We start from the raw sequence: 144179 nt of genomic DNA on the forward strand, positions 1-144179 counted from the left end.
TTGCTTTATGAACGACTGGAAATCCCCAGAGAAGTAAAAAGTCAGAGCTGAGAGGTGAGGTGGAGTCAGGCTAAAAAATACAGTATGAACCTACTTTCATCAATTAAAAATATAAGCATCTTTAAAACCTGTATTATTTTCACTGTATTACACTGTTTCCATGTAGCATTCAGCATGATCCCTGTCAGTGCATCATTACATATTTCTCAGTGGCTTGGTTGGTTGAATTGATTGATTGTGGGTTTTTTTTTTTGTGTGTATCCAGAAAAAAAAAAAATATAAAAAAAAGAATTGTTTGTTAACAATTAAATAAACTTGTTCTTATCACGATCAGAAAGTTTGAACTGTACTTGAGATAATATGGACTAATAATAATATGCCTATGGACATTATAACCTACCACATGATATTTTCCATGTATGTTGCACACAGGTTTAATACAGCCTCAGTGTGTGACATCGCTGCTACAGACAACTTCCAATCCGTTACTGATGACTGATCAGTTCAAATAAGCATCTCTCTCCTCTATTAGTTAAATAATCTGCAAGAGATTATGTCATCCAGTCTTAGTGCTGCATCAACACTGATTAATTGGTCAGCGGAAAAAGGGCAAAAAAGATTAATGTGTTGTTCTTTTAAATTTTCTATTCATCAAAAATTTACTTTTTACTTTACTTTTAATCTATATTAAGCAGCACAACTGTTTTCAGCACTGATAATGAAAAAATGCATTGCGCTACATGTGTCCCGAGTTCGAATCCCAACTCGAGGACCTTTCCCGATCCTGCCCCCTGTCTCTCTCTCACTTTGCTTCCTATCAGTTCTGATCTGTCCTACTGTAATAAGGGTAAAAAAAAAATTAAAAAATGATTTCTGAAAGATCATGTGACATTGACAGCTAGTATAATGGCGTCTGAAAAATCAGTGTTGCCATCACAGAAATAAATTACAGTTTGAAATATGTTAAAATAGAAAAAAGTTATTTTAAATTTGAATGATATTTCATAATATTACTATTTTTCAGTATTTTTGGTCAAATAAATGCAGCCTTTACCATATACAGTACTTTGAACATTAGTACTGTATAATAAGGTAAAAGATAAAGAGTGTGGGCCTAGTTTGCCTAGAAAGCCTAAAGATGGCCAGAAAGAACCTAAAGGTGTCTTTCTTTCTCTTTCTAATGTGACACAGACAGTAACTGAACTAGGTCACCATGGCCAGCCATGGCAGCTCTGCCTGTAATCATTTTATTTTATCTTGACTCATGTTAAAGCTCAGTTCCTCCCTTACAACTGCTTTACTTTATGAATCATTGGATATCATCTATATGTCACATTACAAACCCCCCACACACCTAAACACATAGTTCATAAAAAAAAGAGAAGATAAACAAAATCTGATGAATCTTATATCCTGGAACATCTGCCATGCAGAACAAAGGGATGAATCTACTAAACTTGTTTGATTTATTTGCCTACTTGAACTGCTATAAAAATGATATACAGTAAGTCGTCACAGGGCCAGTATCTGTTCTTTTCTTCCTGTTAATGTAGGATGTGTCTATATGACAGCAAATACCTTTTTCGTTTGTGACAATGCTAATCTACTTGTTTTTCTTTTCTTCATTCTCCCCATCCCACATCAGATGCACCACAATTCTCATTGACAATTTGTATATTAGTTCAAATATATGCAAGAAGATAGAAGGGAAGAGAGAAGGAGAAGGCGTGCATGTGTGAGAGAGAACAGGCATGCTCTTTCAAAGCAATGTAAATGTAACCCAAGCCGCAGTCTAGGCTGACTAAACACTCTGAGCCCAGGTGGCTAATGGGAGACCAGGATGACCAAATGACCACCACCATAGTGGATCTATTCTGATGCCTCTCTCTCTCTCTCTCTCTCTCTCTCTCTCTCTCTCTCTCTCTCTCTCTCTCTCTCTCTCTCTCTCACTCCCAGTGACTCCTGCTCACTCTCTCTCCTTTCCTCTCGATCTCTCCATCTGCTACGTATTACACCCGTCAGCTCTTCTGTTTGTCCAGGCAAGACTCGGATGGGTGGTCTTCAGATAACAGAACGCCAGGGGCCTCCCGTGTCACCAAATTACCCAGACCTCTATGTTTTTCCTTTACTCCTTTCAAAAACACGCAGGGCTTTGCTGTAAGGGGCTAGAGTGGACAGCAGACACACACTCATCATCATTCTGTGACGTAAACCTCACTAGAATAGCAAACTGTCTATGTATGTAAGTGTGTCTGTGTGTGTGTGTGTGTGTGTGTGTGTGTAAGAGAGAGAGACTGAAAGACAGGGAAAGGAAAGGACTCCCTTATCTAATCTTAAAATGTTTTCGGTGAATCTGTACAAATGTACAGATTTAGTAGAGAGATAGGCTTCCCAAGGGAGCATTTTTCATAAACAAACCCACAATGCTCATTTTTATGGTCCATTTACAGATGAAAAGATTTCATAATACACACAATGACCATTTGAAAAAGTTAAGATACAAGAAATGTTTTTTCAGGACTTGTAACATGTATTTGAAAGATGTTTGTCTTTTTTAGATAGAGAACATTCCTTAAGTATTTGACAAAATATTATCTGGTAGCCTAACAAGTAATGTAAGTCTATCTAGAAATAAATAATCGAAATTATTTTGTTTAAAAAAAGTTTTTTAAAAAAATGTATTCATTTATTCAAATGACATGTTGGTGGGATTGAAAAACTATGAAGATCTATAAGGGCACCAAAAAAAAAAAAAAATGAGGCAAGCAGGAAATGGGACAGTCAGTTTGCTCATGGTCAGCAGGGGGCAAGACCAAGCACAGAGACACAGTTATTATGTGGTCTATTAAAACAGAAAACAGTTCTGTTTCAAATGCAATAAATTGCAATAAAAAACATATTTAAAAAAAAAATCTTACCACCTTCAAACTATTGAACTTTAAAAATGCTTTAAACAACACTAACAGCTGATGGCTATAGTTTTAAGAAAACCAGAAAATTCCTTACAGACAATCGAAATAAGGAGATGAGGCCATTAAGAGGGTCTTGTTGACTTAAGCAGCCAATGACAGCCTCACAAGAGAAGCCTAAGCCTCAATCATATCTGCATACGTACACAGACCCATACTCACAACAAAAGAGCACAGGTCTGAGCTGCTGTAATCACTAAACTGTGTGTTCATGCAGACAGAGAAAGGGTGAGGGGTCATGGGTGAGAGGTCGTGCTGCTTATGGCTGGGAGTGATTGGAGGGGCTAGTGACATACACAGATCATCCCTTGTAATTTAGGGGAGCTAATCTAATCTCTATAGATCCCGATTAAGAAAGTCTGATAGATAATGAGTCATTTAGTGCAACAAATTTCATCTAGATAATGAGCACACACTGCTGTGTTTGTGTGTGGATGTGCGTGTGGAATCAGGGTGGCATCTTTAGCGCAGCTCGCAGGTGGCCATGAGCTCCAGTTAGATCACAGGTCAGCTGCTTTACTGGAGCCTTACTGACACACACTCGCCTTCTCTTTTGTCTTTCACAACATTAATACTAGACTCTAAAATCTGCCCCCAATGAGACACAATCTCACACCCAGCATGTCTGCCATTCTTCATTACAGGGAGAGCAACAGCTCAGATTGCACATGTCAACAGAGACTCTTTTAATAAGACTACATGATGACGATTAAAAACCCATCTGTGCCAAAAAAAAAAAATCACTGCATTAAACAGCTTAGTGAAATGTTCAGGATGTGGATGAAGTAATACTCACACATTTACAGGAGGAGAGTATGACAGAAAGAGAGAGAGAGAGACATCAAATCCATGAGCTTGAGGCGAGACTAAAAAAAGCTGGGGTCATTGTGTTTGAAGAACTTTCAGTGGGTCATTAGTTGCAGGTGGAAGGAATAAATGACAGCATATGCTGCAGTGTTATATTTTTCTTATATTTCTCATATTTCCTCTTCTTTTCCACAGTTTTCATCAGAAAAAAAAGAAAAGAACATTGCTAGCTATAATTTAGGACCACCAAGAAGACTGTTTCTCTTGTGTCTTTCATGTTGTCCTGTCTTCTTTTGATTAACAAAAAGACAGTCAAAAAGTTACATTAAAGTTTAAATTTAGAATGAGAAGGTAAAAAGCTGGGCCGTCAATGGAGTAAAATAACTGCATTTAATCTCTTTGTTGGTGTTCATGATAAATTTATAATTCTTAAAAAAGCATTTGAAATTTGCCTATAATTCATGCCGTTTTAAAATTTGTTTACCTACTCTTTCAATAAATAAAAACAATTATTGAACAATTAAAGATGTATTTTTGTGTATGATGCAATGGCAAATATTAGCTGTGCAAAAATGTGCTACTTCAGGTCACTTTGACATAAACTACTGCAAGTAACAGTAAATACTTTTACAATGTCATTTTTCATTCAACAGATGTATTGCTGTTTCCACAAAAAAAAAAAAAAAAAAAAAAAAAAAAATTCTTATTATCAACACTGATAATAATTAAAAAAATGTTTCTTGATAATCAAATCAGCATACTACAATGGTTTCTGAAGGATCATGTGACACTGAAGACTGCATGTTTGCTAAAAATTCAGCTCTTCCATCACAGGAATAAATTAAATTTTAAAATATGTTAAAATAGGAAAAAATATATATGAAATTGTAATAATACTTCTCTATATTACTGTTTTTACTGTACTTTTTAATCAGATCAATGCATCCTATAGGTGAGCATAAAAAAAATCAAACATACTTCTCGCTTTCTATGATAAGATTCATCTTACTGACCAGTCTTTTAAACTGTATTGTAATTTTGATCAGATGGCATACTTTTAGTTTGGCCTCTTTGAGTTCAATACATGTCCCGAATTCTTCTTTACATGATTTGTCAGGGAATACAGAGAATGAAAATCAGTATTAAATATAATTTTTCTGCATATTATGCATCTTAACACAGCGATCACATTTACACCTGGATGGGAAGGGACAAGAGAAGAGGAAAGAGACATGGGCAGAAATGAAAGCTTGAGGATGGCTAGCCCATTACTACAGCACTGAGTATCTAGCAGAAGTTAGCCCAGAACATATAAAGGCCTGCCATCAACACATATAATCTCTTAGCTAAGCCCATTGAAAGCCAGGGATTTGGGGTTAATTCACCCATCGCTCTGTGTTTGAATCAACTCCAGACTCACATTGAGATGAAAGCCCGAGAGTCCCACGGACGAGCTGCACCATGGGGCCCGCTGGGCCTCTTCAACGAGGCCAGATTATTGCTTGTTGGTCTGCCTGGGACCTCCATCAGGACAGGGAAACTGAAAAGAAAAACAATAATTAGAGATAATTGCTTGTGTCCAAACATGAACATTAAAGCCCCCTTCCTTTACTCTCTTTCTATACCCCCCCACCCCAATACCCCCCATCTCCCAGTCTCTCTCTTTTGGTAGTATATAGGGTGCAAAGAGAAAAACACACCCCTGTTTTGACAGCTGGGCAGGCGAACATAATTTGTGACAGCTGAACTGAAACGTCTTTAAAAAAGACGGAAAAGGAAAAAAGGGGGGATTGAGTGAGAGACTGCGGGGCAGAAGAGGGAAGAGGACGAAGGAATGTGGAAAGAAAGTGAATTATTGAAACAATAGAGGACAAAATAATAGTTAATCATGCAAGACTTTATATGCACCCAGAAGTTGAGAAAGTAGAGGATGGATGAAAGGGGACACAAGAGGAAAAAAATGAAATAAAATTATCTGTCAATTTTTGAGAAATCAGCCAAACACAGTGGAGCTAAAAGTCTAAAGCAACCAAACAGAGCAAAATATTTTTACCAAAAAATCTCAATTGAACAAGGTGTCACACAAAGTTTGACGCATTGGGTTAATTTGCTGCTCAGCAACTGTGAACTCTGAACTTTAAGGTCCAAGGGGGTCAAACCGAACTCAGAACGAGGCAGCCAAAATCATGTCAGTCTGAGAGAGCAATGTCAAAGGTCACCGGTGAGATCTTGGGGAATATGGGCCAAAACAAGGACCATATGTGAATGGATACACATTTGAAACCAAAATAACCCTTTTTTCCATCCCCTCTAACCCCTCTGTAGGCACACACAGACAGACCCACCGCAGACATACTGCATCCAAATTGAATTAAGTCATAAATAGAAGTGCTACACTGATGTTAGAGAGGCATTGACGGAACATTGGCTGACCGCCCTGCGAAATTGACAGTGACAGAAGTTTTCCCTGAAGGAAAATACTAATGTAAACAATGGAATACGGTTTCAAAATATCCGCACTCCCAATGCTGCTTCTGTTTACATTTCCTTTACCAAAACTATTCCAGTTTGAGGACCAGGCAGAACTTGACTAAGAAGAGACGGGATGAGGCCGAGGCTAAGATGCCATCTCTTGCCATTTCATTTAAAAAGGAAAATATTTCATGAAAATGTTACGGAACTTTGATCAGGTTAACCCACACTATATCACAACATCCCAGTTAGATGTACACTCTGATTTATTCTCTCCCTGTACCACACATGCCATTCATTAAAAACACCAGTCTCATAAATCTAGTCAAGTAATTCAGTATAACACCTTTACTGGCACTTTAACGTTCCTCAAACAAGCAGCAGTGAAATTCTCTGGACCAGTGAAATTTTAGTGAGGAACATGAGTGTCCTTCCTTGTGAGTGTTTGTTTGATTACAGTTTGCACACCAATAAAAAGTGAGAGAAAAGGAGGAAAAAACGAGAGATCTCGCTGATGCTCTCTGGATTGAGCTGTGTTTCTTTTTCCCGACATCTGCAAAGATCATCTGGGCCTTCATCTGAGCCTCATGTGCGGTACAGTTCATTTAGTTGCATCGTTCCTGTTGCTGTTGCTGTTGTTCGGGGGAATGTTAAACCGAACGAGCAGTATGGCAGATTATTCCCCTCGGCAGATAGAACGGCCGGCACCTTAATAATCATAAACACTCACACCAGAGGGTGAGCCGGTTGCAGATCACAACAGCATCGCGGCACCCACGCGTCAATTGATGTAAACACCAAAGCCCGCCGCGCGGGTTTTTTTCCTCCCGCGACGCTAGCTCGTTGCTCGATAAGCAGTCAGCTGGTCGCGCCTGAAATGGCGCAGCCGGAACGCTGTCGCTTGAGCCATGTTCGTGGAATACAAACACACAACAGTTCTCTACAGTACTGAGTTGAACGTAGGTAATCGGATATGTAGTCCAGTTTATTGTCCAAAGAGCGTACGTTAGCCAGTACGACGGTCGGGGATGGATGCTTGTGTGGGTAGACGTTGCATAGCCGGATACCTCGCGCTTACCCCTCTTTGTTCCTCTCAGGCCTCTCTCTGTTTTATTAAAGACAGGGAGATGATTTCTCCATCAGTTACAGTATTACAACTGGACAGCAGCCTAAAACTGGCAATCAGTATCCCATTCAGAACATATATGTGATCATGTACTGCTCATGAGGATCATTGCATTGTGCATTACATTATGACATTTATTGAGGGGTAATGAATTGAACACTGGAGGGCAGTTTTTGCAATGAAGAAGTATCTGAAGACAATCCTGACTTTAGTCCAGCACCATAAGTGAAATGGATCTTGAAACCTTGGCATAACTTTTAAACCTATGAGTTTTATGATTCCCAACCACAAATGACTTTTCATTACTAATTGTTTTATGAAAAGAAGATATTGATCTAAGAAAGACATTTTCATTCATTTTAACAGCTACATTTTCCTCTCCTGACCATGTTTCCCACAGTCCAGCTGTTAATAATCTTTTTTTTTTTAATATATATATAATTCATATTTCTAAAGCTGTTATACAGTCTTATGTTTTTTATCTGAATCGGTGGAACACCTGCTTGGTAACTGAGGCCAAAGTGTAAAAGTCCAGACGTGGGCGGTATTAAAAACAGTGTGAAGAGGAGGAACCATAGTAGCTCCAGAAGACACGGTAACACACGAGTCAATGGCTTTCTCAGGCTGTGGAAAGAAACTGGCGGCCAGAGTGAATAAGTCTTGAACTGGGGGCCTGGGGACCGCTGATAGATTTGCCATCAGACCTACTTAAGGCCCTCACGCTCACACATCAAACAGGCTGCACACAGTAAACATTCATTTCAACACTCGTTATATCATAACTCAGATTCTCAAAAGGTAGCACTCTTCCCTCATCGATCACTGCATCGAGAAAATGGAGGGGGAAAAAATGCAATAATGTGTGTGTTGGGGGACACTTGTCTCAATAGCAGCCTTCCTGTTTCAGAAAAGCAATGTAAATGAGCAGTGGTACAATATGTTCAGCAGATCCGTTTGTGTGCATGTGTTTATATATACGTACAGTGTGTGTTTGAGGCTTATGTAAATGAGCTGTGAGAGTCTCCAGTGTCTGTGAATCATTTCCTGTTTGCCATATTGATCTAATCATCCTGGGGTTTTACTGTCAGATGCGCCCCAAACAAACTCTGTGTGTGTGTTAACATTCAGTCATATGGTAATGCATATGATCGCATGTGCATACACTAGCCTTTCATGCACTGCATATAAGTGTGCACGCCATTAGTTCGAGTCTACGTATATGTAGAATACAGAATATGAGTATTTAAACCTGTATGGAGCAATAGAGAGTGTGTGAGTGATGCTCTCTCTATCTGGGTGGCAGTACCTCTAGAGGGGCGGCTGGCTCTGCAAGCAACATGAACAGCGGGAGGATAATTTGGATTTGATTGGTTTCACATGTTTTTCATAAACAACAAAGCTCTCTCCCTTCGGTCTGCTCCACTGTGTTTGGCTGAAAACATGGAATCCATTTGTCCCCTTCTCCCCTTCTTGCTATTTAGCATTGCTGAGCAGTATGTCACGTGTTGAACAGACCACCAGCACGACGGGCATCTCGCAGTTACGATGACAGATTGTAACACCAGTAAATTGGCATTTAGCAAAACACACTCCCCACAGACCCAGATATTTAGCAGTGGATTTCACATGTGCTCTGCTCTCTCTAGTCTTAATAAATTGCATGTGCATATATGTATTAGGTTAAAGATGCACCATCTGAATGAAATCAGATAATAACATATAGGCTACATCTAATCGACTGCCTTTTCGTTCAGCTCGTCCCAAAGGTGCTCTGTTTGATTAAAGCCAACAGTTTTGAAACTGGCATACTCCCATTAGACCCTGCTGGTACATGAAGTAACTGCATTATCTATCTACATAGACCATCTTTCTTTCTGATGATTTTTTTTTCCCCAAGTGAATTACATCTCAATGATAACATCATATTTTACTAGTGCAGTTTTTAAGGGCTCCTAAAAGTGTGAAACTGACTTATTTTAGTAGTAGTAGTAGTAGTAGTATTGTTATTGTGGTTGTTATTCCCAACAGACCATTTGACACAGGCCTACAAAATAAGACTTCTGTTTGAAATATGGGACATTAATTGAATTGTTGACATTGAAGCAAAGCATTAAAGTGAAATGCTTGCTAGTGAATGGTTTGGGACTACGAGGTGGATTTCCTACGACTGGAAAAGAAGTTCCACCCCTGAACTGAACTTCAAACGAACGAATGAGATGAACTCAAACGACTTAGGCACCAAATCGCCAAAACATAAAACAATTAGGAATTGCCATGAGAGGGTGTTGCATATGAGTCATTTTTTTGTGGTTTTAAGAGCCCTATAAAATAACCCATCATTGGTACATCTGTACACTAATATAATTAAATATTTGCAATTTATGTTGTTTGTGGGGAAAAAAAAAGGTCAATGTGGACCTTTTTTCTCAACATGATGTAGCCTCAAGTCATCTACAAGCGTGGCTATGGGAGTGACTGATCCACTGGGATTTATAGTTTCAGATGATTGGCTCAAAAACACCTGGCAACATGCGCTGAACTAAAAAAAAAAAAACCTTTTCATTTGTATTCTATTAATGGTATATAAGCAAAGTTATTATCCGTTGCATAAAAGAAAAAGCCCATAAGCTAGCATAATATTAGTAATAATATCCGGGACAGCCAAACAAACAAGTGCTACTAGATAAACGAAAATGCTTAACTTCCTCAAGGTAATATGTAGACCTACTCGGTGCAGAGATGTTTTTTACTGCATCGTTTTTGTAAAACTGAATCTCACACAAATTGATTAGCTTTTAACGAGCAAGTGTATAAACAAAGCCTGCAACCAATAAGGTGAGTTAGAGACTATAAGCTGTGTCATATGTCGATCTAAAGTCCAGACAGCTAATTGAGACATAGCTATTTATGGTTATGCGTTCACGTTCCTCCTCGTTCATCTGGACAAGTTCAGATGTAAGACGTGTTCTGTAATAAATAAAGCGAAGCTCTCCAATAATGAGCTTTGTCGGCCACCCGCGTTTTACTGCTTAGTGAAATTAATGAAATTCACATTGCACTGCGGTCTCGATATAAAGGGGCAATATAAATCCCAGAACACCGTTTAAAATGTATTAGGTATAAAGCACTTATCGGCTGATTTTTGGAAGCATTTCTGTTTAACATCAGGTAGGATTTTTTATATATATTAAAGGTGGCCTAATAATTAAGTGACAATGCCTTGAGCCTAAATAGATAGGCTAATCTGATCTAATTGTAGGCTATCTAACTATAAATGCAGAGTGCGTTTAATGAGAATAAGTTACACTGAAAAACAGTGGAAAACATGGGATTCCATAAACTGTATGTCAACATTTTCAAGTCCAAAAAAAAATTAAAAATGCTACTTAATTAGCCTATTTGTTTATCCGTTCATTCTTTTCTATCAAGCACGCCACTCATACAATCAATATTTCAATATTAAAACGTTGGACATTAGTATACAGAATTCTGCACGAGGACGTTATGACTTAAGCGGGACTTAAGTTTTTTCTATTGCATTTTTAAAGACTTTCATTAGGTGGGCTGAAAGTCAACTCAAAAGTAAAAACACATGAACTGGAACGGAAATTGTGTTCGTCACACTGTTTCTTTAATAAAAAGTAATCTCACAATTTACCAAAGCATTCAGGTTGGCCTATAACAAATGTAACGGTAGTGTGAGGAAACCGTAATTATATAATAACAAAAATGCATTTAAAAAAATATTTATTATTTACTCTGTACTAATGGATAAGCATGTTAAACTTTTTAGACATTTAAAGTGTTGAAGTTTTTCAATTCCATATTTAAGTCATCTAGTTCGCAAAAGACAAGCATACAGGCATAACCCATGGCTTGCTCAAGACCTGTTATAGACCTTCAGTCCCATTGGACGAGGGTTGGCTGAGCAGATGCTGTTACATTTCAAGGCAGAGATGGCAAATGTTAAAAGCATGCTCCACACTGCAAAATTGCCGGCTCCAACTCCTCAGTTTACTTGTGTAAGTGTGTATCACTTTTACACTCAACAAAAGCGTCCAAATTAAACACCAATAATTTCATTAAATAGGGTTGTTATGGAGTATTGTTTATTTTGTACTCACGTTTGTCATTTACATTATGAAAGTTTGAAATAACATTTATAATAATTTACTAACTTTACAGTCATTTAAAAACACCAATATATTGGGTGGGGTCTGCAATACAAATGTACCAAACAAAAGTTACTGTTTGTATTTCGAACCAGAGAAAAAAAATATATAAATCAAACTGAAATTATTATTGTTATAATTATTGTTTAGAAAAAGTAAATGATAGCTTTGGTAGCATATGAAGAAGCAGGTTTTCCTGTTTAATTTAAATTGAGAAAACATCCAAACAAGCTTTTCATCATGTTAAAAAAAAAAAAAAAAAAAAAAACCTATATATGCAGTACCTATACACATTGTGGCACGCACACAAAATCTGTTATGTTTTCAGAGCCCATGTTTCATATATTTCTATAAAAATAACGAAATGATTTAAATAATTAAAAAATAATAAAGAATTAAAAAATAATTTAGGTATTTATGTAAATAATACAGCAAACTTGAACGATTTTAATAAAACAAGGTAAAAAAAGAATTATGCAAGCATGGAATATTTCGATTTTTCTCTCTCTCTTTTGGATCACAAGGATCGAACATTACTTTTAATTGCTCAATCGTCGTGTTGATTCAGAATAATAAAATCAATATTTTGTAAGATATTTTTGTTAAGTGTATAGACGGATAGCATATGATAAGATTTTATATTTTATATCGATTAAAAGATAGACCCATAAAAATGTAAAAACAAATACATAGTCTCACATTTCCTACAACGACAGACATGAAATGTTTCTGTTAAAGTTTCTACAAAAAGACGTATAGAGCACATCTCAGTGTACTAGTCGAACTGAACAACCTTCCACCGTTAACATACACTGCTTACTTGCTATGCTGCTGTTGCACTACAACGTGATTCAAATTTTTATTTGTCATTCTTTCAGTTATTAAAATGAACACGCATAAAACACACCACCTTCCCCAGTGTTGGTGAATTAGGATTTTGTTGTACTTCCTCACTCTTTCTGCCCCCATGTGGCCCTCACCGGACGCTCACGTGTGCCATGAAGTTCTCAGGAGCCCAAAAGGACACGAGAGAGCTGAGAAAAATATCATGAGTAGGACAGCAGCACACATTATTTACTAGCCTATATTTTTCACATATGGAAACTTATTTAATATTCTCCCAGTCTCATAAGTAAAATGTCTTGTATATTTCAATTATGAACACTTAGGCTATTTAATATTCTCTCAGTCTCAGCTTAATTTAGTAAAATTACGTAACACATTTACGCTAATGGATACTTTGAGTAAACAAATGAATTTTATTTGAAAAGTTCTTAGTAAAATGTAATTCATTGATCAGGAGTGGAAGAGGTCCTCGTAAGCAGGTGGAGAGGAGGCGCTGTCTGCTGTACTCGCTTTCTCCTCTTCTTCTTCCTCGGAGACACTGCGATTCCTGCAAAGAAACCCGCAAATGTATAATTAATCCCCTTTGGTCAGCCCTTGACGCAAATAATAACGGTAAAAGGTGTATGGCTGACTTTACTTTGTCTGCGTTATATGAGTGTTATTTAAGCGTAATGAATCAGTCTACATGAGAATTTTGGCCAGACCGGTTAGTGTTGTAACACATTTTGTTTTGTTTATGTCTGTAACTGTGTCTTTCGAGTCTCAAACTTTGATATAACATTCACATATTTATCTGCTTCAAATTAAAGCAGTTTAGAAACCTGCAATTTATCCTTTATTAATAAAGCATGTGAAGTTATTCAATCTTACCGCAAAACAGGCGTATGATCTTAAATCGTTCCTTATTTTTACACAGTTGAAGCACCTCCACTGTTAGCTCAGGCGGGCGGTGCTCGTATAATTAGTTAAACTCATAGTGTTACAACACTCCCTGGCCTGCTCTATAAAAATTTAATCTAAATTCAAATATTGGCTTGAACAATACTGAGTTACATTCAAATGGTTACAATGAATGATTCAGTAATACTAGAAGAGTACAAGAGTTTATGCACTGCACATAAGATTTCCTTGAGGTTTATGCCTATTTAAAAATAGATGTTACAGCTCAAAACTGATGTACATTATTACAGTAAATATTTTCTTATTTAGCCTTCCAAGTTGTTTTCTTTGCAATATTATCTTTAATAAACCCATCTTAAAACCAAAAAAGAGATCAGTCATTTTTTTTAATCAGCTCAAGCTGTTATTAATGCTGTTTCTAGACTTTATGCTGGTGATCATGGTGTCTAAATGAATTTAATGCACACTATCATCAGTATTATAATCGTTACCTGTTTTCCCTTTGCTCTGCTGTAGCGTTGTCATGTTCACCAGAATTAAAAGCAGGGTTTTCCACTGGATACATGCTGTAATACTGTGGCGGTGTGTTCACTGTGACTGCTAATGGCTGGTGATTTGAATGCAAACCATTAACAGGACTCAGACTTTGGTCTGGTACTACGGAGGTGTACGGTGGTGGGATGTACTGGACCACCGTGGCCCTGTGGAAGGTAATGGGCTGATTGAATCTAGTGAAGATGAATGATGGTCCTGAAAGGGGCGGCAGAGGGTCCGTTTCAGGTGTTCTCTCGCCATCATTCTGCTTGCAGCTCAGGCAGGACAGCATTCGGAACTTGCAGATGCTTATCAGCACAAATGTACCTCCTACTGACAGCAGAATGGGCCCCAGAAGCTGTGTCCACTCGTAGCTGTGGCTGAAATTGTAATTTGTCCACCCCATAGCCGTGAATGCCATGCCAACCAGGCCCAAGAAGACTCCGGAGAACAGGAGCGTGGCGCCAGCTTTGTCCCCATCTGACACCTGAGTGTTTGAAGAGCTTGGTGCTTGGCTGGGCATCAAAGAGACGACATTCACAGGGACATCACTGGGACTCTGGTTGCTGTTTGTGATGGTACTACAAACACCAGCAGGTACTGCATCACTTGACCCGGCAAGAGGATTTGTCCCTTGATTCCTACTTTCTGTTGTTTTCTTCCAAAGATCTAGAATGCCGTAATGTCTCATCTGGCCAGAACTGCACTGTTTTTGTATAGTAGGTTAAGTATTTAGACACTTGTCTGATGAAGGTCCACTCATCTATGCCTGAAGGATCTTTTAAGAACATTGTTTATCTATTTTGGACATTGGCTCAGAAGCTTAGTTAACAGGTAACAGATCATTGCTATTATGCTGTAGTCTTGAACACTCATCATCATGTTGGTGCGAGCACTGAAATGTGAAATCTGTCGCATGACAGAGCACATGCAGGAAACTGGCAGGTCCAAAGACTAAACCTAAAATTACTTCTTTTTTTTTTTTTTTGGACCAAATATTAAAATTTTATTACAAAACATTACCAAACTAACTGCCTTTTTCAATAGAATCATTAGATCAGTAAAACTAGGATCTGGAGTAAAAAAGTTTGCCATACAATATAAAAGGAATAGTTTACTCAAAAATGAAAATTGTCGTAATTTGCTCCATTTACTCCACCACGTCATTCTGAAGAATGTCTCAACTGTTGTCCATACAATAAAACTCAGAGGGGTTCAAAACAACATTCTTTGATTGAAAAAAAAAAATAGGACATTTTTCAAAATCTGTTCCTTTGTGTTCGACAGAAGAAAGTAAATGATCACAGAATTTTCACTTTCAGCTGAACTATCCTATTAATGTATCACCGAAATCAAAAGAGCAAAGTCTAGAGAATATATATATGCACTATAAAAGTTTCATGATCATTTTTGCACACAACTTAAGCCTTTTCATCCACAAGGGAACCATATGGTAAAATTGCAACAGAATTTCCCTAAATGAGCCAAAACAGAGAGAGAAGTAGGGAGATAAAAAGCTCTGTTTCCGACAATATCAAACAATTCTGCATCACTTTAACTTTTCAAAGCCCTCTCTGGAGTCAAAATGGATTTGATTAGCAAAACAATGTTTTACCCAGAGCACTGCATAACCTAGCAAATTGCAACTAGTGTCCAGTTCACCAAAAAAAAAAAAAAAAAAATAAAAAAACCTGTCACTTAACTTTGATGACACACTTATCTCACAGTAACATTTTACTGTGGAACTAAGGTACTATATATATGTCCTCCACTCTCAATGTCCAATAACAACAGACAGAATCATGAATTGTATTTGTCATGGTTCAACACATATGCAAAATGCATATGCCATGTTTTATTGCAGACCATGTGTTTTTCACAGTCCATTGTTTACCTGTTGTTGTGGAACAGTATATGGAACTTGCAGGTAAATGTTGCCCAGAATTATTTTGTAAACTGGGACTGGACACTGGAGAAACAGTATGATTAAAATCAGTAGATGGTGAAAAAAATAAAATGATATTTTTGATAGGATTGCAAGTATCGTGCTAAATTCATCCAACTTTTCATTAAGGTCAAGCAGTATGTCAGAACCTTCTCGTGCTAGAGACTTTGTTTTAATTCTTTCCCCAAAAGCTCGAGGAGACACCTGAGAGAAATTTAGGAAGAGAATAGATTCCAGCTCAAGAATGTTTAAAATCGGCCCAGCTTTTGGGCCTGACACACTCTTTCAATTAAGCCGAGTCCAAATATTTATGAGGAGAACATTTCCTCTTTCTCTCTCTCTCTTTGTGATCATGGTGTGTAGTATGCATGTGAATAACAAATGTGTGTGCTGGTATGTGTGTGTGCAGGATAGGTCTGCTTAAATGATATCTGCTCAGATATGGTCACCGTGAAAGCTTTGGACAACCTACCAGTAAGTCTTTGTTTGAATCACCCCCTATTGATTCTCTCTACATGCTAGTCAGTTGAATTCGATGGTATGACAAAAGTAGAGAATTTCTTCATATGACCCTGCACTGGATTAATTATTAGTGAAGACTACATTGTCTTAGTATTGTATTAACAAACCACAGTAACTTATTGCTTCATTCGGCTCTAAATGATTAGCCAGCAAATTAAATCTTTTAATATTTGCAACTGCGGTTCACTCTTGATTCCTCTCTTGTCCTAATTTACCTCATCTCCCCTCTTCCTTCCAACGGTTCATATGCAGCACAATATCCAGACCGCACACTATTGCATGAGTATCCACGTCCTCCAATGGGAAAAGTCCGCCTGCAATCACAAAAGGGGCCTTAATGGGTTTCCATTGCACAGTCTATCTATTTCTCTCTCTCCCAGTCTTTGACCACCCACTTCATTTCAATGAGGCAGCACGTTGCTTCATGACATAGTCACGTACATCCTCCACAACCAATCAGCCAAGAGCTACTGCACCCATCTGTTTTCACCAGCCATATTTTGTTCTGCGTTTCTCCACTGCTTCATTCATTAATTTGTTCATTAAAAAGTTGTGAATCTGCTCAGTGGTATACAAGTATACACTACATTAATACATTTTAAAACACCTGTTTTCTATTTTAATTATAACATTCAATTTAATCCTGTGATGACACACCTGAAATTTTAAGCCACCAAAAATCATTCTGACATTCTGATTTGGTTCGCAAGAAACATATATATTACTGACCCTAAACTTTTAAACAGCAGTGTATATTTGAAACAACTGGTTAAAACATAAATGTCCTTTGAATGTCTGCCAACCCCAGAGAATTTGACATCAAATCTTATCTGCACATCAACTTTATGTAAATTATGAAATTATTTTACCTAAATGTATTATTTTATCTGCCAGCTCACTCTAAGATAAAAAAAAAATAATTGCAATGTACACACATGAAGCAAGAATCAACACTGCAACAATATTAGAGTAATATTAACACTGAAAACCTCTGAAGTGATTTTACTGCAGTTGAGATGCAAAATGGCACCAGTTGCAGTTGTATGAAACAAAAGTATTTCAGATTCAGTCTGACACAAAGTTGCTATGAACAACACTGAATATTAGGAAAGATCAGCCAACTGAATGCTGATATTGACCAACTGGAAGTATCAAGTATTCAAGAGCATCGTGCAATAACTCACACTGGCAGACTTGCACAAATGACTTCATCGGTATGTGATTAGATATGATTATCTGCAATACAGGACACAAAGCTTTGACATTTTTGTTGTGATCTGGTGCAGGCAATATTACCTCATCTTTGGCTGACTGATAGTATAGACACTGTGGGGCTGCTCCATGGGAGTTAAGATGTCGCTATCCTCCATCATGGCCCCCGACCTTGTGACAAATTGCCCATGACGTGGCTTTGCTCGCCAGGCACGGAAGCCTGTTCTCTCTCGCATCTCTCATTCCCTTCAACCTGCCTTTCTCCTGTCCTCCCATTGTTCCATCCTTCCACTGCTCTGAGCTCTCATCTACAGTTTCTCTTTGGCTCAGTATGGAGGAACAGGTTTACGTGCCCGTTCACCAATCTGCTTTCAAACCAGAGAGCAGAGAGGCATAGACAGTGTAGGAGGGAGAGAGACACAAGGAGAGAAACAAATGCTGCTGCGGCTGTTGAGTAACTGAGGGGAACCAATCACAATAATCAAAGTAAAATCCAGGCAGAAGATGGACTTTTGTATCTGCCAGCCTGTAAACAAAAGCAGATCAATTTTGTTTCCAAACACTTTGCTTTGTGACACGATTCTGGCCATTTTATTAGCCTTTCAAATTGTGAGCACCACTTCAAACATCCTCACAAAGTCTCTTGTCTGTACACTTTATTTATAAAGACATTAAATCCATCCAACCCACACTAGCTTGGAAAAGTAACAGAATGGAACATCAGCCTCAAACAAACGATTTATGTACAGGTATTTTAAAGATTTGATGCCACTCACCTTGTCAAATGTGTTGAACTTGTTAAATCCAGTTATTATTTCATCCTTAAAAGCACTCGCTGTATTAATCTAGAGTTTCGTTCCAAATGAATTTATAATCCTGAAAGGAAACCAGCCGATCATAAATTTGACAAGACTGAGAAAATGCTTTTTATTTTTGTGTGCAATAATATGCATCAAACATTGCAAACACACGTTTATTTAGCTTTATTGTTAGTTTTTCTAAATGGGTTTCCAATTTCATAGACTAACCAGAAAATGTTGTGCATTTTCACAATATTAAAACATTTATTTGTTTAATTAGCATACAATTTTCACAATGAGAAAATGGAGATTTTTGTCAGAGTTGTGTTTAAGCAACAGAGTTCCTAACGTAGCAGAGAAAGTGGACTGTGACTGCAGCATTACCTCACTTTTTGGGACAATACTATGCCCCAACTTTAGCTAAGCAAACACACACATACAAACCATGTCCAGATTCATCCTCACGAGGACTCAATTAACCATCACAACACTGGCAAAAGGCTCTACGGCTTCCAGTAACCACCTTAATGAGTCAATAGGGCCTAGAATTAGTAGTGAAAGCATTATGAGATGCAGAGATGTCACTGGACAGATAACATGTTACTAAAACAAGGTTTCTATTAAAACATCTTTCAACATACAGATTCTAGAGGGTGAAATATGAGTGTCAGGAGAATCTGAAGGATTTCAGATGGTATGAAGCGAGCTCCTCATGCACTGTTGTTTTGGGAGACCAACCAAAGGCTGAAGCGAGGGAGGAGCCGGCAGATGTGGACGGAGATCAAGAATGATATTAGGTGTGGTTAGGAGAGGAGGAAGAGGGAAAGAGATGATACAGGAAGATAGATGTTTTCAGAATGGAGGAGAGGAGAAAATAAACAGAATACAGTCAGAAGATGGGTGCGGGTGGAAACGTGGAAAGTTAAAGAGAGAAAGAGAAGCCAAAGGATTAAAGAGGAGTAAATGAGGGGAATAGTGTGAGATGGAGGAGAAAAGCAAACACATTTTTAAGTTATGAAGGTCCAGCTAGTGTGTTTGCTCAGATGGTTTTGCTCATACTGAAGAGGGGGGCGCTGGATCAAAAGGCCATGTCATTCTGTAATGGAGCATAAACGTAAGTGATGCTGCTCCTGCTCTCTCCTTCTTTAATAACTCAACTCTATTACCCCACAGAGTCTATGCGAAAACATAGCCTGTGACAACATCCAAAGAACATTCGAAATCAGTTAGCTAAGAGACGAAAGACCCTCTACTCTTTAACCTTCTAAGCAGAGCACGATATCTTCACTCTGGATCACTTTGAGACATTGATAGTGCATCGATGGGAGTGGTGGGAGCCAATTTAGTATCAGGGAATAAAAAATCATTGACAAATACAGTAGCCTATAGATTAGGTAAAGTAGGGGAGACCGGGTGCAACTGTATTGTTTTTTACTATTTTCCTTACAGACTACATGAAGTAGACATAACTCACAAACTTTAAATACACTAGTCATCTTTTGATACAAGAAACAAATACAGGTGCACTGATTAATAATACAGTTGATATATTTTCACTAATCAGGACAAGACTATAATATTAAATTAAATGCAATGAGTTAGAGTATTACAATTGTCCCCTTGTTGGAACCTATAATATGACTTTGAAAAATAAGTCACATTACTGAATCTCAAAGAAAAGCCCACCTCAAAGTAATCACTTTACTGCTGTAGTATAGTATGTAATAAAGTGTGTGTGTGTATATATATATGTACTGTATGTATGGTTCAAATTCTTTTAGATATCAGGCTTCACATGCAATCAAAAAGCAAAAGTCAGTTTCTATTTTTGCAGAAGACTAGGGAACTATTCTAGTAGTAACTACATTTCAATTATTTAAATATATTGTAATATAATATATTATGGTTTATATATATTGTGACGAGAGGGGCGGGGCTGAGAGCCATGGTGGAGTTATATGAGAATGCATGACACCTGCGCCACTCACCGGTCTCGAGTCCCAAGGAGGAGCTCCAGAAGGATAAAGGGAGGAACGACGAATGTGTAAGAGGAGAGAGGACCAGGCCTGAATTTTATTTTGTGTTTATTTTTTTATTAACGTTTTTATTTAAATGTTAAAAACATTTCCTCTTACACAAACAAAATACTGTACATCCAAAAAATAATGTCCATACCCCAAAATCAGTATTTTGTTAAAAACTTTTGCTGAGGTGAAAAGATTGTGCTCCTTTTCCACAGGCAGAGAGAATCCTACTGAGCATGGGTAGATAAAGTGTCATGACCATGCCTGTGTCCAAGGTGCATACTATTAGTGATCCTCTGCCCATCTTGACTTCTGAGAGACACTGCCACTCTGAGAGGCTCTTTTGTATACCCAATCATGTTGCCAATTGACCTAATAAGTTGCAAATTGGTCCTCCAGCTGTTCCTTATATGTACATTTAACTTTTCCGGCCTCTTATTGCTACCTGTCCCAACTTTTTTGGAATGTGTAGCTCTCATGAAATCCAAAATGAGCCAATATTTGGCATGCCATTTCAAAATGTCTCACTTTCAACATTTGATATGTTATCTATATTCTATTGTGAATAAAATATAAGTTTATGAGATTAAATTGTAAAAAATATGTAAATTATTCCATTCCTTTTTTACTCACAATTTGTACAGTATCCCAACTTTTTTGGAATCGGGTTTGTACTTTTTAGTGTATGTTTTTGTTATTTTACCAAAATCCAAGTCTGATAGCCTTCCGGTAAGTAAGGAAAACATTAAGTGTCCAAAATTCCACAATTATTTATTGATTTACTCTCAGCTAATTAAGTTAGGCCTAGGCTTACATTATATCAGGATACCTCAAGTGCACTTCATCTTTATGGAGTTGTCAGTGTGAGCACAATAGGCCCACTCTACACTATACATGGCATAAAATAGAGCCTAAGCATGCAAATTGGGATGCATCTTTGATTGGTTCCTGAATAAACGAGTGCTATTCAGTCAACTGAATATTTCCATGACTCACTCATAAAGACTTTTGCCAACTAGTGGCGTAACGTTGTTGCTTGTAGAAACAGTCTCTGAAAATCTGTCTTAAACAATGGGTGTGATACAAACACTGAAGAAATTAAAGGACTGAAAATAACTTGTATAAAAGTGTCTAAACCATATATTAAATTCAGATCAAGTAGTGTAATCAGGATTAAGCAGGTCTGATGTAGATCAAACTGTGAAGCGCAGAGGCCTTTTTTTTTTTTGGAAAGGGTTCATGAAGGGGTCTACAACCCTGACACATATGTAAACACATAAAAGACACACACATTAGGTGCGTAAGAAAGCCGGATGGCTAGCATATGTGGGTAAGTTTTATTTCACTTTGCAAGGAGCAGTGGAAGTGCAGCAGATGTGTTCAGAAGCATGACTGTGTAAACATCTGAATGTTGAATTGCTTTATCGTTAAATCTATCCATACTTTCCCCAAGTAGAAATCAACCATCAAGTGCCTGAAAAATGCTTAAATACATGGAAACAATACTGAATAGCTTAAGCACAGTCCAAAATTATGAGGTACAGTGTTACGTTTACGAATCAGAACCTGATCTGTGTCTGTAGCACTCAGTCATCAGAAGAGTTACCTGCTCTGAATGATAAATTGAAAGTTTATTTAGTTGTAAACAATCATATATTCATAACAAGGTCTTCCAGAGGTCAGTATGTAGATATTCAGAATGTACGCATGTTACTTTTGCAGTACACATTGTGAGATTTCAATTTGGAGTTAATCGTCAATATTAGCTGGTGAAATTAGTGCATATAGGGAAAAAAACAAACATCAACTATTCTCTCAAATGACTGAAATGAAACGTATGCCAAAAGCTGCTGACAAAAGAGGAGGTATTACTGATGGGAAATTGAGCTGTGTTTTGATGAAGGAAATGAAGCTTAATTTCTTAACAGCTATATGCAAACAAAGACAGACAAGTTAGCATTCTGTAGTATTTCTTATATTTGTATAGATTTATATATTACACATTTATTACTGACATCATAAAGCAGAGAAACATGGCAGAAATATCTGTAAAAATTTACAATAGGTGGGTATTAAAAAAAAAACAAAAAAAAATTCACCAAATGTTTTACCATGCCATTGAATGTGGACAAAAAGAAAGAAAGAAAAGAAGAAACTTTTTAAATGCTCCACAATGACTTTGAATATTGACGTGACTGTAGAGGCAGCAAGAACCAGCTCGCTAACTACACAATTAGTTCATATTCACTTAAAGAAGCCAATATTGTATTGTATTCGGATGCTACATTGACCAGGATGTTCACCAGCTGATTTCTGCCTCTGTATTGACACCAACACCACATTTTATACTGAATACAAGTGAATAAAACAGTACATAAAGACAGTGATGAATCTGACTATAAAATCTTTATGTTGTTACTTTACAAAACTGTTAGGCTGCTATCGAAGAGACAAAAAAAGTTCCTGGTGAAAACAAGAAGTAATAAGAACGTCATTGTTTTCAGATTCATCCTTCATTTGAGGCTTTTAGTGTTTATTAGTGTTTTTCATTTTAAGGTACACATGGTGTTGGCTATCGCTGAGTTTGGGGTAGCCCTTGGAGACGTGGTCCTCTGAAGAGGACAAGGCAAATAGCCCTTGTATTGGGGAGAGACCCCCTTAAAGCACTGTAAATGCTCACCACTGGGTTCCAGCAAAAAAAAAAAAAAAAAAAAAAAGAAAATCTCAAAATGAAGAAATCTACCACGTGGCAGTTTGACCCTGCACACATTTAAACTTCCACTGGCTCATTGCATCATTGTGCTTTTTGATTTGTATTTGGCAAACTTGCTCAAAGCAAAAAAGATCATTCGAGCCATAATTTAAAGAAACTAATGCGTTCAGGTTATTATTAACATTAAACACTCAAAAACAGACGTGACGGCACATTTGGTGAAAACATATACACACAGCATCCCTTAAAAATACATTTATCTAATAAAATTGGTAGTCCGTTGTAAATCAACTACACTAAAAAGTGTGCATGCTTGTAATTCATCTTGATATGCTAATGATCACAATATTTTGGTCTGTTTATCAACAAGGATTTCCCCAAATGGTCAGGTCGTGTTTGTAATTAGAAATTTCTCACAGTGAAAACTTTTTGTGGTTATTTTGGTATCATTTCTGCACACATCTATAAGGCATTACAGAAAACACCTGGGTGACGTCTAAAACGGGAACAGCACATTCCTTTGCAGTGAACGGTAAAGCAGAGGTAAAGCACTCTAAAGGGGTTTGAAGGACAAAGGCTAAAGTTTAGGCAGTGTTTTCCCTTCAGTATCCCATCAGGAAACATCAAGAACCGAACTGGCACTTCAAAAATTTAGGAAGAGGAAAGGTCATAATGTAAAAAAGGGGAAAACATGGGTCTTTTAGACTTCAACATGCAAATTGTCCTGTATAATTATTTTAAGTTACAAAAAAAGAGGCACTGAAGTCAGCGTTAAGTTTCCTTTTGCTGTTAAGGAAGACACACAATTAACCAGTAGGTTCTCTTGACAATGTTAAAGTGAAAATGGCACTAAACTTCAAAAACAATCCATAAATGTAATTTTGAAAGCTTATACCTTCATTGCACATTTATAAGGAAAAATGAAAATGAAAAAAAAAAAATGAAACTGAAAACAGCAACAACAAAAAAAAAAACAAACAAATTTGGGGGGGTCTAAATCTATCAGATGGATGTGCAATGCTCGCTTATGGAAAAGACCACGGACGAGAAGTAAGGCTTTCTTGTGAGAATGAAGTAATCTATTGCTGAGGCTTTTCTCTGGCTCTCCTTTTTTCCTTGTTTTTTTCCACCTTTTGTTCTCCTCATTGTCATTGTTACTGACATTAGGGTGAATACAAATGGAGAAATGAATGCTCAACAAATATCCAGAAAGATTGTTAGTGCAGTTTTTTTTGTCCTTTTTTGCCTAGATAAGTTGTATTATACACTTTTAATTAATATTACAAATTGTTAACTATACATATCAAAATAACAAACACTACCGTTCTGACTTTATAAAAGTCTGAATTGATCGTAAAGTATCAAAGATTAATGATTTAATTCGCCAATATCCTGACATTCCTAATTTTTTCTTTTCTTTTCTTTTTTTTATTTTTCTTTGTACACAGTGTTTGATATTCAGTGCTACGTTAATATAGTATAATAATCTTGAATCTCCAGAAGGTGCTTCACTGGAACTGGATCGTTCAGAGCGTGGAGAGGAAACAGAAGCATGAGAGGCCTTCACCCAGACAGCTCTCTTTTTCCATCCCCCCTAACGATCCTCCATAAATATCATTGCGAACCAGTGACAGAATTAATGAATGAACAGAGATTAACCTCCAGATTTTCTCTGCATTTGAGAGCGGACAGGCCTCTGCTCAGATCTCAGCAGTCAGCCATATAGCGGCCTGTGAATGTACATAAAACACACAAACTCATTTCAATGACAAAACTACATGCTTGTGCATATGCTGAGAATGTGTTGAAATCTAAACTGTTATAATAACACCATGATCTCGAATCATAACATCTTCTAGTGATAGTGTAAATGTTGCTTTGGTGAAGTCTAAAGTCAATCTTACCAGTGGCAAATCTCTTCTTACTGAGCGAGAGACGGTAACCAGAGCCGACCAGTTCCATATCTACACCAGACAGAGTGCTGCCTTCACTGAAGAACTGAACAGCCAGGGTGGCAGGGACGGATGGACCATCAGACAGCTCAAACTTTGCTCTCAAAGAACCAGAGCCTGACGCATACAAACATAGTCAATACCGAAATACTCTGTGCCAGATGATCTTTTAATCTCTACAACATAATGTAGAAATTGCACTGTGGTATCTGCTTTCTGAAAACAATTTTTGACCTTTTTGCATTGATATTTTAATTGGTCTATAAATTAAATACTATTGTGCACTTACTCACAAGCTGAGCATGTGCTATTAAGTACAAAAATACGTTTTTAACTAATAAAATATATATCAAATATATATATTTGTTCTTACCTTCATTTTCAGACTTGTCAGAGATATCACTCAATTTCCATAATGACTTATTCTGTTCTGCATTCCTAATTAAAACAGTAACAATCACGTGGTTAAAGTGACTCTATGATTAGGTATACAGCACTGTTTATTAACAGTTTTTTTATTTTTTGAAAGAAATTATTGCTTTTATTAAGCAAGGGTGCATTAAATCGGTCAAAAGTGACTACAAAGACATTTACTTTTTTTTTTTTTTTTTTCAAATAAATGTTTTTTTTTCCCTCTCCATTCAACAAAGAATCCTGAAAAAAATGTATCTTGTTTGCCACAAAATATTAGGCATTAGGCAAATATTAAATTAAAAAAAAGTTACTTTAAAAATGTAAAAAATATTGTACAATATTACAGTTTTTACAGAATTTTTAATAAAATAAATGCAGCCTCTTTAGTTTGAACTTCTTTTAAAAAAATGGAAAAAAATCACCAACCCCAAACTTTTAAATGATAGTGTATATTATGTATATAATGTAAATATTACAGTGATTAGGTCCATACAGCAGTTTTTATCACAAGATATATTGGGTGTTTGTATATTTGTGTGCCTACTCCCTCCAACTCACCAGATGGCATTGGGAAGTGACTGCATGTTTGTGACGCCACCACTGACGGGCACTAACACCTGTACATTGGTGAGAGCTGCGGGGGACTGCATGGACTCTGGGTTGTATCGGTAGTCCACTCGCAGGTCTGTAGTACTAGAGGTGCATTTCCAGTACACCACAAGGTTCAGAGGACTTGACTGAATCCCATTTGAACATACCTGAGAAAAGAAGGCCAAGGGATCTTTGCTTACCCACCAATAATCAGGCAAACTAAATATCAACAAGTAATGCAAGTATACTAGAACAGCTAGTACTAACATGCTTTACTTGTATGCTTTTTGAAGAATTCATAGGCTAACAGAGAACTATCCCAAAGATAACTGAATGAAAAACTACAAACCTGGTACTTTAAGATGTCCACGTTGTAATAGGATGCAGCAGGGTTCTGCTCAGAGATCTTCCTGAGGTACGCTGTCAGTGCAGGCATGTTCAGCCAAAAGTCTTTAGTGTTTGTGTCGCTCTGGGAGGAATCACTGGAGTCACACACACACACACACACACACACACACACACACACACACACACAGAAAACACTATTAAGAGCTCAATAATTCATTGCTGCGTGTCATTGTAGCAGCATGTAACAACTAACCCTACTGCAGCAGCTCAACTATTAAATCACAAATCCCTCCTGATTTGATTAGTCGTGCCTGGGAGCTGCTGGCACGAACTCGCACAACAGCAAAAAGGATGTGGGTGAGTGAGAGCAGCGCAAGTGTAGCCTAAGCACTTGATGCTAATATGTGGAATCATGATGCAAAATAAGAAGGCTGTTACAAATATACAAAATATTTCAAGCCAGTCTCTTATGCCCACCAAGGCTGCATTTATTTGATTAATAACACCGTAAAACAGTTTTTCATTTTATATTTCAATATTTTTATTTATTCCTGTGATGGCAAAGCTGAATGTTCATACATGCTTTATAAGGATTAATTTATTCGAAATATAAATCTCTTGTAACATTAAAATGTCTTTACTGTCACTTTTGATCAATTTAATGCATCCTTACTGAATAAAAAAAAAAAAATCACTAATAATAAAAATACTGACCCGATGGTAGTGTAAGACAAGCAGAAACACAAACTCACCTGTGCAGTAGTTGCTGGTTGGGCATGATTTGCTCTAATCTGCTAGTGTTTGAGAGTTTGAAGCTGAGTACAGCAGGAGATGGAGTAGAGGTGAAAATCTTGATGATGCCGCTGGGAAAGGACAGGGTCATGTCTCCTGTGATCTTCACAATGCACCTAAAATCACATTTGAGGATTTTTAAAAATCATTTTACAGATATCACATTCAGAGCTCAGCATACATTACAATTCACTTATGAATTATTTCAGAAAATACAAATTTTCCATTTCCAATTTATTTTGTTTCAATTATAATTGTATTACTCTCTGATGTTCCTAGGCATGGAGATCACAACTGTACAACTCTCTATGTCAAATGTATAGAATGTCTTTAGAAGTCTGTATGAAGTCTGTATGGTCTTTGCAGGGCAGATGATGTGAAACTCACTTGCTGGGATCTGCTCCTTTGAAATAGGCATTAACTGATTCTGTGAATGCTACTGCAATGGGCAATGCATCCTGGGAAGCCAGTGTCACTGGACTGGGCCCACGAGAGGTCCCTAGGAGAGAAAAGAATAGAAAATAAGAGAGACGGAGAAAAAAATAATTTAAGTACTGTGATTGAGGTCAGACAATTCAAACCTTCGCAGTGACAAATACTGAAAGATCAACAGGTAAAATGAAAAGACATCTTTGAGCAATTTCTGCCAAGCATCCTCATCTGCCACAATACAACACAGCAGCACAATAGTCAGTTTTATAATTAGAGATCATCCACATTAGTTTGAGGCAAGAAAAATCCAGCACCGATCAAATGGCATGTTACAGAATGGTAATAGGGTGTGGTTTAGCAGATGGGGCAATGCAGTTGGTTGATCAAGGACAGATGATCATTCATGAGTTTGTTAGTAAGTTAGAACAAAATGTTCTTCTGGGTTCTTTCCACTGTACCTGCAGGAGTCTCACATCTCTTCTCAAATGTGGGCAGTTTCCCCACGAACAGATCATCCTCTAATTCAAAATGAAAGGAAGGAAACCAAAAAGAGAAAGAAAAATAGGCCGAGAGCACAGCCCAACAGTGAAGGGTGAGGATGGAGTGATCTGGTAAGCAATATGTTGACCATATAATGAAATAAAATGTGTAGAACATTATTTGTGCACATGTTAGCTTTCCTTAGATGTGGAAATGAGTATAAAAAAAAACATTTTGAAAAAAACTAAATAACCCAATACACATGAATTTCATTGTTATTTTATTGTGAATGCGGATGATGTGAATGCAGATTTTGTGTGGGCAGCTTGTGTTCATCTTAATGGTGTGTATATGAGGGTGTGAAATTGAAGACTCACCAACAGTTGGTGTGTTGCTGGCACTCAAGGAGGTGTTGGAGCTGAGAGAGGAGGAGCTCTCGGCACGAGCCAGAGGAGCAGCAGGAGGGGGGCTGGAGTTGGACATCTTAGGAGGGCTGAACGGTCGGACCTGCAGAAAACAACTAACTGATTAATAATTCACTGCATTCAATCCTCATTTAGTTTGGGTTCAGTCACTATAATATAGCCTGTGTGAGGTGGAATCAGGGAATATCTTCTTTACTCACAGCCTCATTGATGCCCGTCAGTTTGCCTGCAGGCAGTTTGGGCCGGGATAATGGTCTTGGAGGCGGGACAATGGTTGCTGTGCCCAGGGGAGTGGTTGGCCTGTTTGGAGGTGGTACTGTGCCAAAAAAAAAAAAAGATGTTCACAAATGTTAAAACCACAAGATGTACAAAAAAGGGGAAAATGCAGAAGTAGCACACTCTGAGCATGATTAAAGGCAATAATGCTGAAAAACATTTAAAATGTTGCTACAATAGGTTTGACATTACACAGTCTTGCAGAAACAGGCTAACAGTCAAATCTAAAGTTTACATCTAATGCACATGCAACGTCCAACGACACAATATAAACAAATGATAAATTATGGAAAAACATAAAGTGAATACAGAAAATAAGTATAAAAAACAAAATCAAGTAAAGAAATGAAATGAAAAGAAACATCTGCACCTTTTAAACCATCTTAGTCATACTGTTTTGGAATTAGAAAATGCTGCATATGATATTTCTGAGCAAATTTGCAGACATATTTGCATTGAGATGCTTTGCAGGTGAATCGAAAAAAAACAAAAGGCAAACCAAACTTAGGCCACACTTTCTTACTGTATCCAGCTAAAAAAATGCATTTTGATTTAAATCAATAATCAATGCAGAAAATGCAAAAAATAAATAGATATTCATATTAATTTAACTTAAGTAACTTTACTGAGTTTGTTTGTGTAGGTGAACCAAAATAACATATACATATACATATATATATATATATATATATATATATATATATATATATATATATATATACACATACACTGTATAAAACAAACTAAACTTATCAAACTAAACTTGGGCCAAACACTTTCTTACTGCATCCAGCTAAAGAGTAATTATGACTATGATGGCTTACAGGTTGGTTACAGTTGTATTACTTAAATCAATAATTAATGCAGAAATGCAAAAATAAAATATACATTTTCACCAATCAATCAAAAAATGTAAAATAAAATTCTAACTGGGGGTGGGGGGGGGGTAAATAAATAAAAACCAAATCAGTTACATTAAATGAAAACAAGTTACATAAAAAATTAGGTTTGTTAAATGCACAGTACATATCTCACTGTCATGTAGCCATGGGACAGTGTTTGAACATGCTTAGAACTCTCATTCCTCAATATTACCATCCTGCATGGGTCGAGCTGGTGCTTCCTTTAGAGAGGGGGCACTCCCCTCTCTCCCAAAGCTGCCAAATGGGTCAACAGGCTCTCTGGAGAAAAGCTTGGGCTGGTGAGAAACAGGCACTGACCGAGGCCTTGCTGGTTGATGGGACAGTCCACGACATGGCACAAAGGCATCATTAAAGGCAATCCACTGGCCCTGGGCCCAGGACGAAAGTGCATCTGGACCAGTGACGGGAGCACTGAGAGGGGGCTTGTGGGTAGCATAGTCCTTAGGAGCAGCCTGCAGGGCTGGAGGCACACTCATAGCTCGAGCTGGGCCAGGGGCGAGGGGAGCAACAGCCTCGTCAGGGAGCTTCCGAGGAGAGGTGGAGGGAGGAGAGGAGAGAACAGGGAACGGCGGAGTGCACGGCTTGGCAAGACCGGCAGGAGGAGGGAGTTTAGAGGGAAGGGAGAAAGCAGGAGCCTCGGTAATCTCAAGACTGACTGCTGAAGGAGAGGTGGGCTCCGACTGTAAATCCACTTCTGTTACAGGGGTCATCAGAAAGAAAAGAGTAATGCACGGTTGAAAAAAAAAAATATCCCACATACTGACAGGCATGTTGAAAAGACTACATGGAGGAAATGAAAAAAAAAATAGGAAAAAGCACAGAAGATCTAAGTTGAATATGGAATACAGCTCAATATTTCACATAACTACATTAAAAAATGTCCTATTTTAAACCAAAACTAGGAAAAATACACCTTTTTAAAGAATCAGTGAAAATAATCAATATATATATATATATATATATATATATACAATTTAAAGTAAATTATAAGTATACAATTATTTTAAAAAAGTAATAAAAATGAAAAGAGAAATTAACAAAAAATATAAATGACATTTTTAAAATAAAGCAATACTTTAAGTGTGAATAGAAATTATAAAAAAAAAAATTATGGTCAGAATATTGTGGAATCCTACTGAAATATGTATTTTTAAAGATCCCTAAAAATCATATAACAAAATGGTGATCGAAAGCAAACTACCAGCTAAACTTCAAGCACCTCTGTCAGTCCCAACTAACACAAATGCATAAAATAAAATACTATAACATAATTGAGTTGAAAATATATTGTCACATAACATTGTTAAAAGGTCTGGGTCAGTGTGTAAATTCTGTACTCACTCTTATGTTGCTTCATTGAGTAAATGATGAACTTTTTTTTTACATTTATGTAAACTTTAGCACAGTGAAGTGTGGCTCTGTTGAAAATACTCATATTCACAGATACATCTCTTAGAAATATTAGGGGTGAGTTCAAGCAAAACATTCCAATCATCACTCACATTTTTGCCTATTTTGAGCAATTAGGGTCAGAATCTGTTATGGAAAGAGTTTTATTCTGACGATCAAACCGCAAGCATGGGCAATAGCATTACCTGGGTCTTCAAAAACCTCATCATTTAACTGCAGTGGGAGAGATGTAGGGAAAGATGCTAAGAAGAGAGAAGCCAGGTCTGAGAAACAACAAAAAGCGTTGAACAAATACAAAGAAAGAGAAAATAAAAGGAAATCAATATAAATAAGGCTCAATTAAAACATATTAAAACACATGAAAGAAACAACACTAATCAAAAGCCAAAAAAGAAAAACCTAAATAGCACAATAGCTCACAGCAGCGGAAAAAAAAAGCAAAAATGCAAGTGCGATACCTCGCTATGTTACTCACGTCCTATATCCTCTTCACTGCTCTTTTTGTTCCTTTGCCAGGTCAGACCCATAACAAGATCATGTTTGACAATGTCTGTGACATGGGGACTCCAAACTCCGCCCTCTGACCTCTGAAGGTGCCAATTAACTCTGGATTACGATTGGCCCTCGCAGCTAAGGTCAGAGCTTGAATGACGGGTTGGCTTTTTTTAGTGACTGCATTGAGTGGCTTAGCAAGAAAAGCGCTCACTTGTTTGCAAACGAATATAACCTTAACCCTAGAATTTACCCACAATATATTTTCCAAAATAAAGGATTACAACATATAATTAAAAAGTCTAAAACATTTTCTATAAAATAATTAATAGCCACAAAAGAAATGTGTATATGACATACTGTCAATTCTGTGAAAATTAAATTGGGTTAAGATAAATATCAACTGCACCATTCTCCAAGATATGGAAGCTCCTAATTCCCAGATGCGAAAATAACATTTCATTTCAACAATCAAGGTCAAGAGCTAAGGAGAGGGAGACGCGTAGAGCATGAGGGAGCACACACACTATAATCACGGCATACACAGGGGGCTTTTCTTTGTAACACAAGGGCACATTTTTGTGTAGATGCCATAATTTGCGTTGAGAAATACAAATATCAGTTAACAACTGAGATATATTTTTAAAACACCCATTCTGTAATTCCAAAATGTAAAAAATACAAAAACAAAAATAAACAAAAATAAAAATAAACAAACCAGCAAATTAGAAACAAAGAAACAAACAACCACAACAACAAAAAAAATCCCATGGTATTCACAAAAGATTTCATACTAAAGCAGAGGACAGACTGAGTGATATACTGTATGAAGTCGCTGTGGGATACGAGGGTTTCCGTGACAACAGCAGCCTGAGCAAGCTCTCTAGAGGAGACTGTTGTGGACTGGAAAAGCCCAGACACTTTCAGCAGCCTGTAAGCATCATCAATAATGAAGGAGGTCAGACCTAAGACAAGCCTCCCAGAGGCTGGGGGATGGAGGGGTGAATGACTTACGACTGTCTGCCTGTACAGTGTGTGTGTGTGTGTGTGTGTGTGTGTGTATGTGTGTGGTCGATGAAGAACGTTCTGACTCCATTACTGTCAAGCTGAACTCTGTCATTAAGATGCTGACCCTGAGACATGTTTTAAATATAAATATTACTTGTAAACACTTGTGTGTGTGTAATATATATACACAAACACACATACACATGTTCTTTTGTACAGTTTATGTAAGATATAACACCTTGGATTTGGAATGATAAATTATGTCTATTTGCTGTATTACAACAGACAGAGTTACCTGATAAGTGGGGTATAGAGGAGCTGGAGCTGGTTGGGACAAATGGATCCAAAGACAGCAGGTCATTACTGGCTAATCTACTGTTTGAAGAAAAAAAAACATGACAGTTGTACAACTAAGTGAATAACAGGTAACAATGTTTTCCAAATAGAGTGACAGGGTTAACAGTGAAGCTTCTCTTACTCATTAAAGGATGTCTGCGGTATCTTGGGTCGTGTCAGTTCATCACCTGTAAAACAATGAGAACACACACAAATGAGTCATGGGGCAACTCTTCAGGCTTCATGATTAGGCCTTGATTTAAAATGCAACTCATGTGTTTCATGAAGTAAAAATGACATTAACAAATTAAATACTAGAATGTTAAGAGAAAAACTATTGTTGGATGCCAGATTAAAAAAACAAAAAAAAACAAAAAAAAAACAATAGGGAAGCCAGAAAATAAACTGCAGCAGTCATTTGGTTGAGCGGGGATAGTGTTTCTGACCATGAAGTGCCATGTCAACTGGTAATAAGTTGAGTACTACATGAGACACATGTTCTTGCAACCCCATTTATCACAGGTCAAGCATCAAATACATACATTTAAAATGACATGCTATAAATGTTCTGCATAGTACATTTTAAATGCTACATATTTGAGATCAAATCCCAAAGACATACAGTGTATTATACACAAAGAACAAATGACAGTGTTAAAAGACAACAGATTAAATTAGTTACCAATGGTAATTTTAGTACAAATATTTTTTTTTTTTAGATTGCACATTTTTTTTTTTTTTTTTTTAATTTATTTATTTTTTAGCTTCAACGGAATCCCTCATTCCCACCAACACAAATGCAACTTCAGACCAAAAGAGTTTTGCTACACTCAGCAGACTCACCTGACTTTGGTTTTATAGCAGGGAATGTTTGTTGTCGTGTCATTCCTACAGCAAGTATGTGTGAGATCCACATTTACAATAACATTCAGTACTGAATATTCTTTAGTTTATTTTAAGTCACCCAGGTGCCGCATAAGAAATATATCTGTATATATATGTATGGTATCAGTTTACTATTTAGAACACCTTTTGCAGTCATCCAATGCTCATTAAAATTTTTAAAAATCTAAATTTAATAACATTGATAAATGTATTCTTTAATAAATCTCAAAATAAACATCTATATAATGTCATGATGTTTAAAGTCAATTGTGGCTTTTAAATCAACATGTTTTTTAGTGTTTTATTTATTTATCACACAAAACAGCATCATTTTTTTGGCCGTTTATCAGTTATATGCCATAACCTGAAAAGGACATTTTGGCTCGACACCAATAACCCATAAAATCAGTTTGTAAAAAGAAATTAAACATGGTTCTCTTAAAACTTATAAACAGAATACTTTTGTGATTCCTGAAATAGCATCTTGGTGTGATTTCAGATAAAACATAACATCTATTGGATTAAAGGACTTATCAGATAAAATGATCTGCCAGACCTTATCATTTTCAGCACGTGCAAGAGGTTTGCGGTAAATGCGTTCTTTGAAGAAATGTTTGCCGTTCCAGTGCAAGAATAACAAAACATTTCTACTGTAAGCTCAATTACTGTCTTATGGATTTAAAGTATGTAAAACTTTCCTGGGAGGTTGAAATCGTCGCTCTTGATGTGAGAACATGCCGCAGTGTAAACACTACATTCTGGCATGCATCTGTGTTCGTTTAAGCCACAATTTACTGGAAAAATGTAAAATTATGATGGATAGAAAAACATAAACACACAATTAAGCAGTTAATCTTGCTCATGGCTTAAGGAGGCAACGCTGTGCTACTCAGATGAGGAAAAAATGGGAGATGATGTTTATTTTCTCATGGGATGAGTTGGCTTTGGAGGGGTCACCGGAGCGAGATGAAGGAGGCTTGACGAGAAACGTCACGGCCAAGAAAAACTAAAAAGAGAAGTCAAAATGGCAGGCACTCTCCAGAGCCAAACCTTCAGAGTGACAGAGGGATGGAGGGAGGATGAAAAAAAAAAAAGAGAGGAATACTCACTGGATTGGTTCTTCTTCATATGAACCTGGAAATGAAAACAGGCTTTTATTAATGAGCGTGAGAGGAGTTATGTAAACAGCAGAAGACATGAAGTGAATAGATATTGGCCTCACAGGACGACACGCGCACACACACACACACACACACACACACAAGAAGAATGAGCAGAGAACCGCTCTATTGAGATTACATATCCAAACCATAAGTTCTGCATCAATATTCTGCAGGCAGTCTAAACACGAGAAAATGAGTGGCAGAGAATCCAACCAAATTCACTACCGGGATTGTTTTGAGGCTGAGAAATGTCAACAAGAGTCAACTAGCAAAACGGCAACAAATGCACAAAGATGGGAAGGCTTAGTTTATTGTGTATTCAAAGTGACTCATATGCAGCATCTCTGCCCGAAACTCTGTCAGAGTGGATGGAAAGAAATCTCACTTGTTTTTGGTGTGTTTGATGAAAAGAAACACATCAGAACATCAACGTATGGACCATAAATGTAAAAAGAAAAACTGTGGAAACACAAACAAACACACGCATGCATACAAACAGACATGCATGCAAGGCAGGGTTTAGTCCCATAGGCAGAGAGTGGCAAATGGGTTCAATTACAGCACCCAGGCCACACACCCGCCAACGAAAAAGAGAGAGAGAGCACACATGAAGGGAAAAAGAGACAACAGAAGACTAGGGGAAATGGAAATGGAAAGCTCAATAATACCAATAATCTACAACAGATGACATGGCATTCGTCATCACCTAGATTTCCTGACTTAACCAAAACTACATAAAACATATCCGCCTAAAAATGAAACAAACAGGGCAATGAAAAGAAAGGAGACTGAGACGGAAAGGAAACAAAACTCTGATATGAGACACAAAGACAAATGTTCAGTATGGTGAACGGAGTTTTTGTGATGTGTAAATATTTCAGAGGTTAATCTGAGTGATTACTGAGCACATTTGGGGCAAAACAGAAAGCTCAAGCCTGGTGAAATGAATGATGAAGAGCCTCTCTAAAAGATGTGTGTTAATCCATCTCAAACAGAGCAAACAGAGGCGGCAGCGAAGGTGTCTAAAGTAAACTGTCGCCCCGGCTGTGCTCACTGAAAACACAAGCTGGCACTTGTGAGGATGTGTTATTGTAGAAATACATCACTCTGTCATCTCAAAGCGTCACAACGAGACGAAGAGCGAGGGATGCGGAGAGAGAATGTAAAACACACAAAAGGGTGAAACTGAGCAGTAGGACACATGAAATCTTGGACAAAGAGAAATCACAGTTACAAACGATGTTACTGATAACTAACCTAACCAATTTGTTTTTATTCTGTCCATAACACAGCTAATGTTCATCAGCCAATACAAATACGCTATCATTCAAAGTTTGGTTCAAACAATTTGTTTTAAATGTTTATTAAAATAAGGCTGCATTTATGTGAACAAAAATATTGTGAAATATTGTTACAATTTAAAATGTCTATTTTCAACTTTTCTATTTTAATTTGTGTGATGTGATTTAAAGCCAAATTTTTTAGCAGCCATCACTTTAGTCTTTAGTGTCACATGATGTTTCACAAATCATTCTGTATATGCTTATCTGATGCTCAAGAGATATTTCTTATTATTATGATTAATGATGAAAGTGCATAATATTTTTGTAGAATTTGGATTCTTTGATAAATACAAAATTCAAAATAACAGCATTTATCTTATATAAATCTTTTTTAACATTAATGTCTTTACTGTTACTTTTGATCAATTTAATGCATCCTCGATTAATAAAATGATTAACTTTTATTCAAAAGAAAAGGAAGAAAGCTGCAAACCATTCACAAGAATCAGGGATGTTTTGTTTATTTTTAACCAATTAGCTCTGAACATGTCAAGACATTGGTTGCCTAAAAACTATTAAACTAAACTTTTATTTTATGGACACAGCTTTTGCATTCATGAGCCTTTGTGTGTGTGTGTGTGCGTTTACCTACATGATCTTACTCATTAGAAACAGAGTCCCTTCCGTGCTTCCTGTGGTGAGATTTCAGGCAGGAAGTTGCATGGGTTTGTTTACCAACAGCACACACACACACACACACACAGATGGTCCACAGGCTCACAGTGTGTGCAAAAGGAACTGCTTGACCACACAACTGTACACGTGCACACACACACACACACACACACACACACACACACACACACACACACACACACACACACACACACACACACACACACTTCATTTATAACATTAAATGAAGGATAGCCGATCATCTTTGTGTGACGTCACCCATTATGTCATCGTGACTAACTGGGACACAGACACTTGAGATTAATTACATGTTCATTCCCTCGCTGGAAAATTCTAACGTCTGTTGGGCCAACACAATATTATTTTCAATGAGCTAGTTAAATCCTTATAATGACCACAGGTGCGTAACGAACACACACGCAAAATACAATTGCACTCAGGCGCACAAATCAGGATGGAGGAAAAAAAAAAGTGTGAATGCATTTAAAGCTTCTCTATGGACCGCCTGTAACGATCATAATCAAATAGTGCCCTCTAGTGTCTGCTGAGCCAACGGAGATTTTTGGGGGAAGAGATGAAGTGTGGGAAGCAGAAACATGACTGTAAATGATATCAACCAATCACAAGTCTCTTTGCTGAAGGTGTACAATCACCCTTTATAGAGGGAGACCAGCTTGCATTATTCTGTGCATGAATGAATGAATGCTGTGTGAGGCGTCTCTTACGGCAGGGGTGGGTGAGAGCGTGATGTTTCCAATGGAGGCCTTCAGCTCGTCGATGGTGGCTTTGTGCTGGTGTGTGCCATTGTTTGTCTGCACGGGTTTGATCTGGACGTGGAATTTTCTTGGCTCGTCCTCATCTTCTGAGTCACTGGATGAATAAAAGGAGTTCTCTTTGGCATGTGATCAGAATCGTTAAGGAAAATGGATGTGGGGGCATGACCATTTGTCTATAGTATCATGGGCTAAGAAGATCAGATTGTGTATTTTATTTGAAAATATTCTAATCCACACAGAGCGATGACATAGCTTTGGTAAAGAAAAAAAAACAAAAGAAAATCTGATGGGAAGGAATGACTTGGCAGCGATTCAGATAAAAGTGCAACAAAGAAAGTTATCACACTATGTTCTCGAGCCAAAAAAAAGTGTTCAGAGTTTACACTGAGTAGAGGCGATGAAAGAGATGAAAATGTTTCTGTGGCCGAGATGAAACTGTGTGTGTGTGTGTGTGAGGGATGGGGAGAATGGAAGAGATGGATCTGGAGTGAGGATATCATTCTCGTTGACTTCTGGTCGGATACAGAAGCCCTCTTCGTCCAGCTGAGGCACATTCTGCAGAAAAACACAGAACACACCGCAGACAAAAAAATCCTATTATTCACACTCTTCAATACATCACAACACGAGGAGAGTCCGACTGAGGTAAAATACACTATTGTTAGCAATATCGCAAGAAGTATGTACACTATGTTGTCTTTACTTAACATTGTAAGAATTATAGACAATCCTTCAACAACATTAGGTCACCACTCACGGCGTTATGAAGATCTATAGCACCGTAGAAACCCGGGGGAGCTCCGTTGGAAGCGTTCTGAAAGAAAGACGAACAAAAGGAGCACTGTGGGTGCGACTCAAATGGAGTTTCTCCAAAATAACAAGAAAGAGCATACTTTGATCAGAAGAAATGGCTTTCATGTTATGAAATGACAGGCTTTGTATTAAAACATTCAAAATATGAATAATTTTCTTCAGTAATAATGATAATAAACAAAATTATTAATTGTATAGGAAAAAAGAAAAGCGTATACTCACAACTGCTTCTACTTCAGCCGATTCACTATTCAAGATGGAGAAAAGCTTATTAGAGAATAATACTTCATTTTACCACAAATGCAAAATTACTATGCAAATATAAGTTATTATAATTACTCAAACACAGTAATTATTGCTCTAAATTGCAAAAACTCTCCATAGCAAAAATGGGTTTACTTCTCTCAACCTTCTCTCAGGTTTTGTCAAATAAAATTACCTTTGAGAATTAAAAATAATAGTTTAATTCTTTAAATGCATAAAGAGCAAGTGAGATCACATTAAAGTAAAAGTCAACACTTACGTGGAATCTGTGTCTTTATCTTTCCGTCGGCCTGGTATGGCAAAAGTTTTCCTTTTTCTGGGTTTTGCACCTAAACAGACATAAGCAATGATTATCACAAATCTAGACAAATACTGAAACACATCCTAAAATAGATATTATGCTGTTTAACAGAACACAAAGGATATAAAACTAAAATTCTAAGTAAATTGTTATAAAAAGATGTAATCAGAGATATTAAAGGGAACTTATATTTTTTTTATACTTTTCCTACATATATATATATATATATACATACATACATACATATATATATATATACATATATATATATAAAAACCCAAAATGGAACGGAGAGAAAAATTAATGCAGACCTTCTGTGGCTATTGAGACATTACATTCCTCAAATTCAATGGGCCCTGTAATGACAACAGACAAACAAATACAAATGATTGAAGGGATGTCCTGTTACAGTATCTTGAAATCAAGAATTATGATATGGTGTAATATTTAATATTAAAACTGTTTTGTTTTTATAGCGTGTCATAAAATCATGCACATAACTCCACAAAAACAGTGACACACACACACACACACACACACACACACACACACACACACACACACACACACATACACTAGCGGTCTGGTGACAATCAGCATGATCTGACTTCTCCTTTAAGCCAAAGCATTTAGTTCGCAGCCAGCATACAACACACTAATAGATGCGCACACACACACAAATGCTTGGAAGCACTTCTGATTTTAACCTCAGAAATCAAATAAACACACAAATCCAACACAATGACGTGTAGCATTGATAACACTCAGTCAAATGCTGTACACTAGCCCACACTGAAAATATGAATGCACAGACTTGCTGCAAAAGACAACACACTGCATGCTTCATTTCTTGCTTATCAATTTTGCATATTTACCTCCAAGCTTTTACACTTTCAACATGACCTATTTCTACACTGACACATGGGTGAAGGGATTTAAGCAAACAAACTCTGCCATTTTCACTGTATTTCGCTTCTTAGGGTTTTAGCAGTCATGACCTAACAACATGTCAGCCAAGTTTTTATTTCAAAGTGAAGTTAAAACGCAGAATAACAGGATACAAAATGAAATCTAATTTTAATCTTACTAACCTCAGTTGGTTTGGCTATAGATTCTCAATAAATACCCTGAGCAGCATATAAATATTAATTCTGTGCTTTCGTGACTGGCCGTAAAGAGAGGAGAGATGCCCCTCAGTGCTCTAAGAGCCCTTTAGAGCATGTTTTCTTTTGTGTTAATGCGCGTAAAAGCTAATGCTTGTCCAAGAAAACGAAAGACAGAATTTTACTACCACCAGACCCCAGCAAGAGAGCCCGGGGCGCTATTTTCATTGCACAAAAAAATGCCTTGACCTGAAAAAACAAAAGTGTGTGATATTTAACTCGAGCGGTTCAATAGAGTTTCCCTGGAGAACGGTGGCTGCGAGCGGACCTCATGTGCACTGTTCAGAGCAGTCACGACAGGCACACATCACACACGCTGACGTGGATACAGTATGACTGATCTACTCTACTGCACCAGATCACTTCACCCTTTTAGCTCTCTGTTTTTGTTTGTTTGAGATCATCTCTGATCAAACAATCTGAACTAAATGACACATACTGTAAGTTCACACACATACCCAAACACACACACAAAATAAAAGACCCACTTCAATTGAAATCATATTAAATATATCAAATTATTGGATTCATTTGAATTACACACTGTCTTATTAGGGATATAAACCTCTTATTATCACAAACATTTATTTGTTTTTACATAATTTGTTTTTGCTGTTATGTAAAAATTATGTGTAATATTTATAAACAAACTCTAACCTTCAGAAAAACTTTTGCATTTTTAAAAGAAAAACCTAAACATAACAAAATCAAAACAACTGGAAAAGAAAATGAAACAAACCAAACCAAAAAACAAAACAAAACAACAACAAAAAAAACACCAAACCAAACCAAACCAAAAATAAACAAAACAAAAAACAAAACCTTATCCTTCTAAGCACCTTCAAGTCAGAATTAGCTAAAATTTTCATCAAACGTGTCTTCAAATAATAGCCAAATTAGAAAGATGCACAAATCTGTAATATTTCATATTCATTACAACAAATCTGCAAGTTTGTCTAAACAGGTTTATAAAACCGGACAATGGAGATTAATCGCCAAGATTTCCATGCAGCTGCTTTCATCTAATTAGGTGATGTCAGGTGAGGGACGTGCAAATGACAACACTTCCAGGCTCCATCTAACAATATTTATGCACACAAATCCAAACATCAGACACAACAATGCCATCTAAACCCGGAAAAGGGTATTAGGTTTTGTTTAAACTCATGTAAGCAGACAGACTGCTTTGTTTACATGAACATGTGTGTATTTATGTGTGTGGGGGTTTATAGCAATACTTTGAGGAAACATTGCTGTGAAAATGTCCAGAGAAGTTAACTAGTTTTATTTATAATTAGTTTTATAAAAAAAAAAAAAAAAAAAAAAAGGTTTCTATTATGGCTGGTCTTTAGTAATTATAGTCAGAATTATTAAAACAACAGCAACAACAACGTCTAAGGTTTATTTAGATAGCTAGGTAAATATATGCTTTTGTGAATGCTCGTACACATGCATGTTTGTATATGAGAAGCGCATGCAGTCATGCATTAACTAAGGATGTTTTTTTTTTTAAATTGCATATGCTGAGCATGGGCTCTTGGATGGCGCAGCGAGGAGAGTTTGCGTGTCTGGCTGGCAGCCAGTTCACAGCCCAGCTGGAAATCACTGAACTGCTCTTGCAACCTCCCTACAGCCCAGCATGTCACTTCGGGATTGTTTCCGTGGTACAAAGTTTGTTCAACCTCTCTCTCTCTATACTGGTTAGGGCTGCTCTGATTTCATCAGTGTGCCACACAGGTTATTGCTCTGACAGCGGCGCAATCCCTAATGAACAGCTTGATATGGGGGAAGGAATGTTTTGTTGACCAAAACAGTTTTTAGTCTCAATTAATTCTGCTGTCAAAACAAATGAAGGGCAACCAAAAGCCTGAAACTCCAGTTTAGACCCCTGTGGATATAAAGTTTAACTGGGCTACCTGTGTATGGAATATTATATATACACACACTTATACATACAGTACATACATACATTAGTACCATTTTGATATTTTGGTAAGTTTTTTTTAATGAAATTAATTTTATTCTGCAAAGACAAATTAAGTTGATAAAATTAAGTTAAAAAAAAATGACAGTTAGAAAATTATTTTCTTTCAAATAACTGTTTTTGAATTTTTTTATTATTAAAAATATTAAGCAGAACAACTATTAACATTGATGATAAGACATATTTCTTGGGCACCAAATCAGCATATTAGAAAGATTTCTGAAGGATAATGTGACACTAAGGCATTCAGCAAATAAATTAGGAATAAATATTCAAGAATAAATTACATGCATTAATAAAATACATAAAATATATTAAATTGAAAAACTGAAAATAGTTATTTTAAATAAAAAACCTTAAATGTTAATGAGTGTTAATTAGATTAACTGTGTTGTATTATAAGTAGTGCTTAACGATTAATCGCAATTAATGACATCAAAAATAAAAGTTTGTTTACATAATATATGTGTGTACCATGTATATTTATTATAAATACATTTAGACACACACACACACACACAGCATATATTTTGAAAAATATTTACATGTATTTACATGCATATATTTATATTCATAAAATATATATTATTATATAAATATATTTAATATATAAATGTAACCTATTTTTCTTAAATACATGCATGTGTGTATTTATATATATACATAATAAATATACACAGTACATACACATATACTATGTAAACAAAAACTTTTATTTTGGATGCGATTAATCGCGATTAATCGTTTGACAGCACTAATTATAAGTATCTAGTGTACAACATTTATACCGTTAATATAATTGCTGGTTAAACTGGTTTAATTATGCCCCACACCTCTTTAGCTTCAAGCAAAATTATATTCTCTAAGTGAAATGCAAAAAAACTTCCACCCTGTGAAAGGAGGGAGAAGCAGGAGGTTAAACGAAAGATCACGGAGGAATAAGTGAGGAAAAATAGCAAGAACACAGGGGGAAGTGTAGCCGTGTCAACCTCTATCAATTTCTAGTGGCTTAATCTTATGTAAAGTTGGGCAAGCTTGACATTCCACTTAGCATGTGACGCTAGCATTAGCATGTGGCAGCCAGTGCTTGCTGAGACCAGGGCTGAAAACCCCTGTAAGGGTCAGAGCTCCACAAATCCTCCAGTGTAAACTCCACCGTGCTACAGCAGTCAAGTCAAATATTCTCCATTTGTGGGTTTACAGTGCAGACTAACACTCATTTTCATCATTAAGTCAGTTGGTTATGAACTCATGACCAGTCTTATTAATAATATCAAGAGCAAAGTATTTCAGTGCCAGAGGTTAATGCCGTGTGTGAGAGATTTAGCTGTGTTACCTGGTCTCTCTTTGCCAGTTCCTTTGCTTTCTGCCAGTTTCTGTATGAGGCTCTCAACAGAAGTGTTCTCCATGTTTTTCACAAACTCTTCTTGGACTTAAAAATAATAAAACATAAAAAAACATTAGATGCACTAATTCAGTATGTTCACTGTGACAACATAGCAAAGAGTATATAATAAAAGTACACTTGTATGTTAATGCAGTAGACATATAATGGGTATTAAAGCATGAAAAGCATCAATTATCTTTATTGGTTCCGTAGAAACATATTTTAGATTTATTAGGTTTATGTTATGTTACCCTTTAGAGTACCATATAACACATTTGGTTTAGTTAAAATCAACATGTTAAAAAGTAACATGTTTATTCATAAATTTTAAGATAGATAAACTTATGTTCATTTAGAAAACTTAAATGTACTAATACATGTAAAATTAACATTAACTGTGATTAATTAATGCTGTCAAAGTATTGTTAATTTTTTTATTTCATGTTAGGATTTATATTAAACTATGTTAACAAATCAAACCTTATGGTGACCACACATTTTTTGTGTGTTTCAACAAAACAAAAACAAACATCAGTAGGAAGATTAAAAGGATTTCTATCACAAACTGTATGTATGAATATTCAGTGTCCAATGGTACCAAAGGGGCCCAGTAAGCTCTTAAAAAGCCAGGAAAGACTAAGTGATGCTGACTGTACAACTGTACCAAGACTTTGTTCAGAATTGGCGGCATTTGGGTCTGAACTCACTTGACCGGGCAAAATAGGTCACAGACTGCTCACTCTTCAGAGCAGACTTTATGTCATTTGATAGTATGGTCATAACATGAAGGGAATGCTAAATAATGAGATATTTATGTTGCATATCATACGTGCAAGCTCCAAAGATTTTAAATGTGAACATCTCTCTGACAAACACTCCTACGTCTTCAACTGCTGTGCTCCTATTCTTCAATGAGTAGCAGTTGTAGCAGTGTGTGAAAAAATACATATACACAAATATACTACCATTCAAAAGCTTCAGAAGATTCAGTAAGATTTTTTTGGATATAAATTAATTATTTTACTCAGTAGTAATGTATTAATTCATGATCAAAAGTGACATTGAATTAAAATCTGGTGATATGGTCATCAGCGCTACATAATGTGTTATGATTACTGCCTTCACTCTGAGCGTTTCACCACATTACCAGCACTAGAGCTGTATCCCATGCAAGCAAGATTGAGATTTATTAAAAAGGATAGGGTTGAGAGCTAGGGCACGCAATGAGGATGTGACTAGTGACATTATTTCCCCAGGTGATCACTTTGACTGTCTCTGTTTTTATAGGCCTCAAGGTATGGTGACAAATGCAATATGTCTTCCACACATCTCCACTGCTGACGCAATGCTTAGCTTTCATAGCTGATGTGGTTTCACAGAGCACTTCATAAAGTGTTAGTCAGTTTGATTCAGGATCATTGTCCTTTTTGCCTGTTTGTGGACCAGAGGAGCTGATTGACATCATGTAAAGCTGTGTAAAAAATCTTCAATAAAATTTTTTTAAGCCATGAATCAAACCAACCAGATCTGAAACAGGGTTATAATAGTTTACAAATAAAACCATTTAATTAAAAAAACATTTATTATTTGAAACAAAGTAAATGTTAACAAATAAAATTTCCTACTTTCATTTAGTTTAACTTGATACACATTAAAAAAAAAAAAAAAAAACAAAAAAAACCTAAAATAATGGAAAAAAAATGAAAACTTTAAAAATAGTAATAAAATCTATAACAGTATTTTGAAGATACTAAAATAATAGCGCTCTGAAATGAATCACTTCACAAAAAAAGAAAAAGAAAAAAGACAAGATTAAGTGTCCCAGTGTCTTTTATGAGGTAAAAACAATTCTAGACTAAATTATGTAACTGAAAAAAAGGGGGAAAAAAAGATATATGTATCTGTATAGTATAACTTCATTTACTGCAAAATATTCAGATATTCAGTATACAAATATGTAAGTAAATTAAGAGTGTAGTGAAGGTGCTTCTTGGGAGAGGGTAGTGGGTCCAAGGGTTGTGTAGGACTTTACTGGGGATTTGGCAACTAAACACTTTTTATGATCTTGAAATCACTGACCATTATCTACACAGATGCATATACCATCACTTAACTGTCCCATAGCTTGTCTTTATTCATAGGTTTATGCACAATATCATTCAAGAATTTGGCCTAATCTCTTCTTTCAAAGATGCATGCCATTATTCCATTTACTTGCTCTTCCATTCAACTTCTAGATCCCGTTGTTACATTAAGATCTCAAAACTAATGTCATGTATAGCCGAACAGTGACACTAACTGTTGCATGAGCAAATGCTGCATTTGAAAGTAGATTCAACTCATATGTATGCAACAGAAACAGTATAAACATAATAACCACAGAGAAACTCAAATCTTATTTCTCCACGGGCTCAAAGCTGAACACAAGAGTGTGTGTGGTTAGGAGGAAGCCCAAACCAGAGCATGCAACAGTTCTGTGGTCAATAACCAGTAAAATGCCAAACAGAGACAGTTTTGCTGTGGGTGTGTAGAAATGCACATTCAGTTGCCTTCACGGAAATGTATTTCAGTGAATAAAAGGGTCTGCATATGTTATAAATCACTCTGAATTAGTGGCAATTGGTTTGCGGATTGATAAGGAAAAACTAATTAGACAGTCTCATGTTATGTAGTTCATTTCTGCTTATTTGACTTATGCACATTTAAGGAGCTCTGGCGCCCTCTACAGCTAAACAATGATACAACAGCCAGATCTCATAGACTTATTAATTCAGTGTTGCCAGACCTTTTCAGCATCGAAATTTATCACTGTTTCAGTTGTTTTGAGATTACTGGATAAGGACTGTGTGTGTATATCTCTGCTTACCTCTCCTATCTGTATGTGTGTCTCTTCCACAGACTGACAGTATGAATGGATAATCTCTTGCATACGCAGTACATGTTCCTCTTCAATGCCCTGGAATTTCTGTAGACATAAACACACAACCTTTCATTGACTTATCTTTCTGAAATGGTTCAAAAGCAGTTTAAAAATGGATAATACTAGTTTTAGTCAGTCTCGAAAAGTGAAGCTGAAAGCAGATGTTGGTAATGATAATTAATCAGACAGAATCTTTTTCCACAACAATCCTGTGTGTGAGTGTGTCTCTACATAAGACTCATTCTTATATTGTTGGCACAACTCTATGATTAGCCTATTTGGGTGGTCTGACTAGCTAAGAAGCGCATAACATGCACAAACACAGTGAAAATAAATATGCATGTGTGTATGTGGGATGTGTGTGTGTCAAGGATGGCTGCATGCCTGATTTGCTGTTTATGCTCCTCTCAGACTGACAGTAGGGTTTTAGAAGATTTAAGTGGAAGAGGAGAAAAAGATGAGGAAATGAGCGGAAACAAGATAATGACAGTATAAGTCAGAGCATGTGTGACCACAGGGAAAAAAACGTGTTTGTGCATGTGTGTGTGGATCATGTAAAGAAACATCAATAAAAAGCTTAAGCTTTTGTATGTTTGAGGACTCCATGGCTCTGATTTGGGACTGAAAAATAAGTGTGCAGGATGGGTAAGAGTGTTTCCTGAATTGAGTGTATCCAGCCCATGGGTTGTTTATAGATTTTATACATAATATATAAATAATTACTATATTTAATGTGTCTTATTAATTGAGTGTCTGGTATTAATATTGTTAATCCATATCAAGCTCTAATTAATATCATAAAAGCTCTAATAACTCAACAACATACAAATACGCATCACACACACACACACACACACACACACCCCCTGCAGAGACAATTAGCCACCTCAACAAACACACTCATGCACACTTCACACAGTCATACCTGTGCGGTTTCTGTCATTCTTTGCTCAAATTCTGTCTTTGCATTGGCATATTTCTCCACATATGACTTGTAGGTCTCTGTGGCTTTCTTGACCTTCAGTCCAGCCTGCAAACAACAAACAAAACAAACAGAGAGAGATTTACATATGAAGAGTTCCAATGCAAACGCCTCTAAAAGCCATCTCGGTCAAAAATGAGATAACGATACTGAGTGAATGCTCTCCACACATAGTATACTGTATGTTCATCAAGTACTTTCACTTCAAATGTGCTAAATCCCAGCCTCAACCCATTCAGAAGTACCAGTACTTACATAGAAACCTGTACACAGAAAAAAAATGCTAATGTGTTTTTGATATTTCCTTTGTATCTGCTGAAGTGCCTCTAACATCTAGCACAGCTTAACTCAGTGGATGAAGGGAGATTCCTACATGGATTTATCCTGCAAACTTTCAAGTATTACTCAGTAGTTCTCGGATCCAAAACTTTTTGGATACTATTCATGTATGTATAGGTCTGTGTCTGTACCTTGTCCAGATCTCTCTGTGTGGCCCCCTCTTTGCGCATGCGTTCTTGCTCTAGAGTCTTGTTGATGTAGTTCTCTTTGCTCTTCTGTAAGGCCTGTGACACACTCTGGATGTTCTGCACAGCCTCCAGCGTGGACGCCACCTCCTCCTTTGTCTACAAACCAGAGAAACCAGAAATAGCTTTAGTATTATTCTCATCTTTAAAAAATGTAATGTCCACAGTCCTAATTGTCTCGCTTGTCCTCAAGCCTTGAGTTTACAGAATTTCTATTATACTCTATGAACTAACTTCAAGGATGAGGCTGCCACCCATTCAACCGGTAACTGTTGTGCATTCTGCTCTATCTCAAATATATTTAAAAATCATGGTTGTATTATTAGTACAGCCTTTAATTTATGCGGGCAGGTGAAAAGTGTCATTAAATTAATGTCACTTAGCTAAAGCAGGCTTAATTTTCTTCATTTTATATATTTAAAAAAAAAATAATAATAATGCCCATATATACGACACATAACCGGTCAAATGTTTTTGAAACAAGTCTCTTCTGCTCACCAAAGCTGCAGTAATAGTAATATTGAGAAATATTATTTCAATTTTAAATAGCTGTTTTCTACATAAATATATTTTCAAATGTAATTTAATTGCTCTGATAAAAGCAGAATTTTTAGCATCATTACTCCAGTCCTCAGTGTCACATGATCCTTCAGAAATTATTCTAATATGTTGATTTGCTGCTCTGTTATGATCAGTAATTATTGGTGCTTAATCATTAATAATGGTTCTTATTATTATCAATATTGAACACATTTTTTCTGTGTCATATTTTTTAGGATTCTTTGATGAATAGAAAGCTCAAAATAGCATCATTTAAGTGAAATAGAAATATTTGGTCACATTATATGTCTTTATTGTCACTTTTTATCAATTTAATTTGTCCTTGCTGAAGACTGGAGTAATGATGCTTAAAATTCAGATTTGATTCAAAGGGAATAAATTATATTTTAAAATATATTAAAAAGTTATTTTAAACTGCAGTATTAGTGTTTTTGATTAAAAATCTTAATGACCCCAAATTTTTGACTGGATATGATTTACAGTAAATTAACCATTCAATTTCACAATGATGATAAACTTGGATATTTGAGAAAGTCTACATCATTTAAATAAACTGAAATGGATCAGCAGACAGCTTAAAATGTCATTTTGAGTTTTTTAATATTTGATTTTTCAAAGTACCAACAGATGCTCAATGAAATATGAAGTATGAAACATACTGAAGAAATCAGGCCACGACTGAAAAAGAGCCATTAGGTTTCTGTTTGTGCAAATTGTACACATATTTAATATGTGCAAATATGCACAAGTTTACATAGCAAAACAAAAAGTGTGAGAAGAAAAAATACTGAGAAGATAAACCCAGCTGGCATGTCTTGTCAACCCAATCCCCTCAGCACCTGACACATTCAAATCTGTTTTCTGTTTAGTCACAGCACCTGGCTGATGTTCTTTGATGCGTTTAAAATGAGCTTCTGCTGTAACTGCAAGATATCAAACACTGTTTCTCTGCACATGCACATAAACATGTTCACTCCAGAGACTTGACTTTTTTCTTTTTCATCCCTTCTTCTGTAGCTGTGCAGAAAAACAAACTGAAAAACAAGCAAGCCTGGGATCTTATTAGAATTAATGATTTAATTACTAATATAAATCATATTAATTAATATAAATCAAAATTACCTTAAAGAAATATATATTTCTCTCCATTCATATGGTTGAATAATATACATTTCTAAGTAAATAATTAAGCAATAATAATTAATAAATAATAATACTACCGCCATAATAGTTTTTGTTTCGTTTTCTCAAAAAACAAAACAAAACTCAAGATCTCACCTTATTTTGACATAAATAGACAAATTATTAATTTCACTATTATTATTCTTACTACAAGATTCATTTTTAGAAATTTTAATCGGAGGATGAGGACCATATCCATGAACAGTTAACAGTGGGACATTTCGTACAGGAGACCATTATTATTAATATGCAAATATATATGTTTTTGAAAGATGGATATGGGTTTTATCTTACAGTGATTACATACCAGACCTCTTTTTAAAGGAACGACATGTGTACCGCAGACTCATTTAGCTAAAAAAACTGGGTTCATACTTCGCTATGAGGCATGTTATGACCAAACTTACATGGATATTAATCAAACACCAAAGATGACGGCAGCTCCCATACCTTCTTATGATTTTTGGCCTGTTCCTCCACATATTTCTGGACTTCCTTGATGAGCTCTTGAAGTTTGCGGACCAGCTCCATGTGACATGCTGCCAGTTTTTCGGTGGACTGTTTAAACACATCCCACACCGGCGCAAACGTCCTGTGGAACAAATGGCCGTTTCATTTTCTTCTCTAGGCATAATACTCCACACACATTGTACAAATAAAACATGATTTGTGATTTAACACCAAGGTGTGTTTATTCTCTCAATATCAGATTTATCCTCTGGTCCTGCTGTTTTTAATGGAACGGCTCTGTGCAAGGTTTAATGACACTATAATGTCTGTACTGACAATATGATATGTGAAGGGGGTGCGAAGTTCGTGTTCTGTGGAATAAAGCACCGCAGGCCAGTAAAATACCAGCTTTCATTTTACACAACTGCATCTAGCATATTTTGCAAATAGTTATTGTACAAACCTTGGCTATTTCAGGACCATAATAGCAATAACAATGAGTTAATTGCTTTCTTCCTGCAGATCTTTTTGAAGTAGCTTATGAAGTTTCGCCTGACTGGCAATGTGTCTCACATTAGCAGGGAAAGTACTGCAAGCTTGCCAGAATAAAGTTTATATAGAATAAAGATTCAAAAAATTTCCATGCAGGTAAGTGAACAGCTGTGGGTATTAATTCTGCTTCCTAGCATGTAATGAGCTTGGGCTTTCATGGATAAAGCCTGGGAGACGCTGAAATGATGTGGGTTTTCCAGCTCATTATAAATACATTATTGAAATGAAGTTCATAATGAACCCACTGGGCTTGTGAACCCTTAGACTCACCCGTGCATATGCACACGTACATGTACATGAATGAATAAAACAAAAGCAGGTCAGTACACTCAAATCAAAACGCGATATGAAATAACATCTGTGAATATTTAGCTGCAAAATTACTATTTAAATATGAATCCTGCATGTTCTGCGTGTGTCTGTGTGAATGAACGGCACAGACGCATACTAAAGCGTGCATGACGCTAGCAGTGTTTTCAGCCTCTGATGCCTCAGTATATGAGCACATGAACACATGAATATAATCGCTAGAACTGCCATGAGAGTCATTTCATGAGCATTTTACCATTTATTGTGACAAAAATTATAGTTATATCATATATGCATAGAAACACAAAGGTCTTCACAGCAACCTCTCAAAATAAAAGTTCGGTTTAACTTGAAGAAACTGTGACAGAAATATATTACTTAATGATAATGACAATACTACTACTACTAATAAATCTATTAAAAATCTAATTATTTACCAGAACTTATTTAGAATAAAAATGTAAATAAAAAAAATAATGTATATACATTATTTATAAAATCAATTAATTAGAGATGCTTTTAAATATTATAATTTAATGAAACCATTCAAATGAAATCCAGAAAATTAATGGAAAACACAGAATTTGGTAATAATTAAACTTAATTAGAGAAAGACCTTAAATAGGGCCATAGGGCTTCTAAAAATATTTTTGTTAAACTATTAATAAATTGCTGTTAAATTGTGTGTGTTTCATGATTTCAATTAATTAGGCCTGTTTTTTTATTAATAAAATTTAATTTAACCATTAAAACAGAGTATAGAAAAATTCCAAATGGAAAAAACATAATTTGGGAAAAAATAAAACAGATTTCATAGGGCCCTACATACAGTCTTACCCTAGCTGAGAGCAGTTGCTGGCTGTCTTGGCCAGTTTGGTCATTGATCTTGAATACACCTCCTCTATGGTGGCTCTGTGACAAAAGGTGAGAAAACCATATGTGAATAATCAATCAAACCCAAAAAATGACAGGCCATCTAATGCTGATAATTATTTAGAAAAAAAAAATCCTTTATAAAACATTTTGATTTTACTCTCACAAACATTAACACATACTTGCAAACAACAGTAACAATCATTTTAAAAAATGGTGGAAAAATGCATTTAAAAGAATGATTTAAAAGAAAAGTGGTGTTACTACATGCAAGTTGCACAGATAACACTGATACATCTACATATAGGCAAACAAAGACCTTTGCAAACATGTGAACCCATTTAGTAATGCTTAAAATGTCTGAGTAAGTTTGAGATATCTGAGAGAAGCCCATGGTTTATTGGTCACTATGTAATCGCCAAATTGTCACTTGTGTCATTTCATAGTTCGGTTGATTTGATTATTATTTTAAAATGTGAAAAACAGTAAAAACAAAAAGGGATTCGGTCCAAAATTATGATCGGTAGTGTATCCCTACAGTCACTTGCCCAGAGTCATTTGAAAATCTATTGCTATGGTCTTCTTTTTCTGTCAAAAGAGAAAGACCTATAAAAGAAAATTAGCCTGAGCACTGTTTCACTCTGATAGAGACAACGTCACACCGTGTCCAGAAGGGGGAGACAGACACGCTCCATTTGTGGCCAAACCACTCATCATCCTCTGAAAAAAAATCTCACAATACAATTGCCAAAAGAACATAAATCAAGACTAAGAACTTGTTAAAATGACACAAATAGCATTTCCAATGACTTGGTATTATGAATCCACAAAATTCCTGTGTCAGTCACAGAGCTCATGAGATGGTTTAAAACCTCTGCACATTTTAAATCTTTCAGAGTGTGAATTCTTTCCATTCGTTTAACACAGCATTGACCGTTAAAGCAGGTGAAATGTGTGACGGATGGTGAGGCTTATGGAGGAATTGCAACATTCCTGAAAACATTTGGAAGGTTTTAAGAGAAAAGTTTTAAAATAGTTTCCTCTGGAATAGCTGTACTCCCTTGACAGATGTCTTGCTTGTGTGAGACCAGCAAGATCTCTAGCAGAGCTTCAACGCTTGCACAGTTGAATGAGCTGACAGAACTGTGCATGTTTGTGCAACAAGAAGATCTCAAAAAGTGTTACTGACATTTTGCAGGGGATAAGATTAGATCAGGTTTGATGTGGTTTCCGCTGCTAAGTCTACAAAAAGATTTTCTTGTAAAGATTCTAGAGGCCAACAGATTTCATACTTCACTTATATACAGTGTTATTTTATTAACACTGATTTATTTTATATTTTCAGCTTTTAAAGTTTTTTCATTTTAGCAATTTCGTTATGCTGTTTTTTTTTTTTTTAATCATTTTTTAAAACTTAACTTTTAAAACTTTTAGGCCGTTTTTGGTTTTAATAACAGTTTTAGTTGTACTTCAACTTTAACTTATTTTATTACAGTTAGCCAAACTGTTTAATTATTTTAAAGTAAGTTTTCCAAGTAATATTTATTTTACCTATAGCTTTATTTCAATAAATAATAACAATTTAAGTTTCAGTTAACACAAACAACACTGTTAACATACAATTTTTAGGAAGGATGACTGTCTGCGTTGTGACAGGCTGTCATGAATACACACTGAGGTAACTCCTGTCTTTCCCTTAAAAACAACAACAACACACACACACAGTTTTACCTTTCTCTGATGAAGTCTGATAGCTCCTTGCTGGATATCTGGCCATGTTTCATGTTGTGGTACAGTACATCAAATCCATTGTTTTTATCGCCCTGCCAAGGAAAGCATACAATTGAATTAAAAACTACATTTGAGCCACATCACTACATGTTTTCCCTAAAAAAGGGAAACAGCAAGAAGCAACATTAAGAATTGCGTGTCAAGGATTGAACTGCACGTCATCACTGGTGCAGACATTTGTTTACCACTTTTGGTTTCTCAACAATCATTGCTGTCATGGTCTGAATGGCATCTAGCTGACTCCTTAAAGCAGACTGGTCCACCATGTTCATCCGCGACATACTTTCGTATCTTTGCCCGTAAGTCAGTGCTGTAAGCTTGGTCTGAATTGTGTAAATGGTTTCATAGTAACCATGGCTGCAATGCTACAAGTGTCCGATATCAGCATTTTAAAAATGCAAGCACTAAACTAATGCATAATTCAGATCTGAAAAGAAGCCTGACACCTCCTCTAATTTTACAATGACAGAAACACACACATTTTAATGCCAGCAGCCATGCATATAGACATCTGCTTTATGTACATGCATTAGAAGAGAGAGTGCTTATAAATGCAACACAAACACACATGTACTATGGTTGTGCTAAGGGTGTTACCTCTTCCTCCAAAGGGTTATTTTTTTATGATGATCAAATTTTGCCTGAGAACTAATGGATACAAATAGTTTTAAATATGTACAAATGCTTGGTCCTTCTATGTCATTTTTTTGGGTGGCAAAACGTTGATTGGAATTTAAAGTGAATGTCGCTCATTTCATATTAATTTTAATAATAATAAGGCTGTGTTTGTTCAGCACATCTGTTCTGACTGACTGTAAATACAGCTGTCATCCATGCCAGCATGGTACAACAGATATAATCAATCATATGCTCTCCAAGGCTTTTCACCCAAGCAAATCATTTACAGTTAATACATCAGATTAATGAACCAAACCAAAAAAGGTTAATTTTAAGCTATTTTATTAGCATTTCTCAAAAGCCAACTGTGAAAATACAGAAATCTGGCACACGACAAGAGTTCAACCAGTGATTCAAAGAGAAGCACAAGAAGAAGAAAAAAAAAATCATCTATCCATAATCATTGTAGTCATGCACTAGCATTCAAAAGTGTGAGATTTTTTTACAAAATGTTTTTGAAAGAAGTCTCTTACACTCACTAAAGCTGCATTTATTTCGTTTAAAAAGACAGTAAACACAGTAATAATAATATAAAATGTAATTTATTCCTGTGATGGTAAAGCTGAATACATGCCACATGATCCTTCAGAAATCACTCTAATATGCTGATTTGCTGATATTTATTATTATCATCAATGCTGAAAATGGTTGTGCTGCTTAATAATTTGATGAAACTGAAATATATTTTATTTTCAGGGTTCTTTGATTAATTCTTAAGTTCAAAAGAATAGAATCTATTTGAAACAGAAATCTAGTGTAACATTAGAAATGTCTTTACAATGGAATGTATACTTGCTGAACAAAAATATTAATGTTTAAAAAAAAATCTAATTTTACTCAGTCGAAACTTTTTAAAGGTTGCGTACGTCAAAGGAAACTATTCATGTCAGCTTTTTAATGCCAGTTTTTTAGGATATTATTAGGGGAAGTCATGGTATTTCAGAGAAATGCGTGTTAAACTTATATGATCACTACCTTCGCAAAAATACATGAACATAAACCAATATACGGAAGAATGAAGCTCTGCTCTCATGTTTATACTGTGTAACTTCCACATCAGCTTTTCCACACTAATGTGAAATGTAAACAGTGTAAAAAACAATGGCGTGCCAGGATGCTACAGCTAGATGTTTAGCAATAGACAACCAATCATAAACTGCTTCAAAGTCACAGAAAATGTCATATTTTAGTACAAACAATTATCACATTTACTCTCTGAAAAACAAATAACCCATAATGACCGCCAAAACTATGTCAAATATCTGTGACCTGTTATAATTCCATGACGTTAGCAAAAGAGAAGTTCAGAGAAGTACGATAAACCAGACAAACAGCAGTTGAGGAACAAAACATGCCGTTTGAAGTTGCTAATTTGAGCGTAGGAAAATGTTCACAGACGCTGATGTTGTGTGTTATGCCTTCCTGTATGTTTGTGTTTCTGTGAGGGGGTTTAAACCACAATTTGGCTCAGGTCAAACCAAACAGAATTCATATTTAAAGCCAAAACACACAAGACAAGACGTGAAGGTACAAATGTGTGTGTTTGAGTTGAATGTGCTTGTTCATGAAGCTCACAAACTGGGTGAGGTTCCCAATACAGAGACTATATGCAAAGACCCTGAATGCAACCCCCCCCCCACAGTTTACTTAGCTATCGAAATGAGGACATTCCATTGACTTCTGTTTTTATATACAGCTAGTTATGAATACAATAACATGACCCACACACCCTAAACCTAACAGAAAACTTTCTGCATTTTCAGAATTTTAAAAAGAGTTTTTTCTTTTCTTTATCTTAAACACAATATTTATAAATGAGGACGCCCCCAAAAGAGCTTTCATCAGATTTAGCTCACTTCTGGGTACAAATTTGACCCCAAAAATATGGTTAAGTAGGTACACGTACACACAAACACACTTCTTTCCTGGAAGCTCAAATCAAGAATGCCTACTTGGAAATGTTGTTACATTTTAAAAATATTCCACCTTCATAAATCTACTCTCGCATGGTCTTCTGCTTATTCCTTTACTTCAGTCTAGCAGCACATTCACCTGGAGAAAATGTAAAAAAAAACAATCAAACCAAAAATGCATAATTCTTTATATCATTTGAACAAATTTAAACACCATCTTAGAGTTCTGCAATCTGTCATGCTTTACCCTTACAATACACTCTGTCCCCTAAATACTAGGTTTAAAATAGTTTAAAATGTATACGCTTTTGCAAATGTGTCCTTGTAAGTGAGATATCAACACACAGTCTGGGAAAGTTAACTGCCTGGTTTAATGCATGGTTTAGTCCACAGCCATCTGCTGAACCTAACCCATGAAGGTTTAATAAACATGACAAAGCATGCTAAATTTGTCCTAGCTGACACAGTCTGGCTTCTCATTTGAATCAGTTCAACAGAGCACAGAGATCTGAATTGTGATTGCATTAGTATGCATTACATGCATCTTGGGTGATGAAGACCAGGAAATAAAACAACTTCACTCACAGTGTCAAATAAAATTATCTTTCTAACAAAAAGAAAGTTTCTTTAAAGGCTCAATTTTTTTTATTATTTAAGTATTTAATATTATAATAGATAATATAAGATAAATGTCAGATATTATATAAAGAAATGATCATATTTAGCATTATCGATTATAATAAAGATCTTCTTTCACAAATACTTTGGAGCAAAGTAATAATATAAGAATTATCAGTCTCAGATAATAAATATCAGATAAAATGCAATTTTGCAAAGCATGAATCCAATGCACAGTTATACCTGTTAAAAACTACCTTGTACATGGATGATTACTCAGATAATGAAATCAGTAAATAGTTGTTCATAACCTAAATGCAGAGCAAACATAACTTCAGTCAGTGCATTCATTTACGATCACTTACAGTACCTCAGTTACTGAAAACACTGCCATTCTGAGAGCAAACATATGGATGGTAAATCAACAATGAGCAGAGCAAAACATCTAGACATCAACAGTGTCAAAGTTCAGCTGAATCCCTTTCACCCCAGCTCTGAGTCCCTCACATGACCTTCTGAACTCCCCCTGTTTAAGCAGGGTGATCTGCCTCCGTGCTCGGGACATCTGTCCTACAGACACACAGCATTGTGGCTCAATAGAAATGCACCGCATTCAAATGCACTGAAAGACTAAGGCATCCAGTGACACAATATTTGTTAAAAAGGGAGTATATTAAAAAAAAATATGAACCATTCAATGTGCTGTCCTGCAAGACAGAACAAATAAGAAGCTTTAGTACTCTACACTTAATTGGTTGGTTCACCCAAAAACAGCAAAGCAACTACCACCCAGAAAGATAGTAAGGACATCATTAAAATAGTGATCATGTGACATCAGTGATTCAACCTTAATTTTATGAAGCTACAAGAATACTTTTTGTGTGCAGAGAAAACAAAAATAACGACTTCAACTATTTCTTCTCTTTCGTGTCAGTCTTCGCAAGCAGAGAAATGCACACGCATGCGTCATGGTACTTTCGTGAACGTGCATCGAAGACTGACACGGAAGAGAAGAAATTTTTGATTTAAGTTATTATTTCTGTTTTCTTTGCACACAAAAAGTATTCTTGTAGCTTCATAAAATTACGGCTGAACCCCTGATGTCACATGGACTATTTTAATGATGTCCGAACTGCGTTTCTGGGCCTCGAACTTGTCAGTTCCGTTACAGTCTATGTAGGGTCAGAAAGCTCTCGGATTTCATCAAAAATATCTTAATTTGTATTCCAAAGATGAACAAAGGTCTTACGGGTTTAGATCGACATGAGGGTGATTAATTAATGACAGAATTTTTGGGTGAACTGTTCCTGTAAACTGAAATGCATAAAATGGAAATTCACCCAGTCTGTTTTCTTAATACATTATACATTTAAAAATACATTTATTTTACTTTTTTAAAAATTTTATTTATCCTTGTAATGTTTAATCAAATCCTAGACTTCTGTGAAAACAACAGACTTCTCTCTGGTGACGTTTGCCAGATTTATCCAATCATTAGTTTTTTTGTGATAATCTATTACAAGCAAGCAAGCAATTGCATACCATGCATACTGCTGACTCTATGACAAAATGTACTCCTCATTTGTAAGTGGCTTTGGATAAGTGTGTCTGCAAAATGAATAAATGTAAATGTAGTCGGAAAATGACATGCATGTGAATAACAGTTTTGACATTTTACACAAATGACTAACAACCACACATTTAAAAACATAAAGAGCTCTCATCAAGATAGACACCTAGAAACTAAAATGGAACATCTGCAGTATGACTCAACCAGATATACATTTCCATAAGCAGGTGTCTTCTGACTGTAACAAGGCTGAACATCCACCAAAAAACCAACAGAGGAGAATGTGAAATATCAGCAAAGGTAGAAGATTCACACGGTGCTACAGCAAGAGAGGAAACCTGTGGTTAGATGTGTTTGATTGCAGGAAACGAGACTAAGAGGTTTCCTTCAAACACTCCTTTGTTGTGGGAGGTTTAGGGTAGCGGGCGTCAGGCACCGGAGGGCACTGAAGATTGATTTCAAAAGACGATTATGTCATGGCAAATAAATATCAAGACTACTCTGACAGTCTGACCTTCCCTGCATTACTTTCTTGAGCTTGACAGCTCTCTTGAAGAAGTGTGGCTCTCTGTGTGTGGGGTATATGTGTGTATGTCTGTGCCCTGCATTACAAGCACACAGCTGATCATAGGCATCCCTGTTTCACTGAGACCTCAAAGACACACAAACACAAAGACCTGATTGAGAACAAGACTCCACAGCTCCACAATCCCTCATCTCTCTCCCACCATCTCCTGTTCTGACAGTCACGGCTTCCAACTGCACACTTTCTCACCCGGCTCAGCTCAACATTTCTGCCAGTCAGATGCTGTTTAATGGTTAAACTACGGTCATATATTGCACATGACAACAGAGGAATCTACCAGGATCCTTTAAGACTGTGTCAAGCTTTATCTCTTCTGTCACGTAGGTAATGAGTTAACACTAATAACTGCAAAAATCTTCAATAACTTTTGTTGTACAATGAGGAAATAGTCATTATTTGAAAAACTTGAATCCTGATTTCTGGAATGTATGCGATAATAAAGATAGACTTGTGCATGAACACACCTGAAAGCATACGCCCTCATTCTACTTAAAGCAATAATGCACTTGAAAATGAAAATTCCTTTATCATGTTACTCATGTACACTCATGTTATTCACTTTTTTGCTGAACACAAAAGAAGACATTTTGAAGGATGCTGGTGACTTCCACTGTATGGACATTTTTGTGCCAAAGCAGATGAAAAAGTCATACATGTTTGGAATGGCACGAGAATGAGTAAAGTTTGACAGAACGTAATTATAACAAGGCTCACATATGAATCATCATTTAATTATATACACAACTTTATTAGACATTCTGGCCTCCGGTCTAACCTGACGGAAGAACTAGAGTAGGATAGCATTGTGATTGACAGCCGTAACATCCAATGTTGTTGCAGAATAGGATCGTTAACGTTCCAAGACGTTGATCGATAGCCAATCAGATTGAATGGAGGTGGAACGTAGTTGGCTGTCTGTGTCAGATGGATGTACTGAGGCCCAATCCCCGGTCTAGCTAGACGGCATTCTCCGAGAAAAGTGAGGGGGGCAACAGGCCAGTAGGCTCTCGTGCTTGCCTCGACCATGTTTTACCGGTATCATCCCAACAACGGCCGGCGTGAATCAAAACATGAAGAATAGCCCCAGAAATCGAGCATATCGTACCAATTTCAAGAATGACAGACGAGTAGAGCCGAGTTGTCTTTAACCCGCACAGCCCAAAAAAAAAAAGACCAAAGCATAAGCAACCTACCCAGAAATTTTCCAGGAAATAGGGCGTTATCATCTTGTTGTCCTCCCTTCTTCACAGCGTTGCTTCTATTAATTTGAATTGCCTCAGTTGGCACAGTTAATCCACCTTCCTCCCCCCGAAGTTGTTGTGTCTGGTGGTTTTTCTCTTTTTTTTCCTGCTTTTGCTGGGTTTTCCTCCCTGTGAACACGACTCCACCTCCTGTCCTCCTCGCTTGTTTTTCACCCCCTCCACTTGTTCAGTACTTCAGTGACGCCAGTGGCAGTTTCAGGAATTGCCACAATTCCCATGATGCAATAGTCTAGTATTCATGTACCCCTGTACAACTCAGTTCCTTAATAGCTCAGTTGATAATATTATATAAGAGATGCTACTGAAAGACCAAAGTGAAATGAGCTACTGTTCTTGGAAACTAAGTATCATTTAAAAGGATAAACTAATTGTGAAACAGGTAGCCTACATATCTCTTAAAGACAGACAAAAAAAAAAAAAAAAAAAAATAATAATAATAATAATAATTAAAAATCTTACACAAAATTTCTTTGAATCAGTCTGCATTTCCAAAGTTGTTGAAATACCTTGATATTTAATACCTCTGAAATTCATCAGACACATAATGTAATCAGTGATTTTTGAAAAGTGTTTATTCTTACCAATGCACAGATCCAAGCAGTGAAACAAACTCACGTCCATAACAATGTCATACAAATATCATTACAAAATTTCTACAGTACAATATATATTCTTTGCATGATCCAAAATATTTGGTGGCCCCTAAAAATGATTACTTTCTGTATTTTAATCTTTCTTCAAAATCAGATTATAAAATAAAAGTCGAAGAAAATCACTATAAATTAAATTGCTCTCGGACCAGAAAAGGGAGCTTTTGAGCAAAGTTTGACTTCATTATTACATTTTCTTAATTTCCACACAGAACTATACAGCAGTTGGTGCAGTCTGGGGTGGGGACACAACGTTTAGATTTTTGACATTTTGTACTTCACAAAAAGAAAACAAGACAAAAAAGTAAAACCATTTAAAAAGTAAAACCATTAGATTCATTACTGTGCAATCTCCAAGTCTCATGGCCTTATTTATACCCCCACCCCCAAAAAACTCAAGTTTAACTTCAAGGCGTTACAGTATAGACTGCATTTATATTTCATAAATAATGAATGTTCACATACATAAGGGCTATTTACTTCCATTTAATCCCCACATGAAGTATTCTATTTGAGTGTCTACTATCGGATATCTCCTCGAATTAAAACAAAAAAAGTTTTACATTCTTTTACGATGAGACATAGTGCCAAAAATATGCCTGTTAGAAAGGATATTCACCAACAGCCGAATGGATTACAGTGAACTGCTCTATTATTATTATTATGAAACATGGGAGCCTGAACAGCGGAGAAAGGCATACATAAAAAAATAAAAAATATAAACGGCAAAGAAAAAAAACAGTAAACATGCCTCCTGAGGTCTCTACAACATAAAATATTCAAGTAGAAAATTACAACACATAGCAGCATTCACAAGTGTAAAACGACACACTTAACATTCATAATATCTGCCTACATCTGGTTTCTTTCTTTGTTCTTTACACTTCTTTCAGTCAGAACAGCCTCTGACCTCTCTTATTGGTTACAAATGTAAAACAGCTGGAATGTGACAGACAGACTAAGAAAAAATAAAAATATCTTGCAGAAATAACACCAGCACAACACAGACTCACAAACACCTGACAGTATCCCGTGGTGTTCAGATTTAAAAATCTTCTTACAGCCTTAAAGGTTTCACCTCTCCTCTGCTTCGGTTTGAATCCATAACTTACACTTGAAAGAACCATTTCACTGGCTTCCAGATGAGTATGAAGATCAGTCTGGTCTGTCTGAGATAGCAATTCTGAAGCGCAAAGTTTTTAATACCTAAATCCTCACACTCTGGGATACATTCAGGCATTTTAAGGCTTGCTACTATTCACATGAGGGACACAAATACTGCCTCCACGAGCACTGAACTGTCCAGGATTATACACAACACGGGACGTTTTTTTACACTTCATGCAGGAGGTAACGAAATTAAATAAAACAAGTCACAAAAGCAATATGTGGATGGAAAACATGTCACTTATTGTGTATGTGTGGAAAAATCGCATTACTAAAACTAGTCTGTATAAGGGGTGCTAGAAAAAAAGATTGCTCATTGGGCCACCAACATGCACAAAATCAAACAACTAAACATCCAGATTAACCCGATCGGTCAAAAAAAGATATCACAAGCATCTTCAAAATCATGCTCTGAGCAAACGAAGCAAAAAGAAATTGTCGATGTCTCAAAAATGAACAAAATGTGTGTTTAGGGTTCACTCGTTTGGATCCATGTCAAGCACGCTGGAAATCAGAAAGTGAGACTGAGGAACATTAAAGCCTCGTACAGAGCAATAGTTCAGATGTTTCAGACATCTTCACTGTTAATATGGAGTCTTCTCTCTTGCTTTGTGCATGCTAACTTAATTTACCAAGATGAATTTAGGAAGAAAAAGTAAAAAAGAAAATGATGCAGTCATTCAGGTTTTTACTCCCTCATCTTCACAGATGAAAACCCTTCACTATCAATGATATGAGAGGACTTACATTTCTAGAGTTATCCTGTCTTACCTTTTAGACAGAGCCCCTAAAATATGGTACGTTTTTAGCATTTACTGTCTTTAAATGTTTACCGTCTACTGCTGTGCATAGCTGGCACACAAAACACGGTCTGCACACTTTCATGCAGTCGAGCTATACCCTACATCACCCCATGCATAGGACTTATGCTTTGCGTCCAAATTGAGATTTAAGTCACCCCCACCCCTCTAAATGATAGTCCAGAAAATAAACAAAACCTGTGTTTTAGAAGCTTTCAGAGCTTGTCTCCAGGCACTTTCCTATGTCAGGAGTGCAACACTACAGAGTTTACACATATCTTCGTGTCAGTTTTTTTTTAACCCCTGGATGTCCCGTTACATTAAGTGCCCTGGTGAATGAACGCTAATGATGTATTTTGTTTTTTGCCCTCATGGTTGATTGTTATGACATGATGAAAAAGCTTTCTTCCCTATTTTGGTTTGGCTTGGCGAGGTGTCGTCGACTAGCGCCTCAGCTAACACTTCCCTCCCACCCCGTCTACAGGGGTCCAGTGGGCTGTATGGCTCCCACCCCTGCTAGACCACCCTTCCCCCCAGGTAAAGGGCAATATATGCCCTGGGTATCAGAGGTTCCCATCCTCTCCCATAGTGAATAAGCTGCAGAACAAGAGAGAAAGAGATCAGATTAGAATGATTTTACATGTACAGTATCAGTAGTAAACACACTGCCATTCAAAAGTTTGGGATCAGTACGATTTTTTATGTTTCTTAAGTTTTTTTTTAATCAAGGCTATTTGAACACACACACAAAAAAAAGTTATAATTTTGTTAAAAATTATTGCAATTTTCTATTTTAGTATACCTTAAAATATAAGAAATATAAAAAGAAAAGATTTCTATTTTGAATAAATGCCGTTCTTTTTAACTTTTTATTCATCAAAGAATCAAAGAAAAAAGTATCACAGGTTCTAAAAAAATATTAAGCAGCAAAACGGTTTTAACAGTGCTAATAAATCAGCATATTAGAATGATTTCTGAAGGATCATGTGACACTGAAGACTAGAGTAATGGCTGATGAAAATTCAGTGCTGCCTCACAGAAATAAATTATTTTTTAAAGTATATTAAAACGGGAAATCAATATTAGAAACTGCAATAGTATTTCACAATATTATTGTTTTTCCTGTTTGTTTGTTGTTTTTTTGTTTTTGTTTTTTGATCAAATAAATACAGCCTTGATGAGCATAAGAGACTCCATAAAAAAATAAATAAATTTAAAAATGTTAAGAATCTTACTGATCCCAAACTTTAGAACGGCAGTTGTAAATATCAGTAACATATTATAATAATGATCACTGATGGTTCATTTATGAATCCAATTTAAACAACAAAAAAGTGTTACTATTACTATTATAACATTATCCAACTGTTAGCCAAGTTTGTTCATGAAACCAAATTACTAATGTAAATTAGTAATTGCTGGTCACAAACCTCTGAACGATGTTACTGTGCACAAAACACATTTTCTTTTATATAATACATTTTTAAGTAGAGGAAATACACACATTTTTAGCAAGCATTAATATACACTTCATGACAGACTGGCTAGCTTAGAAAATCACAAGGAAATGTACCTCTTCAATCAGGTAACATCTACACCCCATAAAAGGCTGCAAGTCTTTCTTTGAGTGGAAGAGGAAACTGGTCAGAAAAGTGTCTCCAATTCTCATCTCCAACCTGGTTCTTAAACCCATGCAAGATCTAATAGGGAACACACACTTGAGTATGAAGCATGCATCCATAATCATCTTGAAGGCTTTCCCAACTCCCAGATTTGCAGAAAATATTTTATACAGCGCTCTACCTTGTAGAACATTTCTTGAAGATCATCTTTTGGGTTCATCCAGGATGCTACAGCATCACAGAAAAATATAAAGTCCTACAAGAACGGTAAAGAGAACAAAGAGGGTCGTTTTCAATTGTCGAAGCACTCAGAGAGACATCAGTGAGAATAACGTGTCGTACCTGCACCACACCACCAGGGTTGACTGTGATCATGGTGCAGATTCCTCTAAACGCAGAGTCTTTTTCTTCATTGTCTCTTATATTGCGAAGAGAGGTACACCTAGTGAAGGGAAGAGCCAGTTTTCAAATAACAAGCCTGTGCGGTTAGTTTGCATGTGGATAAACACATAATCAACACAATATCATGACTACCACCTCAGAGCACCTTGAGACTAGCAAACGTTTTAAATCACAGAGATTGGTCAATTGAGAAACACAAATTTGTCTCTTCTATATAAATAAAACATTCTTTGGTTGAAACCGAAAAGTAGTTCAGTTTGTTGCTGACAATTCCATACTAATCTTTTTTATTGTTAATATTATTGGTTCTTAATCATATGCAATCTACCTTCTTCAGTAATCTTTAGCTGCTTTTTGTAGTAAATCAACCTACTACGAATTCTTTATAAGACAAATACAATGTCTATATAGCACCATGTATTCTGTTAAACTAGTGCAAATTTTGGGGCAGGCATTCTGGGATAGAATCATGCTGCTAAAAGACTCCGCATCTAATGGGGAGGAGAAACGCTTTTCCATTTCTCTTCATTTTATCCATTTAACTAGCACTTCCATTTCCTGAAACCAGCAAGCTTTTGATATTACCCCATGCACTCAATTAGTAGTTAGATAGCAACAATAAAAGACGAAAACAGAAGTGAAAACTGAAATAAATCAATTGAGAATACATGAAGGTGCTACTGAGGCAAATTAAACGACAAGACCTAGAGGGACAGGGTTAGTCACATGGTTGGCAATGATTTAGACTGAATCATACAGAACAGAGAGAAAGGTAGAGCGAAAGAGAGGGATACCTTCTCTCAAATGTCTTGAACAGGCCTGGTCTTTTTCCACAAGAAAATCTAAATATTATGCTAGTGAAATTTATGCTTTGTTTGCAAAATTCTGGATGTTTCTATACTAGTGTGAAGTGTGAAGAAAAGCAGGAGCCTTTTCAAGAACACTGGGACAAGGTTTGGAGAGAGACTGAGCGAGTGAGAGAAAGAAAGAAAGAGAGAGAACCATAGGGAGAAAAGCCAGAAGATAGACAGGAAGAGGAAATGAATGAAATAAAAGATTGAATAATACACACCAGGGTCTTATAAACTGCTGTAGCATGGGTGCCACCTCTTGAGGACAAACGTAACCAAGACGACCAATTGTTATTGCTAAGGTAACGCAATCACGGTTATACAGCACCAAACGCCAACCAAGACATGAGCGAATGAGGGGGGAGGAGAAAACAAAAAGAAACAAACAAACAAACAAACAAACAGACAACTCAGAAACAGAACTCAACAGAATCTGTGTATGAGAATAAACACAAGATTTCACAAGTGCTCTTCACAGCCCCAGACTACAGGGTCAAATGTAAAATATGACACTAAAAAAAACATAGATCTCGTTTAAGGGAGGAGTCTTAGAAAACACTGCTCAGAGTTACAGAGAAATGTTCACCAAATTCATCTAGCGTTTGCATGTGACCATAATATGAATAGTGCATACTCCTTTCCCCCAAATCCCTGTATTACAGATTGAAGACTACAGAAAACATTCTTGTTTTCTAAGATTTTCTCCCTTAAACTCACAAAAATTTCTTCAGTAGAACAGAAAAGTCTTGTCTTTCTTTCGGTCTCTTTTGATTCATTAAGAAATGCCAAGCGAACTACATGGAGAGGACTAGATTCCACCGGGATCTTAAGAGGCACAGAGGAGGGAGACCTAAGTTTAAGAGACACAAAACTATGCAACATTCTCATTAAAGACAGGCATTTATGAACAGTCCAATGAGACATGCAGAAAGCAGATGATTGGCTCATTAGAGAAGGCAGTTCAGTGCAGGATGAGCTGATTCAAAGAGTCTGAAACACAGTTAAGCACTGTTCACCTTTGTTATATTAATTAGCAATTAAATAGATGATCAAATACTCGACATCATAACAGAAATGATGTAAAACCTGCACCATAAAGAAGAAATACACTACTGTTCAAATGTTTGAGGTGTGCAAGATATTGCAAGAAGTCTCTTATGCTATATTTGATCAAAAATACAGTACAAAACAGTAATATTGTTAAACATTATTACAATATAGTTTTCTATTTTAAAATGTAATTTATTCCTGTGATGGCAAGCCTTTTTTTTTAGCAAATCAATGTCTTATTATCATCATCAATGTTGAAAACTTAAGTGGTGCTTAATATTTTTGTAGGAACGTGATACATATTTACATTCTTAGGTGTAAAAGATATTGTAAAAAAACATTACATTACATTTACATTTGATCAGTTGAATATATTCTTGGTGAATAAAAGTATTAATTAATACTTAACTTATTAACTTAATCCAATCTTTTGAACAGTAGCGTGTTAATAGACTTAAACTTAAAACTGACTTAAAATGGTCAGTATGGATTTGCCTATGCTACATGCTTGCTTCTAAATTTTAAAAGGACTTAGTCTTTGCAACATAAATAATCAAGACATCAGCAATCCTGCATCAAACGTTAGCCGTCCTTAACTAAACAACATTCAACATCTATTGGCAGATATGCATTCACATTGAAAAAGTAAATAAAACAACAGAAATAAATCGACAAACAGGAACACATCTACAAGTACCCTTGTTTCTGTGGGAGTATGTTATGAGCATTACACTTCAACCTCATTAAAATATAAAAAAAAAATATAAAAAAATCAATGTCGGCAGCCATTATGGCTCAGGCTAGAACTTTAATTTGAGCAGTCCAATCAGAGTGGAGTGTAACTGGGAAATAATTTGCGAGGTACAGGTGCTATACATTCATCTAAACACCACAAAACAGATTAAGATCTGAGTTTAGACTTTTTCTCTGAATTAAATGGAAAAAAAAGACTATTTAAGGTTCAAATCTTCATGTAAAAATGTTCAAATCAAAGACATCAGGTCTTAATATTCCTCTCAAGGTTGGTTTACATTCGGCATTGTTTATAATATCTTACTGACTGATGCTTGTAACCTCATTACGGTGAACAACTCGCTAACATGGAACTCACTGTTTTATTAATCCACTTCAGTCAGTACCACGGCTGGACTGTTACAAGGTCTGTTATATTCATATTTAAAGACAAGATATGCTGAGGGAACTGACTTTTTATATAGAAAAAATGAGCATGAAATTGCCCCTTCTCTTATTCATTACCCTGTTACCCAGAATACTGTGCACAAGTATCCAAAAACCTTTATCAAACCTTGTAAGGTCCACTTCCTGGAGTTTGAATGGAGATTAATAAGCACTGTGGAATGGGGATCGGGACAGTTTGGGAAAAGGATAGGGTGGAAACCTCTTGTGAGGGGTCAGCCTGGTCTAGCACCCCTCAGATGGTACCTGTATTCTCCAGCAGTGTCTTGGGTGTGTTGGGTCTGTTTATGATCTCCACAAGCTGCTGTAAAACCATCGGTACATATGGCTGCATCTCAGAACCTGAGCAGAGAGACAAGTAACGTGTTAACCTTGAAGGTATGATGAAATGAGTGAAATTCCTAACTGAAGATGATGATGAAACTCCCACCCATTTGAATGGATATTTCTCCAATGGCCCATGTTGCATTGTTGCAGACGGATATCAACTCTGGGTTCAAGTTTGTGCCTAGGATAGGCATGAGGTTAGCTAGAGAGGAGAGATTAGCACAAACAAACAAACAAAAGTTTAAGTGCCTGAAGGTCAACAGAGATTGATTAAACTGAGAAAGTGTCAGCGAGTGTGTTTAACTGCATACCGATGCAAGGTTTGACATGCTGGAAGCAGGCTTTGGTCAGATCTCCCAACAGAGCAAAAGAACTCTGGCGAACCTCTGGCATTTTATCCTGAGAAGATACAATCTTCAAAAGATTAGCACTGTCGCATTATACTTCTCACAGCTGCTTGTTCACAAATAAATTGTATTTGGGGTTTGCATTATTTGCATCTCTCTGTAGCAGGCAAATGCAAATGCGGTTCTGTGCATGTAAAGATTAAATGGTAAATCCAGAGGGACAAATACATTTATACAGAGAAGGTGTTGTCTTCTCCACCTCAGTTGTTACCTAGATACAGTGGCAAACAGCTGCTGCTAGTACTCACTGTGGCATTCGTTGACACAAACATACAATGATACAGACCCAAAAGTGTTTTCAACACTGATAATAATAAGAAATGTTTCTTGAGCAGCAAATCAGCATATTAGAAAGATTTCTGAAGGATCATGTGACACTGAAAACTGAAGTAATGGCTGCTGAACATTCAGAAATTTATTACATTAAAATATTAAATAGATTACATTAAAATATAACTTTTTTTATTATATTGGGTTAAATATGTCATGCCTTGGTGCAACAATGCACTATAGTTACCTGCATGCACTCGTACATGAGAGTGAGAATGTTGCTACGGGCAACTAGCTGTTCAATGTTCCCTCCAAGACCCTCTGCTAACCCGCTGAGCAGATCCAGAGCCACAATCATGAAATCTTTATCAGGAGCTTCATAAAACTCAGGCTGAGTCTGGTGGAGCTGTGATACAGAGAAAGTGATCATGTGATATTCACTATGATAGATAAAACCATCTGTGTTTAGATTCTAATTCTGGTATTTTTTAAGTATTTTCTGACAGTATTACAGAGAGATGAGGGTGTGTGTGTGTGTGGGTAATTGTGTGGCTTCTCACCACGGCCTGGGCGAGTGTTTTCTGGACCAGGTTGACACAGCGTTGGTAGACAGGTTCACAGTATGGCAGGAAGCCGCTCTGCAGGGCCGTGGCCACAGATGAGAGACACTAAAAGAGGAATGAACATAGAATTATGATGAAGATCTTTTTGAAATCATAATCAGGTACACACATTGACATGCTGGATTCAGAACACTGCTAATAATTCCTGTGACTTCTGCGGAAATAGGTTTTTTCTCTACTATTTATTTGTGCACACATTTATTATTGTTCAAAAGTTTGGGTTCAGTAAGAATTTTTTTGTTTTTTTTTTTACACTGGATATATTTTTTCAGAACTCTTTGATGAACAGAAAGTTGAAAAGAACAGCATTTATTTGAAATATATTGTTTTGTAACAATGTGTAAAAATGTGTTTACTGTCACTTTTGGCTGATTTAAAGTGTCCTTGCTGGCAAAAAGTATTAATTTTCTTCAAAAAAAAAAAAAAAAAAAAAAAAATCCCTACTTTTTTGACCGGTACTTTATATAAAAGTGTAAAATAACTACCTCCAGTAAGGGAAAGAGGTCTTTATCTTCATCCTTCAGCTGGTTCCATTTTTGAATCAATGGAGGCATCAGCATCTCAATATATTCCTGCACACAGAGCACACACGTACAGTAGTCATACATGTGTTCATTAGAAATACACAATCAGTTACTAAAAATTCCAACATGGCAGACAAAGAAAAACGTTGGATTTAGAATTAGAATTATGTTACCATTTATTTTGCAATTAGTTTAATCAGTTACAAATAGGTCAAATAGGTCAATCATAAAATCGATTACCAAACCAAATATTTGTGTGTGTGTGAGATAGAGAGCTATTTTTTTTGTCTTTACGATAAATATTGTTAGATTCCATGAGGTTTAACATCAGTTAGAATGCTGTATGGCAGTCCAGTGTTTGTTTGCATGTAACATACTACCTTTATTGTAACATAAAGATATGTGCCTGATACACAAAGTGTTTGTGTGCATTTGACTGTGCAATTACTGGTTTGTTGAGATGGTGGCCCACAGAGTCAGCCAGAGTCCCAATGGCGTCATAGAGGATGAGAAGGTTCTTGTGCTGGTATTTACCGAAAGCAAAAACCAACGTGTCCAAAATATAAGCAAGGTACGGCACCAGTTCAGTGCAAGCCTCCTCTTCCAGGGTAGCAAAGGCACTGTGGGATGAAAAGTGAGAGTCAGAGACTTAAAGAGTTAAAAGTCAGAAGCTAAAAAGACACCTCAGGTAACACAATGTTCTTTAAACTAGATGACATGCATACACGTAAATAGTGCGACGCATACTCACCTGCAGGCGGCCTCTTGCACACGCTTGTTGCTGTCAAGTATCCTTTTGAGCAGTTCAGTCATGAGCGGTTTGAGGTAGATGTCGGGGGGCTGGCTAACAACCCAGTGTGCGTAGCGGCTTAGAGTCCAGCAAGTGATGGATCGAACAAGTGCCTTCTTATCAGACAGACACTGTACCAAATGAGGAATCAACTCTGGCAAGTAGGGGATCATCCCCTGCATACAGCCTAAAGCAAAGAAGAAAATACTTTTCATTAAAAAAATAACAATTAAAAAACACCTTATTTATTAAGATTATTATTCTAAGTAACTAAAACTTGGTGTGTCAACTGCTTGTAATTACAGTTTTTTTTACTGGTATAGTAAATAACTATAGTAATGCATAATAAAAAACTATAAAATAAAATTATCATGATTTTTTTTTTCATATCAGTTGATATTAATAATTGTCACGATAAATGTCACATTTTTATTTCTTTCAAGTTTAAGGCAGATTTTTGCTCCCAAGTGAAAGTTACAGAAACCAGGCCATGTATTGTGGTTTTTAACTACTCTTCATGGTCAGAACATGACAAACACTACCCATCTTTGATTAAGACAATCTCTGATGCATCTGCTCTAGTGAAGCTCGCACTACACTGCCATTTAAACTTTGACCTGAGCGGATAAACGGTCTGTGTGTCCCGCTTCAAATGAGTAGCACTGTTTCATTTCGCTTTTGGTGCATAAACATTATATCAAATTTTTATCAAACTCTTGTTATTGTTTTATTGAGGAAAATTATGTTACCACATTTCTGTTTTCAGTAAATACTGTTATGAACTTCATATACAAAAACTGCTAACGTTTGAACAGTAGTGTAGGTATATCCAAGTTTCCCATTTTGAATCCTAATGCTTATGCAATGAATGAATTATATAATGCATTCATGGGAAATGTTTGAATACCTTCAGCAATGGCTCCCAGTACAAGTATGCCAGACTCTTTAATAAGCCACTCCGGATGGAACAGTAGTTCTTTCAGTAAAGGAAGAATATGCAAAAGCAAATCATCTCTGAAAACATTCGCCAGGACATCTAGTGCAGCTGCAGAACATTTCCCTAAAACACAACAGAAAAAAATTATGAAGACAACAGCAAATGTCTCATTGTATGTCCATTTTAAAGAAGTCAAGGACTTGGCTGAGTCTGTGTCATTTTTAAACACTGTTTCTTACTCAAGTTCCAATCTGAGATGGTTTCATCATCATCCAAATCATCTTCATCATCCTCTTCCTCAATGGAGTCTCCCCCTTCGTGTTGTTGGGCCACAGTGCGTGAGCGATGGAACCTGGGGCGAATGTCCTGCTCATTGTCCGGGATTGCTTCATCCTCCTCAACATCACCCTGGAAATCATTAACATATTAAGTTTTTCTTTTTTTTTTTTTTTTTGGACAAGCTTACAACTGTGTTCAAAACTTGTTTGGCATAAATCTATAATTAGTTAGTTCTTCTGCCATCTTTTTCTGCATCACATTCTTTCAAAATAAATCTAAAATACTAATGTATTCTTAAAATAATGCTTTCTGTATTTATTTTGCCAAATAGGTAAATCTATTCACTCTCTGAGGCTCCAAAATCTCCAAAATCATCCTTTCTAATCATCTCGGAGAGGCGAGGTGTCCAAGTCGCAACATCTAACTACTGGGGTGCCTCAGGGCTCCATTCTTGGACCACTTCTCATCTCTGTCTACATGGCATCATTAGGTTCTGTCATTCAGAGACATGGCTTTTCATATCACTGCTATGCTGATGACACTCAACTCTACCTCTTATTCCATCCTCATGATCCGAAGATAGCTGCTCGCATCTCAGCTTGTCTAACAGACATGTCTTGCTGGATGAAGGACCATAACCTTCAAGTCAACCTTGCCAAGACAGAACTGCTTGTGGTTCTATCAAACCCATCGTTTCATCACAATTTCATTATCCAGTTAGGCACAACAATCATAACTCCTTCAAAAACAGCCAGAAACCTTGGAGTAGGTTTGTGACGGTGAGGAAATTTTCCCACCGGTTAATCGACGTGTGACAACACCGGTAATACCGGTATCACTGTGGGGGCAGGGGCGTTCCCTCTTTTTCTCGCTTTTCTTCGCTTTTAAATAGCTTGTAAAAGTGGCATGTGCATTTTACATTCACTTTCAAATAGTGGCAATTCGGCGTAAAGCACTTGTTAATTTTTAGTTCGTTTGAATCTTCCCTCTTTTCCTGCTTTCCTCTCTTTTAAATAGCTTAAAAGCGCTGTGCGCATTTTCGAATTAGCGGCAGTTCGGCTTCAATTGCTTGAATGCAACAATAAAATACAACATCAAACTCATTTTTGGCCTATATAAAACATAGAACTTTTATTAACAAAACAAATTCAAATACACCATGCTATAGGGCAGGCTATGCCTAATATAAGTAAGGAATAATTGACGATGGGCCGTTGAATTATTAGAAAAATCTAAGGAGTCAATTATTCCGCTTATACTATGGTTACCACACCTCAAGACATCGATCCGATGATTTATTTAAAGGGATTCGTCCGGTTTTTGTACTTAAATCGCTATTGTGAGTAGGACTATTTCTTCCGCATCTCATCCAATGCCTCTTTTGCTAGTACCAAAACGTCATTTTAAACTGGTAACGGAGGCTTGAGTCTTTGATAGCATTCTAATGCAGTTATTAATGAAGTTATTAGAAGGAGAGCAAGTGAACGTCGCTTGATTGTGCCATGCCAAAGAAGCACAAAGTCACTTTTACGACTTTTTAATTAAAGGGTCATGAAACCCCAGACTACTTTTTCTGAGATTTTAGCAGAGGTGTTTATGTTGCACCTCATAGAAGACAATGTTAGCATCCGATAATTTTAACTGTTGGAGAAAACTGGTTAATTTTAAGCTTTTTTGCGCTATTTTCATCTTCTGGGTTTAAAATCTACATTGTGTTGACGTCACAATTTGTGACTTGGCAGTGGACTATAGTACATAGATGACGCGTCGGTGTCTATTAAATTATTCATGAGACTGCATGTTCTTATCCTATGAGAAGACGCTTCGCTTAATTATTCACAACCGCATGTGTTGATTCGCTATGACAGACGTTTCATACTGTGACATGACATCTCACACATCAACTGAGAGAAACATTCATGGATTGAAGAAGAGTGTTTGTTTTTGTTCTGTAATAAGAGTTCGAGCACAAACATGATTCATTCACTTGGTGAGCATAACCATTTTTCCGTCAAAAGGCTCATATAAACACCACAGAATAAGCCTTCTCAGAGGTGCAACAGTGCGTTCATATATATGTTTTCGATGCAGAGTGCAAATGTCTGTGCATTTATTTGTGTTTTTAACTCGATAGGAGTGAAATGAAACTGTCTGTCTCCCCTCTTCTTCCACCTCCTCCTCCTCCGCCGCTGCGCACCACGCACACTTTTTTAGCCTTTTTTAAAACTGTGGTGTGTACTAACCCGTGCTGAAACAGGGGGTTTCATGACCCTTTAAATGTTCCCTCCTGGTGGAATGACCTGCCCAACTCAGCAGCGAGTCCTTAGCCATCTTCAAGAATTAGCTAAAAACACATCTCTTCCATCTTTATTTGACCCTCTAACTCTAGCACGCTCTATTCTAATTCTATTCTTTAAAAAAAAAAAAAAACACTTGTCCCTTTTAGACTTGCACTCTATTCATTTGCTGCTTGTTTTCTTAAAAAAAAAAAAAAACACTAACTAGCTTTCTAATCTTTTTGTATTCTATCTGTTTTCTTTTCATTTATTATACAGTTAACAAAAGCAAAAAAGACCTCTAACACTAGCTTGCTCTAATCTTTTTCTATTCTATCTGTTTTTTTTATTTATTATATAATTTAAAAAACACTTGCTATGTGTACTGCATTAAGCTAACTGAGACTTGTCATAGCACTTGTATATCATTGCTCTTTTGTTGATTTTGGTTGCTTCCATTGTCCTCATTTGTAAGTCGCTTTTGATAAAAGCGTCTGCTAAATGACTTAATGTAAATGTAATGTAAATAGGTACTTTATAACTCTCTAAAAGACAGGCTGAGATATGGAAAATAAAAAGCTATTAATTTGCATATGACAAATGTAAACAAATTGACAATATGGGTTTTTTAAATGCGGTTGAGCACTGTAACCAAATCACATGTTTGCTGTGTGTATGAACTCAAATCACAGTTGTTATTTAGTATGTTTTTTCTTTTTTATTGTTTATGTTTAGGGTGGCATATGAAAACATATTATAGAGCAACTGACCTTCAACAGGATTATGTCAATCTCAGAGTACTTCATTCCATTCACAAGAACGGGTATCAATCTGTGACAAAAAAAAAAAAAAAATCATTACTGATCCTGATCATAATCAAATAGCAGCTTTGTCCTGTTGCTGAACTGTATTATAATTAAATGCATCTACAAGAGTTGATGGTTTTTTCTTTTAATCAAAAGGACACTGTGTGTTTGCACATGCTCACTTAGGCAGGTGTCCACACAGAACCTCCTTACACACAGGCTGCTCGGCAAGTGTGAGCCAAAATTCACAGGCCTCCAGAGCGACATTTTCATCCTGATCTTGAGTCCTCTGCAACATGTACTGAAAGCATAAAAACATCAAGCCTTATTCATGAAACATGAACAGAGCGTATGTTTGTGCAAATTGTTCAAAAAGTAATTTTCACAAACAAACAAAAAAAAAAAATACCTTGAATGGAACATAATACTTTTATGCACAAATTAATTTGGCTTGTTTCATGAAGGCTCACTGAGTCTACTTTTACCAAACTAATTAAAGAAAGTCCACAAGAGGCTGCTGTTGCTTCACTTTGCCTCTCTGTGATCTGACCACATTTAGCAAAAAACATTTACTAAGTTACAGAAGACAAGAACAAGGTTCTTACTTTCAGCAATCATGTAATAGTGTTTAGTTACATTAGGGGTTGCAGAAGGCGTGATCTAACCTCAATGATGTTGTGCATGTGAGGAAGGAGACGGTCTAATCTGACTTCCAAGAGCATGACTAAAGCTCTGCACACATTCTTCCTCACTTCAGGCTCCTCATCACCTGCCAGTGCAAACAGGTTCTGTGGCACAAACACATTTACATACATTTAAAAATAAAATATTTTCATTTCTTGAAATAAACGACAACACAACTTTCTTTAAACTGGCATCACAATTCTGGGATCTACAATAATGAGGGTAAGTAAATCATAACAGGTTTTTCATTTTTGGGTGAACATATCCTATTAAGGGGGCCGGTTTTTAGATGGTACCTCAATGAAAGGATCTATGTGCAACATCAGGGCCTGTGTTCTGCTGATGATGAACTGGTTCACACAGGCAATGGCATGAGACCTACAACAGACAACAAGCACCATACATATATCAAACAAGTCTGAACAACTGCTCAGCAAGTAGTAATCTACCCAGTAGTGGGTGGTCACTATATACTGGCATTGACTAAAAACTGTATAGACCACAGAAGCTGGTGGTTTTGCATCGCCACTCATCCTAAAACAGAAAAAGTCAACAACAGCACAGCACTGCCACACAAAATCATGTTGGAGGAGATCGACAAAACCAAGACACAGTGTTGGAATCAGTGTTGGTTCATTTAGTGCAGTTATGGTCACAAACTCTCTCTCCATCTCCCTACACTTGTATTTGGAGTGCGATTCATTGACCAAAAAAGATAAAACACACACAATTGGAAAACAAAGTGAAAATCTCATATTAGGGGTGGGTCATATTCTAGTAGGCATGATTGACCGGTAGGAATTTGTCAACTGATAGATATTTTAGACTTTCGTCTCTATAGTGGTTCACTATAGAGAATATGCTTACGTGATGTTCCTGTCTACATGTTCATGAAAACGTTTCCACATGTTTTTAAGCATTGCTGTTTAAATCAAGTGTTTTTAAGCTATTGAAATGCAATCAGCAGTGAAAGAGAACTCATTTCGCTATATGCGTGTGCTGTCTGAGAGACTGTTTCTGAGTGCTGTCAGGGAGGCGGTGGGAGTGTGGGAGTACTGAACCGAGTTATTTTTGCCACTTTGTAGGCCTCAAGCGGTTAAATAGACAGTTAAATACACACACTTGTGTGTAAAAATGCCAGTTTTTACATGTATCCTCATAAACACAGTAATTAAGGTCATAAGTCAAAGCAAAAAGCTGAGAAAGAAAACATGTTTAACAGTATATTGGATCCGTGCAGCTCTTAAAGTGACAGCAGTTTAATACTTCCTGCTGTCTGACTTACATGTTACAATTTTTCACTGCTCAACTAAATCACTTATGTAACTTTTTGTCATATTGCTTATAATTTGTTTCTTATTCTTATTTAATCACTGAATCTTTACTTGTCTTTATTGAACTTATTTTTTCCATTTAAGATAGTACTCTTTTTTGTGATACTGACACTGGTGACAAGAATTATGAAATTTCTATGGTATCAAAAATGTTGATATCATAAAAACCTTATCAGAAATAACTATATCATGATATATATCATTTAAGTGAAATAAAATTACTCATAAAGTGATATAAGATTTTGGTCATATCGCCCACCCCTATCTGATATCTTTGTTTCAAACATTTGTGCTCCATTAAGGAACGCAGGTTTATCTTACCTGATCTTGGGGCTACTGTGCTTGAAGAACTGCAGAAACTTAGGGATCATCACATTGAGTGGTCGGTCCAGCATATCACTGTCCAGGATCTCAGCAGAGTCCTCACAGATCTTCTGCAGAGCTCCAAAAGCCCCCTTAAAAGACAAAACACATCAGGAATGTAACACAGACAGATCATACATATTTCCCCTTCTCACTGAACAACCTCACATTTTTAATCTAGAACACTTCCATAACAAATCAATCAAACTGACCTAACCAGTCGTAACTGTCACACAGTGACACTGAGGCCTTCAGTCCAATTCTATTTTTGGCTTGACGTGCAGCCAGAGCTGCTGAAAAAATAAAGTAGAACACTTTTGGCATTGCCTCAAGCTAACAGCTGGCTCATGGACTGTGTACACTGCAGGTGACATGCAGATTTAATGCAAAGCAGTCAGATAAAAACAGCTGTAGGTTAATTTAAGGGAAGCAGTCAAGCAGAACATGGGAAATACCGTAGGGGAAGCTATGGCAGAGATGATGTGATAATATTCTCATACCGGCCCATGCCTAATCATAGCAAAGTCAGAATTTACCCTATTTTTTTAAATAGCCTTTGCACAGCCAGCCTTGTAGGCTACTCTCCTAGGTTCACAAAACTGTCGCCCATAAAATGCGTTGCACAAATTTGAACATCTGAGTTGTCTTGTTCTGTTGTAAATAAATCTTAACCAACGATTCCTCATTGCATCTACTTTCGGAAGGCCAAATAAAGAGCTTTTGCTTTGGCACAGAAACACACAGCATCTCCCTGAAATGGCTGCATCAACAACAACTTTCTTTCTTTGCATGGACATTTGGGCAGCATTACGCAAATATTTCCACATCATGATGTAGACATGTGGGGGCGTGTTTGAATGAGGCATTTTAGACCGATCTGCAGGAGACTTTGAGCTTTGAAACTCTGCAGATTGTATACATGTACAAATAACTACATAACACACTAAAGAAAATTAAAAATAGAAATCACATCATATGACCCCTTTAAAAACTACAATAATAAATAAAACTTTTCTGGACAATATTTGAAATCTAGAATTGCTAGTGCTAACTAAATAAATGTAAATGTAATGAAAATATAGAATTCACTGCCACAAAACATCACCAAAAGAATCTGATGGAGAACAATGCCAAAGCCAGACCCTGCAGCAGAGGGACCCACCCAACACATTAAGCTTCCTCCTCATCTTACAGACATTCCACCTGTAAGGAATCTAATCAGGTCACGAGCACAAACGGTGCCATGGCAACGAGCTGTCTGGCTCGGCTGTCGCTATGGCAACTGTCTCCACTGTCAGCTTGTACTTGGTTGGAGATGGCACATTTTGAGCTAGAGAGCTCAGAGAAAATAACAGAGGAAGCCTCCAGTCAAAACACCACAGACTATAACAACTGCTAATCTATCTATCTATCTATCTATCTATCTATCTATCTAGCGTATATACAGACACACACACACACACACACACACATATATATATATATATATATATATATATATATATATATATATACAATTGTTGCACACACACACACACACACACTCACACACATTGTTTATTTTTTTTATTATGTGTGTATGTATATTGTATCTTTGTCACTGTATAGAGATGCTGAGATATTGTCTAGGATTTCATTAAATATTGAAATTAATTGCATGATTACAATTTCATTTAAAAGCAACCATTTAGAAAAAATAAAAATCTTTAACAACAAACAATGGCCTTTGGTCGGACCAGCTGTACAACAAACACATTAGTAATTACCATCACTTTCATATGCACTACCGCACCAGTGTGCTCATATATCTGCCAGTGTGGGCTGTGGCCACTTTAAGGCAATTAACTATGATTCAAAGTTCAGGAACATCTTAAACATATAAATAAGATACAATACGTCATCCCTGCAAATTAAACTCATTACAGGGAGGAAAACCACTCTACACCCAAGCTAAAAGAGTCATCCCTGACATTCTGGAAATGTCTCTCAACTTCTTCAGACTTCATATAGCAATATGATGACCCACATACCACAACCAAACCAGAGGATCACAGCGGTGGATGAATGCTTTCTCCTTTACACACACACACACACACACACACACACACACACACACACACACACACAGAGCTAGGTTGTCTGCTGCTTATATTTCCACTTATGTGTCTTCAGAATTAAACTCATTACCTTTTTCAAAGTTCCTTTAAGCCAAGTCAGTTCAATCTTGCTAATGCTCCTTGTTAATGTATTTTCTATGTAGGTAATAGGCATACAAGCACATCTGCTTGAACTTGAAAAGACAAAGAATGAAATATCCAAAAGTGTTTATCTAAATGGTCAATAATATATTTTAAATAAGCAATACAATTTTAAAAGTGGGATTATTATTATTTTTTTAAACTAAACATTAAAATAAAGACATATACAATTAATGCACATTCTAGTGTAAATTAACTACTATGGCAGAATTTCATTCCTACTGTGATCATATTAGGACCTTAACATTTCTCCTAATCATTTATCTATGAGTGGTTCATCTCCTTCCCCTGGTAATGACTCTGGCCTGGCGCTCAGCATGCTACAAACAGTTGAGCTAGAGGTGAGCATTCATGGCTGTAGAGGACTGACTTATGATTCTCTTACTCAGCATGCCATTTAAAGACAGTGTGGGTGTGTGAGAGTTTCCTCATAAGTAACTTTGATGTAACTGCATTTTTCAGGTGCATACACCCTACTAATTATAGACGCATATTCTACGTAGTCAGACCACATGCTGTCTGAGGATTTGCCAATCACTACACGCAAGAGGGTGTGACATTCCACACACACCCCAGGAAATGTAATATGCATGTAATTTGACACATAAAAAATAAGAAAAATTATTTGTAATACAGTAATGAGGTAAAATCTAGGCAAAAAGTTCTAACGGGAGGGGGGGGTGGTGGAGGTTGGGTAATTTTTTTAAAAATTAAATACATTTAGTTTTTGAAAGAGGTTTCTTATGCTCACCAAATCTGTATTTATTCATTTCAAAATACTGTAAAAACACTAATAGTGTAAACTTTTTTTTATTATTTAATTATATATTTTTTGGAAACCATTTTTTAGGATTCCACCATGAACAGAAAGTTCAAATTAAAGTTACAAATAAAATAAAATAATAATTATAAAAAAAGTTAAAAATATATATCTTACTGACACCAATTTTTGAACAGTAGTTCACTATGGGACACTATGGGACTCAGACGTGAAACTATTCTGAAGGGTTTCCTAATCTGAATTATTTTTACATAAATTATGTGATCAAATTACAATCTGAACTGAGAAAATTTTAAACAATTTCATTGTATCTTGGTATTTGGAACATCCTCCTTTATGGGGAAATTACAGTTTACAGTAAACGGCACTAATTTACTTACATTTGTTTAGCAACCTAAAAAAAAATAGTGCAGAATTTTACATATCTATTCCTCTTTTTATGTCATAACATTTCAAAATCATAAAGCTTAATTTGCAAGTTTAAACTGGTCACATTCACTTTTCACATTTTCAATGGGCACTTCTGAAGAGGACACGATAGTCTGAAAGTGTGCACCATCTCTAGACGTGTCTATGAACAGTTGTGATCACATCTGATCTCCACAGTAGAAAATAACTGACCTCAATCTGTGTTAACAAGCCTGCTCAAGAGTCTCGCAGTCACAGAGGGCAGAGCATTGTACTGCATGCACTCTGAGATGAGACAGTATTTACTCAACTACTAAATAAAAGATACATAAAAGTAACATCTCAAGATGACGTGTGTTAGTGTGTTAACCAGGGTTCACGGCCCTGTATGTCTGCTAAAATACACTGTCTAGGAAGTTTTAGACCTTATAGCCACACAAAGTTTACAAATCAGCTCCTTATTTTACCAGCCAAACCTCCAAAATGCAAACCTAACTTGTAACATCAAAGCAGAGCTAGGTTTGTGTGTCCACAGGTATATGTACTGATCCAAACCAAGAATTGACCTTCTTAGCCTTGAGTCCAGATGCTCAGGGCTCAAGGAGTTTTACATGTTTACATCAGCAAAACAGATTTATCCATATGGATGCTAATGTTACTGTGTAGATAATGACAGTAGGGTGTGAAACTTGTCTCCAAATATACATATAAAAAATAATAATAATATTAAAGGGTTAGTTCATCCAAAAATTCTATTATTAATTACTCACCCTCATGTCGTTCCAAACCCGTAAGACCTTCGTTGTGGTATTCTCATTATTGGCGGAAGACGGTAACAGAGGAGGAGGAGAAGAATTGTTGAATAAAGTAGTTATTTTTGTTTTCTTTAAACACAAAAAGTATTTTAGTAGAATTAGTAGAATTGTTGTTTAAAGTTTTTTGGACATTTACTATTTGCGATGTCCTTACTGCGTTTCTGGGCCTGGGAACATTTAAGTTACATTGCTGTCTATGGAGGGTCAAAAATTTATGGATTTCATCAAAAATATCTTAATTTGTGTTCTGAAAATTAACAAAGGTATTACGGATTTGGAACATCATGAGGGTGAGTAATTAATGACAGAATTTTTGGGTGAACTATCCCTTTAAGGATGATATTTTATATATATATATATATATATATATATATATATATATATATATATATATATATATATATATATATATATATATATATATATATATATATATATATAGCACATCTTTTTATATATATTTGTATATTTAGGTGGTCTTCTTTAAGTGGAACCATTTATTTTCAGAGTAAACACATAATTGTTCAAAGATAGACACTTTTAATATACTAACACTGGACAGCCTTGAGTGACTACAAAGCACTCTGAAATGAAATGGCTATTTTAAGGACTTGTTGCCTTTGCCCACATTACTAGACTGAATGATGCATATATTGTTATTCCAAATTTATGAAACCGATTGATCCAGTTGTAGCTTCTGACTGGTCAATACAGCATTTTAGCAGTGCAAAATATAGGATATAAGGTGCATTCTCATCCACACTATGTCAGAACTATCAATATTATTACCTAATTATAAAAGGACAAATCAGTGTTTTAGCTTGTATAAGCATTTACGTGCTCACAGAACTTATTTACATTTTAGCAAATTTAATAAAAGTAAATCTGATGAATAGAAAGTAAAAAAGAACAGCATCTATTTGAAATAGAAATCTTGGTAATTTCACTAAATGTTTTTACTGTTACTTTTGATCTTGTAATTTTTCCTTGCTGAATAAAAAAGTGCAAATTTCTTAAAATCAATCAATCAGTCAATCTTACTGACCACTTACTTTTGAAAATTATTGCAGTAACCGTTTAATAAGGCTGTGCTGTACAGGGGACATCAGCGCGTCAGCTGTTGTGAATACACCTACAAGTTTTATAAAAATAAAGAGTCCAATTTTGATCCAAGATTTGTAATTACTTTACAAATATTTTACGTTGATTAAACAAATCATCCAAATTAAGATATTACATGAAACAATCTTCAGCAAAACATTAAACCAAACATCCAGAAAAATAACAACCCAACTAAATCAACAATGAATATAAAAAAAAAACAGTCTGACAGTACGATGAGCACACTTTGATGATGTAAATTCCTAATACATTATGACAAGCAGAGTAACTTCCCTGTGGAGGTATGTTGCAACACACATATATGACCAAACCTCAATAGTAATGCCAAGGGCTCAGATGATGAAGCTTTGAACTAGAACAACACTACAGTTTTAGACAATGAGTCAGCAACATGCATCATCTCACAGCTCCACTTAGAGGGACAAAGAGCGTGAAACATGAGATAATGCGAGACTGATGAGAAGAAACATGAGAGAGGAGAGAAAGGACATTAGAAAGTGTGTGTGTGTGTGTGTGTGTGTGTGTGTGTGTGTGTGTGTGTGTGTGTCTTACTTCACACGTATTATAGTCCTCTGAGTCCAGCAGTAAACAAAGTTTAGGTAGAAGCTCCGGCCAGTTCTGTAACTCCCCTTTAGAGGCTATAGTTGTGATCAGAATACCTGAGGAACACAAACATATGCACAATAATGCACCATTCAGACCAGCCTATACTGCAGTTCATATAAGCATATAAGTTATGCAAATTTGATATCATATTCTATCAAAACATCATAATATGTGGACAAACTATACTCAGATTTTCACTATATTCATCACTGTGTGGGAAAATACTCATTCAATTAAATAAAAATTTCAAACCAAATAAGCAAAAAGATGAGAAATGATATATATATGCTGTGTTTTGTGAGATGCCTAGTAACCACAGAAACAGAGCACTGCATTCCTCATTACAGTCTAATCACAATCACAAAAGGCTAATTTAAAAGAACACACTGTGTTCTGGAACAGAGAGTCAATAAATGATCTTACATCGAAAGCAACAACACAAAGCTAGACACAGACCCCAAAGGCATTATATTGTTTGTCAAGATCGCAAAAGCTGTGGCTCTGAGCCAGACAGGAAATGCATTGTCGGTCCATACTCACCCACTGTGGCTCTAATGAGCGGTGAGGAGTCTCCAATGTTTTGCAGGCACTCATTTTTGATGAAGTCAGAAACACCATTTGGGAAGTTCTGGTAATGGGCCTTAACGTTGTTCTTCAAAATGAGACCACTGAGAGACCGAGTGGGCTCATCTAAGAGAAAGGAAGGATGAAAAGCTTGGGTAGAAAATAAAGCCCTGGGCACAAGACACAGCATTAAAGGAAAGAAAGAAAGAATCAAACAACCAGAGGGATAAACAGAAATAGCTACACTGTAAATACGACAAGAATGCAAGTACAATTAGACTACAAATACAAAATTATTTAAAATGCCACACTTATACAAAAATATCATAAAATAATACAACCTTAAATATGATGAAATTATGTAATATGACAACAATCTTGTCAATTCCAAAAAAATATGTTGTTTTAAAAATTTGCTAGAAAATAAAATACAAATCAAAAAAAATACAAATAAATAAATCTACAGCCCAACACGTTATGTGAACTGGGGCTTGACCGAGGACACAGATTCATAAGGTCAGTGCAGCTAAGCTCCCAGCGCACTTGACAGATTACCACTGACCTGAAGTCACAGCAGCTATACAGCCACTGGCTACAGAAAACACAACTGAGACTAAACACTACCTTCTGCTCCCCTCAACTCCCTCCCCTCATATCTGATCCATTTCTTCTAGTAAGTGGAATATACAATTTTCTCTTAACATACTACACAAAACTGTCATGGCAAACCTCATAAACTGCAATGAACCACAATGCAGACCGACAACAAGCAACTACATCCAAATTAAAGGTGTTATTAAAGGTGTTATATTCACTAACACTATCACACACTCAAAGTTTTTTTAATTAAAGTGACCCCAGATATCCCTAATGAACAAATCACATAACCATAATAATTCTGAATGAGCCACATCTCAAATTAAAATTCTAAATCAAGTGTAATACAATCAATTAATGGCAACATGCACATCTTACCTTCGGTCTTTAGCTTTGTGAGCACAAATATCAGGTAGTTGTTGAAGTCCGGGTATTGATTGAGCTGCTCAAGTTTCTGTGGTGCACATTAAGAAAAGGCATACAGACCGCAGAGACAGAGAGCAGGGGAAATGTGCATCTGCGCACGTACTTAATGGACAAACCACTTGATGTTTACAGTAGATGGACGATTACATCAGAGAACTCCTGAATATATGAGCCATTCAGGTCTCATTCGCCAATGGTATAATACACAAATGATGTGTGAATATAATTTAACATCCAGTAAAGTAAATATGAAAATGGTTTTATTGGATTGGAAAAAATTCACTTGGGACATAAGGTAATTCACTACACTATTAACCAAAAACTACTATGTCTAAATCTAACAAAATTAAAAATAATTCAATAAATCTGCTTTTGAAAGAATTTTGTAGAAAGCAAACAGAAGAACTAACTTCGGGCCACAGAAATACGGTCTTACAAAAAAAGCAAGAGAAGAGGTACATTGAGTCACTGAGGAGTAAGTGAATGATTTATTTGCAAATAAAATACAAATATAAAGGACATGTACAAGAAACTATTTAATAACAAGCAGTCTCATTCCGAAGTTTTATTTTTAAGCACATTATTCACATTTTCTTAAGAGTTAAAGTATTTGATTGTTGGAGATGTTACTTTTAGTAGCCACTGGCACATCTTCACCCACAAATCTCTACAAAAGAAAGAAAATCATACCGGTTTGGAACTAACATGTTAGGTTTTTAGAATAAACGTGTTGCATTTTCTCATCTGCTCCTTTCACATGCAGCTGTTTATGATGGACATAAAACAATGCATAATTTGCTAGATTAAGGGGGCGTCATACCCACTGACACAATTTACTCTCCCCTTAGTGGAATAAGGACTGAAACATCGCGAATGTCAGATGTCTTTGTCTGAGCTGCATCTGATTATGTGCCAGAAACACCATGATAACAATACTCGCACCTCTGCAGCTGGAGGTCTGTCTAATCATAATCTGCGTCTCATAACATAGTGAGCAGCCTTTACCCAACATTTCAATATCAAGTATTTCAAACACGCCTGCAATGCCCAGAAATGCTGTCTAGTCTAGATTTTGCACACAAGCATAACGTTCATTAGATCAGATGATTGTTTATAAATAATCTCAGAGACTGTGTGTGCTGTAGGCAGTTGACACACAACAGCTGGACCCGCTATCTGATCTAAAGCTTAAAGCGACAGTTCATTCAAAAATCACAATTCTATCATCATTTACTCACCCTCATGTCGTTGCAATCCTGTATGACGTTCTTTCTGATATAGATATTTTGAAGAATAATGTTACCCAAACGGTATTGACTCCAGTTGACATCCATTGTACGGACACTAAGATGTTTCTCAAGATATCTTCATTTATGTCCAAACGAAGTCATACAGGTTTGGAATAACATGAGGGTGAGTAAATAATGACAGATGTTCGTTTTCGGGTGAACTATCTCTATAAATCAAACACTCACCGAATGACAGACAGCGATACATATTGACACCATACAGACACCACCCTAAATCTACAGATAAAATATAAACAAACAGCATAAAGACATCCTCTAATCGACCCAGTGCGTTTCAGATCTTAAGTACATAGTAACGTTTGAGCTAATCACAGGCCAACTCCTCCTCAAACTCCTCCATCCCCTTGTTCACTGCCCTTCAGCTCTCTGATTAAACAGCAAGGTAAAGGATACTTGTTGGACGGATCGTTGCGTGGATGTGTCGGGGGACTGTGATTCCTTGAGCAGATGTAAGATCTGCTGAAGTCCCTGCTCGTCGGGTTTCCACTGGCACTCCATCTTGTGTGGCTGGAGTCTCTCTCTCTCTCTCTGTGTAGGCGCACAGATCTACACCCTTTCACATCAAATAACGGCCTCCACCTTGACCTTCAGCTTTAAGACCAGCTGTTATCGAGCGAAAGATGAGGAAGACGCCTCTGCGAGAGTTTACTGTGGATAGACCCGTGTGAAAATGAGCGTGTTTCGCGGGCGTTGTGTTGCTGGTGACGCTAGGCTATCTTACATACATGGACTTGGTCTGGTCCGGATCACCGCACATCGACAGCGATAAGCCTCTGCGCTGCACTGCCCGCCGGTCCTAGCGCCTGTCCTATCGCTGGCTGGGTGGAGAAAACCTTACATGTGACCCTAAAGAGAGCGTAAGTCAAGCCCGGCTAGCTCAGTCGGTAGAGCATGAGACTCTTAATCTCAGGGTCGTGGGTTCGAGCCCCACGTTGGGCGATTACTTTATTTGCACGCTACACTGGCGGCATTGTTCTGTGAACAATAACTACAATACAAACAAAACAACAGAATAAGGTGCCGCTGAATAAAATGTTAAAGGGATGTCTCACCCGAAATGAAAATTTACTCATCCCTCACTTTGTTGTGAACATGTATAGCACTGGTCTGTGGTACATAAAACGTGTTTCTTTATCGTTTCTTTTATTTATTTATTTTTTCTTACAATGGAAGTCAAAGGTAACCAAAACCGTTTGCTTACCAACATTCTTCAAAATATCTTCTTTTGTTTTCCACAGAAGAAAGAACATCATACAGGTCTGGAAGGGCATGAGGGTGAGTAAATGATGTCAGAATTTAATTTTGGGGTGAACTGTCCCTTTAAGACTGTTTAACTCAAAGAGTTGAAGAGACTTGAATTAACTGAAAAACCTGATTATCAGATTTGAATGAAAACGTAAATAAAATTTGATTATCAATTTTAAAATTGTATTAACTTTACTATAAAAATGTAAATAATTGTTTTTAATTTAACCCCCCTTTTTATTCAAATGTCAACTGGGGAAACGTGTCACACCATATGTGTGTGTGTGTTTGTGTGTGTGAGCGACCACAAAACCAGACAAAAGTGTCAGTCTAAAAGCTGAATAAATAAGCTTTCCATCGATGTATGGTTTGTTAGGATCGGACAATATTTGGCTGAGACACAACTATTTGAAAATCTGGAATCTGAGTGTAAAAAATAAAAAAATTGAGAAAATCACCTTTAAATTTACAAAATATTTTAATGGGACATGATCTTTAATTAATATACTAATGATTTTTGATATAACAGAAAAATCGATAATTTTGACCCATACAATGTATTGTTGGCTATTGCTACAAATATACCTGTGCTACTTATGACTGTTTTTGTGGTCCAGGGTCACATATAAGCATTTTGATGTCAAATTTCTGGACAGTCAATGTTGAAACAGCAATACTAACATAGTATTTATTAAAAATTAAATATGTATTTATACATCTCATGCATGGATGACACTTTAACCACATACAAAACACATCAACACTGTTTTTGTGTTTATTACCATTGTATGTAGATTAATAGGGTTGACAAGTAAAAACTCTTATGGAAATTAAGAGGGAATTAAGTCATGACCTGACTGCTGCTCTATACACATTTCTTACATTTCCTCAACAAGGAATACAAAACTGCACAAGATCTTAAATTAGAAAAACGTCAGTTTATTAAAGTGATTCAATTCCTTACTTGATTTCACAACTGAAGGTAACAGTAGCTGGCACAAGACAGGAGGAGGTAGATGATGCCAAAGCCTGAGCCTTGAACTGGCTGTATCTTTAGAGTGTGCAGGTCAAAAATACATCTTTGCTTTTGTAATATAATACACTAAATCTGAGAGTCTTGAACTCCCTATGGGTTCACTCTAGTGTGGACTGCAGAGTTCTACGAGTCTTTTGGCTAGGTTTTCTTTCTTGCTCCAATATTCCCAGAGGCCTTCTCCTCCTAGAGGGAGTGTGACACAAGAAATCATCGATGGTCTGCTTGGTGATCTGGCCGGCCTCCTCTAACGGTCTCACCACCTGCTCAACCTTCCCCTCCCACAGCCCACCAACACTCTTGTTCTTCAATGAACTAACCTAAGAGAGCAAAAAGGAACAGGGACATGGGAGAGGAAAGCATCTGATTGCTTTACAATCTGTCCTGGTTTAATCTAATTATTGCTTTTCATACAATAGGTGTTTGGCTTCTGTATTATAAGCTGAGGGTCTGATGTTCCATATTTATATATATATATATATATATATATATATATATATATATATATATATATATATATATATATATATATATATATATATATATATATATATAAAAATATATATAAAACCTGTCAAGTTTTTGGACAAGTAAGAAAACCTTGAATTTAGCTTAGTAGACAGATATAAACTACTGTTCAAAAGTTTGTTTTTTTTTTTAATCTTCAAAAGTAAGATGTTTTTGAAAGAAGTCTCTTATGCTCACCATGGCTGAATTTATTTATGATGCAAAAATACAGTAAAACTGTAAAAAATCAATTTAATGCATTTTTGATGAATTAAAGTATTATTCTCTTTAAAACCTTTGAATAGTAGTGTAAACTGTGGTGTCTTTACAAAATGAAACTTTTAATTCATTTCATTTTTGAATAAAAGTATTACTCTCTTTGGACCATTTAAAATACATCACAGAGTACACCTCCAAATATAATGAGTCTGCGTTTTGATTTGTTTTACATAGCTAACATTGGTGATTGCATAATTCCATGTGTTAGTTAATAGTCTTGATGACTTTACTATTACCTTTAAATGTAGTAATAATCATGAGGTGTAAACTAGGTGTGTCCAAACTTGACTGGTGTATCTGATATCTCACCACTTCCTGAGAGAACTCTGGTTTCTTCACAAACACTTGAGTCTTTGACAGTAGGGCTGTTGTGAGGGCAGAGACTGCTTCTTTCATGGACCCTTTCATAGCCAATATGAGAACCTAAAAACAGAGCAGTTAACATATGCAAGCTCTTTCAAAGGCTGATTTAGATAAACACACACACACACACACACACATTTACCCTTAGGTTCTGGCACAGCCGACTTTCCGTGTTCATTACCTGAGAGAAGAATGCCTGGGCTCTCTCTATATCATTCTACAACATATATCAGGTAAAATGAAAAGTACGTGATTTACTGTTAATGTCAAATTATATTATACTGTATTTAACATAGCATATTCTTAGTATATCAAAGATGCAACATTGTCTGTGATTCAGTGGCAATTACACAATATCTGAATGCCTTTTAACAACTATATCTGATATTACACCAACCTACTCAATTTAAGGCATTACATGCCATACATTTATCCTTTAATTTGAAATTAGATCTAGATATTTCAGTCATCTCACCTGTTTGAGAGCAAGAGCAGCTGCAAAGCAGTAGGCATGTCAAGGAATGATGCTGCCTTTTGTCTGACCTTCTTCCAACAGGGTCAAACAGATATGATACGACTTTGAGGTATTCTGTCAATCCCAAGATACAGAAATAGTTTATAAATGATACTTATTAAATTCTTTTGTAGTGGTCATTATTTGAAATTATGGTGAGAAGCTACTGTCCAAAAACAAGCCAAAACATTGTACCTGTTTAGAAAAATTGAAGCCATTTTATTGTTCTGAAATTAGTTTGTCTTTTCTAGGATTCAAGTAACTCTTTGTTGATTCTTAATGGCTTTAATACAAACTAGCATACAATACTTTCTTCTACATTGCCTTTACCAGTTTATAACAAGTTGCAAAGGCTAGCAAGAAGGTATCTTTGTTGAATGGCACTCCTTGTTTTTTCATTTCTCCCAGCACCTCCAGGCAACCTGTGAGAACATCATCAGTGACCCACATCACATAGACTGAAACCTTGGCAACAGACAGACCATTTTGCATTTTTGCAGATAGGAAGCAGCATTGGTGAAGTATTTGATTGTGGTGATCGATTCCCTCATGAATCACAAATAAGCATTTGTCTCAATGGCATTTTCAATTTTCGGATGTTTCAGCTCTTTATTTCATACAAATTTTTTGAACCAACAGCAAGGGCAATGGGAGCACAATACAAATCGTATTACTTGTTTCATACTCCAGCAGAACGGAGAGATAAGCAGAAGAAACTTACTTTTGTAACACTGTTTAGTGAAAATCATGACGATAGCAATATTAAAGGATGTAGAGTCTGAAAAGAATCCTTTGAGAGTCTATGCAAAAAAAAAAGAAGGAAAGACAATGTCAAATCTCACTACAATTCATGTCCATAGTCATGGTGTCAAATGTGTGTTCATTTTCACATACTGGATCTCTTAGTGTTCTGGCTCCCAGCTCCTCTAAACCCAGCTAATAGCATAACCTAACTTGAATTCACCAAATGCCATGTTACAATTCTCTTCATGGTACCTGAAATGGACAGAAATTAAAAGTTATAAAAAAAGTGACATTCAGGGTAAATGAGAAAATGACATTTAAAGGTGCACTCATTGCCTTTAGTTTATGTTGCGATGGCCAATAGGACAGTTGCAGACATGTGAGGCATGAATATTGCAATAGCATCATGCATCACTACCAGCCATGATTCATTAATTCCACAAGTCAAATTATCTGATAGCAGAGATAATGATATAAATGAATTAGTATTAAGCTGGTCATGTGATTTCAGCATGTCTGCTACTATGAGGCAGCCCACTATCATGTAAAATAAAACTGCTTTTGATATGACTGCAGTCTAAATGCAATCTCACATGGGTGTAAATGTTTTTAAACATTTTTGATAAGTTAATTTAATTTATTTTATTGAGACAAATATGACTGATTGCACCCTTAAAATAATGATATTCAAACACCAGAAAGTGGTACAAAATTATTTAAGTCATACTAAATGATGCCTGCCTTTTGATTTTGACACTTGGTGGGTAACAGCAAGTTTCCTCTGCTGAAAATCCTGCAGCTTCACCACATCTTCAGACAAGAGATAACGTTTAGCTAAAAGGAACAGTTTCTTAGCAATTGTTGGAAAATGTCTCCGGTTACTATTGTAACCTTGGTTCCCTGAGAGTGGGAATAAGACATCACGGAGACATTTCTCCATTATTGGAACTCCTTCCCTTCCAACCTTTCTGAAGTCCTATTGGCTCACGGCAGTCCAAATGACTGGCAACTTTGTTGCTACGTATGCAAATCGCATGCAAATACTGACGAGCTCAAGAGGCAGTATAAAATGCAATGTATGCGTCAATTACATCAGAATCTAATACTGAACGCTGCTTAGCTGGTCGAACACGGCAACCTCCATAATGTCTCGTTCCCGCTCTCAGGGAACCGAGGTTACGATAGTACAATAGACATTCCCTCTCGAGCTTTCACGAGACATCACGGAGACAATTCTCCATTATGGGAACGATGTTCAATCCCACAGTGAGAGAGGCTACGAGCAGCCTGTACAAGTCACATACTCAGTGAAGATAAAACACACACACACACACACACAATTCCCAATAACCAATAGCGACACCTGTAGGCGGGCTCGCAGCTGATGGATGGAGATAAGCCAATGAGTCTGCCTAACCCATGGCCTGGGATGTTCACTTTGTCGCCATCAGCACGAAGTCCATCGCCGCATGCAAACCCTTAATGGCCTCGCAGTGAGGGCTCCGCCCTCCGCCCCCTGCAGGAGCTTCGCCTGGAAAACCTGCAGCATGGCCTGCAGCGCAGAAACCACCTCGCCATCAGACGCATACACTTTATTAGCGAGGCGGGCGGTGGTCCGAGCCTAGGGTCTTGGCTGCTGCAGGACACAGGTGTGCAGAAACGGTCTCCTCAAAGGGGGAGAGCACATGTACCCGTGGGCCTCCACCCCATCCACATGGGAAAAGATGGCCTGTGTGGCAGAGTGGACACTCATCCGATTGGGACGTAGACCACATTTTCACCAGCTGCTCGTGTACGTCAGGGAAGAAGGGGAGCGACGCCCTCGAGTCAGCTTTCCGGGTGGACCTGAAATACCAGCAGTCGAGCTTACTCCTGGCAGGCTCCTTCGGAGGACTCCAGGTAAGCTCCAACTCCTGGACAGCCTTTGACAGGACCTTCATAAGCGCATCCTGGAGGTCTGGGGGCCCCATGCTGTCTGGTTGATCAGGCTCCGATCCCACCCAATCCTCCCTCTCCAAGGCCGAGATGGACACTGAGTCATCCCCCTGCTCCTGGCCAAAGGACACTAACTCTGCGATATTGGAAAGAGGGTGGAAGCATTTCTCTGGGAAGGAAACCCGGGAACGGGGCGACCGTTGGGGTTGGCGGAGCAGTAAGACGATGCTCCCGTCACCAGGAGAGGGAGGGCCCACCGGCAGTGGGCCTCACCCTGAATAAGCCGCGAGTCACATCGTGGCAGGTCCAGAACATTCAGGTGGGCTGATCCGATCAATGCCCACAGTAGGCTTGTCCAGCGCCGCCTCAGCATGGGCCAGGGCCAGGCATGCGACGTAGTGGTCATGTTGATCCAGCGACTCTATTGGTCCTGCGCAGATCTTGCAGACTGTAGCCATAATGAATTCAGCAGGTACTATAGAAGATTCTGACATAATTGTCGCGTGCAATGCATTTTATACTGCCTCTTGAACTCATCAGTATTTGCATGTGATTTGCATACATCACGACAATTGGTCAGTAATTTGGACTGAGCCAATAGGACTTCAGAAAGGCTGGATGGGAAGGAGTTCCCATAACAGAGAAAAGTCTCCATGATGTCTCTTAAAAACTCTCAGCAAACCCAAATGTTAAGCTGTATCAGAGGGGCTGTCATTTGTTTGACCACCTTCATCACATTTCATTTAAACCCTGCTGAACAAAAATTTAAACAAGCTCATTTGGTTTTTAGCGGGTTATGAGCATTTTTACCTGATCAGGCTGGAAGCAAACTTAGGGTTTGGCATTTTAGGTTTGTTTCCAGCAGGACAGTAACACAGACAGATAATGGAAATAAAAACGACAAGTTACACATGAAAAGGAGGGGGAGAGTCACAAATAATTCAGTCCTCATACATTTTCATCTGTGAGGACAACAGTGTTGTAATCAAGTCGATATATATTCTCTACACTTGGGGGGGTGGGGTCCATGTTGGTTATATATTCTCTATATAATCGTGTTTGTGACGAATACAACTCTTGATTCTTGACTTCTAGCGCCAACTTTCTATAGTACGTTCTCAGCTCGTTGGCTAAAGCCAGCTTAAACAAGTACCAAAATTATGCGCATATTACCTCCATGTCGACATTTTAAGCAGTCTGGTTTAATGGCTCCTCGAAGCACGGCAGCTCTGGAAAAATCGGTCAGCAAAATACGAGCGCAAGCATTCAATCCCCGCAACGCCATGTCTGAACCTGTTTTTATACAGTCTATGGTCTGAACTCACGCAGCAGTCGGAGTGTACACTTTCTATCAGTACTGAATATAAGGATGAATATTTCAGCAGCTAGAATTATTTAGATATATTTGTTACAACACATATTCTTAATTTTAAAATACTTTGAGAAATTCTATATATTATTAGCAATACAAACAACTAAAAGTATTTTACTAACCCCGGCACCCCCATTTTTTAGGTCGAAATAGAACATTCCAATGTGGCGCTGTCCTGTCAACCGGAATGTTTACAATGTGAGAATTACGTTATTTCTTTTAAGAAAGGGAAACGCATATTAATTTTTAGACCGTGTTTCGATTGTGAATGTGGACGGACTTTTTCCACCAGTGGTTTAAAACGCTTTGCATTCTTTTTACTGATAATTTACACCCTTCGTCTAACACTAGATTTTTTTAGCACATACCCTAACATTCACAGGGGATACATACAACAGAAAGAACAATGTGTGACTCAGGTTGATACAAAGCAATAAAATACATACACAACCAGAATACAAAACACAATAATATTGTACTAAAATAACCACGACAAAAAAATAATAAATACAAGTAAAATAAATAAAGAGAAAAACAAATAGATAAAAACTTAACATAAAAATCTTTTAAGTAAATAAATTAACTAGAATAAATAATTACGCATAAGAATGTCAACTTCTAAGTATAACCCTATACAGTCTATGGTTTAACTTAACATTATATACAGTATATCTATGCCATTGCCACGGCAATCAGCAGATGGCGCTATGGACCACAGACTACTCACTCCTTTGAGCTAATTATTAGATTTCAATTGAGGAATACAAAACTGTTTTCGAGTTAAATTAATTAAGTTAATAGCATGTTTAACGGAGACAAACAGATTTGTCTATAACTAATATAAGATGATTCAATTAATTGTTTTAATATGTGCACTGATAGTTGAAAGACAAAAGGACGTTGATTTGAGACATATATGCCCTAGTTAGACTTAACACTGTCTTTCTGTCTGTAGTTGTGTTGTATTACAATGAAAAGAAGAGCTATTAGTGAAGAAATAAAAAGCTTAATGTGTGTCTTTGCTTCCCTCGCTCAGCTGTTCTAACCACAGAGCAGGAGATAATCAATTATCAGCTGGATAATTGCCCAGCTTCTTTTCTCTGCATTGAAAGGTCATCATTAATGGCTGCGTGACAGCGTTGTTCTAAATAATATGCCAGAGTAATACATCATGTGTGACAAATTGTTCAGTTGGGAAATTTTGTAAAGGCAGGTCTGATCTAAATTATTGCATGTCTTGTGTATTGAGACATATTATGCCTAGAGTCATCCTGTGAGGTCAAATGCACAGTTGCTATCTTGATTTAAATGCAATTTATTAGATAAAAAGTCACAGAATCCTTGGTGTGACCCTGTAGATTTTGATGTTTGTGGTGTAGATAAATGCAGATGAGCATTATTTTAAGGGGTGTAGGTCACTGAAATTGGCTCTGGGATTGATGACTGTACAGGATTGTCAGGGATTGAATTTGTGGCTCTAGCCAAGGGCATCTTCTCTGTTAAGATGGACATAGTGCTCTTGTATGATAACTCATTCTGACGGGTGTATATTTCCATGCTTTCTATACAAAGGTCCATGCAAAGAGTAAGAAAAAATAAAGACGTATATGTAAAGCATATAAAGATGACAGCATGACATGACCATAAATTTTAGATAGTTATTTTATAGGGGGATGTTTCAAAAGACTTATGAGCTGATTGGATGTGAGAAGGAAATTGAAATCTGATTGCTTGCAGTTCATATAACTGTGTGATCAATTACAAGAAGTGCTGACAATGCAAACAAAGTGGGGATTTTTTTTTTTTCTAGATGGAAGGAAAGATCTGCAAGTAAACATGTTAATGTGTAGCTATACTTTAGGGACAAATTTGTCCTCAGATGTGAGATAAATCAAACAAACCTCCCTTTGGAGAAAATTCAGAGACGTCCTTTATTTGAAAGTGACTCAAAGAGTAAAAAAATGCAATACATTTTTATTTAGGGGTTAGTTAGTACTTTGGTTTATAAAACTGTAGAAGCCTGTACTTGTATATAAAATGTGTGTTTGTGTGTGATATATGTAAGATGTTAAAGATAGACAGTAATAGAACGCTGATTATGTTATACCCATAGACTGTATAAAAACAGGTTATACCTAGAGTCCTTGCGTGGTCCTGGTGGGACTCTGCTGAATGTTTCCTTAGCAACAGCACCTCACCCCATTCAGCTGAGACCGTCTTCTGCCCAATTGGAGGCTGACTCTCAAGTGCACTAGATTATTGATGAGATCCAAGATGGAGGTGTTAAGAAGATGCTATGAGAATAACATGGCTTATAACAGAAATTCAGGACATTGTTCAGTTTTCCTGCCTTGTGTTCACTTATATTAGAGAAATTACAATACCATTCGAAACAGACAGCTTTGCAGCTCTACCGGTGTATTTCTTGCGATTCTTTTTTTTTTTTTTTAAACTAAAGCGTAGTGTGAGTGACCACATTACAGGTTTAATGTAGTGCTTTCTTTAGCATTACCCAATGAATAAAATGTTGTTGAGCAATAACGGCTAATATAACAGTTTTTGGTTGGTTGTGTGCATTTCTCAATACCTACAGTATTTTACATTTTGAAAAGCCTGTAATTAAATTGTGAATTTTCTTCTTTGCCTTGCATTCAGTGACAATTCCTTTAAAATCTCATGAAATATTTTGTCACTCAGTCAACCAGAACTTTAATAAAAGCCTATTTTACTAATTTTTACTTGTTGAACATAAGTTTAAATGATACTGAAATAGAAAATGTGTGATTTACCCTACTACATTGCTTGAAAAATATCCAAGAACCTTAAAGATCTGTTGTTATCCTGCTGTTATCATATTCAGTGTTTTCAAAGTAATTTTGTTATAAGTGACAGTTTTTATTGGTGAGACTGTTTGCTACATGATTTATATGATAGAGAGAGAGAGAAAGAGACAGATAGTTTTAGTTTGTACTTCATTTACTCCTTAACATTAAACCACACAGTTGTTCTAAAGTCACTTTAGGTTCCATGAACCATCTGACCTGCATTGATCTGCTGACATCATGCTCAGATACATAAAAGTAATAGCATGCTGTGACCCAGACATCTCACATTGAACTAACAGCCAATGTTATTTCTCTGGTACTTTTGCCGCTAGACATTTCCATTTTGATTTACTGCTACGGTTCTGTCTGGGTTTGAAAAATGCCTGCAGTGCCCAAGTCATTATTAGTTAATGTCCTCCATGGCATAAGGGCAGTGATGGCATGGTAGACTGCCAGGCCAGTGACCATTCTGTGTTCCCTCAGTCAAACAGATGTTAATGCAAACCAGTGTTGATGTACTATAGCAGCAATGCATCTTATGTTCAAGAGTACATTTTCAGTGTTTTTTTGTTGTTGTATAGAAGCATGTAATATTGCTATCCTTTTATTTAAATTAAAAGCTAAAGTTAAGTTACGCTCAACGTTTTACTCTTTTTGTTTTGAAGACTAAAGTTTGAATGCACAAATTACTTGCCTAAATCCTATTTATTTTGGCTAAATTTGGTCAGAGCCAGACTTCTAACCAGAATCAAACATATCATCTTTAAAGTTCAGGCCTGTTTTGTAGCCAGTTAAACTCTGAGAAATGCCTGTGAGCAACCACAAGAACACAAATCCACACACACACACACACACACACACACACACACACACACACACACACACACACACACACACACACACACACACACACAACACACAACCACATTTTGTGGACTGTGTGAACTAGCATACTCTACAAAAAAGAACACAGAGTATTTTCCACAAAATTATTTATTGTGGACTAATTTACCCTCTTTTTAAGTGTAGTTCCATTTACATCAAACACTCCATAGTTGGGAAGAGTTATCGCACACAAACATCAGAAAAAGCACAAGGTAATACTTTCACTGGAGACTATCTTCTAGATATGGGATTAGGAATGAAAAGAGGAAAGATGCATGTTCACAAGATATATATTTCATACACAACTGCAGACATATTCTTACTAGCACCCGAAGGTAAGCGAAGAGAACCAGAGGGATTGAGAAGTTTTGAGAGAAAGTGAAGTGTTACTGTGGGTCAGAGGAAAGAGGGGAGTGATAGACTGGATCTGTGTGTTGTATTTAGTAATGCAGACGTCTCGCATTGCTGAAGCATGTGGCTAGAAGAATCTGTTAACAATTGCTGCTGTTAGTATGGAATAAGAAGAAATGTCCAGTTCTGAGTTAAATGTCGTATCAAGTTTACTGTTATACTGAGCTGTTGAAAAGGGTTGTGCCACAAAGGCACTAAGTTCCCCAGTAGTATAATTTGTTGACGTGTTGTATAAATATTTCAAGCAGTTATGGCTTTGAAATATTTTAACAACCTATAGCATAATCCTGTATTGTCATGTAGATTCTGGTAAATTGTAAAATCTGTATATTGTGGTAGCATCATAGGAATGAATGATTATAATTCAAATCTCTTTGACAACCTTCAATAAGATGGTAACATTTTCATTACTGTATAGTTATTGATAAAAAGTGACATTAAGATACAGTAAACCTGATCCAAGTTCATGATTTTTAGAATCATGAATTATTTGTCATAACTTTGCAGTGATTTGTTGGCAGTAAAGAGTGAGTTTCCCCTCTTACTGAAAGAAAGCACAGAGAAATGTCAAGGATAATACATTACACATGCACATATCATCCGACCACTCACTCCGTCACTAAGCTATTTATAATTATAGTACAGTGCAATTTTATAAAATATTCCTAAGGAAAGGAAAGTTTTCAGTTTTCAACTTTCAATGTACCACAATCTTGATGGCTCTTCTTGGCAACATTAACAAGCTAAGAAAATAAAAATCATAGATGGATAAGATTTGGATGAACAGTGAATACAGAAGAGCTCTCAACGTTTAGTAAAATGTTCAGTTAAAAGGATAATCAACCCCATTTGGAGTAAGAGAATAAAACAATAGTTATCAAAGAAAAACAATAATGTTGAACTTTGAAACAAAAGATCACTTTTCATGATTAACGTCATATGAAATGCCCAAAAAGAAAACTTTATAGTTATAAATAATTTAAGCATTAAATAAAGCAAATAAATATAACGACTGTATTGCTCAGATAAATACATTAACATAAACAAATTATGCAAATAAGAACTAGTACAAATTGATGAATAACAATTTTTGGAGTTCAAATATTTAATATTTTACCCTATTTAAAAAAGGCTGGTGTGAAATTTGTGAAATTTCAAGCTAAATATGGGCTGTGACAATCTAATTAATGAATTCTTTGAGATTTTTTGTGTGTGTGTGTGTGTGTGTGTGTGTGTGTGTGTGTGTGTGTGTGTGTGTGTGTGTGTGTGTGTTCTTTTTATACTATAACATTTTTTACGTACAACTGATGGTATTTCACATTTCCTTAAGCATTTTTTTTTTCTCTCAGAGAGTTATTTTAAGTTGGTTAGATAATTGTTCTATTTTGCATTTATTTGCAAAGGTAGCAAGCCTCACATTCATATTTTATACAACTCAGTGTGGCTGGAATATGAAGTTCAATGTGTATTTTGCATACTATATATTTATGTGACCGTGAATCATACATACCATTTAATTGTCCTCATATTAAGTGCATTATGTTTGTTGTACATTCAGTTTAACTTTCTAAGGCATTAAAACAATCCCTCAACCTTTGGTGTAAACAATACCATTTAAGGAGTTCTTTTTCAGTGATCCATTCATCGTCTGTGTGTAAATGAGTAAATTTGTAGTTTGTTGTCAATTTTATTGGAGCTGATCAGTACAGTGTTCATCCACCGACTACTGCATGTATTTAGTCAGTTGTTTAGTTTAGCTTCTGCTGGTTTGTGTTTAAGGAGGTCTGATTCACACCAAAAAGTTGGTCAACAATGACATACCAAGCATTTTCACAACCTGAGACCTCAAAAGATAGAGAGATAATTCTACTGAAAAACATTTTTACTGGTTCCTCTATTGAGAATATGGAATGTGATCCAAAATATTTGCTTTTGTGAATGTGTGTAGTTTTTCATTTATTTGCTAACATCCAACTTCTACCATATCTGGATCATGACAATCACAGCTCAATCTTACATGCAGGGAAAGACTCATCTTGCATAACCACAGTGCTGCTGCTCGCCAAAACCATGATGTTCAAGTCTTGCTGCTTCTCATGGGTTTCCTGGTACCACTCCCTCATAACTTCTGTATCATGGGTTGGAATCAGTGTGACCTATCAGTATGATATGCAAAGTTATTTTATGGCAGGCATATATGAATTATGAATCAGACAATTGTAAGAATAATGGTACCTGTACAGTATTTCCCCACTGGCTCTTTCCTTCCAACAGAGCATCCAGAACTGCCTTACTGGGCTCCTGCGCTGTTGGATCATTACCACTGACTACATAGTAGGAGGATCGGATCCGTTTAAAGAACTCTGCATCCACATTCTTAGCATTGCAGTGATTTGGTATGTAAACTAGGTCCATATACATTGGAGGACAGTTAGGTACTGATGTTCCACTGCTGAACTTAGTGCTTCCTACAACAATAAAAAGATCACATATTAAATATATACAGTAAATCTCTGATATCAAAAGCAAAGATAAACAACTCTTTAAAAGCTATAGACTGTAGACATACTGTATATTCATGTATTTTTTAAGGTGTTATAGTACACGTTTTTTTTCTTCTTGTTTTTAAACTTTGAGTATGAAACCAGAGTTACCTGAAGTGCTGCTTTTCACTCCCCTTGATGCAGAGGTATTAGTAGCATTTTTGGCATCTTTGTCTTCTGGAGTCTTTTTTGGAGAGGACACTTTTGAATCTTTGATGGCACTTGTTTTTGACAAGCTCTTTGTTGCAGATGGCTTAGTCTTGCTGCTGATGTTCTTTTTTGGCTTCCCTCTTTCATCTTTTTGGGATACCTCTTCAGCCTTAAGGACCTCAGGATCCACCATGCAGGCATCAGGATGTGGAGGGGCAGGAGCAGGGTCTCTGGGCGTGACTGGAGGTGGGTCTGCATGACGACAAGTGATAGTCCTATCTGTTGGTAATGTTTCTGAGTCATCCTCAGAGTCAATATTTGCTTCTGCAGTTATTGATGGGCATTCCTCTGTGCCAGGAGGAACATCTGAGTCTGTTTGAGAGGGCACTGATTCACTTACAGAAGTTGGAGGAGTTTCCTCACACTGCTTGCTCTGCTGTTTCCCTCCAGGTGGTGGTGGTCCTCCTCCAGACCTAGCAAGCGGCTTTTCCTCCTCCAGAGGATGTTCCTCATTCATGAAGTACTCAAGAGGACTTGGGTTTATAAAGGATGGAGAAAGCTCTGTTTTTGGATGTCTGTATTCACAGGAGGTCACCAAACACAAGTCCACAACTGCTTGTGACTGAGAAGGGCTTGTTTTTGAGGTATCTGGCCCTATGGACCCACCATCACAAATTTTTGTAGATTCCCCATATTGACAACTGTAGGAATATGATGTGGAGCTGCTGGAAAACTTCTCTTGAATGTCTGTCTGATTGGAACTAGGAGAATGTTGAGCTGGAGATGTCTTTTTGGGACTGGTAGGGGATTTTGAGTCTGTGAAGGGATTTGTCCCTAAGCCAAGTTTCAGCTCTTCTGTCTTGGGAGAAAAACCAGATGACACCGTAGGAGATGAGGGGGACCCGGTCTTTGGAGGAGTCTTCTCCAGATTTTGTCTGTCCTCTATTTTATCCATACCAGTCTCTTTGTAAAATGAGCTGGGACTAGGTTTATCTTTATCCGTTTCTTCATGCGAGGTGCTAAGTCCTCCTAGAACAAGAGATGAGTCAGAAGATAAACGAGATTGATTGTGGGGTGACTGTTTTGGAGTAACAGACTCTGAGAAATGTCCAACATTTGGAGAATCTTCTCTTGGCTCCCCAATTTGGGAGGGTGTTGTAACTGATGGGGTATCTGGCCCTATGGACCCACCATCACAAATTTTTGTAGATTCCCCATATTGACAACTGTAGGAATATGATGTGGAGCTGCTGGAAAACTTCTCTTGAATGTCTGTCTGATTGGAACTAGGAGAATGTTGAGCTGGAGATGTCTTTTTGGGACTGGTAGGGGATTTTGAGTCTGTGAAGGGATTTGTCCCTAAGCCAAGTTTCAGCTCTTCTGTCTTCGGAGAAAAACCAGATGACACCGTAGGAGATGAGGGGGACCCGGTCTTTGGAGGAGTCTTCTCCAGATTTTGTCTGTCCTCTATTTTATCCATACCAGTCTCTTTGTAAAATGAGCTGGGACTAGGTTTATCTTTATCCGTTTCTTCATGCGAGGTGCTAAGTCCTCCTAGAACAAGAGATGAGTCAGAAGATAAAGGAGATTGATTGTGGGGTGACTGTTTTGGAGTAACAGACTCTGAGAAATGTCCAACATTTGGAGAATCTTCTCTTGGCTCCCCAATTTGGGAGGGTGTTGTAACTGATGGGGTGGACTGAGAGGCATCTGATGGGGAAACTGAAGCAGCTTGGGTACTATCAGAATCTTTGAAGAGCATTGCCTTCTCCCCATCTTCCCCAGGTCTGCGCTGTTCTCCTATGACATTGGTTCCATCTGAGGGGCTGTAATCAACTTCTGTTGGACCATTTTCATTGGCTATATGCTGTATTCCTCCTAAAGATGGATGATCTGGTGACTGCTTGCTGAAATCTAATGCAAATGAGTGTTCTGGGGATTCTTGTCCACACTCAACTGACAAAGACTGCTCAGGGGATTTTGTTTCCTGTTGTGGCATTCTCAATTTGGGGGAAACATCAGGGGAGATCGACATAGGCCGGGGACTGGCCTCCTTGGAAGGGGAAACTTCTGCTTCTTGCATTGCGGTCGGAGTCTGAACAACAGAGACAGAGAGAGAGTCATCCACTTCTGTGGAATGAGGGGAGCCAACTTCAGCATGAAGTGATGGGGAGACATCATCTGTTGTAGGTTCTGGTAAAGAACTTGTTGCGAGCGATGCTGTTGAGGCAGAAGCGATGTGAGAAAATGTGTCCTCTGCGACAACCTCATCAACTGGAGTGCCAGACTTATCAGATGTGGTCCCCTCAGATATGGACATTTTGCTGTCCTCTTTAAATGGTGTGAAAGGATTTGTATCAGGAAGGGTCTCTACTTTAGTCAGTGGCAAAGATGTAGCAGATGTAACTGAAGAACTGTCATCAGTTGCTAACTTTTTATCATTATTGTCAGTATGGCTTGGGGTCTTGTGGTCAAGCTCAAAATGGGTTGATAAATGTGCTTCATAACTCGGTGATTGCTTCTTTCCCATTTGCAACACAGGCACTGCTTCATCAATAGGACTAGCCTCTTTGGGAGAGTATTCCTTGTCACTTGTGATGTCAACAATAATAGGACCCTGGGACTCAGGTGTTTTCTCCAGTGGTAGAGTGCCAGCTTTTTCCTCTACTGGGGATTGGTAGTAAGGTGTGTGACCTGAGGACTGAGGAGATAAAGGGCCCTCTAAGGTTTTCTCATCTGGACTGTATGATTCCATTCCTTTTGACATCCCTGTCAATGTGGTTCCCAGTTCAATTGGTGAAGATACACCTGCATGAACATGGTCAACATTCACATTTTGGTCACCAGAAGGTGACCTGACAAGAGGCAAAGTTGTACTGGTAGCACTGAGTCTGATTGAATCAAAAGAGAATGTTTCTTTGGTTAAAAACTCCTTGGCAGATTTGTCTTCCTCCAGTGAAGATGGTGGTGAAATGGTGGAAGCTGATGCATGATAGTCATGCCCCTCAGTGGCATCGCTCTTGGAGTGATCTAATTCAGGAAGGTCTTGGAGAGGTGAAAGGGTCTTTCTCTCATTATCTGTAGTCATACCATACTTGACAAAATCTTGGGAAGGAGAATCACTTTCATCATTGGTTGTCTCATCACTCATTACATCTCTTGGAGTAGACATTTCATCCATAGGTGTTGGAACACTTGAAATCTCAATTGTAGATTGAGTGTGTCCAGATGTTGTGTATTCTTCTGGAGGCTCATCTCGATTTTCATCATCAGAGGCGACCTCACTTTCTAAACCTGCTGGTAGTGTTTCATCATGAATAGAAACAGCAGGAGATGCTGGTGCAGAGATCTTTGGTGGTGTGGTTACATCAAAACTCTGCAACTCAGTTTCTTTGTCATGTGGTTCTTCTGCAACGTAATCTGATCCTTCCTTGGTTTCCTGCTCTACTTGCTCTCCATCATCTTTTAACTTAGATATTGCTCTGTCTTGCTCATCCACTTCCTCTGTATCTCCCTTTTCTTCATAGTCTCCTATTTCAGAAGACTCCTCCAAACCTGTTCCTTCATCTTCAAATTTTTCACTGGTACCATTGCTTTTTTGATTGGGTTCTAGATCCCCTGGAGTACCACCACATTCCTCCTCAGCTTCTGTGGTTGCTATTCCTTCATCCAGGGACTCTGCTGCTTCTGGAGACTCTTTGCAAGGAGTTATTTCTTCATGCTTAATCAACCTTCCTTGATCAGAATCATCTATTTTGGTTTGTAATAGGATTTCGTCAACTTCAGCAATCTCCTCTGCTTTCAGAGCCTCAAAATATTTAGTGAGGTCTTCTGGAGAAGACATCAGTGATCTCTCTGCCTCAAGAACATCTGTTACACTGGCTTCAACGGCAGGTTCTTCAGCAGTAGCACTTGAGATGGAAGGTGCTTCCACTGGTTCACCAGCATCTTTTTTGGTGGGCTTGGACTTAGCCTTCTCTTTGGATTTTGCAGGACTACCAGGGCCCTTGCCTCGTGCTGCAACCTTTGGTTTAGGTGCAGGTTTTTTCACCTCAGGAGTGCTAGGGGCATTCTTTTTCAAGCCACCGACTTTCCTCAAATCTTTTTTAGGTTCTTTTTCATCTTTCTGAGTTTCTTTCTTTTCGTCCTTTCTGCTTTCCTTTAATAGGGAATCTTTCTTAATAACTCGTCTTTTAATTTCCTTCTTCACCTCTTCTTTCTTGGCCTTTTCTTCTTTCTTGGGTGTGGGTTTTTCAGCCTTTTTATCAGCCTCACTTTTTTCCAGGGATTTCTTTGTTTCTTTCTTTATTGTTTTTGGTTTAAGGTCAGCTTTCTTTTTCTCTGGAGTGTCGATTTTGGGTGTTTGCTCAATCTTGCTTTTACTGTCCTTGTCTCCTGTTTTCACTTTTTTCACAAGTGTTTTTTCTTTCTTCTCTATTTTTTGTGTCGGCTCCAGGGTTTTCACAGAGTCAGTTTTACTGAGGGTTGTTAGTTTTTCAGGGGATTCTTCTTTGGACTCTTTCTGGAGATTTTTGCTTGGGGATGGCTTTGATGTGGACTTCAGACTCTCTTTACTATCTGTCTTATGTTTCATCTTTGCTTGTTTCAGTGTTGGTGTGAAATCAGAATTAAGCTCCTTTTGTGTGATCACAGGATGTTTGAGGAAGTCTAAGTGTTTAAGTTTTTCTAGGCCTTCGAGAATATTACTCTGAGTGGAATTGCCTGGAAAGAGAACACGGATGATTTTTTCTGAAGGGTTAGCAGGATGCCACACAATCAGTGATGAGATGGAAGACAAATATGAGATTGGGAGCTCTGATTCTTTTCCATTTGGTAACAAGATGGGGGATTTGTCTTTATCACTACCAGTCCATTCTTTCAGGAAGTACTGCAACTCCTTGCTATTCTCTGCTGGGTTAAGAACAAACATTTCAAGTTTTCCGACCCCCATTTTCTGGAAAAGTATAATTGGTTCTACTGTATTCCCAATATTCCTATGCAGAGGTTCAGGCTTTAAAGAAAGCTTGTTTAGGTACTCCAGCATGAGAGATGCCTCCTCAGCATTTTTCCTAATCTTGTAGTTGGGCTCAAGGTTGTCTAGGTTTTGAGGCATGTTGACAAACATAACTCCAATATCAGGTGAAATCATATTCTTTGTCCAGTCACTGTTAGCTGTGGATCCCTGTGACTGCTCCTCCTCAAGTTCAGCTATTTTGCGCCGCAGCATGCTATTGATACCAGGAAGGTTGTCATCTCCAATGTGTGTGAGGAGAACAGAGTCCACTCTGTCCAGATGTCGTACCAGCTTCCAAAAACATGACTTTCTATCAGATCCACCATTAATCAACATGTTGAAGCCATTAACTGCAAACAGTGCTGAATCACCCCGTCCACCAGGGAAAATATAACAGCATGGTTTGGATAACTTTAGGAAGCCTCCTGAAGTTGGGGGTTCAAGCATGTCAAAAGGAGATGGGATTTCTACAGATTCTGACAGGTACTCTGTGAATTCAGAAAGACCTTCCATTTCTGGAAGGATGGTTGGGGTGTTTAGCTTCATATGGATGAAGTCCTGCAAGTTGTGTTTGTCTAGGTTCGAATTTTTCCAGTCACCATGCTCCGGACAGAAAAGAGTTAAACTGGCTTTGTTGGCTGGATGTATGGTGCTTAGAAGCTCTCCGATCTGTGAGTCAAATGAATTGAAACATTTCACTAGACAAGTTTACTTGAGTTTGGATTACCATGTAAAACTCTACTGTGCATACTGAGTTTTAGCATTTGTTGGCTGTTTGAGAATCTCTTTTTTTAAAGCACTGGTAAATATAGCAAACCGAAGCAAAAGCTAACAATCACTCACCTCTTGATCAGTAAAAATGTCAATGAAATTGAAGAGAGAAAAGGAGCCTGACTGGAGAATCAGCTCGCCTGTATTTTCAAAACACTGTCCTGCCAGGACGAGGAGCTTATGGTGGGCTGTGTCTGAGACCATCAGACGTACCTGAGTTTAGACATAAAGTTTATAAAATATTATAATCTTCATTAAACATTGACATGATTTTAATTAATCATGGCTTGCATTTGTTGGAACAAAACCAACACAGCATGTGAAGGTTATCCTAAATTAATTACATGCAATTTCTGAATTACCCAGCTAACGGAAGTACATCTGTTTCTATAAGCTCTTCTATAAGCTTTAGTATTATTATTGAATTGTATTACTTTGGCATTCTGTCTCTTTTCCTCTCTCTTTCTTGTTCTCTATCAGGGCCAGCATTTTCCAGTTTGGTGCCATTGACTGTTCTGGGCGGTCTGCCAGGGTCAGACCTGCAGTGCTCTATCATATTATTAATGCAGAGTCAAACTGCAGTCACAGTCAGCGTGCTGTGCGTTGTGAGTTTGTCTGTTTGTAATGTTTATTCTTATCCCCACTTATTTGTTTCTGCATTAACCAGACAACTAAAATAGTTTTAAAATATGTTTAAATGGCAGACATCTAGATATATTTATTGAAATATAAAAAGAGGGTGCTTACCTCAGTGCTAACAGCTTCATCTGAAGGGTTGATGAGCACTACTGTCTCCAAAACATTACTTTTGTGATGCAGAATCTTTTGCCCTGCAAATAAAATGACACGTTACTAATGTTCAGTGTGATGTGCACAAACTGCACATGGGAATCTTCAAATGCTTTGGTTTGTGTTGTACACTGGATTAGACAAATGTTATGAATACACCAATATATTTAAAGAACTGTTTTCACTTAACACAAAACAAGCTGCTGCTTAAGGAACCAGAACTAGTTTTGGTAAGTTTATTTGGTCTGTAATTTTACTGCAGACCAGTCATCCTTTTCTTTTCACTACCATTTTTTTCAGCTCCTTTAGTTATGTATATTTGCCTTATTGTGTTTTAAGTTAAATTTGCAGTCAAAATGGTTATCATGGTCAGGGGGTTGTTTTTTATGTGACATTTGTCTCACTTAATTACCTAGTGTGTACTCATGCACCTACTCTCCCCTTCTCTTCCTAATTTCTCTATACGCTCTATTGACACAGATATCCAATTAACCTCTGCCCTCCTCCAGCAACTTGTCATCTTTTCTCTTTCAGTCACCTCATGGGTGGAACATGAAAATGCTTCTAGTATTCCACTGTGTGTTCCCCTTTTCTCTGCTAATGGAGTTTTTTTTTCTGTACATCCTCTCCACACATGTCCTTTGACTAGGTGACTATATTGACAATGTATTTCTGCCTGTGATTTTTCAATATCTTTTTTCCCATCCCCTGCCCAAATGGCTCTCGATAAAGTCAAGTGAAAATCTCCCAATCTCTCTCTGGGTGAATCAATCCTATTATAAATTCATCAAGCTGCCCAGAAGCAGTGAAGCTGTAAGCTTGCAGGAATCGATCAACTCTGTCACTGTCAGTACTAGAGTGTTTGCTATTACTGCAGAATCTATGAGCCCCTTCTGTAACATCAGCCTCATCACTCATTTAGCAATTGTTGTTCATAGTCTCATAATCCCCTCTGAGGTTGTTTGTAAAGGTTCAGTGACCCCACGCTCCATAGGTGCTGAAAATTGCTGGAAGAATAAGGCCTTAGTTATTTAAAAATTCAAGGTCTAATTCTAAAACACAAGAGGACACGCACAATTTTTTCCATTTGCACGAAACAAAGCACAACCTCATACATGCCTGGTCACACCACAGCCAAAATTAGTTATAAAAAAGCCTTGTAGATAAATGACATGCTTTGGATCACAAGGATGTTTACATTGCAGATATTAGGTCTCATTCACTAAAGTATGTAAAACCTGCATGCAAACTTTCTCACACAGATTTCATGATTCATATATATAAGTTTGAACTGCAAACTCCAAATCCCATCCTGGATTTGGCAGGATGTATTATGCTAATTACTTACTGCAGGCACATTCTCCCTTATTTAGAATAATCTGGATTCAGTGACATTGACAAAGCTGCATATGCATTTGGAAATTTTGCATGAGAACCTTTGTAGGAAAAAAGGCACAGTTGTATGCAGTTATTATTAGTGAATGTGAACCTCTGAGAGTTCTATAAAACATCTTTATTGTATTTCTCTCATCATCCTATTTCATATATTTGTAGGTTCTGTGTGGGTTCTAGAGACTGTTCTCTTTATTAGGACGGAATATGTTTGTGTGAGTCTGTATGTGTGTATGCATAAATCCAGGTGGCTCTCTCATGCAGTGTAAGTAATTACAGTGTGTTTTCCACCTGCTGAGTCATCATTAACGCTACAAATTCATTCCTTTCCATATTCCCTCATCTCACCATATTCACTGTACCTGTATCTGTTCCTTCTATTATTTTCCCTGCATTTTTTCCTTTTTCTGACAGCTCTCCACAAAATATTTCTGTATACAAATGAAACCTACATAATATCATATATGCATTACATTTCAGAGAAATACTGTAGACCAACTAGGGCAACAACCATTGAATGTGTGATGTTTTTCCTAAGGGTAGTGATTAATTAGTGTTAAAAGTGTTTCATTTTAATTTTATGTGCATCTTCCCCCAAGAACCCACCATTTTTAAATAGGTATACAGCATATCTGAGACTCCACATCCCAATATGGGCCACCCTCTTTTTGATCATTAGTAGTGGGATTTAGAGTTCCTTTGTGAGAATCTGCTTTTTTTAAGATCAGTATGAGGATGGAAGGGAGCCATGGAATAGAAATAGAGAAATATAATGCATCTGACTATGCCGAAATTGACATCTGCATAGCAAGTGGAGCATACTTGATGTAGAACACACTGTGGCTTCATTTCTTCTCCACAGGGGTGTTCTGAGGTGTTGCATTCATTTCACTGCAGTACTCTCTGCTCTACTTTAGCTGCAGATACTCTTCAGAGCATAGACATCTGTGTATTTGTAATAAATGATTCTCTTCTAACCTAATTTATTTTCTCCTTGCTCCTCTAAATCCGAGCAGGTCCGTTAAAATGGCTGAGGTGGCAGTAACCTGTCATGAATTCTATTCCATCTGCCCAGCACACACCCAGACTCGCGCACCAGGGGGAAGCCCATTTATGCGACAAAAACAACTGCTGCCGGGAATTCCGAAGAGGTGAAGAGAAAAAATGTGATTAGAATCAGTGGTGCGAACTAAAGTTCAGACAAATTACACCATGGTCGATAGCAGAGTTGTCCTCTGCTCTTGGAAAATATAGCTGCTGCCATTGACTATTATCCACATGGGTGAGTAAAATGGAGCTTTTATGATGAAATGATCACCGACCATACCTTGATTTTCTAAACCTTTAGCAGAAAAATAAGGCCATACAGGTTTGGAACAATATAAATGTAAATAAATAGAAATTTTTAAATGAGAGAATTTTCATTTTTGGGTGAACTGTCTCTTTCATTCCTGTCAAATAGATTTTAAAGGTGCTATTGTTTTTTGGAATTATCACATACACTCTTAAATATAAAGGTGCTTCACGATGCCCTAAAAGAAGCTTTTTGTCTAAATGGTTCCATAAAGGACCGTTAACATCTGAAGAACCTTTCTGTTTCATAAAAGGTTCTTTGTGGCGAAAGAAGGTTCTTCAGATTATAAAAAGGTAAGAAAGAGATGTTTTTTTGTGGAACCAAAAATGGTTGTTCTATGCCTATGGCATCGCTGTGAAGAACAATTTAAGCACCTATACTTTCAAGAGTGTATATAATGTCCCCACCACCTTACAGACATAAAATCTGGATCATATCTGTCTCTGACACCTGTCTCTACACTGCACCACCTTTTTTGTCCATCAGAAAACAGCAAATCCGAAAACCTCTTTTCAAGTGAATCATTATGCATGTTCAATTTTGTTTAGATTTTTTTTTTTTTTTTTTTTTTTGTCTGAGAGAGGGATTGTGGTTGAACTTGGAAAAAAGGCAGAAGTCAGCAAAATATCTGAAATTTATTAAGGCACCTTAAAACAAACCATATCATGTTGTAGATATGTAACAATATATGTATAAACCTTCGGCTCTTAGTAAGCTAAGCAGGCATATTTGATTGTCACCTAAAAGCTGGGCTACTTCCATTCCAGTTTGATTCTGGGGGCAGATGTGTCAGCCGCAGTATTGTTTAGCTTCCACTAGCTTTGCTCTTCCACACTCACCCAACCCCGTCCTCACCCCTCCTGTCCTGATCTCAACTCACACTGTGTCTCTGATACTAATACAGACTGAACACCCTTTGGGCACGTAGCCTCATCTAATGACACTCAGCACAATGCACAAACAAAGCAAGCATCCACACAAATGCAGTGCCATAAACATGAACTCGACTTTCTCCCTCACTTTGTCTCTCTCCAAATCTCTGTCCTGTCCTTTCAATGCCAAAATAGGATTTTGAACAGGACATAGCAGAGCCCTTTCGAACACACATACGAATAGTCAGAAATATCAATACCACTTATCACAGTTCCTCTTAAAAACATTAAGTCCCATAGTGTCATCAACAAAAACACAACACAGAAATTAAAATTGTCTGCAGCAGAAATCTCTTTGATGCATATCACTCACTTTCTAGCCCATACATCAAAGCAAAGCATATCAGACATCATTTTAGGCTCAGTTTTATACTCATGTCTTACAATGACATAAAATGCTTTTATTTATTTATTATTAATCAAACAACATAAAAAATGTATTATATAATTGTACAAAAATCTATATAAATTGCAAACACACCCAGGACAGTATGACTTTACTATAAAACTGTATTGAAATTCCTGGATTTTCATTAGATTTTATTTTTACACTTTTTTTCACAGAAGAAAGAATTTCATACGTGTTTGGAACAACTTGAAGGTACTGTAAGTAAATGACAAACTTTTGGATGAACTGTTCCTTTAAATTGTCAAGTTGTTGAAAGATACCTATTTTAACAATAATATATCATAATTATTGACCTAAACATGTATAACATAGCCAGTTCACATATCTGTTAATATTAATAATATCACAGAATTCCAGGTGAACAGACAGTATGTAAATACACAGTAGACCGTGCAATCATTTGTTAAGTGCTTATTGATTACATTACAGTTGCTGATTCATTACTATTGATTACATACTGCACTGATGCTGTGCGAATCTGCTGGACTGTGATAGCTGATCTAATTTTAAACCTCCAGGCACATTTTTAAGCCTCAGTCTCGACTCAAAGCACTGAAAAAGTTTAGGTACCATATGCTTATCCTCTAAAGGCCATGAAGTACCTCAAAAGCAAAGGGATCCTCCGTGTTCCTTTTATCTCCTGAGCCTCACAGACACAATATTACCTCTCTCATAATTCTTTTTTAAAGCATTCTTTCAAGTGCTTCCTCATCTTCTTTTTTTGCTGTAATCTCTTTACCGAGTTTCACACTGTGATTCATCTTCTGTTAGTGATTCTGACTGGGACTCCAAGCATTTCATAGGCATTGGGATGGTATTTTGTACAAAGGAGTTAATCTAAAATAAATGATTTCTTGTTTTTCCCTCTCTGTTTTCTCTTATTTTGTTTGATCTATTTCCATGTGAATTATGTGAATATCCATGTTTTTGCATTCTTGTAAATTGCATACTCCAATATTTTTTCTTTTGACAGTTTGATTGTATTGTTCCTTATCCATGCACTGCTTTGAATAAAAACATCTTCTAATAAATAAATGTAAATATATGTGTGTATGTGAGTCTCAAGTCTTCCTGTGCTCTTCGACGTCTGGCCTCCTCCCTGCTAATAGTAATAACCCACCTTCTCCCTGCCCCCATTTATCTGTCTTGCCCTGTAGGAGAGTTCAACAGATAATTATCCTACACCTCTCTTGTATTCTACTCTGAAAACTATTAAAGACTAAATTAAATTAAAATCCTTTGGAAGTTACAAGTTACAAAATTGGAATTGCTGTAAAAAAGGAGGGGGAGGTTGGTGGGTTAAAGCAATTATCCAGACATCCACAAGGTATTTGTCTGTGGTGGACAGCTAATGGCTTTGCACTTAAAAGGCTTAATGGCCAAAAGTGGCACAATGCAAATTCCTCTGTTAATTTTCTAAAACGCTTGGTCTAAAGCCACCCATCGAGCAATAAATCTGATTATGGAAATGAACCAACACCTACATGTGTCATGTTTATCCTAAAGGGGGGATTAGTAGCCAATGATATATTCATGCTTTGTCCTCTTCTGACAGCCATTCAGATGAGTAAATAAGAATTCCACAGTGAATTCTGATGATCTCGACAAAGTAATAAGTTTTGCTGCCTAATGGCTATACCGGAACTGTCTCAAGTGCTTCCTGTACTAACATATATAATCAAGGAGACACTTATGATGATGAGTGTAAGTTATTGTGCTATTAAGCTATAGTATGCGTGTGTGTGTGTGTGTGTGTGTGTGTGTGTGTGTGTGTGTGTGTGTTCAAGCATAGATTACATTTCAATCACTGAAGGTCAGTGTTGGCTCATCATCTGCTTACATTAGCAGACAGAGTGTCTCTATGGAAGATATTTCCATTATGGTTAACCCCCCACAATTTCCTGCTGTTTTGTGAAAAATTCTGTACTATTGTTCAGGTCTGACTGCATTTAAAGCCCTATGTGTTAAGCCTTGAGTTCAAAAGCAGACAAAACCATTGTCATTAATTTTTCTACTAATTATCTTACATCTAGCGTTTCATCCCTTGCAGCAATTCAGCATGAGAGAGGAAAATATAAAAAATGAAAGATCCAGGGGCAGGCAGAAAGAGCGAGTGTGCAGGGAGGACAGAGGAGGGGACACCAGGGACAGGGTTTGATCCAGACAGAGCTTCAGGCAGACCGTCTAAACCCACCTCTTTTATCTTCATCAAAAGAATTCATCAAACTCACAAAAAGATCAGAATGTAAAAGAAAATATGAAATAGGGAAGCTAATAAGTTCTATTAATTGTGGTTATCTCACCAATGTTAAAATTCTTAAGTGCTAATAAACTGATAAGAATCACTTTTACTTAACAGCTGAAGCATGACATTATGAAACAAAATATATTGCTGTTGTGATAGGGATGCTCAGAAGAGTCACAGAGCATAATACTGTGGAAGATATGCAAACAGGTGTAATGCAGATATAGATTCAGGCACCTAACCCCTGAAGTGATTGACACATTTTTCATCCCCGACAAGCTGATCTAGTTGGCATTGAAATTATGTCACTGGAATTTTTCTTGTGTTTATTTATACAGTAGATTTTTGAAGCAGATTTTCTAGCTGTTTTAATGACCTTGGAACATGAGAGATTTTGCTAAGTCATGGTAATGCTAATTCTTACATGGAAAAAAACAAGCAGTACAAAATACTTGCACTTTAATGTACCACTATTGAAGTGTGGGCTCGCTTGTGTTTTAAATTTGTAATACTAGGTAATCATAAATTTCTACATAAGAGTTTTGAGCTGGCTAGGGGATAAGAAGTGAGCCGATAATGTTCAGCCTACCTCTCACGTCAGCTGAAAACCTGGCAGAGTGTCGAGAAACAAAAAGCTTCAACTCCAGGTCCAGGTTACAATCAATCAGGTTTGTGTCCCATGAACGAATTCCTGCAAACCAGAGGGAAAAGTGTGAAAACATGAAAAGTGTTGCACTTTTTACAGATCATAAAGAGATCATGAACATATTTTACTGTACAATGGATCGGTCTAAAAGGGGAGGTATTCAAATCATAATCAGGTTGGGTTTCAGATCTTTCCTGTGTATTGAATTGTAGACCAGTCTCACTAAATTCACGTAACTAAATGCCATGCTCTGTTGGTTTACACCCAAAAGTCAATCAATGTATGGAAATATCTATGAAATGTTCTGAGACTGGACATCTGTGCTAATTCTCTTTATGATCAATGGTTAGCCAGAAGAGAAATTTTGTGTTGAAGAGGACTGCCTCTGAATGGTAAAACGTTAAGAAGGTTGTTCACATGACAAACATTAGCATGATACTTACTCCCCTCATGGGATCACAAAGGAATATTACTCCTAGCTATATTTCCTCTACCACACACAATTTATAGTGTAGCCTATGCCTTCAAGGCAATTATAATAATATACTATTACGATGATGTCTTTATGGTTTCCCTTATTAATCACTGCTTTGCTTTTTTCACCTCCATATCTGGCTTGATTATTTGGTTGTTTATAATTTAAAAGATGCCAGATCTCCTTTACTCACAAAGTTCCACAAAACAATTGCACAGGTATTGCTTGATTTAATTTCAGTGTTTAATACAATACAAAAAAAAGTAGGTTTGTTTATTACAATAAACAGCAGTAAAACTTCCAGTAAAGTGAATCTGGTAACAAATAAATCTAAGAAAAATTGTGCATTGTTCAGTAGGCTATCATCAAAGTGATGATATGAATGATTCATGAGTGAGTGTATGCCTACTGGAAATAGCCTTTATGGTGGTTATGTCTACACATACACAAAACCTTTAATTAATATCGTTTTATTCAGATGTGCAATAATTTTTTAAGCCAACACATAAATGTAGGCTTATAGTATTTTTTATGTATATTATAATTAGATTATAAAGACCTGTTTATAAGTTAAATCATGGCTACACTGCAACAAGCTCAAAGGGACACATACAATTAGACTACAATAAACACCCTTACTAATAAGATGTAATTAAAAACGCAATATGTGCCTACATATCTTATTGCTTTATTGGATCAATTAGATGTAGGATCATGTAACGACATAATTACGACATAAACAGCCGAAACGGGCTCTTCTTCTTCTTCTTTTTTTCCAAACTGTTGAAAAGGACCGGTTCGCGGAAATCAATCAAGTCCCATGACTAACTGAAACGCCCTTTTTGCCAGGAACGTGGGGCCCTTCTGACTTTCCGTAGGGACTGCAGTGCGGACCGCGCCACGCCTACATACCGGTGTCGTACTAGAAAGGAGTGAGTAGAATATAAGAGGACAGAAATAAATAGGGATGCGCAGCCAGCAACAATGTCTGTAGGTCTAGTGAAGTGGACAAAAGTTATGGCTTTTTGCCTTGCTAGTTATACAATACAGCTAGCTATTATTATTATTTAATAACTTATTATTATTATTATTTAATGAAAATAAGTCTCGTGGTTATTTAATGTGATTCCCGCATGAATCGCAAAAACAAGATAAGAAGATAGTAAGAAAAGCACGAGCTAAGGAAACAAAGAACTGGCGCGCCACATAAAAAATCCACGCAAACCCAAGGTGATGGTGCACATCCCGACTGCAGAGCCGATCGACGCTCCATATAACGACCCCCCACCCCGCAAAACAAGCGATACTCCTTATTGATCGACAGACTATAAATATGCATGCTGAATCATCCTAGCCCACGACACAAGTCAGACACGAAAGTTCGTCATATGGCCAAAAACAACATCTGGATAATCAGATAGAGCTGCACGCCCTGCGAAAACAGTGATGGTGCTGATGGTGATGATGATGTCTTTGGGAAACGGGGTGGCGCGATGCGATGGCTTTGATAAGACATGCATTGCACTCGCCAGTTACTAACAGGGAGGGGCTGCGCTACAGTTTCCATCCTACATATTCTCACAACAAAGAAATCCAATAACATGATGCATGGAAAGTTTCTTGCAGTCAGCAGAAATGTGTGGCTAGATTCCCCCACTCAAAACACCTATAGGCTATTCAACCCCAAAGAGAGTTCAAGGTTAGACTATTAAACTTCAAAAAGCAACTGCAGAAGGCATAAGCGTCCAGGCATCATTTAAAACAGATTCATGGCGTAAATTGCACTAAAGCACTGCACGTTATTCGTGTCAGCTGAGCTACCTTTCTCAATGTCCGCAATGGCACACTTCAGATGCTCGTCGGTGACCAGCTCCCCGATGACCACCAGCAGGTAATATTTGCCCTCGTCGAAGTGATGTGTCGAGGCCGTGGGTGATGCCGTGTTCTTGATGCCACTGACACCTCCGAAGGGTGCTGGAGGATCTACAGGATCAACTAGCGTCGCCATTCTCTCAGACACTCGCTCTCTGTCCGGCAACCTGAAGTGAGCTGCTCTCTGAAGCCGTGCAGCGGGCGCAGAAGGAGTGGCCCAGGCTTTTATATCCTCAGACTGGGTGTCATAGTGATGAGGAACCGCTGCTGCCTCTCCTCTCATCCAGCTGATGTCATGCAGCAAATCATAAAGCTGCGCGAGACCAATCGGAACCTCGAAAAGCGTTACATAATTAAAGGATGTCCAGGATTTAGCCTTAACATTGGACTAACTTGTTTGAAATGTGGATTGCGCGTCAGTATCCATAAAAGTTCAGCACTGACGAAATAAAACAGCTATACTGAATAGAAAAACAGCTATAAAATGAATAGAAAAACAAGTTAAAACAATGACCCCATAGCCTATTTCCAAAGTATCTCAATAATACAACATAATAAATATTTCAATTATTGAAACTTATGGTTTTTATGAGTTATATGAGTTATGAGTATATATATAAAGAAAATACTATTTTATTTAGCCTTGTGACATTATTTGCATAAAATAAGCCCCCTTAATTCTCATTCATGTGGAAAGAATGATATATAAATTATAAAGCATTTATAGGTTCCATCAGTGGCATCTGTTGTACTTAATTTATGATGCAAAATAGTTGAAAATAATGTCACCAGTTTGAAAAGAATAGTGCTATAATAGGCTTTATTATTGTATTTTATTTATTTATGTTATATTACCTGGACATGTTTTTGACAGGTGAAATTCACCCATATACAGTAGTCAACATTTGAAGTGGATCAAAATGTTCATCAAAGTTTAACATTCCAGAAACACATATAAACATATATACATCTATTTTTTTGTGTGTTTTCATGTGCTTCTGAAAGACTGGCGTCTGTCTCTATTTTGCTGTGCTCTTCCCACTGATCCAGAAGAGGGTGTTCTTCCTTGTCCCGTCTTGATGATGTCATTTTAGGCAGAGTCATTGCACATATTTTACTGTCTCATTTTAAAGGTGGATGCTCTGTAATACAGCTGTGTCATTGGGGTTCACCTGGAGCTGTGCGGCAGATTTTGTGTATTTAGCACTCATATGCAGGTTACTACTGTATATAAGATTGATAAACACACCAATTTATGTATTTGTACTTAAGTTTATTTATTCAGTGTTATTTTCATTCGTGATTGTTAATGGCGAATTTGTTTTGTCATGGCACAGTCTAGTTTTATGAACTTTTGTTTTGCATTTCCTGCAGCTGTTTCAAATGAACCTGTTATCTACAGTAGCCTATGTGCATATGTAAATATTTCAGTAAAATAAATCAGCATGTCAGTCACTGCAGTTTTGAGCACAGGAAGTGGGGCATGATTTAGCACATCAAACATTCAGTACATTACTTCTGGAAAAGTGGAAGCCTGTTATAAATCTTTTATAAGACCACATGCGAACCAATCAGGGGTGTTTTTGTTAAATGTAGTGTGATAATAAAGCGTGAAAGGGTGTGTGTGATGTACAGTGACAGAATGGAATATATAAGAAATGAAATGTTAATGTGTTTGGTTGATGTGTTATTTTGAAAGTATGTGTAACCACATGATTTTGTATTCCTGTATATGGTGCTAGTCAAGAGAGTGAGTGTTCAAATTTAAAACAGAATTAGGAGATTATGTTTCCTTGAGTCAATAAAGGGAAATGAAATCGGAATAGAGTGAAGGAAGAGAATGAAATTATTTCAGCAGCAATTATGTTAAGTGGTGTCTGTCATGACAAAGACATTTGTTGCCATGGTAGCTGTGCCATGGGACCACAGTCAGCCCACCACTGCATGGGGCACAAGATTAAACAATCATCATTGCTATGGAAATGCCCAGTCTGGCATATGAGTGACCAGTGACAAAATATGATATGGTCATGTTTGATCAGTTTTTCTAACAACTAAAAATGACACAGATGTGCTTACAAATGTACTGTCTTCTATCATTTTATTCAATTTTAAAAGTATTTCTTCCACGCTGAAGCAGTTCTTCCACACTGATAATTACAGTAAATAATTTACTGTACAAAACTCACGTACTTTCTTGCAACACATGGCAAATAATGTCATAGTTAGCTCTAAAACAGGTTATTCCTAGATAAGGATTTATAACAACTTTTAGTTTGGAATTAACAAAGGAATGAAGAGCAGAATGAGTCTTAGTCTGGCAAATCCTTCTGTGTACTAGACACTAACTCAATAGGGGGCACTCTGAGTGTATAAGCACATACCCTAATGCCCACCTGTTCTCATTACACTCCAAGTTTTGTGAAACATACATACACACACACACACACACACACACATACAGGTTTAAGGGTTCACGAAGGGTTTAAGGGTTAGCTGTTTTTCTAAGCAGTCATGTGGCAGCATAGTGGTTAAATTGCACCTGAAAATAAAATGATCTCAGTGTAATTACTGTGATAAACAAAACATGACATTATGTCAGCCTATGAAAAGCAGCAAATTACAGGAAAGTCTGTTTTCCTCTGCAGGGCAAGCAGGAAAACAGTATAGCAGCTTGACAGTTTTTGGACTGAATAAGTGTGTGCTGTTTTGATGAGTCAGAAGAACCTCCTACTGATCCGTCTCTACAGAGAGGCTTGCTCTGTCTGAGTCTGCCACTGTCTGCCTGTCATATTAACAAGTGCTAAAAGGGTCAAATAAGGTAAAAGATGGAAAATATAAAATGCAGTTAGAGAGCAATTATAGAGGTGTAAGAAAATTCATATAAAATAATATTTTGAATCACTGTCATTATCCAATCCCTTCCACATTTTTTAAAGATGAAAATTGGTTTGGTTTCAACAATGCAAATGTAACTATTCATTTACACTGTGAAAAGTGGACACATCTGGGTTATTGTAGCTAACTAAATCGAAAACTAAAACCATTAAAAAATGTGTTACTTGAAATAAAATAAATGTTAACTGAAATAAGATAAAATAACATATAGCAACCTTTTTATTTCAGCTAGCTGAGGCCATTTTTCATTAGCTCAACTGATGTACTCAAATAATTCAAACTAAAAATATATATATATTTTAATTATACAGGCAATAGTAAACAAAAAACTACTTAAAAAAAAAACATTTCACAGTATATACACACATAAACATACATATTTGATCCTTGTTATTTTTTTTCTTAATTGGTGTTATCAAATGCTGTCAGGTTGTTTCTGTCATAAATAATATTTTTTACTATGCATATTTTTCATACAGAAAATGTTATGTATACTAAATATGTATACTAAAGGAAACAGAAATAAGTTTTCTATTAGGCTATTTAAAACCACAGCATGATTATCAGTGGGTCTGTGTTCAAGAATCAGAGAGTAATCAGTATTGTGCTTCCCCCTAGTGTTCTGATGAGGTGTCACACAATGCCGCAGCGTATAACTTTCCGCGGGTCCGCTAGTGTCCGCTAGTGTGCGCGACGTAAAAATCGTCATCAGAGAGTGTGCGCGGAGGCTCTGAGCGGACGACCGCGTGCCTCCCATTTTTTATGAGGTCAGTAGGTTTCAAAAGCACAACTGCACATGTGCAGGCAGTGTGAAGAAGCCCATTGCTACTCGAACCTGTGCAATCCTCCAATAAAAGAATATAAAGACAGCCAGATGTGCAATAATTCTGGGCAATTGTTTGGTCACATGTTTGTTGGAAAGAGGACCATCAGCGTACGCTTTCGGAAATATAAATGGAAGAAGTCCGCGCTGTCCGTGTACGCGTCCGGATTGCTCATTCGGAAAGTATAACACAGGCTTATTATTTATACATCCTCGTTTGGCTTGTACTTTTCATGGCATCTACAGAATTACAAATCCTGCCCTTAAACAAAAATACTTAGTGGTCAGTTCAAAACAAGCACAAGATAGCTTAATGTGTTTGATCATTCCGGTTGCACATATTTGTTTAATTATTAAAATACATCAGTTTCTTATAGCTGTACGTTTTGTGCATGGTCATCTCCTGAGTCCAAAATATTGCTGGCCAGGCATAACTGTAGTATCTTATGAATGGTGGGACGTTTTATTAATGCTCCACAAGGTGTCACTATCCTTCTATCTTGCACGTTCTCATGAGTCCATATTCAAGCGTTCAAGGATTTACATAGTAGTTATTTACGGTGAGCCGTCCTCAAATCAGACTCAGTTTCTCTTTGTCAGTAGGCAAGTGCCGTTAACTACATGTCTGAACAGTCTTTGTTTGTATAAAGGGGATGTGTCATGAGTCATATTTTATCCGGTCATAGTTTATGGCTCTTTTAAAAGAGCTTTTTACTGAGTATAAGGACGCACCTTTTCAGCTCATCTACGGTTTTAAATTAGCCATTAAGTTAAATCTTTTAATTTGCAAATCCTCATGGGTATGTCTAATGATACCTTCATCCCTCTTCACATAGTGCCAGACTCCTTGAATAAAGATTGGCCTATTCATTATTGCTCAATAGCCAAAGCTTAGAACACTTACGTAAGAAAAAAAAGAAAAGAAAAAGATGATTCAGGTTTTTTTTTTCTTTTGTCATCGTAGAAGATATAAAACAGTTTGTCACTCATGATCTAAATTAAAAATCTTTAAAATTTCTGGTTAAATTTCTTTTAAAGGCCTGGAACTATTCGGCTGCTTCTAAATATACATATTTTCTATGTATTCGAACTATCTAGTTGGTGAAAAACAGTACTAGTAAAAAGAGTACTAGCCTATGCCCAAAATCAATGCAACTGATGCTGGTAGATCACTTGACATTTGTAGTTCAAGTGAATAACATTACATACATACAGAACATACTTTTGTTGCGAAGGTTGCGAAGCAAGTACTTAATCAGAAGAAGTAGCCTACCTCAGACAGTGTGCAATTTCAGATGCAGCTTTTGTCTGCAATGTTTCTCGACAACCCATGTCCATTCCTATTTTATAATCAATTGATGATGTTCAAGGCATGAACAATCAAATGTGTGGATATTTGTTTGTCTCTGTGATAATCAAACCATTTAGTCTGACTGAACCTTATTAAATCATGTTGAATGGAATTGACATTTTAAGTACGTTTAGATTTGCACTTATAATTGAGTTACAGGCTTTTGCATAGTTGAGCTGCAGCCTTTATCTGTCTGTCCAAGTGTACACATTTATTTCAATATTTGAAGGATTAAATAAACGTTGTGCATCAACTCTTGTTCGGAGCATGCACACAACAATGAGGCCAACTGAAGTTTGATGCTAAACAATGATGAGCTACAATTGTTTTGCAATTTTTAGGTCCATTGTGAAACCTGCATACCACACAATTTTAGCCAATTTTCCACTTGGCGAAAGTCAATAGACGGCCAACAAAATTCTAAAATCAAAGTCAAATCAGTGCTTGTTCATGTGAGTGATGATCGCTATATTTGAATAATCCAGAGATGCGATCTGAGAGAAGAAAATTGTAGCCTATGTGTAGTGTGAAAAGAATATCAGTTTGTCCAGTAACAGAACAACTAGTCAGCAGAGCTGTCGATACCCAAACCCTGTTAACAGCAAGTCTTGTCTGGTTTCCAAAAATACCCAAAATTAGTGTTTTACAGTCTTTTGTCAGTCAAGAAGTTGACTGAGGAAAGCCAGAGAAGAGCAGAAGCAGGAGACGAAGTGATAATGGTAAGTTTTTTATTGTACTGTCTTTGTTGAGTTTGTCTTAGTGTTGAAGATTCGTCTGACCAGCACAAATTCAACATGTACTGTTATACCAAAACTGCTTCACAGCATCATCCCATAAATCACGGGTTTCCATAAACATTCCCCCTTATCTATCTCTTATTCATACATACAAAACAGTTCATGAAACCCCACAAGCATTGAACAACAAAGGAAATGCACAAGCAAGGAAAAATTTATAAGAAATAAATGAATAAACAATAAAAAATAATTAAATTATATAATGATAAACAATAAAAAATAATCAAATAATAAATCATGTGAATGACTAATGATTATAAAACGAATATGCAAATAAATTATTATAAATGAATATAAAAAACATGAAAATTAAAAACACAACACAATTTGCATGTAAGGATCTAAGGATCCTTCAGCATTTACACATACAGTAACTAAAGCTGTGGTCTCATGATAACAGCAGACAGATGTTTTTCTACTACTAACTGTAAGTGAAGTCCCAGAAGATTTTACAAGTGCTTCTAGAAGAGAAGGACTCTAGTATTTAAAAACATGAGCTCAGCAAATGCCACCACAGACTTGTTGCCTCTAGCCCAGAATACTTGTGTCACTCATAGTATTAAGCCTTGTATTTTTTAATATTCAGTAAAATCTCTTCTTATATCCAGTAATGACGCTTGAGTGGAGACAGTTTACAAATTGTATTTATTTTTTTTCAATGAATTTCATGTAAACATGGCTCTGATCAGCATAAGAAATTGTGCATTTTTTTTTTGTACAACCATAATGGTAGGACTGTTGAAACGGCTGATTGCCGCACTACATCATCCGCAGAAATTGTGGTATGGCTGCATTTCACATTTATATCCATCCATCAAAACAAATGTCATGGTTGCAGAGACACTTTCAGGTTCTGTAGGGTCCGGTTTGGTTATTGCTCTTTCAATCATTCCGGTACAGTATAGGAGTTCTCTGGAACTGGTTCACATCATAATCATGATTGTAATTCACATTAAGTCAACAAAGCCATAAAACAGAAATTTGAGATGCAGCCCCTGTGCCAAATATCAGCAACTAAGCTGTAAATCACTGTGATGTCTGAGACATTTATACAAAACATTTACAAACCTTTTAAACACTTTTTTGACTCTCTGTTATTTTTGAAAGACATCCAATATATTATACTATTGGACGACATTCAGCATCATTTACTGACGTTTTTTTAAAAAAGAAACCATACAGTTGTGATTTATTGCCCTGCACTCTTCCACTTGATCACCATCAATAGCAAGTCCACAACACGTTACTCATGAATGAGGATAATTATGATTGTGATAAAGTATCCCCTTATAATACAGAACAGGACATCCATAAGGGAGATATTAGTAAAAAACAAACAACATGACGTCGGTTTTAAATACTTTCTCTGCTGGCTATATTTACAAAGAGCTTTACATCTTATCACTGGTTTATCAAGGTATAATAATACATGCTTTGACATGAAAACCCATACAAAATATTTTTTGTTTATATTGCGGAATATCACTCATCCAAATTTCCATGAAAAGCTTTTCAACAGGCCAAAGTTGTACTGCAATTTGTAAGAACATTGAGGATCAGAGTGCTGCTCCATTAGCAAAGCGGTACAAGTACATTTGTTACAAATAGGCAAAGCATCAGCAGGTCTGGACAAAGCACACACACACAACACACACACACACACGCACACACTCATATGGAGATCTAAATGTTCTCACACTAGTTAGTCTGCGCTGGAAAGCAGCTGTTTTCATAGCAATTCCTCTATAATCTCAAGACAAGACTTTCTATATAGCAGTTTGTTTTGTTAAATATTTTAAATATAAAGCTTGTGCAGAACATATGGAACACCTGCCTAGACACTTCATGTGCTGGTGAGAGGAACACATCAACAAGCTCAATTCAAGAAGGACTTGCAACACATTTTCAGTCTAATCTACTATAAACATCCCTTCGACTCACTAATGATTGTCTTTTCACCAGCTATTATTTCTTATTGGCTGCCCTAACAAGCTAGAATTAGACTACCAGTTAAAGCTTAGTTAAAATCTGCTGCCACTTTACAAATATATTCCTACTAACAAACCATGTTTCCAGAATTGCACATTTTCAGAAGAGAAAAACAAACAAAACAAAACAAATCAAAACAGTTAACAGTAAATGACACACAAGACCTGCTATTTATCATCATTACAATCTGGTACTGCCTGACCACCACATATCTTGCCAGTTATTCATGTAACAGTGTGTTAAACTGCCTAGAATTAATTAAGCTCTTAACAGATGATTGATTTAATGGGCATCGCTGCTGAATTAATAGCCCCGTGTCAGCTTCTGTTAACACTGGCACAATGCTTTGATTTCGGATTGAGCATACTGACTGGCAATGTGTCTCCCACTATGGCACCTAAAAACACATGGCCTGCTTACACAAACAAAACGTGTGCACAGATACAACTAACTGCACATTCAACTCACAGTTCAGTCATAGGCATTAGATCAGGAAATCTCACAAGACTAATTGGTCTTAACAGCTTAGAACATTTGCCATTTGCAAAAGCCCACATTCATTAAAAGTTAGCTGTGAACCAAAACATTACATGTGGATTTTGTTGTGGGTGGCCTCATATGTATGGATGAGTGGGAATCGTTAAAATTTTCAGCCAAATTTTAATGAGATCATAGACACCTATTGATGATAGCTTGTAGAGTATGGTCGGCCTTTGTTTGGGTGAAAGACCGTCTGACTAACTAAAGTTCGGAAGAAAGTTGGGACACTTTAATTACTCAGAAAAACTTTATGTGTACACTATTGCCTCCCCCCAACTTCTTTTGTACTTTTTGTTGCTGGTATGATGTTTCCCAACCCAACATTTTTCATTCTTGTTTGAACCAGCAAATGGAATCGATTTAAATGCTCTGATAATCAGGAAATCCTGAGATGTCTTTCCCTCAAAAATGTTAAACCTCTCTATGACCCACGGTCTAAACTAGCAAGTATCTTAGAATCTGGTAAACAATTGCAAGGTCATTGCACAATGACTTCTAAGCAATTTCCATATCGTAAAAACAGTTTAAAGATCTTGTATATTGGCATGATAAATAGCATCAGTAGCTATGACAGGTGGCTTGCTAGATCCTTTGGATTTGAGACTGGTGTCTGGCTAACAAATACCTTCAAAATGCCCATCTGTTTGCCAAAAAAAGATCAGTTGCACTGGCGTGCTCAAAAAAACCACAGCATTTTTGGACAGTATTTGTTCAACAAGAAGGCCAACATGGGACAGCTACTCTGCCAGGAACGCTTGGGAACGCTCCCGAAGATCTCAGGGGTCAAAATACCACGCTGTAGGGTTCCTAAATCTTTCTTGAGCAAGCTGCATCTTATTTCTTGCCAAACATGCATATGTAATCCCTTGTATTACTTCTTGAAATTCCCATTTTTATCCTTTGTTCTCATTGTATGTTTCATCTCACTATATTGCCTCTGTTTTCTACAGTGTAAAAACGTTCATACATACATCTCAGATTGGACTTTTTTTCCTCACTCACGCACCGAGACGTGGCATAATGGTCAAATATATCAGTCCTACGCATATTTACAAGTGAAACACAAAAACACTGTGCCTGAATTCCATCAGCAATCCAGACCTGCAGATTCTTTTTTTAAATTCCATCGCTCTGGTGTAAACTTTTTTATATAGCAACATACGGTACTGACCTGAAAAATGGTCCAAAAAGTTCCTCTCACTGGTCATAGGATGTCCCCCATTTTATGTGACAGCATAGATGTTTGTGATATCTCAGAACAGTTATTTCAGTGTATGAGTGTAGGATCATTAGGATCAACAAATATTGCTTACAGCTTTTCTGAATTAACGCAGAATGATTCAATTTTTACAAACCAACTGTAAATGTTTTCATTACGTGTAATTATTAAATGTAATCTACAAATCAGAAATTGCATTTAATATCAAGTGTAAGTATTATTAGTTTTCTTTGATTAATTTGTAGTGTTAATTTTATTTTATAAATATTTTTTAGTAGTAGCAATGGTAGGATTTTCATGAATGAAATAAAATCTTAAAAGACTTCCTTTCCACTAAGAAATTGTTTCATTATCTAGATGCCATGTTCACACATTCAAGTTGACGAATGACAGCTGTTGCGGGAGAAAACTTGACTTCACTCCATCAATTACTCCCCTAAATATGTGAGTTGGAGAAGACAGCACTGCCTCTGACTCATAGCTGTATATTTGGGTATGGACATTTTGGATTTAAGAGACTATCTAATAATCTGACCAATATTACTAACAATCTCATTTGCGAATGGTAATCAGATGTTTCTGAGTCATGCTTTCATCCATAAAAGTATGCATTGTCATATTTATTTCCCTTTATAAATTAAATTTATCAGATATGCTGTCTATGTTTATGTTCATTGACGCATTTGCTCTGACGTGAGCCACTGCAGATGGCACTGGGAAGTGTACACACACACACACACACAAAAAGTTAGAGCCTTACTGTCTCAAGCATTTACATTTAGCATAATTTAATTCATTTTATGAATGCATTTATTTTTACAATTTTTTATTTTCAACATCATCAAACCAAAGTGTGTTTTTTTTATTAAATAAAAAAATTAATATATGTATATTTCTAATCAACTGACGAGACCTAACAGGCAATTTCACAGTAGAGTTGAAAATGGTGCAAATATTTGATTTGTCCCTACCTGTGTTTAAACCCAAGTAACACCTTTTCTCTAATCATTCTCTATTAGCTTAAATCTGCAGACACTCACCAATTACTTTTAATCATCCCTCATTCCCTGCTTTTCTCAATCCTAATAATTACTGCATCTTTGTCAGTGAGTTCTGCTTCAGATTTATTGTGTTCCAACTACTAATTATCACACAAATATAAACTACAGAATCTATCTCCAAATGACTCTGCAACAACTTCAATTTAGTTTAAATGAAGTTTTAATAGGAACTACCATAGAAATGCTCAATAGACTGTTGCAACCCATTAATTTGATGTGTAATGATGAGAAATATCTCAAGGAACTCATGCTTGCAAACTGTGGAGGTTTTTCACAAAAAAATTAAGCACAGCAGGATCACATTATACCATTTTTTTTTTTCATCTTAAATACATAAGATAATAAGATAATAGCACTTAGTGATTCTGTAAGCACACCAGTATTGGTCATTCATTGGACAACTTATAAATGCATTGAAGCCTTGTTCTTGCAATTATGCAATTATATGTACACATATACTGTAGATCACATATGCACATACAGTATATTTCTAATGCTAACAATTTTTAGAGTTGTTATTTTATAGCTGTAACGTATAGCCATTTGTTCCTATCACCCTTGCACTGTTTTCACTTTCCCAAAAAAGGAGCGGAAAATTCACAGTCTCACAGGATAAAAATGCACACTTAATCACAGGTTGACTGGAATAAGAGCTTCTTTCAAAGGAGCTGCTTTGACCAAAAATGAGTGCAAACTTAAAATGATAAGCTGATAATTGTGTAAATGAGTTGCAGCACTTTATAGTCTACATTTATATTTCCAAGACCATATTTGATATCACACCATATTATGTAGATGTGATGTTAGAAAGACAAAGACCCATAGACAACATGTGTCTATAACATTTTTCATAAGAGAAGCAGTCTGTGTTTCTTAAAGATTTTCCATTCATGTGAAAATGAAAACAAAAAAAGAAGAATGTGTGTTTTTCTTAGTTAGACTGTGTGGCACCTAGGAAAAACTGGCATTTGTAGTGTATATGACTTATATTTCCTCTGACAACACATACTTTTTCTTTTTTTCATCCTCGCTTTCCACCACTCTTTTTAATCCTTTTAGCAGATGTGCTTAGAGGGGCATCTTGATTACTACAAATATTTATGAAATCATAAATTAAAAGACAATGCTATTAAGAAAACAACTCTAATAGAAACCTAATCAAAAGCAAAGTATCTTCTCTTAGCTAATAAACAGCAGCAAGCATGTTAATGAGGCCTCTCTAATATATGGAGTCTAATAACGTCCAGGAGAGAAATCTCATTAACGTGTTTCAAAAGGTCATTTCTTCCTGATGAATGATTTTTTTGAGGTCTAAGTTCAGGTCATCAGTGAGTTGTTTTCCATGTTATCTGTTCCCTGGGCCAAATGTCAGTGGTTGATAAAGTGCTTTTGAAGAATAGCATTATTCCCAGATGACATGATATCTGACAAAGGCTAGCAGGTCATGCCCAATGCTCTGGACTGCTATCAAAGCTGCCATTTAGTCCAAACACAGCTCTGAAATAGTTGGATAAAGTATATAAATGTGCTACTTCTCCATTCCCAAGATATTCATAGCAGCCAAATAAAACATATACATTCCTTTTTTTCTTGAGTCTCTCTGTTTGTATTTTCCTGACTTAACACAGCTGTATTCCTAAAATACGGGACTAAAATACATTATACATAATTCTATCTCATGCCATTTTTGCCAAAAAAATAACAGCATGTAACAATATAATTTTAACACAGTGTAGACATGGTGTAGAGCATATTTTGAGTTAAGAATGCATTTTTAACCACCAATGGATAAGATGACTTGTGAATGAAAATAATAATTTAATGATTTTCTTTTTATTTGAATTTAACAGGTGATCTGAATTAATTTCATAATATTTGTGTGTATTTCACATGGAAAAAGGCACTATTTAAAAAAAAAAATAATGTTTTGCACCTCATATACATGAAACAGCATCAAAGAAAGTTCTGAATTAGATAAAGCTCCATCTCAGCAGTCTTAAACAACATCTGTTTTTCGTTTCAGTCCATTATTGTTATATTGTGTAAATTCTGATTAAAATGTAATCATTGTCAAGCTAAGCCATTGTGGTCTCAAATAATATCTATTGTTCTCTTTGTATTCAAAAATATTTAAATAAAGGAAAAAAATAATCAGAAAAAAACAATGACATCTACTGTAAAATACTGTACGCACATGCAAGTGTTTAAAAAAAATGCAGTGCCAGTCAAGAACTGCAAGTCCTTGACTAAAGTACTTGCCTGTTCCAAACAAAGCATTATTTTAAGCTTCTTTAAGACTTTAAATGAGTACAAAGCCATACAAAGAAAGACCACACCACACTCACAGAATTATGTAATTTTTGACCCATGGCATATCCCACACTGTGGATTAAAGACCTCCAGGGTTTCTGCAGTGTGAACGCAGCTTCCAGGCACATGACAAGTAAATTCTCAAAACCCCTTAGTCTGGGACACATACCAACAAAATCCCACAAGAACACAGGTACACACATACTGTATACATATAAAGGCTTTTCCATGCAGGGAGCCTAACCTCTGGACATGCTGTTTGTTTTCCCATTAATTTTGTTAGGTTTATTGTTTGTTGTATTTTCCATGAACACGAAACACATACTTTGTGCAGTTGTCCAAAGCGATATTAATCTTAGACGCCAGTTAAATGGATTCCAAAGTAATTTTAAACAGGCACTTTTGCCTGCTAATATGTTCAGAACTAGACTGTTCAGAGATTTTGTCTAACAGACAAAGAGCTAGACTTATTACCAGTTAACCTTGTCTAGATAAAACAATAAAACTTGATGAATGACTCACCAAGTGTTGACTATGAGCGATGAAGGACATGGCTTCCACCAACCAAGTGTTTTCAAAATGTTATTTTTAGCACAGTTCAGATATCTTTTAAATCTTACATGAATCTAAGATTCACAAAGTTTTTTCCTAAATATTGTTGCTTCACCAAAATAAAGATTTGTGATAGTTGAGAGAAAGAATTTAAATTTAATGACTAGTACGATTAAAAATGTTCCTAGAATATATGTGTGGCATAAAAATTAATCTGAAACAAAGCATCTTAAAAACTTATGGGCCTGGTTTCACAAACAAGGCTTGGGTTAAGCCAGAATTAGGCCATAGTTCAGTTTATGACATATCATTTATAAGCGTGCCTTAGAAAAAAATGTTACTGGTGGACTTTTCTTTAAAGTATATATTTTATATTTTATGCATATAGCATCAATATATCAGAGAGACAAAAACTGTTGATTTAAGTTGTATACATAGGCTAAGAGTTCTCTCAGAGCATTGGACACATTGCAGGTTTAATATTTAACCATCAAGATGTTTGTGAATGAGCACACATTAATGGCCTGCACGTCCTTGTTAATATTTATGCAGTTGAGAGAAGCTATTAAGCGTGCATGTTTGTCCCCATGTGCTGTTCCTAAGAAAGAAACAGGGTTTAAAATAACTCCTTAATGGACCATATCTTTGATTACCTCATTAAAAGGAAAACAGCATCTTTCATTTGTAGATCTGAAGGCACACAGATTTAGCCTGCTGCTAAAACATTTCATTTCATACATACACTAGAAACCATGTCCTTATGTAAATCATTAGTTCACTAGTTCACCCTTGGCATGACTGAGTCACACTGTTAGTCAGATCCAATCTTGTTCAATCTCTGTTGTTATTATTCACTGAACATGAATAAAAAAATTAATGTACCTTTACAGAATTTAATATAAGAAAATGTACTAATCCCTACATTACATATCCATAGTTTTACAAACCCGATTCCAAAAAATTGGGACACTGTACAAATTTTGAATAAAAACAGAATGCAATGATGTGGAAGTTTCAAATTTCAATATTTTATTCAGAATACAACATAGATGACATATCAAATGTTTAAACTGAGAAAATGTACAATTTTTAGGGAAAAATAAGTTGATTTTTAAATTTCATGGCATTAACACATCTCAAAAAAGTTGGCACAAGGCCATGTTTACCACTGTGAGGCATCCCCTCTTCTTTTTATAACAGTCTGCAAACGTCTGGGGACTGAGGAGACAAGTTGCTCAAGTTTAGGAATAGGAATGTTGTCCCATTCTTGTCTAATAGAGGCTTATAGTTGATCAACTGTCTTAGGTCTTCTTTGTCGCATCTTCCTCTTTATGATGCGCCAAATGTTTTCTATGGGTGAAAGATCTGGACTGCAGGCTGGCCATTTCAGTACCCGGATCCTTCTTCTACGCAGCCATGATGTTGTAATTGATGCAGTATGTGGTCTGGCATTGTTGGAAAATGCAAGGTCTTCCCTGAAAGAGACAAAGTCTGGATGGCAGCATATGTTGTTCTAGAACTTGGATATACCTTTCAGCATTGATGGTGCCTTTCCAGATGTGTAAGCTGCCCATGCCACACACACTCATGCAACCCCATACCATCAGAGATGCAGGCTTCTGAACTGAGCGCTGATAACAACTTGGGTTGTCCTTGTCCTCTTTAGTCCGGATGACGTGGCGTCCCAGTTTTCCAAAAAGAACTTCAAATTTTGATTCGTCTGACCACAGAACAGTTTCCCACTTTGCCACAGTCCATTTTAAATGAGCCTTGGCCCAGAGAAAACGCTTGCGCTTCTTTTTTGACATAGAGTTTTAGCCGGCAACGGCAAATGGCACGGTGGACTGTGTTCACCGGCAATGTTTTCTGGAAGTATTCCTGAGCCCATGTTGTGATTTCCATTACAGTAACATTCCTGTATGTAATGCAGTGCCTTCTAAGGGCCCGAAGATCACGGGCATCCAGTATGGTTATCGGCCTTGACCCTTATGCACAGAGATTGTTCCAGATTCTCTGAATCTTTGGATGAGATTATGCACTGTAGATGATGATAACTTCAAACTCTTTGCAATTTTTCTCTGAGAAACTTCTTTCTGATATTGCTCCACTATTTTTCGCCGCAGCATTGGGGGAATTGGTGATCCTCTGCCCTTCTTGACTTCTGAGAGACACTGCCACTCTGAGAGGCTCTTATTATACCCAATCATGTTGCCAATTGACCTAAAAAGTTGCAAATTGGTCCTCCAGCTGTTCCTTATATGTACATTAACTTTTCCGGCCTCTTATTGCTACCTGTCCCAACTTTTTTGTAATGTGTAGCTCTCATGAAATCCAAAATGATCCAATATTTGGCATGACATTTCAAAATGTCTCACTTTCAACATTTGATATGTTATCTATATTCTATTGTGAATAAAATATAAGTTTATGAGATTTATAAATTATTCCATTCCTTTTTTACTCACAATTTGTACAGTGTCCCTACTTTCTTGGAATCGGGTTTGTAGGTGAATATTAGGTATTAAATTAGGTATCACTTTCACTTTCACTAAATGTGTATACATGAAACAAGATCCATCTGTGTTTAAGCAAATCATTGAAGGAAAAGGTCTCGGCATTTGTTGCTATTGTTAATGTGTCATGTGATTGCTAAAAGGAATGTTAATGCTGAAAAGTACATATCACAGATATGTGACCTTGGACCACAAAACCAGCCATTGTTTGAAATTGAGATCTATACATCATCTAAAATCTGAATAAATAAGCTTTCCATTGATGTGTGTTTTGTTAGGATTTGACAATATTTGGCCGAAATATAAGTATTTGAAAATCTGGAATCTGATTGCAAAACAATCAAAATATTGAGAAAATCGCATTTAAAGTTGTCCAAAATGAAGTTCTCAGCAATGCATACTACTAATCAAAAATTAAGTTTTGATATATTTACAGTAGAAAATGACAAAATACCTTCATGGAACATGATCTTTACTTACATACAATGTATTTTTAGCTATTGCTACGAATATACCCCAGCCACTTAAGACTGGTTTTGTGGTCCATGTCACAATAATAACTTATGACATACAGGAAAGCCCTAATATGGACAAAGGCATCCAGCTATGACTGTAGCTAAAAAAAAAATTAAAAAAAAGGTAATTTCAGGTCATTTCCAGGTAATAAATATAGTATATGAATAATGCAGTGCTAATTGACATAACATTTATAACAATATATAAACTATTCTGCCTTATTATGTGTTTGTATAAGCTAATCTTAAAATTGTCATTAGGAAAACAGAAAAAAATATTATAGAATACAAATGATTGGTTATCGTCCAGCAGTGTATTTTATTTCTTATCCAATTAAAAAACATAAGAAAAAATAAAGCCTATCAATTAGACAAAAGTCAATTTTATTCTATTTTTTTTTTTTATATTTCTGTCCCCCTCATTTCTGAAATGATGGCTACGCCCCTATGTTTGCAGTACAGAAAACAGTGCACAAGTCTTCTTGTGCTTAAATGGTTTAAAGTCATATTAAAATGCACACAAAGGAATCAGTAAGAGGAATCAAAATGTTAATTTTATAACAACTAGACGATTTCTGATCTTATTCCAGAATTGAAACAGAATTTAGATTCCCAAGCCTAGGTATGTGTTAACATGTTAAATAAAATGCTTTTTTTTGTTCTACTGAAAATGTCTCTGGAATCCACCTTTGTTATAATTACAAACTAACTTTCAATGTGATTTTAAACCATTCAAGTCAAGAAGACTTGTGGGCTGTTTTCTCTGCTGCAAACACATCCTTGTGTAAGTGTTCTTTAGCCTGTTGATTTTCATTCATAGTATTCAGCTAACAAGGAAATATTTTCCAAAAAGATGATATCAAAGATTTTTTATTTATTATTATTATTATTATTATTATTATTATTATTACCTTATTGGAATCAAAATTAGGAATTGACAAGAATTGGAAAAATTGAAATTCAAACGATACCTAACCTTACCCATACCCCACATTATTTTTTACTGGCACCTTTCTATTCACACTGTTTTTGACCCTTTTTTTTTTTTAAACCTTCTTTAATTTTGCCCTTCTTAAAAACAACCACATAATCTTATACATAATTGTACTTTTCAAAATTAGTTATAAAACACTTGCTCCTGGCAACAGGGATAGGTAGTATGTTTGTTTAACATAGCGTCAAACTTGACAATTTATGAGACTAATGTCATGATTTGTTCCAAAATAACTATATGTTTGAATCAGTAAGCTTCTGTGGCTCCATGTTGCTTCTTAACATGGTGAGACAGAAATATTCTTTATAATAATCTTTACTGTGATACAGGCTATGTCAGTTAGCATTGCATTGCAGTTGTGTGTTTATTGTCTTCCACATTTCATCAGTCAAAGCATCTCTATCTGCATGTTATTCAGCTGTAGTGATATCTGATGCATTTGTCCAAATAAGGGATTCCCTGGATCTCACTTGTGAAACAGACATTGGTGTACATGGGTGTTAGGATTAAGGTTAACCCTGCTCCATAATGCTCACATCGTCTCATTTTGGGTAAAAATTGGAAAATAATACTAAAGTACTTTGTAAAGCAGTAACTTTAAGTTTTTCATCAAACTCTTACTTTTTTTTTACTCTTACTTCAGTCATATTATTTTTCATACTTTTACTTTTACTCAAGTAAATTATTCCTTAAGTAGCAAAACTTTTACTTAGGACTATTTCTTAGTACTCTTTCCACCACTAGTAGCTTGACAGCCCCTAGCCATCATTCAGAACAACTTTGGAACAACTTGAGGGTTAGAATCGTCAAGCTGGGTGAACTGTCCTTTTTAAATTAAAAAGATAAAATGTGATTTGGTTTGTGTAGTTAAGTAATTTAATGGTTAACAGACTAGCCAATTCTCACCTCGCAACTTTTCTCAGGGGTGCAGATACTGATCACACAAATGCAAACACAGCAACAGTTGCTGGACTGAAGCATGTAAACTGACATAAACACACATTTCTATTTGTTCCTGTTATCTCCTTTCACCAGGCCATTCAACTGACTTAAATGGTTTGACAATAGTTTGTGTGTATTGTATATTAGACATATTTGAGGACACAAAAAGTCATTTATGGATTTACTTTATGTGACACTCCGATTCACTGCAGGATTATGAGCTGAAGAGGGAGGAAGGGTTAGATAACCAATGACGCAAAACAGTAAGAAGCCAATTCCTGATACAAAAACATATTTATTCCATTTTTGGAGATAAAAAAAAACTGTGGCATAAAAGTAAAGTTAATATTTTGAATATGTAAATAATTCAGTATTAGATATCAAATTACATTTTGCATAACTTTAACATTTCTGCCTCATTATACTTCACATATTTACATCATCTTTGTAACTTTCAGATTTTCTCATGCCCTCAGATGCTGAAATATAGCCTAAAGCTTGCTTGTTGATACACAAGCTTAGCAGCACTAATTGAGCCTTGATGAACTAGAATAGATGTTGTTTCTGTATTCTCATTGGCTAAATATTTTGCCCTGTCTTGCACACAGGAAGTTAGCAGTGATAACAGGAAGTGCTTTGTCTCATTCAGCAAATAGCCAACTCCTATGCAGGCGAGACAATTCTATTAAAGGAACGCATTCTCATTCTAAATTGAGGCATAATATAGACTTCTACTATTTTATATACAGCAAATTATAAACAACCTAACAGAAAACATTTGGCATTTGTACAAATAAATAAATAAATAATTCCCCCTCTAGCAAGACTTCTTTATATTATCACAAACATTTTTCAGGTTTCAAAAGGTCAAAGGTCAAGAAAAACAAACTGAACCACTGCATTAACAGGTGAGTCCTGAAAAATGACAGATGTAAGTTTGCTTGTGATCTGTAACCTCATGAAGCAATCAAATACAAGGATACAACTGTTTTCTGCTGCCGTGTGTGAATGTGGACACACAGAAGTTTTCATTGATGTAATTGTTTACATGAAGTGTGCTGCACATGTACTGAAAAATGATGCCAAAACATTTTGGTTGCCCCCAATGGCTGATTTAGGTCTTAAACTCCACCCTCTCCATGTAAACCAAAATAATAATAATAATAATAATAAATAAATAAATAAATAAATAATTTTTCACAAAGGTTTATGTCATTTTACACACTTATTATCATGCTTAAGTGTTTGTTTTTCTAATAAGTTTGATTTTAGTTAATTATTCGATGCTATGAAAATGGTGTATGAGTCAGACATTGATACCATGGGTACATTTTAAGATTACTGCGCATACTCAAGTTGCAAATTAACAGTATGAATTGGATTCAGAATTATAATCAAAATGTAGATGGAGTCGATCAACACCCCAAAGCTTGACAGTCATTATTACCTCTTCATCGGTCGACATTTTATTCCATAACGTTACAGTTTTGATGCTGTTTCATGTCAGATGATCATGTTAGATTACATGTGTTAGTATCTGTTTCTTTTTCTTCTTCACTCGTGTTTTATTTATTTTTTTTTTTTTTGAAATTCTGTACAAAAGATGTGTCCTAACATCCTCTACTGTTTAACAATGAAAACACGGATTCTAGGAGCACAAGTGTAGCTCAAATATATTTAGACTTTTTGTAAGTATAAGTCAAGTATACTTAAATGTCATTTTAAGTATATTTCTGAGGAGTACATAAAGCCAATTTCTGAGAAGTACATAAAAAGTAAACTAAAAGCATACTTTCCTATTTTTAGTTTAAAAGAAGTATACTAATAGCACACTTGAATAAACTTCTTTTTCATAAGGAAAGTCCTTACAAGTCAAGACAAGTTTTTTTTTAGCCATCACAAGTAAGCCGATGTCTTATTAGAAATACCTAGACAGAAATATTAAGTGATAATTCTCTACAAAAACATAGTTGTCAGGACAACAGTGGAAACTATGTAAAGCAATAATCATCCGGTGAGTAATATATCTGCAGTCCAAAGTAAATTTGGTGTTTTTTATGTGACAGAAAATTGATGATAGCGAAAAGCAGATGTCTGGTCTCAGAGAAACCCAATTATTCTCTTTCTTTCACTGTTTTTGTAACTCCTCTCAAATAATCATTACTGTCTCAGAACAAGTTCGATAACAGCTAAAGAGTTGGCAGCCTTTTACTAACAGGAGGAAGCAATAAAATTTGGACCATTTTGTTTGACTGTCGCTGCATGTCCTGTAATTAAATTTTTTTTTTTTTATTTAAATTTTTTTTTATCACTGTTAATGGTTAGTGAAGAGAGCTTCAGTTTTAATCTTGTTTTCTCTTCAGACATGTTTCCTGATCGAATTGAGAATAGTGAAGCAGATATTGTGCAGCAAATTACGAGTCCAAGCAGGAAAAGGGCTTTAGGGGCGGGAAGCTCACCTGTGCTGGACAGGATGTGAGGTCGTGTTCAGACAGATGGAGGATAACACAATTTTCCACAGATTCAGTAGTGCTCAATGATCGGGTATTCCACATACACTTACACACACAGCCATATTACCATGTGCTTAATGCTTACAGGTGAAGGTTATGTCAGTAGAGTCGAATATGAGCATAAGGTAATAATGAACTCTTGGGAAAACACAGTGTTTAATCAACATTACAATCATCATGAGACCATGTGCTTTGGGAAATATGATTCCATCCTATAAAATGATTTGCTCTTTGAGAATAGTTTCTTTCTTGGAGAAAGAAAGTAATCTTTCTTGGATTAATCAGTCAACGAGTTAAAAACTCATTTTGGAGTCTAAGTGTTTTTCAAATATAATCCTATGAGTGTTTCTCATATGTAGACTAGACATGAGAGATAAACTGCTCTTGATATTAGCTCTTAATGTTTGTCTGGGCTTATTGTACAAGTATGAATCACAAATTCACTCAAATACCCCCCCACACGCACATATACAAACACGTTACGTAAGCAGTAATTGGATCAGCAAGTTCCAGTTTTACAGAATGGAAATCTACTGGATGCTATTTGCACACAAGTGCAAAAGCAGCAGCAACTAATCAAGTGTCTGCCAAACCAACATTTAAATTATTTATTAATTATTATTTATTATTTATGTTATCAACAAATACTGTAAGCTGCAGTCTGTAGTTAAGTTCTTTAATGAGGAAAAAAAAGAAAAGTTGTATATGATAAGAAAGAGAAAAGGAAAGAAAAGAGGGGAGAAGAGAGAAGCTGTTGGTATGTGGGATGCTGATTGTGGTTTGCTTGCACTATTAAAGTTTATTTCTTTATCTCTTATTTAGATAAGCAGAGAACTTGTTGCCACTGGGTGAAGTGGTAACAAGCCCACACGTGCTGTACCGCAAACACATGAACCGTGTTGGACTGCAGTCAGTTTAGAGATTATATACAGCTTTATTAAACTTTTTTGATTGAATGGATATGAATCTGAATGAATAAGCAAAAATTCTGCTAATAATGCACAATAGTCTTCTGATTTCATCCAGTGAGCATATCATAGCAATATAGACAGTAGCCAGGGGCAATTCCTGCCATCACTCCTGTTAGAGATGAGCCTGTATCGACTGTCTCATGTCAGTCCTATATGGCATACTAATGGACAAAAAATGAGAGAAGAGTCTTCAAAAAGTTGAAGTCAGCATTGGAAATAGTAAACAGATCAATAGCATCTTCAGATGAGGTCTTTATAAATAATTTGTGTCAGTCCTATTCATGTCTGCTTAACTGACAAAACAGATTTTATGTTGCAAATGTCCAAGCTATGGTGATCACACTCTCCAAAATTCCCAAAAAAATTAACAGAACTGAAAATGCAAGACTAAGCCAAATGTAAATATATATTTTACAGCTTAGGGTACAGTTTCTGCAGCCCAAGTATCACCAACGAAATATAAACTGGAATAGAAGGAAGTATTTTAATATTAAATGAATGACACTCCGGCTTTAACTTGATTTGTTTTAGTAAAATTATCCATTTAGCTTTGGAGTAAATAATTAGTATGTGTTAAATGTGCATATAGTCTCAGCATGAATGTTAAGGCTAAATGTTAAATGCTAGTGTGCTCCCCGAGAAATGCAGAATCTTTGTGAAACCTGTTTGTGTTTGATGCTCGAAGTCCTCCCCCAAGGCTGCTTTTATTTAATTAAATCTCCAGGTATCTCTGGAAAACCCACAGGCATCAACATGATATCTCGAAAAGCAGCTTTTTTAGTGAGTTACTCAATGTATCTTTCATGTCTCTTTAAGCTAAATTTAGCTAGCTTTTCCAGACGACTTGACAGTCTGGTCGTTGTTGATGTCCTGTAAGTCTCCAGTAATGTCTTTTAAGTATTTTACAGACCCAGTTACAGTCCCTCAATTACCACCTTTGCTTTCTACTTTCCACACACACATACAGTATGCAATATAAACATACACAGAATCACAAGCACAGTACACATACATACACACACTCACATTTTCTCCAGGGGTTGAGTTGGTGATTACTGTTGTTTTTGGTTTGCCCAGGGGAGAATACTTGGCAACTGTCAAGACTTGTTCTACTAAAGCTTGTGTTAAAGACACACATGAAAGTCAGAGATGACAGGCATCATTTAAGCCATAATTTCTTTTATGAGTGTTCTCTCTGCAAAGCACAAACTATGAAAGCCTGGGATCTTACCAAGTTCTATTCTGTTACTATTTGCACCCTCCCTCTTTGTTTTTCTCCCTCACACACATATGCACAAACACAATATAATCACACAGGGCTGTTTTAATAGACAAATGCATAGGGGAAAATAAGCAAATCAAAACAGAAGGAAGGAGAGGATAGCAATGAATGGACAGTTAACGACAGAGACAGAGGTACTCCTGGGAAATGCCTGAAAGGTGACTTCACAGCTACCAACACATACATTTTCAAACACACACATACACATGCACTAACAGTATGATGGAGTTCAGTGTGCCATCTGTTTTTTTGTTATCATTCTCAAATAATGTTCCTTATCTGTAAAGTGTCATAGAAGCACATACCGTTCTTCATATTTATACTCCACCGGCCATTGCATTTAATTGCATAATACATTATATTATGTCTCACCATATCAGACATGGTCCTGTTTTATATCCAGTATATGAATTACTGTTAAAATGTACACTTATGGATTTAAAGTTATTATGGAACAAATTCTGGTCATTTATTACTAGGGAGTGCTTACAGGTGTTTCCCCTCATTTTTCCAGCTGATTACATTTTGCATGTTTACATATTATTCCTTTCTCCTCCATCTTGCCAAATGAGATATTGAACATTACTGGAAACCAGTATTCATTTCACGCATGTTAAAGTGTCTGTTTGTAAACTGAAATTTCACAGCATTTCGTTTTTATTCTGCTGTCTGCAATCTAATCACATCCAAACAGACATGTGCAATGGTTTTGGTTCAAGAGGTCAAACTATAAATTCTCCCTATAGAATATTTTCCTTCAGCCACCCACACAGATGCTCTGTAGTATGCTGTTTTACCGATGTCTGAAATAAATGTGTCCTGCTAGCCTGTCAAAATGAGCTATTATGTCGTCAGTCATTGTTTATTGTTGTAAAACAACATAGCTGTCATGCTTATGACATACTGTAACAATGGCTGCCATAGTGAGTAGTTTTGTACTGTATTTTGACTTAGACTGCAGATTGGTTCTCTGCCTCATTTTTAGCTCTTTTAGATTTTTATCAATGACCTATGGACCTATGAAGTCATGGCCTAATGGTTAGAGAGTTTGACTCCTAACCCTAAGGTTGTGGGTTCGAGTCTTGGGCCGGCAATACCACAACTGAGGTTCCCTTGAGCAAGGCACTGAACCCCCAACTGCTCCCCGGGTGCCGCAGCATAAATGGCTGCCCACTGCTCCAGGTGTGTGTTCACAGTGTGTGTGTGTGTTCACTGCTGTGTGTGTGCACTTTAGATGGGCTTAATGCATAGCACGAATTCTGAGTATGGGTCACCATACTTGGCTGTATGTCACATCACTTTCACTCTCACTTTCACTTCTAACCATCAGATACATACAGATATACAGGGAGTGATTAGCATAGAGGGATGGAGGGGGTGGAGGGGATATCCCACCTTCTGGTCTTTCCCTACATCTACAGAAATATTTATTTATAACTGAGAAAATTTCCCACCAATAAATATTTATTAACATCCATGAAACTGTTATTTGCTTTTTTTATTGTAAATATTACATACATGTGGAGGTGCATTTTACAATCATGTATTGGATTTCAAAACAGTCATGGTCTTCTGAATTGATAAAAGCCCTCAGTCTGAATTCCAATCAGACGACCCAGCTAAACAAAGTAAATTGCAATTATTGACAACACCTGCCTCAGATCCTTATCATTTTCATAAAGATGCAAATACAGCATAGTTATGGGAACTTCAGCCTCATGGCGAATAGTAATTTTTGTACAACTAAATGTATCACCATGGAGGAAAATGTACTGCATTGAGAGCTCTTTTTACATGTCTAATGCTCAAAAAGCATGAAGTGCCATTCAACAACCTGCCAAAAAGTGTTGCCTTTCATTAGGTTTTCAGAGAGTTTGATTTTAAATTTGTCATGGGCAATTACTGAACTGGAATGAAGTGAAGAATCATTAATGGTGTCATCTCATAAATGTCATCTTTATTAATTACTGGATTCAGTCAAAGAACTAAGCCAGAGCTTTAATAAAAGTGTGGCTCTTCTACATATTATCATTGTGGTCGCCGTGATTTTGCCATGTAAGACATGTTCCTGGATCAACATCTTTTGATGATCCTGGATAAAATTTATTGTCCAAAAATATAGATTTAATCCAATCCCTACCCCTAGACCTAACCCTACCCATAATTTATTCCTGAAATCAGTGGGAAATGATAGCTAAATAACAAGGGTGTAAAAGCACCTAACCCTGATTGTAAGCCTAAAACAGTTATTTCCTGAAAAGTTATATCTCAATTCTGATTGGTTGATTGGAATCTTGTTCCAGGATCAACAAGGATGAACATGTTGTACTTGGTGAAATCACGCTCACCTTATCGATGTATAGAAGCCCAGTGTGAGTGATTGGTGGACTTGAAGTTTTTATACCTAAAAATTTTGTAAAAAGTTGAGGGGACCTCAATTCATCAAATTTTTAAAATTATATTGAGAAGGACATCAGTAAGAGCATGCATTTGCTCCAAAATAAATTATTGATTATTCATAATGATTAAGCTCATAGTAGAGGTAAATGTATCTAAGAGTTCACAATTAATATTATCAGCTATAAACAGTGAACAGTTAACTTTGCCTCAGTCCAGTTTTTATTCACGTTACTGTTTTTTGAATAATTTCTTTAAAGAAAATCAGTATAAATGCTTTGTAATGTTGCACTTTATTCCAGCCATAGAGGGAAGAAAAATATTCCTTCATTTTTTACTACATCATAAGCACATTTTACTGAAACATGCACTAATGATTGAAATCCCCAAATCATCCCTATATGGGACGTTCTGTAAAGCTTGTCTGAGTGAGCAATAACAAACGAGAAGGCTTGGCAGAATCAGGTTTTCATTCTACAAACACTATGTGACTATGTGTTTTTAGAGAATAAAGTGCATTTGCTTGAATTAGTAGATTCTGTGCTGAGAACAGTGAGAATAATCTCTCTCATGCCCACACACACATACATATATTCCCGTTCTCCCTCCCTAGGAATTGTTGCCATTTGGTATCTTTGATTTGGATTTCATGACCCGAGCACAGTCTGTAATGTAGGTCAAAGAGTCAAGTGTGGGCTGAATACCACAGTCCCAGCATCATTTAGCTATGAAACAGTTCCCTGGTGACTTCCTCCCTCTCCCAACAGCATGGGAAGCATGAAGAGACAAACTGCACCAGAAGAGAGGTGGAACACTGATAAGAAAAGACACTCACAGACGCATTTGGACATATGTGCACTGCGCAGCACACAATATGAGACAGATGACAAGTGTAGTGTGCATACATGAACACTCCCTCGAACACAAAGACAAATGTGAGAAGGTTGTGCTCAAACCTGTCTTGATCACAGTATGGCCAATTTGGCTGTGAGTCTAAATGCACTTTTAACAATCAAGCAAGGCTGATGTTTTCATTAGCAACAGAAAATGTCCCAGTACAACGTGTCCCACTGCAGATCTTAATCTAAATGTAAGAGAAAAACAATTACTACCAATTTCTCTTTTATCAGTTGACTTCATGTACCGTTCTTTCC

General features: G+C 36.6%; 4 protein-coding genes, 1 non-coding gene and 1 pseudogene across 12 annotated transcripts; 1 reads left to right on the forward strand and 5 right to left on the reverse strand.

Annotated features, from left to right (window-relative positions):
• Nucleotides 1-11991: 11991 nt before the first annotated feature.
• Nucleotides 11992-14981, reverse strand: tmem174 (transmembrane protein 174). The gene is made up of 2 exons (XM_019080029.2): nt 13784-14981; nt 11992-12939 (listed from the first exon to the last, which is right to left on the reverse strand). Exons 1-2 carry the CDS (start codon nt 14515-14517, stop codon nt 12843-12845), a joined length of 831 nt encoding a protein of 276 aa, XP_018935574.2. The 5' UTR covers nt 14518-14981; the 3' UTR covers nt 11992-12842.
• A 7301-nt stretch (nt 14982-22282) lies between these two features.
• LOC109062969 (F-BAR domain only protein 2) lies at nt 22283-60587 on the reverse strand. 6 transcript variants are annotated; one of them, XM_042724265.1, is made up of 29 exons: nt 60339-60587; nt 53721-53812; nt 51954-52028; nt 50256-50397; nt 48009-48161; nt 47482-47586; nt 46503-46601; nt 43586-43682; nt 39414-39458; nt 39061-39130; nt 38760-38784; nt 38482-38538; nt 38222-38279; nt 37674-37849; nt 34916-34940; nt 33765-33809; nt 33064-33109; nt 32881-32960; nt 29848-30369; nt 28677-28792; nt 28429-28558; nt 28030-28089; nt 27527-27638; nt 27100-27255; nt 26349-26481; nt 25967-26166; nt 25368-25432; nt 24947-25111; nt 22283-24772 (listed from the first exon to the last, which is right to left on the reverse strand). In XM_042724265.1, exons 1-29 carry the CDS (start codon nt 60369-60371, stop codon nt 24750-24752), a joined length of 3105 nt encoding a protein of 1034 aa, XP_042580199.1. In that variant the 5' UTR covers nt 60372-60587; the 3' UTR covers nt 22283-24749. The 6 variants fall into 6 exon arrangements, with proteins under 6 accessions (XP_042580199.1, XP_042580201.1, XP_042580200.1 ...); XM_042724267.1 differs by lacking the exon at nt 28030-28089; XM_042724266.1 differs by lacking the exon at nt 33765-33809 and having other exon boundaries at nt 60339-60586.
• Nucleotides 60588-60961: 374 nt separating this feature from the next.
• Nucleotides 60962-87436, reverse strand: LOC109051901 (transportin-1-like). 2 transcript variants are annotated; one of them, XM_042724272.1, is made up of 24 exons: nt 87047-87436; nt 85296-85371; nt 84297-84446; nt 83703-83809; nt 77725-77858; nt 76366-76447; nt 76051-76173; nt 75568-75686; nt 75350-75410; nt 72264-72432; nt 71995-72147; nt 71049-71274; nt 70746-70917; nt 70259-70345; nt 69711-69818; nt 69398-69556; nt 68785-68872; nt 68577-68675; nt 68393-68488; nt 66121-66196; nt 64989-65088; nt 64828-64902; nt 64598-64724; nt 60962-63621 (listed from the first exon to the last, which is right to left on the reverse strand). In XM_042724272.1, exons 1-23 carry the CDS (start codon nt 87149-87151, stop codon nt 64617-64619), a joined length of 2673 nt encoding a protein of 890 aa, XP_042580206.1. In that variant the 5' UTR covers nt 87152-87436; the 3' UTR covers nt 60962-63621; nt 64598-64616. The 2 variants fall into 2 exon arrangements, 1 of the variants encoding a protein (XP_042580206.1); XR_006154855.1 differs by lacking the exons at nt 60962-63621; nt 64598-64724; nt 66121-66196 and having other exon boundaries at nt 87047-87435.
• Nucleotides 87437-87519: 83 nt separating this feature from the next.
• trnak-cuu lies at nt 87520-87592 on the forward strand. Its single transcript has one exon. It is a non-coding gene; the product is annotated as a tRNA-Lys (tRNA).
• Nucleotides 87593-88572: 980 nt separating this feature from the next.
• LOC122137353 lies at nt 88573-94645 on the reverse strand (annotated as a pseudogene).
• Nucleotides 94646-99987: 5342 nt separating this feature from the next.
• LOC109051612 (microtubule-associated protein 1B-like) lies at nt 99988-117679 on the reverse strand. Of its 2 annotated transcripts, XM_042724274.1 has the most exons (8): nt 117308-117679; nt 114955-115056; nt 107992-108074; nt 107317-107457; nt 103110-107142; nt 101421-102584; nt 101002-101234; nt 99988-100922 (listed from the first exon to the last, which is right to left on the reverse strand). In XM_042724274.1, the coding sequence occupies exons 1-8, from the start codon at nt 117639-117641 to the stop codon at nt 100767-100769; spliced, it is 6246 nt and encodes a 2081-aa protein (XP_042580208.1). In that variant the 5' UTR covers nt 117642-117679; the 3' UTR covers nt 99988-100766. The 2 variants fall into 2 exon arrangements, with proteins under 2 accessions (XP_042580208.1, XP_042580207.1); XM_042724273.1 differs by having other exon boundaries at nt 101421-107142; nt 117308-117677.
• Nucleotides 117680-144179: the final 26500 nt, after the last annotated feature.

This window comes from Cyprinus carpio, chromosome B5 (genome assembly GCF_018340385.1).
Source record: "Cyprinus carpio isolate SPL01 chromosome B5, ASM1834038v1, whole genome shotgun sequence".
Lineage (NCBI taxonomy): Eukaryota > Metazoa > Chordata > Actinopteri > Cypriniformes > Cyprinidae > Cyprinus > Cyprinus carpio.

Coding starts and splice junctions, on each gene's coding strand:
- LOC109051901 (XM_042724272.1), bottom strand. CDS start 87,151: ATGGAGTGCCAGTGGAAACCCGACGAGCAGGGACTTCAGCAGATCTTA. Junction 76,174..76,365: donor ACATAGATCCTTTCATTGAG/GTACCATCTAAA, acceptor TTTGTGCCACAG/AACCTGTTTGCACTGGCAGG. Junction 72,148..72,263: donor CATCTCAGATTGGAACTTGA/GTAAGAAACAGT, acceptor GTTGTGTTTTAG/GGAAATGTTCTGCAGCTGCA.
- tmem174 (XM_019080029.2), bottom strand. CDS start 14,517: ATGAGACATTACGGCATTCTAGATCTTTGGAAGAAAACAACAGAAAGT. Junction 12,940..13,783: donor GCAGAGCAAAGGGAAAACAG/GTAACGATTATA, acceptor GTTTCTTTGCAG/GAATCGCAGTGTCTCCGAGG.
- LOC109062969 (XM_042724265.1), bottom strand. CDS start 60,371: ATGATAACGCCCTATTTCCTGGAAAATTTCTGG. Junction 53,813..60,338: donor ATTTCCTGGAAAATTTCTGG/GTAGGTTGCTTA, acceptor TTTCCTTGGCAG/GGCGATAAAAACAATGGATT. Junction 38,280..38,481: donor CTATAGATCTTCATAACGCC/GTGAGTGGTGAC, acceptor GTTTTTCTGCAG/AATGTGCCTCAGCTGGACGA.
- LOC109051612 (XM_042724273.1), bottom strand. CDS start 117,641: ATGAGAGGAGAGGCAGCAGCGGTTCCTCATCACTATGACACCCAGTCT. Junction 115,057..117,307: donor CATTGCGGACATTGAGAAAG/GTAGCTCAGCTG, acceptor TCTGGTTTGCAG/GAATTCGTTCATGGGACACA. Junction 107,458..107,991: donor ATGAAGCTGTTAGCACTGAG/GTAAGCACCCTC, acceptor GTCTAAACTCAG/GTACGTCTGATGGTCTCAGA.